We start from the raw sequence: 125,213 nt of genomic DNA on the forward strand, positions 1-125,213 counted from the left end.
CATCCTAGCTGGTTTAAGTGAGTATAAAGAGGCTTATCCTGCAGAGTCTGTCTTTCTGAATTGAAAAATTAGTTATTCTACACTAAACAAAGTAGAATTATAGTCTTTTCAAAGGCCTGTGCCAGATAACACAAAAAATTTGCTTACATAAAAAGTTTGCAAAAACACTGAAGCTTTGCTAGTTATTTGTTGAGATTTGGCCAAACCAATCCTCTTGTCACATTTTAGGGCTAACCCTTGAGAAAGGTCTATCCAGTTGTGAGGACTTTGTCTGACTAGGATCTTACAGAAAACAGGAACAGCTGTTGAGCAGGAAAGGTAATATATGAAAAGAGACCGCTCAAGACTGCAGTTACATACTATATCCTGTTGCCCTATGATGATTATTACTAAGAGCTTTTACTTTTGCAGAAGGTTAAAAAGAAAAATCTATGACAAGAGCATGAAAAAACTATTTGTGTCACATTGTTTAAATTACTGTAAAAAAGACTAACTGCATAAGCATAAATATTATTCTTTATTATTTGCTAAAAAATCATTAAAAAACTATTTAAATTGTGAAATCCCAAAACAAAATAATCTTCTGGAAATGGCTCTTGTAGAAAACGGCATTGAAATATAATTAACTACAATTGCTTCCAACATAAAAATTTAAAAAATCTCTCAAGGAAACAGAGAATATGCAAACCAATTTTTCTTATTAAAAATATTTTACAAGTAGAAACTATAAAATATTGAAATTGAAGGAATTTGCCATATCTGGCATAGAATTGTAAATTATATAATAAAGTGTCAAGAATTATAAAATTCTTGGTTTGATGACTAATGAAAAAAAATCCTGCTTTCAGCTCAAATGGCACAATGCCATCAACAATATATTGAAACATATCAGAAGCCAGAATCTAGTTTTAAAGATTTTACCACTATTGCTTAACCTTGGATCATATTACCCTCCCCTTATAATTGCATGGAAATAATTCTGGTATATCAGAAGTTAGAAATTGATGTCCTGTGTGATATGTGTTAAGATTATTTGTATATTTTACAAAGGACCATATGATTTATATTTCCTACCACATTTACACACATTAAAAATATTTGGAAAAACTTGTTATGTCTTCTTTATTTCAATAGACAGAAGACTATTTTCAGTGTTGTGGATGAAAGGATTCTTGGTGCCATGGAGCTGGAAGACAAAACACCACAAAGATTTAAATAAACAAATAATTTAGACTAATGGTACATGATAGTATAGTGGAAAGAACCTGAGTTTAAATTACAGCTAAAGAGATCAAAGTGCTTATCTGCCCTTAAGTAGCCATAGGATCATCGAATCCTGTGAAAGTTATTTAAGGCTCTCTGAGGAATGGTTTCCCCATCTGTAGAAGAACAGCATCTCTGCATCTCTCTAAGGTATCTTGTGAAATTAAATGTAATAAAGGACAAAATGTGACTGGGACACAGGGCTCACTCGAGCACTGTCCTTTAGTTCCATTTTTTGGTGTTGAATACAAGCACCACCAACAATATAGTGACAAATGGGTCCAAGAGATTTTTCACATTTTTAAGAATGCAGTTCCTGTAAGTGGGAGAGGTGATTTCTGTGGAATATTTACAATCATGATAACTCAAAGATGTGATTATAACATTGCAACTGCCTCCTTAATTTTTTTTAGAGTGACTTTTGGATATAAGTAAATGACTATTTCTTTTTATTTTAATTGGACTAATATAACCAAGGAGGTAACAAAACAGGATTGAGAGTCATAGCTGGACTTGATTCCAAAGCTATCTTTTTTAATATCACAAATAGCTGAACTATTAAGAACAAAAGAAAGCCCAAACTATGAGAACCTTTCTGAAACAATTACAATCAAGATTTTCTATTTCAGAAATTAAAGTGTCCACTTTAATTCATAGGTTTGTTCCATCTACTATGCTTGGTGTATATCATTACAGCATCAGCAATGATATCAAATTAATAAAAAAGGAAAAAGCAGAGTCATAGACTTTGTTCCTCTTTACTTTTTTCCCTTTTATTTATTTATTCTTTTTGAGACAGAGTTTCACTCTGTTGCCCAGTATGGAGTACAGTGGTGTGATCTTGGCTCACTGCAACCTCCGCCTTCCAGGTCCAAGCCATTCTGCTGCCTCAGCCTCCCAAGTAGCTGAGATTACAGGCATGTGCCACCACACCTGGCTCATTTTATATTTTTAGTAGAAACGGGGTTTCGCCATGTTGTCCAGGCTAGTCTCAAACTCCTGACCTCAAGTGATCTGCCTGCCTTGGCCTCCCAGAGTGCTGGGATTACAGGCGTGAGCTACTACGTCCGGCCTTTTTCTCCTTCTTTTATCGTTCTCCGTATGTTCTGTCTTGGGTGAAAAATTTCTAGCCCTGTGTAAAGTCATTTACTGAGGCAGGGAACAAAGGGAAAGACACAGATTATTACAATACCACCTAATACATCCCTTATGTGAGAAAAGCACACAAAAAGTACTACAGAAGTACGATAGAGATTGTCCTATGGTCCTATGGGAGAACATTAAGTTGTTCAACGTGGCTTGAATGCAGAGGTGGAAGTGGCGGAGATTAGGTTGGATATAGAGGACTGTGAAGGGCTCTGCATTCCAGGCTAAAGTATTTGAATTTTATCCGACAGGTTATAGTGAATCAGTGATGTAACTCCAATGCAGAGGTGCTGATGTGATCAGATTTCTCAATTAGAAACAGAACTATGTCAACAGGCTGCTTCTTGCTCAATTCAGATCTATAACCTATGGCCCCTCAATTTTTTCCTACGTATCAATTTGTAACAATATCCAGGGCTTAGAAACTTTTTAAAAGAAATTCTCTGGGCCTGATGCCTCACACCTCTAATCCCACACTTCGGAAGGCAGGGGCAAGAGGATCACTTGAGGCCAGGAGTCCGAGAACACCCTAGGCAACACAGTAAGACCTCATCTCTACTAATATATATATATATTTTGAGACTGAGTCTCCCTCTGTCACACAGGCTGGAGTACAGTGGCGTGATCTCGGCTTACTGCAACCTCTGCCTCCCGGGTTCAAGTGATTCTCATGCCTCAGCTTCCTGAGTAGCTGGGATTACAGGTGTGTGCTACCCAGCTAATTTTTGTATTTTCAGTAGAGAACAGGGTTTCGCCATGTTTTGCCTCAAGTGACCTGCCTACCTCCACCTCCCAAAGTGTTGGGATTACAGGTGCTCAGCCTCTACTAAAAATTAAAAATAAAAATAAAAATTAAAAATTATTAAAAATAATTAGCTGGACATGGTGATGCATGCCTGTAGTTGCAGCTACTTGGGATGCTGAAATGGGAGGACAGCTTGAGCCCAGGAGTTTGAGGTTTCAATAAGCTATGAATGTGCCGCTGGACTCCAGCCTAGGCAACAGAATGAGACCCTGCCTTAAAAAAATTATCTTGCGCCGGGCGCGGTGGCTCAAGCCTGTAATCCCAGCACTTTGGGAGGCCGAGACGGGCAGATCACGAGGTCAGGAGATTGAGACCATCCTGACTAACCCGGTGAAACCCCGTCTCTACTAAAAAATACAAAAAACTAGCCGGGCGAGGTGGCAGGTGCCTGTAGTCCCAGCTACTCGGGAGGCTGAGGCAGGAGAATGGCGTAAACCCGGGAGGCGGAGCTTGCAGTGAGCTGAGATCCGGCCACTGCACTTCAGCCTGGGCGACAGAGCGAGACTCCGTCTCAAAAAAAAAAAAAAAAAAAAAAAAAAAAAAATTATCTTGCACTTCTCTGTATAAGATATTAAAAGATGGTTATTTTTATTTAAAGTACATTTTATCTTCAATGGTAGAATACTTGGTTGTTAGGGTAACATTTTCTGCAGGATAATTGTTTTTATATTTTGCTTTAACTCTGATAAATGCACATTTCAATTTCATTAAAACACCTATATTCTAATCATGCTATTTTACAAGTAGAATTGAGCATTTTAGAAAGAAAAATTTTCATGTTACAGAGCAAACTATCAAGTTCTTCTACCAATACATTTTAATTAACTCTATTCACTTACACCAAGATACCGTATTAGATAACTGAAAGAAAGAGAACAGTTGTTTTATCTAATTGAAATTTATTTTCCCACTTTAGTTTACTCTGTTTTTCCTCTATCAAAATAATGTATGTTTCACAGTAGATAATCTAGAAAATGCAAGAAAAAATTCTCTACACACCCCAAAATTTTTTACCTGAAGATAGACAAATTAAAATGTTGGTATATTTTATTTCAGTATTTCTATCTATTTCCATATTTATGTAGGTAAGTTTACATGATATAGTTTAAAAAAAATCACATCATTAAAAACCCTTTAATGGTTGCATCATATTTCACTGTATCGATTATCTGTAAGTTACTTAACTATTCCCTACAGTTGGGTTTTATTGAAGAACACATGAAGGATATATTAGTGATATTGACAGTTTTTTTGCTGGAATTTTTGACAACTAGATTTTCACCCTCTTTGCCCAATCCATGGGCAATTCTACAAATCTGTACAGAAAAATGACTGCTCTCTCTCCTTGTAACTCATCACTTACTGTGAATTTCACTCACATAAATGGACACAGCTAAAAGTAACAACTCAATAAAGCAGGCATTAAAATGTGAAACTCACCATAAACCCAAGGAACTTCTGGAGGCACATCTCGATTAGGAAGGTAAGGGTATGTAGTTTGTGGTAATGGCTGATGAGAAGCATACTGTGAAAAAACTGGCTGCTGAAAATTATAAGCAGGTATTTGAGATTGAAAATACCCATTCACTGGCACAAAGCCATTTGCTTGTGGCTCCCCAGCAAAATAAGTAAAATATTGAGAGTACAGAAGATTAGAATGTGCGCCCTGGGCACGCTGTGCACCCTGACCACTTGCAACTGTGGTCAACAGCCCAGAAGGAGGTGACTGTAGTTCATATGATGTTATCCCTTGGTATGTCTGGGTGCTGCTGCTGTAATGATAAACACACCAAGCAGAGTATGGATATGAAGTTCCAAATAAATGCTCAGAAGAATTATATGTTGGGGTACATGCAGACTGTGGAAGTTCATTCCAATACGTGGCAGCATTCTGTGTTAGGAGTTTTGAATTTTTGTCATTCTGTTGTTCAGAAAGAGAGTACTCTGCTCCTTGATTCACATTAAGGGTTATATGTCCAGATGCTCCAAAAGTATGCACAGTATTGGGATTCAATGTATTCTTCATGTATTTGTCCTCTGACTCAGTTTCTGCAGGCTGTAGTTCGTTTATCTGCAGAGTAGGAATTTTGTTCTGGATACAAATGGGTTCTGGAGAAGTCACGCATGAGGAATTTTTAATAGATGAATTTACTGTATCATTATCTTGAAGTTTGAAGACTGTGTCATTCATTTCTAGATCAGTATGGGTATCTTTCACAAAACAGAAAATTGGCTTTGAGAGCACCGACGCATCAGGCACAAGAGAAACATCAGTTCCTGGGTTTATATCAGAAAGGCAGGATTTTTGGGTGGGATGTGGGGAATTTTTAAGGAATTTCTGCAAAAGTATCTCACGGTCTGGTAAAAATGTGCCATGTGCACTTTTTTGGTCACAAATTGCAAAAGCAGCACAATCTTTCTCATCACTTTTTGTTTCAGCAGCACTAAAGTTCACATTTCTTTTCCTCATGCTATTTAAATTTTCCTGTTGTCCAGTGAAGTGGTCTGGCGCATCAGATGAAACAGTTAAGTCTATTTTCCTTTCTGACTTGGATGTGCAAGTGTCTTTTGGGTTCTCTAAGGGTGAAAGTGAGCCAGGTAGTGATCTTTGCATTTCAACCTTTTTTGACGTTAAATGATTTCTTTTCAGATTGTTAGATGAACTTGAGACTATTTTGTTTTCGCTTTGGGGATGAGATCCTGTAGTCCTATTAGGTGCAACACACACATAAAAATGACTTTAAATATATAGTGTCACAAAATTCTAATGGAAATATATACTTGAAATTTTTATCCAGGAGAAGAGTTCTTATTTACGTTTTCCCATTCTATTGGCACTATACAAGTAACATTTTCCTAGTTCGACTGTCGTGGTTTGGATTTAGATACTTTTCCTACTGAAGATGATATGGCTCTACATTTTAAATATATTTCCAATATTGTAATAAACTATTTTGTGCTTTAGACATTTTCTAATGGAGGCTTTTAGAAGTAGAAAACTATCACTAGTCAACTGTGCAGTGTAGTTTTTTAATTCATATGCCTCCTGCCTGCTGATGATCTTCATTACTTGTAAATAGCTGTAAGCAACTGGTAAACTACCAGCTGTAACCCCTGCCTTCCCACCAAAGATTTCTTCCCTCTCTGTCAGAACAGACTAATATGTTTTTGTCTGTTCATCTTTGAGAATAGGAAAAGCAGACCTCCAAAATTTCTTGTCAACTTAATAGCCTTGAAATTATTAGCTAAATTCAGACAGTCTCAAGCAGCTGAGAGAAGCATCCATATGGGAATTGTCTAGAGCCAGACAGTTAATACAGGTCCCTTAGGTAATTACATATACACACACACACACATATGTACACACACACATACATACATATGTGTGTGTGTATATATACATACATACATATATATACATATATATATAATTTTTTTTTTGACACAGAGTCTAACTCTATCACCCAGGCTGGAGTGCAGTGGCTGCATCTCAGCTCACTGCAACCTCTGCTTCCCGAGTTCAAGTGATTCTCCTGCCTCAGCCTCCCAAGTAGCTGGGATTACAGGCGCCTGTCACTACGCCCAGCTAGATTCTGTATTTTCAGTAGAGATGGCGTTTCACCATGTTGGTCAGGCTGGTCTCAATCTCCTGACCTCAGGCGATCCACCCGCCTTGGCCTCCCAAAGTGCAGGGATTACAGGCATGAGCCACCACACCCAGCCAGTAATTATATTTTTTGATGCTTTATGAAATTCTTAAATTATATGAGGAAATATTATGTTGAGAAGGGAAAAGTAGTACTATTTCTCTGTAGTCAACAGAAATTCATCTTTGGCCTGGAATTCACATACCCCACTGAACAAACTAAAAGCCCCGTATTTCACTGAATTCAGCCCCACTGAAACATCACCAGAAATGCGATAAAATCAAAATTATACTTTCTGAGAACTCAAAGTATATTACGGGAATTGATGACTACGTAGGTTCTCATTAAAATGCCAGTTTTGAAATTTGCTGTTCTTCAAAATGCACAAGTTAAAAAAAAAGTAATCTTATCACTTGTCCTATTTTTAAAAGTCCCTTTTTGGTTTTGAAAGTCCTTTTCTGGTAAACCACTTATAAGCCCCATCAATTCTTTAAGTATTGTATCATATCTTGTAAATATACAAATTTTTCTTTCTTATTCTGTGAAACAATCACCCTTTTCTAACCCTTGGCTGACAGTTCTAACTATTCTCAGAATATTCTTAACCTTTAAATCACTGAAAAAGCACATTTCACATGACTTTAGCCTTTAATATTTGCAGAATGAAGTTCAAATTCCTTAAGCTGAATTTAAGAAACTGTATAATTTCAAACAAATTTCTTTTTCCTTAGCTTATTCTCATCCCCTAAGTTACATGTATGATCCAATGACATTATATAAATAATTGTTATTCTAATTGTTTAGTATTTGCCCAATTTTGTTCAATTTTGTTTTCCACATAGGGCTGATAGGAACTCCTACCTTGGATGCTTGAATGTTGCATTTTCTCTGCTGATTTTTGTGACATCTTTCATGTCTACCTGTGTTTAAAAGATACAAAAAAAATCTTCATTAGTGATGACAAACTGTAATAAAAGTAAGTATTTCAATATTAGATATTTGTAATTGTTTGTTCGACCATCATCTAAAGTTAAACTCATTAATTATCACTTCCCTGCAGAAACTAGTGACTCTCCTAGACTTCCCATATTTCACATATGTTTGGAGTAACTTAAAAAAAAAGAAATTTGCAACATTCTTCTTATCTTCACATTTTTTTTTTTTTTGAGACAGAGTCTCACACTGTCACCCAGGTTGAAGTGCAGTGGCATGACCTTCGCTCACTACAACCTCTGCCTACCGGGTGCAACCGATTCTCCTGCCTCAGACTCCTAAGTAGCTGGGACTAAAGGTGCCCACCACCACACCCAGATGATTTTTGTTATTTTTAGTAGAGATGGGGTTTCACCATGTTGGCCAGGCTAGTCTCGAACTCCTGACCTCAGGTGATCCACCTGCCTCAGCCTCCCAAAGTACTGGGATTACAGGCATGAGCCACCACACCTGACCCTTAAAACTAATCTTGAAGTCCATTTATGACTGTTCCCTCTTTTATGTCCTTTCTTGTATACCAGTTGTGAAGCCCCATCGATTTTTTAAGTCATGTCTGTTAATAAAAATTTTCCTTTCTAACACCTTTTGCTAAGCCATGGCTGACTTATTACTATAAGTAGTACTATATACAGTACTACTACGTACTACTATATATAGTACTACTACATACTACTATAAATACTTCTACAGAAGATGTGTATGACTTATATACTCAGAATCTATCTGTTAAATCATTGGAAAAACGAATTTCATATGACAGCACACTTCAATGTGTACAGAATGAAGGTCAAACTCCTTAGGTCTAATTTAAGATATTCCATAACCTGAAAAAATGTTCTCCATCCATAGATTATTGTTACCCACTGTTAAATTGTTCCAGACTTAATTTAAAAATATTATATATATATAGATATAAAAAATTTTTTTTGAAAGAGTCTTACTCTGTCCACTCGGGTTGGAGTGCAGTGGTATAATCCTGGCTCACTGCAACCTCTGCCCCTGTGCTCAAGCAATCCTACTTCAACCTCCCAAGTAGCTGGGACTACAAGTGTATGCCACCATGTCTGGCTAATTTTTTGTTATTTTTAGTAGAGATGAGGTCTCACCATGTTGCCCAGGCTGGTCTTGAACTCCTGGACTCAAGCAGTCCGCTCACCTTGGCCTCCCAAAGTGCTGGGATTACAGGCCTGAGCTATCGCACCCAGCTGCATATAGGTTTCTTTTCTAAACTTCTGAACTAAGACTTATTGAACAGCTGTAAGAGAAACCTCTTAGAGCAGAGCTGAGACAACTGTCAGTAAGGGCTCTGGAGGCCAGACTGCCTGGTTTAGATCTGCGTGCTCCCATTTACTAAACTCTGTGACCCTGGGATAGTCATTTCCCCTATGTCCCAGTTTCCTTACCTTTAAGTAAGATAATAGGAAATACATCATAAGGGGTTTTGTATAAAATAAATCAGTACCAAGTACATATTAAACGCTTTGGACAATTTGTTAAAATGTATTTAATATAGGACTTTTAACTCCTTGATAGTTATCTTTTGAAAAATATCTGTCCTATTTCTCCATTCGGATGATAATGGACAAGAAGACAGGCTTCGTTAGCCACTTTTGAATATTCACTACACTGAGCATAGGCTTGCTATACAGAAAAGCTACTCAATAAATATTGGTCACTTACTCAGTGTTCGCAATATTGAACTCTCCCTTAAGAAGCTTTTAAAATTCACGTCCTTCCAAAAAATGTTTTCTAAGTTAAAACATTTAATTTTATGTTTAAGAAGTAGACATTTGCAAGGTATCACCTATACATATAATTTATGTATCATTTTATAGATAATATGAATTGTTTAAATCAGTATTATAGTTAGTAAATTCATTTTGCCAGACAATTTACCATTCTCAACTTTTAGAATTCTGCAGACTACTTGTTTGCTTACGCGTAGACTTGTTTTCAAAAAGAATACTTACAATAGTTATGTTTTAAATCATTCATACCTTTAGCTTTTTACAACTGGAAACAGTAGTATTTTTCTGTTGTTCCTGAGAGTCTTCACATGTGTCTACAGTGCTAGGTCGTTTTTTAGAGGAATTTGAAATGTTTTTGTTTATGCACTCTGATATTGGGGGCACCATCATAGAAATACTAAATTTATTGTTATTTTCCCCAGGTTTTACAACATGAATATTCATTTTTTCTTTTCTCTTCAGCTGTAAAATCTTCCTTCCGTTATATAGCATTTGGCATAGAAAAAAGGAAATAGTTAGTTCAGCATTTTTAGCACATATAATCTTCATATGTTCAATCGTTTTCATGACTTTCATAATATGGGCCATTTTTCCTAAATCTTTCCTAGGGGCAGACATTACATTCTTCAGCAGTGTAGAAAATTGATTGTAGTTGTATTCTAACTCCATCAGGGTGCTTCCATAATTTATGGATGTTATATATGGCACAAAGTCAATATATGTGGAAATAAAATACTTGGAGTTCTTCAGAAGCTTTTTTATTTCTGAAAGTTCTTGAAGTTCTCTTGAGAGCAAATGAATAGCATATGAGCGATTAACAGCTTCATCATATTTGTAGATAACATCCAGATCTTTCTTAAGTTCGAAAATAGCAGTCTCTATCACTTTCCAAAGGCAAACATCTGTTGAGTTATCTTTAAGAAATGAAAAAGAAGTCATTTTTTCTTGGCACTGAACCAGCTCAGGAATAAGTGACAAATCAAACCAAAGCATACCTCGAAACCTCTGTTTGTCTAGTTTCTTTGCTATTGAGTTTTTAAGAAAGTGAATTGTTTCTGAGACCATGACGATTTCAATATACATTTCAATAGCTTCAGGCTTTAAAAGTCTAGCCTCATAGCTGTGGTTTTTCACCATGTCTAAAACATTTTCTTCTGTGATAAAAATATTATCCATGTTATCATCTTGTAGCATTTGAAAGTATTTTTTTAAAATTTCTAAGTGATCTGTACATCTCAAGGTGAGATCTTGTAATTTTTTAAGGTCTGCAACTTCAGCTTGATCCAATATCTCACCAATACAATAAATATCTGGGTGTGCAAGCAAACTACTGCCAAACTTAGAATTTTCTATGCTAATAGTTGCTTTGTTTATTGGATGATCTGATTTTCTGGAGGCAATTATAGTATCCTCCTCAAGCCCAACAGGGGAAATTGGTTCATTGTTTAAATCCTTAGACAAAGTATCATATATCTTCTGCAACTTAGAAAAAGCACATGTATTCACTCTGAGTAGCCTTTCTTTGTCCTCCTTTTGTGAGTATTTTTTGCTGAAGGATTGTGTTTCCTCTTTCCAAACAAGATTTTTTGCAGCATCAAAAAAGATATGTTCCAGACCATAAAGAGATATTTTAATATGTACCGCCTTGTTGTTCTTAATAAAATTAATCTTTGAGGAGATCATTTCTATGATAATCCACAGATGGTCCTGTTTTCCTGGATACGAATGAACTTTAGGAGAGTCCCCACATGCACTGATCAACTTTAAAGTACTTTTTCTTAAGATTTCCAGGTCTTCTAAACTATCTCCAAAGTTAACTCCACAAGTAAATGGAACAGAAAGAGAAAAGTCAAAGCAATCAGAACAATGCTCCATTATGGCTTCACATTCATTAACCTGTCGTTTGTACTTTAAGAATGCATAGTATGAATTCTTTTCCCTTTTTGTTTCTTCAAGCAATTCAACTAATTGATCACGGTAAGTCTGTAACTCACAGAACGCATTATATTTTAATCTTCCTTGGAAACCAGGATAGAAATTAGACTGCTGTTGAAATCCACGTGGTTTTCCAAGAAGCTCAGCGTACAGTGTTTCATCATACCAAAGCAAGCTTCGGAATGTTGGTTCACCTTCTAAGCGCCTTTTTTTGTTTTCAATGAATTGAATTGTTTCCATCATCATTTGAAGTTCTACCAAAGTGTCAACAGCAGATGGTTTTAATGTGTGTTTGCAATTATTCCATACGTTTTGGTCTACCAACAGTTCTCTTGAAATCAGGATTTGTTCAACTGAACATTCTTGCTTTCTTTCAAAAGCTTCCACAAATAAAGGGAGAATATTTAGACAAACCTTAGTTTCTTCCTGTAGAATCTGCAAAGATGATGCTTCATCTGCCCTCTGCAAAATTTGAGACAGATTAGCTATAAGGGCCGTATGATTAGCTGAGCAATGTTTTTCTTTAAATTCACTCATGTATGATGCAGGTTTCTTCAGAAGAGTAGTGACTTTACAGGTTTCAGAGTGGGCAGGTAAAATAGGTGTATGATTAACTCCTAGAATCCCTGGTTTGGAAATATAGGCTATTTCTGAATACAATGTCAAGTCAGACTGCGAGTCATTACTAACTTTAATTTCTGCCTTCTCTCTTTTGTTAAGCGGATTAGAAACTGTGTTCTTCAAAGAGACTGACTCAGTAGTAGTATTTTTAGTGCTTAGATGGGAATCAATCAAATTAGTTTTAATAATTTTCTCATTTAAGCAGGATTCTTCTGAGATCTGATTCTTTTGATTTTTGTACTCAGTATTAACAGTTGATCCTTCAGTCATGCTACTTTTGTAAACAGAATCTTTTGCTTTTTCCACTTGTTTAACTTTCCATGTTATTCTGTCCTCAGTGTCTTTCTTCACAATACATGTTTCTGAAGAGGAGCCTTTTATATTATCTTTTAAAAGCAGAGAACTATCACTGGAAGATAATTTCATTATATTTTCCCCATAACTTCTACTTTCTTCAGTTACTGATGCTACATCTAACTCATAATTCTCAGTGACATTTGTTTCATTCCCATCTGTATGGAGGCAATTACCTGAAGAGCACTGTTCTGTCTTTAGAAGCTCTTTTCCTCTACAGCTCTGCTCACAGCATGGTATAGTAGTGGATGCTGCAAAAGAATCTATAGTAAGAATTCTCTGTTTATCCAAGTAAGATTTTGAAGATTCTCCCTCACTATCTGTCACTGCAGAGGCTGATAACTGAGGAATACTGTACTTTTTACTTGCTATCAAAGTTAAGTTTAATGGGTCCATAAGGAAGTTTCCTGTAATAATGCTTTGCTTGGATCTCTCAATAGGAGCTGTCCACTTTACTTCCAGGTTTCTTTTATAATCAGATAAAATAAGGTTTTCTTGTTGGTAGAGATCATTTAAAAAGTGCTTCACATTTGAATCTAACACTGAAATTAGTACATCAGTTTTCACCTTTGTGCAACCTATGCAAGTTGCATCATAATCGTTGCCTGTATTATAATTTATGTTTTCTTTTATGCAACTTAAAGATATGGAATTACTTTCATTTATTACTTGATTAGCCTCACAACTGTTTTCTTTAGTTGCATCTTTAACATTATGATTTGCCGAATGTTTTTCAAGCTTTTCATATTTACTAGTGCTAGATAAAAACTTTGTATCAATTTGATTTTCTTTTTCAATTAGTTTCTCATCTGAGTGATCTGGGGAAAACAGACATCCAGTTTTTCCAGAAAAGGGCTGATGTTCTTCTGATAAACTTGGATTGCTTACACTGCTATTATAATAAACTGACTGACTTGTACTTTGGGATGTGGAGGATACAGACAACTGTGATCCAGGATGTTCCTGATTACAAAATTCTCCCACGTGAATAGTGGGGTGACTTTTTGAGACACTGCTAGCCATACTTTTCCTAGAAAGGCATTTTTTCTCTCCACTTGTTTTGTAAGACTTGTGCTTTGACACATAGGTTAACGATTTAGAAATATCAGCTTTTGGAACTCTTTTCTTTCTCCGTTTGTCATATCTTCTTTTTGACCAAAAATGCTTAGTAGAACAATATTTTCTTTGAGACACAGAACTATAACCTTGAAGGTCACAACTTTCCCAGAAATTATTGCATATTATTGCATATGATTTTGGTAATGGGCCCTTTCTTTTTTCTCCTACTTTAGTTATAAGCTGCAAAGATGTGTGAACTCTTCTATGAGCTTTTTTTAAGTGAATAACTGCTTTGTCTAATTTTTTGGAAAGACATTTGCTTTTACATAAAGATGCTTCACCACTTAGGATATTTAGGACACTCTTAATGTGCTCTTCTGACTGTGAAAATGTTTTAATTCGTCCTTGGGATAATGAAAAAAAACACTCAGATGAGTCTTGACTGGTTAGCCTCCTCTTTCTCCCATAAATTTTATGTTGTCTTAAATCTTTATGTATGTTCTGATCCCTGGAAGATGTATGTAGCTTCCTTTTGCTAATTCTTGATTCTGCCTCCTTTTTCTCTTTAGTATCGTTATAGTCAGTTTTTGAGTTTGTAAAGAAACATCTGCTTCCATTATCTATTATTGTGACATTAGAAGGTTCACTAAACAAAGATTCACTGTTTTGATTTTTAGACATATGATTCACATCTGTATTGTCACTCAAGTCAAAAGAAAGGGAGATTTCAGATTTACTCATTGGTCCTGATTCTTGCCTTATATTATCAACTTTATCTTCACATGGATAATCCGAATTTTCACCAGAAGGCTGGGAATAAATGTCAAATCCTACAATTTCTCCATCCTCCTTATTTATTTCTGGTTTTGTGGCTTCAGTTACATGTGTGCAGAAATTATCTTTCAATGCAAAGGAATCAACTGTCGGGCTGAATCCTGGCCTAAATATATTAGTAATTCTAATTTGTAGATCTGGAAGTAAAATTGGGCTGGGAAGCTCTGTTTCACCGTTTTGTGTAGAGGAATAAAAATAGCTACTTTCCTTAGAATAATGCTGATCACTATTTTCCCTTCCTGCGGTGCTTTCCAAAACTTCCATCTCCCCATTATCAAGTGCTAATATACCTTCCCAACTGATACGAGACTTCAGAGCCTTATATGAGGTCACAAATTCCTCACAAAGCATGTTTTCATGGCTATGTGTATCTTGTTGAAATATAAAAGCATCATCACAATCTTCTATTTCAATTTCACTTTCCAATTCAATGCTTTGAAGAACTAAGTTCTCATTTATTGATTGATGAAATGATTCTTGTGATTTATTTTTATCCTTATCAATTTCACAATCGGAAACCCTATGTTTTACTAACAAACCAAAATCTGGACTTTCAGAAGAACAAGTTTCTTTAGACTGGTATATTTGGTGTTCGTCATTACTTATGCTTAATACAGGCATAGTAGCACTAGCTATCTGTACTGCAGCATTTGAGGCTACACACACTGAAGAACTTGCAATTTCGGGAAATGCTGTGGAAGCCAAATGCTCTACGCTTCTTCCAGTATTTTCAGTATCTTTTTGCTTCATGGCACTAATGGTATCTTCTTCACTCTCTAATAATGCAGTTGCTGCTGAAACATATTTTTCTCTGCAAATCAAGTTAAATGTAGCAGAAAATTCTTCAGAACTCAAAATTTCTATATTGTTGTAATTTTTGTCCTCCTTTTCATCTATATAGCTGAAATTTTTATTTGTATGAGAATCCTGCTTTTTGTCTCCATATATATTCTCTATGTTGTTTTCTACAGATGAAGCATTATTCTCTTTAGCCTCATTTTGGTTTTCTTTATAATTACCTCTTTGTTCTTTGAAATTAACATTCAGGCATATATTGTTTAACTGTGAGTTACAGAACAGACTGTGATCCTGACCCTTATCTTCAACATAAGCAGTTTCTTTATAGTCTCTCTGAATGTTCTCTGACGACACTGGTTCATTTTCATTTTTCCTGTGGACACATATATGTTCTCTAGTTATGCTGCAATTTGAATTGTCATGAGCTGTTTCTATGTTATAAGAGGAAATAACTGTATCAGTGAGTATTTCTTCGGCCTGGGGTATGTCTTTTGGTTTTGGGAAAGCTTCAGTTATAATGCTAGCACAATTTGCATTTATTTTCCCCAATTTCAGTTCCATTAGCTTTTGAGAAATGGCTAAACTTGTGTGAATGTTATCCTCATACTCCACAGAGTGCTGAGGATGCTTTTGTGACAGGCTCTCTAAACTTGGAGTAATTTGCCATTCCAACGCTAGATGATCTAGTTCATCCTTATCCTTTACGGTAGATGTAGAAGATTTTGGTATTTCTAACTCTTGAGTAATTAATATTTTATCACAGCTTTTCTCGAAAGAATTATGACTCTCACTCTCTTTGTATTCTTGGTGCAAAACAATGTAATTATCCATTGGACTGATTTTTGTTTCATTAGTGAAATCATTATCAATTTCTTTCCACGAAGTTTGCTTTTCTTCATGTTTGGAATTGTCCTTCAGGTCAGTGAAGTTTTTCATCTTTCCAGTATTTTGAAGGTATTCATCAATGCTTACTTTCTTTTTGAGTGGAAAAATTGTAGACATTTGGTGACCAGTCTGATAAATGGTTTTTAAATCAGAAGACTGCAATTCCTGAGAAATACGGCTATTGTACTCTTTTTTATACACATTATCTGATTCCTGTTGGGCTCTCTGAACCTTCTCCTCACTGTGGTTTTGGTTCTCAACCTCTGACACTACATTTGACACAGAAATTGGGAAGGAAAAATTGCCTTGGTCCTTACATTGCCCTGCCATGGTAACTTTATTATGAGGTACGGAGTTATAGTCCTCAGAGCCTGTGTTGTGAGCCCAAGACTGTGAATCATTAACACAAGTTTTAAAGCAAGGAGCATCCAAACAATTTGTAAGAACAGCACAATCACCAGGGACAACTTCTGAGGAGGAGGCAGAATTAGATGGTGTTGATTTTATTTCTGAATTAACATTATCTAAACTCTTCTCAAATTGCAAAATCTCATTTAAGCCTGCAGTATTACTCTGTTCTCCCATACTTTCTTCTCTCCTCATCAGTCTTGGGTCTTTGATGAATTTTGAAGTAGTAACTGTGCTTGAGCCAGTACTGTTGTGAAGAGGAAAAGCAGCATTAAGACTACTTAAAATATTTTTAAGACTTGTCCAATTTAACAAGAGGTCACCATTAACACTTCCTTTGGCATCACTGGGCATAAGTGAAAGGTCTGAATCATGTGCAAGTACTTGAGAAGTGTCTCTAATTTCTGGTAAATTGTGCTCTGTCTGTCCATTGTATGTTTCAGGTACAGAAATGTTTCCATTTTGTACATTTCCATAGGAGTTAGAAATATGTGAGTTGGAAGGATTTATCTCTGAATTTAGTACATTGCATAAACAGTTTTCTTGAACAAATGGATCTACAGGTTTCTTGAAATGCTCAAAGATGACAGTAGCATCTTTTCCTTTTCCAATTCTTTTGGCCACTGTACAGTTATTCAGAGAGCATGTTCTTTCTGTGGAAATAATAAGACAAATTTGAAAAAAAAGTGTTTCTATAGACAACTTTTATACAGGTACATTGTGTCAAGTAATTTTAATTGAAAGTTCAGCTAATAACCTAACGATGATTAAAATGTGTTTTCAACAGAAAAAGCAGAGAAGGGGATGATTAACAAATAAAATATAAATGATGTAGCATGAAATCCTCCTAGTCTAGAAACCTTAATAAAGAATATTTGCCATGAAAATTTAATTCTGACAAATAATAGAAAAAAACTGAATAGGGGCCGGGCACAGTGGCTCACACTTGTAATCCCATTACTTTGGAAGGCCGAGGTGGACATGTAATGAGGTCAGGAGTTCGAGACCAGCCTGGCCAACATGGTAAAACCCCGTCTCCACTAAAAATACAAAAAAAAAAAAAAAAAATTAGCCAGGTGTGGTGGTGGGTGCCTGTAATCCCAGCTACTCAGGAGGCTGAGGCAGGAGAATTGCTTGAACCTAGGAGGTGGAGGTTGCAGTGAGCAGAGATCGTGCCACTGAACTCCAGCCTGGGCAACAGAACAAGACTCCATCTCGGGGGCTGGGGGCAGAGGTGGGGAAGAATAAAACTAAATAGGAATAAAAACATTTTCCCAATAGATAACAGCTCTCATATTAATTTTCTATATTCAGATGTTTAATATTAGTATCTACATATAAGAAGGCAAAATAATCTCCCTCTATCTACTACCATTACCTTGCTTCTCCCTCTACCATGGGAGAAAAAAAAAAAGGAAAGGAACAGGGAGTGAGGTGGAAAAATAGGGAAAGGAAAACCCAAAAAGTTCCATAAAATCTTTCCCAAGAGCCAAAGCAAACTACTATTCCTCTTTTGCAGTAAAATAAATGTTCCTGCAAATAATTTATGTAAATAAAAACCTGGAAAATAAAAGCAAACTTTAAAAATAATTTATAGAAATTATTTCTAAAATTTCCTAAGAAACCTCATGTAATCATGAATTTAGAAAATGCATATTTAACAAGTAAATAATAATTTCTCATAAATGTTCACCAAACGTTCACAGCTAAGTAACAGACTAAAAATACCTTTACTAAAACAGGAATTAATGATGAGAAATTGCTTGTGACATCTACAAAATATATGAAGTTATCATGTCACTGATGAGTACCACAAGGTTCTTTTTCACAGTAAGAGAGTTATGTTGAAGATTTCTAAATTCTACTACCATTTGTGATTTTATTACTTACAGTAAGCTATCATGGAAATATGACCACATATGAAGAGATGTAGTTCTTAAAAGAGTAGGGAGTATAATGGAGAAGAAAATGGAAATGTAGATTCCTACACCACCTTATCCCAAAATAAAATTTGCTATTTAAAAAACTCCATAAAACTACTAGAAAAAAAAACATGAATGGATGTTTTTATAATCTTGGCATAGGAAAGTACTTTTAAAGCATGATTGAAAATCAGAAAACATAAAAGTAAAACATGATGTCAATTACATATAAATTAATTATTTTAATAGGTCAAAATGCATGATAAATAACACTCAAAGGAAAAAATAGGTAAAATTATCAACAAACACAAAAAGATGCCCCAATCCCACTAAATAAACAATAAGATCCATTAAAAAAAACTTTTTAAACTGGCAAAAATTTGAAAGGATGATTAATACTATACAAATGTAAGCACTATTTAATATGGTTCATGGAAGTATAAATTGGTACAAATTTCCTGGAAAACAAGCTGACAGTATTCATCGATACGTTATATGTAATCATTCAAAGCAAATCCATTCTTGCTCATTTACTATTCTGATAAACTTGTATAAATACCCAAATTCTATGAACAAGGATTTTCAGTAAAATAACCCAAGACAGTTGAAAGCTAGAAACCTAACTATACATCAATATGAGACTGGCTAAATGAATGACATATCAAAAATGATAAAATTACTATGAACATACGTTATAACAAATGTCCTAGAAGACAGAATGTTATGCAGCTATTACAAAGATTAAGGTGGATTAATATGGCTGGGCAAGGTGGCTCACGCCTGTAATTCCAGCACTTTGGGAGGCCGAGGCAGGCAGATCACTTGAGGTCAGGAGTTTGAAACCAGCCTGGCCAACATGGTGAAACACTGGTCTCTACTAAAAATACAAAAAACTAGCCGGATGTGGTGGTGTGTGCCTGTAGTCACAGGTACTCAGGAGGCTGAGGCAGAAGAATTGCTTGAAACTGTGAGGCGGAAGTTGCAGTGAGCTGAGATCATGCCACTGCACTCCAGCCTGGGCGACAGAGTGAGACTCTGTCTCAAGGAAAAGGGGGAAAAAATGGGTTAATATATACCAGTGTGGGAAAAGAAACCTAATTACTTAAGTTTAGGCCGTGTGAATCTCCTGAGGTTAGGAATTCGAGACCAGCCTGGCCAACATGGTGAAACCCTGTCTCTACTAAAAATACAAAAATGAGGCATGGTGGCATGTTGCCTGTAGTCCCAGCTACTTGGAAGGATGAGGCGGGAGGATCGCTTAAACCTAGGAGGTGGAAGTTTCAGTGAGCCGAGATGGTGCCACTGCACTCCAGCCTGGGTGACAGAGCAAGACCCCATCTCAAAACAGGCAAACAAGCAAAAAAACCCTAATTGCTTAATAATTTCACTTTTACAAATGTGTGATGAATGCATATTAACATACATGTAATGTTAACAAAAACTTACAAAATACATGGATGCCAGGTCCTGTTTTAAGTCTCTGATGTACATTAATTTAATCTTCATAACATTTCATTGATGAGGAAGTGAAATTAAGAGCAATTTGCCCAGAATCACACAGTTTATAAACAGTAGAATCTTAATCTATATTATGCTGTCTCTTTAAACTTGATAATGGCATTTTTACTTTATTCCCTTTTTGTTGGCATTCTCATCAAATGACAATTAAAAATTGCAGAACAAATCCAACATCCTGGGTGCACCAAAATCTCACACATCACCACTAAAGAACTTACTCATGCAACAAAATACCACCTGTTTCCCCAAACACCTATGGAAATAAAAAAAATTTAAAAAGTAGTCAGAAAAAACCCCCAACAAATCCAACAGCTTCAATACAATATGGAAACTAACAAAACCAGATTACAATCAATAAAGTACACTACCAAATAGTTAATAGTACCATATATTCGGTGATGACAGAAACGTTATCTATGGTAGCCACTAGCCACATATGGTTACTGAGCATTGAAATGTGCCTGGTGTGACTGACAAATTGAATTTATAATTTTATTTTTTTAATTAAGTTAAATTTAAAGAGCCACATGTGACTAGTGGCTACTGTATTAGACAGTGTAGGTCTGGTGTACTCTAGAGGGAGATGAGTATGCTGATAGCCAACACATGTGGCTATGACTGTTGGCATAATATAGGTATTCTCTAAAGTTAATCACCCTGAAAGGCATCATACTTTGATTAAAATAATAAGCTATAATACATTGGGGATGGGCTGCAGTAGAAGTGGGGAAAGGTCCCTATCTGTTATCTCTAATATAAGCCTTCTGGTTGAGGGGAAATGTGGACAGAACAACTAGGTAGAAAATCATCAAGGAAACAGAAGACTTGAACAAACTATAAAACAAGTAGACCTAACAGCCTATGGAACACCCTGCCTGGCAACAGCAGAATATAGTACAGTTGGCCCTATGTATTGGTTAGTTCCAAATCCATGGATTCAACCAATCATGGGTGAAAAATTAAAATAAAAACCCAACAAAATAACAATAACAATATAACAATAAAAAATAATACAAATAAAAAACGGTATAACAACTATTTACCTAGAACAAATATGTTATTGGTATTATAAGTAATATAGAGATAATTTAAAGTATATGGGAGGATGTGTGTAGGTTATATGCAAATACTGAGCCAGTCTGTAAAGGAATTTGAGTATCCACAAATATTGGTATCCATGGAACATCCTGGAACCAATTCTCCCCCACAGATACTGGAGGACTACTATATATTCTTTTCAGTTGCACATGGATCATTCTCCAGGAAAGACTATATGCTAGGTTATACAACAAACCTCAATAAACTTAAAGGAAAAAGATAATACAAATGGTTTTCCAACTACAATGGAATGAAATAGATATCAACAACAACAAAATTTTGGAAATTTGCAAATACATAAAAAACACGGTCTGAAAAAAACCAATGAATTAAAGAATAATAGATCAAAAGGAAATTAGAAAATAAATTTGAGATAAATGAAAATTACAATGTAACATATGTCATGGGACACAGCTAAAGTAGTTGCTTCTAGAAATTTATGGCTATAAAGACCTATATTAACAAAGAAGAAATATCTGAAATCAAAACCTAACCATCCACCTTAAGACACACATACACATGAAATAGCAAACTAAATCTAAAGCAAACAGAAGAAAATAAAGAGAGGAAATTAATGAAATAGAATTATAGCAAAAAGAATAAAATCAAAATTAGTTCTTTGAAAAAAAAAGATAAACCTGTAGCCTGACCAAAAAAAAAAAAAAAAAAAAAAAAAAAAAGACTTTAGTAGATTCAGAAATGAAAGCGGGGACATTACCACTAACAGAAATAAAAAGACTATTAGACTATTAAAGGAATACTAAAAACAAATGTATGCCAGTAAATTAGATAACTGAAATGAAATGGGCAACTTCCAATAAAAACAGCAACTACTGAACGTGATGCAAGAAGAAACAGAAAATCAGAACAGACCTACAACAAGTGAAGAAACTGAATTAGTAATTGAATACTACCCACAAGGAAAAACCCATTCCCAGATGGTTTCCTTAGTGAAGTCTACCAAATGTTTAAAGAAGAAATAATACCAATTCTTCATACATTATTCCAAAAAATAAAGAGGAGAGAATAGAATACTTCCCAACTCATCCTATGGAACAATATTACCCTACAACCAAAACCAGACAAAAACATCAAAAAAAATCGATAGACCAGTATCTCTTATAAATGTGGACACAAAAATCCCCAATAAAACTGCAGCAAACTGATTCCAGGAACATATACAATGAATTATACAACATGACCAAATGAGATCCAAGGAATGCAATGTCAACATCTAAAATCAATTAATGTAATACATTAGATCAATAAAAACAACAACAAAAAAACCACACAACCATCTCAACAAATAAAAAATCGATTGAGAAAATCCAAGTCTAAAAACTCTCAATAAACCAGAAAACAGAAGCAAATTTCCTGAACATTATAAAGAGCTTCCATAAAACCCCTACAACTGACATCATACTTCCTGGTAAAAGACTGGATACTTTCCCCCTAAATTCAGGAATACAGACAAAGATGTCTGCTCTTGCCACTTCTCTTACTGGAGGTACTTAGCCAGGGCAATTACGCAAAATAAGACTGGAAACAAAAAAGTAAAATTATCTCTATTCACAGATGACATGATCTTATATATATAGAAAATCCCAAAGACCACTAAAAAAATCTATTAGACTAATGAGTTCAGCAAGGCTGCAGGATACACTATCATTACACAAAAATCAATTATATTTCTGTACATTTGGAATGAACAATACACTAATAAAATAAAGAATTCTATGATAGCACCAAAAGAATACTTAGAAATAAGCTTAACAAAAGAAGTGCAAAACTCATATTCTGAAAACTATACTTCACACCCACTAGGATGGCCATAATCAAAAAGTCAAATAAGCTATGACAAGGATATGAAGAAATTCTAACTCTCAGACACTGCTGGTGTGAATGTAAACGGTGCAGCCACTTTGGAAAATAGTTTGGGAGTTCCTCTATCAGTTACTACAGAGTCTTCATATAATCCAGCAATTCCACTCTTAGCTTTATTGTACTCAAGAGCAATGAAAACACACATCCATGTAAAAACTTGTATGCAAACATTCATAGCAGAATTTGTAATTGTCAAAAGATGGAAACAACCCAAATGTTGACCAACTGATAAATACAATATGGTGCATCTATACAATGAAATGGTTTCCATAAAAAGAGATAAAGTACTGATACATGCTACAACATGGATGAACCGGGAAAACATTGTTAAGTGAAAGAAATCAGGCACAAAAAAGTCCAAAAATTATTTTACTTAAATGAAATGCCCTGATTAGGCATATAAGTACATTAGTAGTTGTTTAGGGCTGGGGATCAGGGATATAATACCTTTTAAAGGGCACAAAGTTTCTTTTTCTTTTCTTTTCTTTTTTTTTTTTTTGAGACAGAGCTTTGTTCTTTCGCCCAGGCTGGAGTGAAGTGGTGCCATCTGGGCTCACTGCATCCTCCGACCCCCAGGTTCAAGCAATTCTCCTGCCTCAGCCTCCCGAGCAGCTGGGATTATAGGCGCCTGGCACCACGCCCAGCTAAGTTTTGTATTTTTAGTAGAGATGGGGTTTCACCATGTTGGCCAGGCTTGTCTCAAACTCCTGACCTCAGGTGATCCACCTGCCTCGGCCTTCCAAAGTGCTGGGATTACAGGCGTGAGCCATGGTGCCCTGCTCAAAGTTTCTTTAAAATGTGAGCTTAGGCTGGGTGTGGTGGCGTGCACCTGTAGTCCCGGCAACTGAAGGTGGAGATGGGAGGATTGCTTGAGCTTGGGAGGTGGAGACTGCAGTGAGCCAAGCTGTGCCACAGCACTCCAGCCTGGGTGACAGGGTGAGATCCTGTCTCAAAAACAAAACAAAAAAGAAAACAAAGTACCTTAATTTTAAAACTGTGGTGATGATTGCACCTATTTGTGAATATACTAAAAGCTACTGAATCTTACACTTTTAAATCAACTGAATTGACATATACCAACAATAGAAAATAAAACGAAATAGCTATTATTTAAAATAACATAAAATATCAAATGTTTAAAAATAAAAGGCATGTAAGATGTTACAGAGAAAATTATAAAATTGAAATACATTAGAGATAACTGACATGGGAGAAATATAATATTAATAGATTAGAAAACTCAATAAAGAAGACAATTTTCCACAAATTAATATATAGATTCAATCAATCTCAATCAAAATTCTGATAAATTTGTTGGCAGACCTTGATAAGTTGATTCTAAAATTTCTATGAACACCAAAGGACCAAAAACAAAGAATTATTTTTAAAAAGATGAAGGATCAGTTATATAGGTATTAGTATTTTTTCTCTCATACGAAGTCCGGTATTAGTATTTTTAATGAAGTTACAATAATTAAGGCAAGATGCTCATGGCAAAACGATAGGCAAAGAGATGAATAGAGAGCCCAGTTAAGAGATCTCTGCAGCACCTGCAGCCAACTGATATATTACAGAGGCGGTACTGCAGTTATCAATCAGTGGGGAAAATGGATTCTCCAATAAACTGTACTGAGACAACAATCGGGTTAGCATATGTAAACTAAAATAAATTGGGACTTTAAAAGAATCCTATCACACACCAAAGTCATTTCCAGGTAGGTAAAACAAAAATGGGAAAACATAGCCATAAAGTTAAAAAAAAAACATAGAAAAATATCTTCATGTCCTAGGAAAAGCACTCTTATGAAAGACACATGTAGTAGTACTTATAATAAAAAGACACATCTGACATCAAGAACCGCTGTTCATCAAAAAACACTTGACAAAAATGAGAATACAAAGACACAAACTCAGAGAAGACACTCACAACACATACAACTGACCCAAGAGCCAATATCCAATATGTAAAAGAATTCCTACAAATCAATAATGAAATAAAAATTAGCTCAGTTAGAAAAAGTAGATAAAAGATGTGACCAGGAATTTCAGAAAAGTGGAATACGAATGGCCAATACGCCTATCAGAAACGAACCTAACTTATTTAGCATTTAAGGAAAAGCAAAATACAAAAGCAAATAAATGCTGCACCTACTAGTGTAGCAGAAACACTGAAAAAGTCTGACGGCTCTAAGTTTGGTGAGGATACAAAAATCCTCAACTTCATTAATTAGGGAAAAACAAGTTAAAAACCACAATGAAATAACATATCACACTCATTAGACTGGCGGAAACAAAACTTAAAAAAAAAAAGCATAGTATGTGTTGGCAAGAATATAGAGTGATTATCTAATCTAATGCAAACCACTTTGGAAAACCATTTGATGCTGTCTTTCAGTTGAATATTCCTGCTGTAAATACATATTCTATGGAAAAATTCTTGGCACATATGCAATGAGACACTTTTATGAATATTTAAAATAGCAATGTTTGGAATAAGAAGACTGGAAAGTGCCCAAATATCCTCAGTAGTTTAGTGTACAGTGTGTCTACACAATGGAATACTCTCTCCATCCATTCATCCATGAAAATGAACAAACTACAGTTACACATATCAATAGGGAAAAATCACACAAATCTAATACTGAGCAAAATACCTGCAGTATGATTCTAGATCTATAAAATAGGAAAACACAACTATTTTACTTGGAGATTCTTTTTTTTTTTTTTTTTTGAGACAAGGTCTCCCTCTGTCACCTAGGCTGCAGCGCAGTGGTGTGATCCTGGCTCACTGCAACCTCCACCTCCTGGGTTCAAGCGATTCTCCTTCCTCAGCCACCCGTGTAGCTGGGATTATAGGCACACGCCACCACACCTGGCTAATTTTTGTAATTTTAATAGAGTCGGGGTTTTGCCGTGTTGGCCAGGCTGGCCTCAAGTAATCCGCCTGCTTCCGCCTCCCAAAGTGCTGGGATTACAGGTATGAACCATTGTGCACAGCCAGAAAATAATACTGAGAAATTTTAAGACCAGCACAAATGCTAATCAAGTACAATCATATGTGTATCTTACCAGCTCTCTTAGGAAATCCTGTTGAGAGGAATCTCAAAGACGTCATAAGGTATCCATTATCTACTTTTGAACCAAGAAATTTTACTGTTACTACAGCATATGGAAGACATTGCCTAGGTTTATCTACAGGCTTTGAAAGGACACTATATTCATAGAAGTACACCTGAAAGATAAAGAAGAAAACAGGTTCATGCTGATTAATTTTGGCAATCAGACTTGAATAAGCTCATATTTTAAAAAAATCAATATAATTGCACATTATTTATCTACTTCTATATAAACTTCTCCAGCTGCCTTGTTTAACCCTAATGTTTTTGAAGATGTACAGAATTCCTTTTTTTCCCCCACAATTTTTTTTTCTTGATAGGCTACCAATGTCTGCAGAAAAAGGCACAATTTGTTTTTAAATAAAAAATATTTTTTCATTAAAAGTTAAATGTTTTCCATACAGTCTCAACTATTATATTTTATTTGGTGGAAAAAATTAGGAAAATAACAATAGGTAGTATGTTTTACATGTGGGTGCATGGATATACTTTCATAGAGAAGATTTATCTTCATTTAATCATGATTATATATAATCCATATATAATTTAATATTCTGTATAAAATTAAAGGTCCACAGAATAAGTGAAATACGATAGACTACTGTTTCATCTAATGACTAATACATAAGACTTTTCTTTTTTCCTACTTTTGCAAAGAAGATCAAAATCTTGTTTTGAAATAGCCTTGTTTTTTAAAATTAATATTATTTATGATTGATAAATCTTAACTATATATTTATGGGGCACAATGTGGTGTTTTGATATATGTATACAATGAGGAGTAATTAAATCAAGGTAATTAACATGTCCATCACCTCACCCATCACTTTATGGTGAAACACTGGAAATTTACTCTCAGCAATTCTGAAATAATGCATTATTATTGAGTATGGCCACCCTGCTGTGCAGCCTTGTTTAAAAGAGAAGTTGGTATATTTTGAAAGTTGGTAAATAATCTATATAATATCTAAATAAAAGTAGCCACTGTACTTTGAACAGAGTTAAATGTAAATTTTCAAACTTCTTCACTAATATTCTCATACAACAAATATTAAAATAGCTTTCGCTGTTTGCTTAAGTTTTATATTGAATGAATTAACAGGTTTTCATTTAACATTTTGGGAATTTAAGTCTTGAAACATACAATGTGAAACATGTACTTTTCAAGAAATCAAATGAACCATTAACATACTGCTGAACTGTAGGCTTGCAGTTCAATGGTATCTTTCAAAGAAGGTGCATTTCTTGACATATGGCAATCAAAGTTAGGAGAAGGATCCAAAGAAACTTTATTTTTATCCACAGAAGGCTGAATTTTCTTCACTTTTCCAAAGAGAACCTAAAAAAAAAAAAAAAAAAAAGGCAAAAAAAGTATGTAAAAATATACCAAGACATTTCTAAACTGTCACATTTCAAACATAAAAGGCCAACATTGTTTTGTTTTTCTGAGACAGGGTCTAACTCTGTTCACTCCAGGCTGGAGTTGCAGCCTTGACTTCTCAGGCTCAAGCGATTCTCCCACCTCAGCCCCACTGAATAGCTGGGACCATAGGTGCACATCACCATACCCAGCTAATTTTTGTAGGGACCAGGTTTCACCATGTTGCCCAGGCTGGTCCTGAACTCCTGGGTCAAGTGATTCTCCTGCCTTGGCTTCCCAAAGCACTGGGATTACAGGCATGAGCCATGGTGCCAGGGTGTGATTTTTTTAAGTAGAAATATGAATGGAAAGATAATCCACTTTCTAGATGAATGGGATGACTCAACGTGGCAATTATGTCAATTCTCCCCCAAACTAAACTCTAAGATTAGAGTAATTCCAATAAAAATTTCAGAGAATCTCTTTTTTTTTTTTTAGACAGAGTCTCACTCTGTCACCCAGGCTGGAGTGCAGTGGTGTGATCTTGGTTCACTGCAGCCTCCGCCTCTTGGGTTCCAGCGATTCTCCTGCCTCAGTCTCCTGAGCAGCTGGGATTACAGGCATGCGCCACCATGCCCGGCTAATTTTTGTATTTTTAGTAGAGATGGGGTTTTGCCATGTTGGCCAGGCTGGGCTCGAACTCCTGACCTCAGGTGATCTGCCCACCTCAGCCTCCGGAAACACTGGGATTACAGGCATGAGCCACTGCTCCTGGCCGAGAATCTACTTTTAAAAATGGGGTATAGTTTTAAAATGTACTTGGAAGACAAACAAGAATAGCTCAGAAATTTTTTAAAAGTCTGGGTTAGCAATTGACAATGATGGAACAGGACAAGTGATTTGCAATTCTGGATATAAAAACATTTTTAAAAAGGATGGTACTACTACAAGAAAAAGCAGAGAAAAGACCAAAATGAATAAAAAACAGAATGAAAGAAAAAGCCTGGAGTAAGCCCACACGTGTATTAAAAATACTAAAAATACAGTATATTATATTAAAAACACCATTTGAAATAAGAAGTGATTATTCAATTAATGATGTGGGACAACACAAAAAATTAAATTCTTTTCTTATGTTAAATATTTAAATATTAAAAATACAATGAAAATACTGTAGAAAGAAACACAGGCCAATATTTATTCAATCTCAAAGTGGTAAGTATTATCTAAGAATATGTGCCAATAAAATGAAACAAAAACATATAAACTTCACAACACAGTATTCTAAAATTTCTGCCCATAAACAACAAATGATTTAAAAACTAAAACCATGAACATAAATGACAGTATTTTATTACTGTTATTTTAAATAGATTAGTCCGTTCACTCAACAATCAAAACAATACTAAGAATAAAGTGGTATCCTGAATTGGATCCTGGAACGCAAACAAACATAAGTAGAAAAATTAGCAAAAGCCAAATAAAGTCTGTAATTTAGTTAATGGTGTGACAATGTCAGTTTCTTAGTTTTGACAATCATGCTGTATTTATGTACAATTTAACATCAGAAGAAGTTGGGTGCATTATATACAAGAGCTCTCTTTACTATCTTTGTAACTTTTCCATAAATCTAACATTATTCCAAGATAAAAAGTTTACTAAAAAATTAAAAACGTGAAATGATAAAACATTATATAGAGAGAAGCCTGGCTCTTAAAATATGCTTTAGGCAATAGATAATGCTCACACACCAACGCAAAAAAGGAAAAAAAACCTCCCCAAAACTGTCAAGGTATATATATAAGCAGTTCACTAAATACAGTCAGCAAATGTATTCAACAGAAACTTTAAACTCAGGAATAATCATAATGAAGAAATAATTAAACCAGTAATGAGAAACTACCACACATTAGACTGGCAAAAGTTTTTTTAAAAGTTCAGCATAGGCCGGGTGCGGTGGCTTAAACCTGTAATCCCAGCACTTTGGGAGGCCGAGACGTGAGGATCACGAGGTCAGGAGATCGAGACCATCCTGGCTAACATGATGAAATCCTGTCTCTACTAAAAAACACAAAAAACTAGCCAGGTGAGGTGGCGGGCGCCTGTAGTCCCAGCTACTCGGGAGGCTGAGGCAGGAGAATGGCGTAAACCCGGGAGGCGGAGCTTGCAGTGAGCTGAGATCCGGCCACTGCACTCCAGCCTGGATGACACAGTGAGACTCTGTCTCAAAAAAAAAAAAAAAAGTTCAGTATAATATATAGGTTTCCTGAGGTTGTAAGATAACAGGCATTCTTTTTTGTTAAAATGTTTTATTTTCTTTTTAATTGATATGTAACAATTGTCCATATTTGTAGGGTACAATGTGATGTTTTGATACATGTATACATTGTGTAATGATCAAATCAGGGTATTTAGTATATCCATCATGTCAAACCTTTATTTCCTCATGGTGAGAACATTCAAAATCCTCTTCTAATTGTTTTGAAATATGCAATAGAATACTGATAACTATAGTCATTCTGTTGTGCAACATAGCACCATAACTTATTTTTTTACAAGAAAAAACCCCATCAAAAAGTGGGCAAAGGATATGAACAGACACTTCTCAAAAGAAGACATTTATACAGCCAACAGACACATGAAAAAATGCTCATCATCACTCGCCATCAGAGAAATGCAAATCAAAACCACAATGAGATACCATCTCACACCAGTTAGAATGGCAATCATTAAAAAGTCAGGAAACAACAGGTGCTGGAGAGGATATGGAGAAATAGGAACACTTTTACACTGTTGGTGGGACTGTGAACTAGCTCAACCATTGTGGAAAACAGTGTGGCGATTCCTCAAGGATCTAGAACTAGAAATACCATTTGACTCAGCCATCCCATTACTGGGTATATACCCAGAGGATTGTAAGTCATGCTGCTATAAAGACACATGCACACGTATGTTTACTGAGGCACTATTCACAATAGCAAAGACTTGGAATCAACCCCAATGTCCATCAGTGACAGACTGGATTAAGAAAATGTGGCACATATACACCATGGAATACTACGCAGCCATAAAAAAGGATGAGTTCGTGTCCCTTGCAGGGACATGGATGCAGCTGGAAACCATCGTTCTCAGCAAACTATCCCAAGAACAGAAAACCAAACACTGCATGTTCTCACTCATAGGTGGGAGCTGAACAATGAGATCACTTGGACACAGGAAGGGGAACATCACACATCGGGGCCTATTGTGGGGAGGGGGGAGGGGGATGGGGAGGGATAGCATTAGCAGATATACCTAATGTAAATGATGAGTTAATGGGTGCAGCACACCAACATGGCACAGGTATATATAGGTAACAAACCTGCATGTTGTGCACATGTACCCTAGAACTTAAAGTATAAAAAAAAATTAAAACAAACAAAAAACAGGCATTCTTACACACTGTGGATGGAAATGTCCATTAGTGCAACCTTTCTCAGGACAGTTGAGCATTACACAATCAAAAGATGTAAAAATGTACGTACTTTTGATTTCTAATTTGACACCTAGGAATAAACCAATTAATTCTTAGCAAAGAATCATTTGTGTGTGTAAAATGTACCAACAAGGACAATCTATGTAGTATTTAAGAGTATAAAAACAAAACAAACTAAACACCAAATAACTTATATCCTAACATTACAGAACTTGTTGGGCAAATATGGCAGGTCTACAGTGTAATACTATGCAGCTGCTCAAAAGGATACTACAAAAGAATACTTAAGGGCTTAGAAAATGTTTATTGTATAATATAATCACTGAAAAAAGCAAGTAATATACAAAGCAACGACTTACTTTAATTACAATTATACCAGCACGTCTATATACATGAATAGATGACTAATACACATACACAAAAAACCCTGTGGCTACTGCTGGGCTTTTTGGACTTTTTACAACATTTCAAATTGTCTAAAATCCTTATCTATTACTTTTTAATATAAAAGTAAATTATGCTTAATTTGATATTTGAGGTCAAAAAAATTGTAAGGAATTATGTCACATGAACCATTGATTTTCTGTAGCTATACACACAATTCCAAGCTGTTTTCATGCAAATCAGGATACCTACTGAGATTTTAATAGTCCTGGCAAAGCTTAACCAGAGTAAAATTTTTTTCTTTTCTTCCCCCCTTAGATTTCTCTTTATGCTTATTTCTCCAAGAAAAACGACCAGAGTAAATCTTAACCAATTTATCTGTGGATGCCTGAGATTCTGCTATGAGACTTATTTTTAAGACTTTGAATAGCTTTTACAATTTCAGAAAAGTTGTAAAAATAGTTCAGAGGTCAATTGGGAAGGTGGTGGAGTAGGAGGTACCAGAAATCTGTCTCCCCACGTAGACAATAACTGCACTGGTAAAATCTGTCTGGTGTAACTATTTTGGAACTCTGGAGCCTACTGAAGGCTTGCAACTTTCAGGGGAACGCTTGGATAGCATACAGGTTGAGTATCCCTTATCCAAAATGCTTAAAACCAGAAGTGTTTCAGATTTTGAATGTTCTCGAATTTCAGAATATTTGTATTATACTTACCAGTTGAGCATCCCTAATAAGGAAATCTGAAACTCTTAAATGCTCCAATTAGTATTTCCTTTGAGTGTAATGTTGGCACTGAGAAAATTTCAAATTTTGGAGCATTTCAGATTTCAAATTTTTGGATTAGGGATGCTCAACCTGTATTATGGTTAATTTCAGTCAATTTCAGTTCTCAGCACAGTGGCAGCCACTCTTGGTGCCCCATGGCAGGCAGCTGTACAGTGTTCCTGGAGCAGCTTGTACATGTGTTCCTGGCCATAATTTTTTTGGCCAGAGTGGGCAATAATAAACATAGGGAATATGTGTTCTCATCACTGAGTGCTGCTTCTATTAATAACAGAGGAGTAGCCAGAAGTGGCAGGCATTGCTGCATCTATACCATTGTTGCAAGCCCCTCCTGGACTGGCTGAAATGACACCCATGGGATTAAAGAGCCAGTGCCTTTTCCCTTCTTCATTTTTTTCTTTTCCCCTATTTTGGAACCAGACATAAAAAAATACTACACTCAAAAGCAACCACAGATACAGGAGAAATTAGAAAATCAGCACACAGAGGGAAAGGTGCAGGCTCAGAAAAGGCTGAGAAGTTTATACTTCAGACTGATCCTTGGCACAGAGATAGCCTACAACAATCAAAAAACAGAAACACAAAACCACAACCAAACCCTGGGAGGAGATGATTTCCAGAGTTACCACATTATTAGATGAAATGTCCAGTTTTCCACAAAAAAATGTCACCAGGCACGCGAAGAAACAGAAAGGTACAGCCCATTCAAAGGAAAAAAATAAACAGAAATTGTCCCTGAAAATGACCTGATGGCTGATCTATTAGACAGACTTTAAAACAACTGTCTTAAAGATGCTCAAAGAGCTAAGTATGTGCAGATAGTAAAAAACAATGTATGAACAAAATGGAAATATCAATAAAGAGAAAAAAACCAAAAATAAATCCTATAGCTGAAAAGTACAGTAACTAAAACGAAAAGCTCTCTAGAGGGGTTTAAAGGCAGATTTGAGTAGGCAAAATAAAGAATAAGTGATCTTAAAGATTGGAAAATGAAAATTATTGAGTCTGAGGAAGACAGAAAAAAGACTAAAAAAAAAAAAAAAGTGAACAGAGCCTAAGAGACCTGTGGGGCACCATCAAGCGTAAGAACATATACGCTGTGGGAGTCTGAGAAGGAGAGAGAGAAAAAGGGCAGAGAGAGTATTTGAAGAAACGAAGGCTGAAAACTCCCCAAATCTGATGAAAGACATATATATAAACATCTAAAAAATAGGTATGAGAATCGCTAGAGCCCGGGAGTCTGAAGCTATGTCCTCAGGGAAAAAAAGAAAAGAAAGTTTTTACTGTAGCCAGCAAACTATCCTTCAGAAATGAAGGAGAAATAGAAGGGATACTTTCCCAGACCGCCCCCCCCCAAAAAAAAAAGAAGAAAAAAAAGGCTGAAGGAATTTATTGTTATCAGACCAGTCCTACAAGAGATACTAAAGGGAGCTGTTCAAAACCAAAAGGATGCTAATATGATTGCTATACTGATACTGTAATCATGATGTATAAACCACTTGTATCTTTTTTAAGACAAAATGAAAAAAACTTAACCACAATTTTTAAGAGACAAGCAATATACATAATACAAATTGTGATTATCAAAAATTCAAAATGTGGGAAGAAAAGGAAATTGGTGTGTATAGATTTTTTTCTTTGCAATTACAGTTAAGCTGTATCAGTTTAAAATAACTTGCTATAACTACAAAATGTGTTTTGTAAGCCTTAGGGTAACCAAAAAGCAGACACACTAAAAATAAAAAGCAATGAATTAAAACATACTACCAGAGAAAATAAAACACAAAGGAAGACAGGAAGAAAGAGTTATGAAACAACTAGAAAACAAGCAACAAAATGGCAGTAGTAAGTTCTTACCTATCAACAACATTGTAAGCGGACAGAATTCTATTAGCATCTCAAAGAACTAGAAAGTGTAGAGCAAACCAAACCCAGAATTAGTAGGGGGAAAGACATAATAAAGATCAGAGAAGAAATAAAATTAAAACTAAAAACAAAAAGATCACTGAAACAAAAAATTATATTTTAAAAAAAGGCAAACAGAATATACAAACTATTACTTAGACTAAGAAAATAAGACAGAAGACTCAAATAAATAAAATCAGAAACTAAAAGAAAACATTATAACTGAAATGACAGAAATAAAACGGATCGTTAGAGACTAGTATGATAACTATACAGCAATAAATTGGAAAACCCCAAAGAAACAGATACATTCCTGGACATCCAACCTATTGAGACTGAACCATGAAGAAACAGAAAACTTGAACAAATAAATAATGAGTGACAAGATCAAAACAGTAATAAAGTCTTCTGACAAAAAAAAGCCCAGGTCCTGATGGCTTCACCACTAAATTCTAAACAACATTAAAGAATAATACCAATTCTAATCAACCTATTCCAAAAAATTGAAGGGCAGGAGATACTTCCAAACTCATTCCACAAGGCCAGTATTGCCTTGATGCCAAAACCAAAGACAACAAAAGCAGCTATGGGCCAATACCCCTGATGAACAGAGATGTAAAAATCCTCAACAAAATATTAGCAACTGAATTCAACAACATATTAAAAATATCATTCATCATGACCAAGTGGGATTCATACCAGGGATGCAAGGACGGTTCATCTTATGCAAATCAATAAATGTGATAAATCACATCAAGAGAATCAAGGACAAAAACCTATCATTTCATTAGATGCTGAAAAAAGCAGTAAAACTGAACATTCCTTCACAAAAAGTCCCAACAAATTGGGTATAGGGGGAATATATCTCAAAACAATAAAACTCATATATGACAAACCCACAGCTAATATACTGAATGGGAAAAAATTGAAAGCCTTTTTACAAGGATCTGGAAGAAGACAAGGATGCTCACTTTTACCATTTCTATTCAATATAGCTCTAAAAGTACTAGCCAGAGCAATCAGGCAAGTGAAAAAAATAAAGTGCATCAAAATGGGAAAGAAAGAAGTCAAATTATCCTTGTTTGTAGATGACATGATCTTATATTTAGGAAAACCTAGTGTCATTAAAAAAAACCCTCTTAGAACTGATAAATTTAGTAAAGTTGCAGGATACAAAATCAACAAACACTCATCAGTAGTATTTCTATGATAATAGTTATTGATCTAAAAAGGATATCAGGAAAGCAATCTCATTTACTACAGTTACAAATGCTGCACTCTGAGCTTGCACCACTGAACTCCAGCCTGGGTGACGGAGTAACACTCTCTCTCAAAAAAACGAAAGAAAATGGAAGGGAGAAAGGGAGAAAAAGAAGAAAAAGGGAGAAAGGGGAAAGGGGAAAGGAAAAAGGGGAAAGGGGAAAGGGAAAGGGGAAGCGGAAGGGAAGGGAAGGGAAGGAATACTTACCACTGGATGTTTGGAAAATGCTAATTTGGAAAACTAGAAAGTACAGAAAACTATACTGTCATGATCCCAAGATCATCACTCATAACAACTAAGCACATTTTATATCATCTTGATATCTCATTTTTTAAAAAATTTAAAAAGTTAAACATGATTGCATAAGCATTTTCTCACATCTTTAAAAATTCTCCATAAATCTAACTGCAACAGATACTTCTTATTTCAGAGCCATAATATATGATACATTCATAATACACTATTGCTGGACATTTACATGGTGGCTAATTTTCTTCAACAAGGCTTTGAGAGACAGACACACACACACACACACACGCGCGCACACATGCACAAAATAGTTCAAAGGTTCCATACATCCTGTGCCCAGCTTTTCTTAACATTAACGTCTTACATAACCATAGCAAAATCATCAAAATTAAGAATTTAACATTGATACAATACTATTAACTAAAATAAACTGCAGGAGTTTAAAAATAACTAGCTTAAACCAAAATTATAATAATATAATGCTTTAGAGGAGGATATGTAAAACACTATAGTACTTATTATGATAGAAACAAGAGAGTAAAAGGTGGGTCAATTAGAACAGAAAAATATATATATTGGGAAGACAAAGACGGAGGCTGCCTTTGCTTTTTTTTTTTTTGCTTTGTGTTGCACACCCAGGTAAAGAGGAAAGGAGAAAATTTTGAATAATGATGACAAAAATAATAAAAATAATAATTATTTATTTAATAGACTGGAATTTAAAAACAACACTTTATATGGAAAGGATAATATGTTCAGGTCAATTTAAAGCAAACTATCCATATACTTAATATTTGTTTTATGATACCTACCTTAAAAATTAAAATACTTTCTACAGGAATGCTACGACTATGAGAATAATTCAAGGCAATATCAACATGTCTAAACATATAAATTCCAAGAAGAGGATTTCCTAGTATCTTCAATGTAGATGCTCTGGTACTTATTCCATTCTGATATATCTGGGCTACATCACTCTGCGGAAGTGCTAAAAAGCAAAAATGCTCTTCAAGTTCTCTGCAATGTCTTCCACTTTCACGCATCTCTGACCTAATGTAAAACAAACAACGTATACAGTTAAAGATAAATATCAACAAAATTTTCAAGAAGATACGTGTTTCCACTTACCATAGTTAGAAAGTAAGAGAAGTATTGATATTCAGAGGTATTACTACACTGTGATGATAAATTAGGTTGAAAAATCATCTTAGAAACAAATTCAGGATTACTTATCCAAGATTTATGAACATTATTGTCATCCCTGGTCTAAAATAACAGGGGCTAACATTTCTTAAATGCTGCTAGTGTAACCAGTACAAAATCTTAAACTTTACATGCATCTTCTCATTTCATTCTCAACCTCCCAAGAAGTTTTTATAGTTTATTTTGTTGCTATCGACATTTTTAAAATGAGGAAAATAGGTTCAGAAAGTTAAATCTTGCCAAAGTAGGAAAATGACAAAGGAGTTGGAATTATACACGCCAATTCTTGTCTGTCAGGTTCCAGAGCTCACATTTTTGTTAATTGTGTTATGGAGGGAAGAACATGCATGTTCTAAACAAAATACCTTGTCTACATCTATGTATCTCTACACATCTATAGACAGAAACACACACACATATGCACATACATAGTCAATTATTAGGGACATTCTCCATTCTTCAGGGATTTAGGTAACAGCTGGGAGAAACAAGCTAATATTTGATTACAGGATTTTATCTTAGGTAAAGAAAATTATGAATCAACCTCAGAAAAGACTATAATCTGAAGTATAAAAAGCCCCAATTCTACTACTTCCATTACAAGACCCATTTAAACATATAAAATATATATCCCTTCCCTAAAATTGGCAGATGAGATATTCTATATGGTTTGCTCAGGAGTAGTGGCAGCAGAAATTGCCACACCAGGTGGTACAATAGAGTGGTTCAGACACTAGGGTCCAAATGATTATCTGCAATGGAGAATCTACAGAACCTAGCAAAGGAATGTATATACCACAAAAGGAAAATTGTTCTTGAGAACCACAAGGTTCCAAGATTTATTTCCTGGAATACCAGTTACAGAATTTGTTTAAAGTATACCATGCACATAAGTATTAATAAGTATATTAATACTTACTTTCAAGAATGACTCATCATTAACAGTAGGCAGGACCACAAAAGCAAGACTGACTGATTAGATAATGATCACTTCTATTTCTTGGAAATGTCAGCCTTAACTCTTGGCTCCACAAATTGGCATTTCCTGCTCTTGATTTCAACTTCACATCAGTCAATTCCGTGAACCACTAAGATTACTGTCTAAGATTCTTACACTACACATAAAAGTAACATTTGAAGGTACACCAGAATAAATTAAAGATGTATAATGTAAACCCTACAGCAGGGTCTTTCCACAGTGGCACCAGGGTATTTTGGGCCAAATTCTTTTTTTTTTTTTTTAACCTGGTCATCTCCCTGACTACCATTATATCATCATAAGGATTTCAGTGGAATGAAACAAATGTAACAATAAAAATCTGATCCAGGGCCACAAAATCCTCTGTAAATTGAAGTAGAAAATATTCTCTGGAGTTTTGTATTGGTAATTATACTACTAATACTTTTTATTTTTCAGTGTGTCTTCAGAATTATAGTTGAAAAAAAGGGCCTGAATATGTTAGTAAACAAATGACCTATAGAAAAGTTAGTTTTTGATCTATTTCTGCCTCTGAAAATGGCATAAAAGGTTGGCTTTCCAAATTTATTCAAACATGATCTAAATCACGACTTCAAATGACAGAAACTCTGAGTCTCAAGACTTCCATTTAAGAAACAATAGGTAAAATGAGCCTAAAGACTCTTTTCTGTGCACAGTAACATGTAATTGAAACTGTGTCCCCAAGAAATAAAGAAACCATTGACTAGTAGAAATTCTTAAGCTTGCAGGATGGCATATAAGAAAACTTACTGAAATACTCAAACTCCCTCCGCTTGTAACAACACTGGCTGAAATCATTTGGAACCTATATGGCCAAACGAAGTTTATACAGAATGAGCTTGCTGACATCACAGCCTGAATTTTCATCGTGTGTTTTATACTAACTCTCCCCAAATTTGCACATGGGACCCATGAGGAGGCATAAAGAGACAACTGTGCATGCCCAAAGACTTTCTACACCTCCCTTTCCTTCCACCAATCACCTAAAGATGCTAGAATCCACCCCCGCAAACCATTTCTAATAAAATTACTGCTTTAAAGCTGGCATGGGGAGACAGATTTGGGCGTGACCTCCTGTCTCCTTGTGAGTCTACCTGTAATAAAAGCTTTTCTTTTCTCACAAACCCGGTATCACAGTACTGACTTCTAGTGCATCAGGAAAGGAGCTTCACCTGCTTGATAAATAACTGGGTAAGAATCTGAAGAACTAGCAAATACAAAGCACTCTTTTACCAAAAGACATTAATAAGCATCAGAATCTGTGTTAATATTTATATTATCTTAAATTTTAAAAATATATAAAATAATTTTCTAGAAATGTTTCCCCATGTTTTTCTGCAACAATACTAATGAGGGATAGATGTCAAAGTCTGTCACCTCTGAACCCTGCATGTACTTTAAGCTCTGGGATGGAAAGCTCAAAATCAACACAACATTCAAGTCTTAGAATTTGTAGTTATACTCTTGCTTGTGGGTTTTTAATTTTGGCCATTACTTTTTAACTAATATTTTATTACATATTAAGTAAAATAAATGTAAAAGACAGATGAGAAAACTCATATGATAGAGAAGCTGTGTGGATGAAATAGAACTGGAATCTTGTATATCTTTCTGTAGACCAGGAACTCTTAATTTACACTGTGCTAACATGCTGTCTCATTTAAGCCAACTACACAAAGTATAAGTGCTTTGGATGGAATGCCTACGTCATAATTACATCATTTAGAATAGGTTCCAAGACAACCTACATATAGTAGGTAATTTTTTGTTCAGTAAATGAAACTCTGGGAAGTATTTTATCTCTAAGTTTAAGTGGAAACACAAGTTCATACAAGGTATTTAGCTATGGGGTGGGGGTTGCCTAACGTAGAGATTAAAAGTATTCAAGTAAGTTTTTTTTTTATAATAAAGAAAATAAAATTATTTCTTTGGAGATCTTTAAAGATAACTTAATAATTTTCAAATCCATCAGATTGCTAGTGATAAGAACTCAGTATCCAGCTGGCCCAAAGTGCAATATAAGAACCAAAACGCTGACAGCTAAGAGAAATTGGGATTCCACAATATTTAAGAAATGTGCGAATGCCACCCAACTCCAGATATAAGACTTCGTTTCCTTTGCTGCTATAACAAATTCTCACAAACTTAATGGATTAAAAAGCATAAATTTATTATTTTAGTTACATAGAGAAGTCAGACATGACTCTCACCGGGCTAAAATCAAGGTGTCATCTGTCTGGATTGTGTTCCTTTCTGAGGTTCTAGGGGAGGATCTCTTTGCAAGCTGGCAGAATTGAATTACCAGCAGTTGTAGGATTGAGGTCTCCATTTCCTTGCTGGCTGTTAGCTAAGGACATTTCCCAGCTTCTAGAAGTTACCCACAATCCTTGGCTCATAATCTCCTTTTTTCATCTTCAAAGCCAGAAAAGGCATATCTCTTTTTTCTTTCATTTCTGCTCTCTGATCCATTCTTCTGCCTCCCTCTTCCATTATTAAAAGCTCCTGTGATTAAACTGGGCCCACTAAGATCACCTCGGATACTCACCCATCTCCAGGTCTGTAACCTCAATCACACCTGCAAAGTCCTTTCTGCCATGTAAGGATGTAAGGGTGATATATTCACAGTTTCTGGGGATTAGGATGTGGACATCTTTGGGGGAGTATTATGCTGCTCACCACAGGCAGATTCTGAACTTGGCCCCTCAATGATATGAGGAACTTGTTTTTCCCCACAACTCTCCCTCTGCTGTGCAAAGCTTTATCTTTATCCACATCCAGCTCCCATGATGGTCGCAAGAAGGAAGCTCGTAGCAACTAGGCTTCCTTGCTCATAGCCACCAGAAGAGGATTTCCAAGCAAGTCTTATGCTATGTTTATATAAATATAATGACTAGGGCCGGGCGCAGGGGCTCACGCCTGTAATCCCAGCACTTTGGAAGGCTGAGATGGGGGGATCACGAGGTCAGGAAATCAAGACCATCTTGATCTTGATCTTCATCAAGACGGGGAAACCCCGTCTCCACTAAAAATACCAAAAGTTAGCCGGGCATGGTGGCAGGCGCCTGTAGTCCCAGCTACTTGAGAGGCTGAGTCAGAAGAATGGCCTGAACCAGGTAGGCAGAGCTTGCAGTGAGCCGAGATCGCGCCACTACACTCCAGCCTAGGCGACAGAGCAAGACTCCGTGTCAAAAAAAAAAAAAAAAAAAAATGACTAGGCTTGTACATCAATAAACTCACAAAGCAAGGGGAACTGGACAAAAAATGGTTAGGCTAATTATAAAAGATGATCTAGAATTGTTAGGAAAACTGTAGTCTACTCATTTGGCTACCCTTTTTCCTACATACCCTACTTCTAACACATATACTTTCAAAAGTGCTCATTTACACAAAGTACTTTCAATCTACCTCACAAGGAGGGAACAACCCAAAGTCTCACTGAATTACTACATCCAACTCCAGATCCATGATGATCACACAGATGAAATGCCTTCGTTTCCAACAGATCTGGATATAGACCTAAATAACCAACATTCATTTAGTGACATATGGCTAAGTTTAAATTATCTAAACCCAAAATACAATCATGGAGGAAAAAAAACAACTGAATTGTAAAAAGTAAAGAATGCTAACAATTGTCAGTATTAACTTGTCCTTGGCATATATATCCTTCTGTAAAGAAGCAGCTGGGATTCCTTGCTCTCAAAATTCCAAAGGCTAGTAACCATAGCAGGAGATCTTGTTCAGACAATGGTTGAGACTAAGAATGTCTGTCTCTTGGCAACAAGTCTCTGGGACCTCCCCATCATCCAAGGCCCTCAATCTATAATGAACTTCATGTACTGAATTTCAATTTGAAACCATCAATTTCTACCCCCAGATTGCATTTAAAATACAGCCATGTGCCATAATAGACATTTTTGTTAATGGCAAACCAAAAATACAATGGTGGTCCCATAAGATTATAATGGAGCTGAAAAATTCCTATTGCCTAGTGATATCTTAGGTCTCATAATGTCATAGTGTAATGCATTACTTTCATGTCTGTGGTGATGGTTGTGCACTGCCAGTCCTATAAAAGTATAGCATGTATGATTATGTATAATACACAATACTTGATAATAAGTGACTATGTTGTTGGTTTATGTATTTAGTATACTATACTTTTTATTATTATTTTAGAGTATATTATCTCTCCTTATTAAAACAAATTAATCGTAAGACAGCCTCAGGCTGGTCCTTCAGGAAGTATTTCTGAAGAAGGCATTGTTATCACAGAAGATGACAGCTCCATGTATGTTACTGCACCTGAAGACCTTCCAGTGGGACAGATGCAGAGGTGGAAGTCAATGATATTGATGATCCTGACCCTGTGTAGGTTTAGGCTCATGTGTGTGCTTGTGTCTTAAGTTTTTAAATAAAGAGTTCTAAAAGTTAAAAAAAAAAAAATAGAGGGCCGGGCACGGTGGCTCAAGCCTGTAATCCCAGCACTTTGGGAGGCCGAGACGGGCGGATCACGAGGTCAGGAGATCGAGACCATCCTGGCTAACACGGTGAAACCCCGTCTCTACTAAAAATACAAAAACTAGCCGGGCGAGGTGGCGGGCGCCTGTAGTCCCAGCTACACGGGAGGCTGAGGCAGGAGAATGGTGTGAACCCGGGAGGCGGAGCTTGCAGTGAGCTGAGATCTGGCCACTGCACTCCAGTCCGGGCGACAGAGCAAGACTCCGCCTCAAAAAAAAAAAAAAAAAAAAAAAAAAAAAAAAAAAAAAAAAAATAGAAAAACGTATATAGAATAAGGATAAAAATATTTTGTACAGTTGCACAATGTATTTGTGTTTTAAGCTAAATGTTATTAAAAAAGGGTCAAAAAGTTAAACTTTTAAAGTTTATAAAGTAAAAATATTACAGTAAGCTAAGGTTTATTATTGAGAAAATTAAAAAATACATTTAGTGTAGCCTAAGTGTACAGTGTTTATAATGTCTACAGTAGTAACAGGCTATACCATACAGCTGAGGTGTGTAAGTAGGCTACACCATCTAGGTTTGTGTAAGTCCACTCTATGATGTTCACACAATGACAAAATTGCCCAGTGATGCATTTCTCACAACATAATCCTGTCATTAAGCAATGTGTATCTTTACTGTATGAACTTGAGGTAGTTCCACTTACTAGGCAGAAAATACTCAAAAGGAGGTATTTTCTCCAAATAGGAGAAAGAAGGTATTTGGGAAAGATTTCAGGCAACAGATTTGTGCTTTACCACATCCTTATCCCCTGTTAAATCTCATTTCTTTTAAACCTATATTCACCCTAACTTTGGAAAGGATTAATTCTCTACTTCAAGCTAATCTTGCAAAGCTGAACTGTGAAACTAGGCCACAAACAGAGTGACTCTTTTTTATTGAATCTGAATTTTCTATGATTGAAAAAATGATCTTTTTTGGGTCTAAACGGGAAATGGTCAAGGCACTCTAATACGCTGAGTTTTCGGTAGAATTTTTCTCAAAAACTACAGACTCATGAAACACAGGTTCTGTGCCCCAAGGTACAGATTATCACCAACTTCCCATTTGAGAATTCTGCAGTGGGCCGGAGAGGGGGGTCCTCATTGCCCTCTTCCCTTGAACTAAATCCATATTTTAGAATGTCTTTCCTACAAGTACCCCTTTCCCAGTACGAAATTCAGTTCCAGTTGGGTTGTTGTTGATTTCAAGTACAGAAACCCGTTCAAATTGGCTTGTGTTGCCAGACTCAGTTTTGCACTTTGAACACAAAACAAGGTAAAACTCAAAATACACTAGGAGAATGAGACACAAATCAATATATTGTAGTAAGTACCATAAAATGAGTATAAATAACTATGGGAAACAAACGAGTTTTTGTCTAATTGGGCAAACAGCCAGGAAAACAATAAATCCTAAACATGTTGGTCATTTACAATGTTCTAACATGTCCTGTCTATCACTGGGTACTTGTTCTAACTTTTCTGTAACACTAACAGGGAGAAATAACTGGTTTGAAAGGACAAAAATTTTAATGTCCAAAATAAGCAAAACCAAAGAACAGTGTCAGGAATTCATTTTGGATCAAACTGTTTTTCAACTTGGAAGTCACTGGATATACCTAGCCCTTTTTTAACCCACAAAGCTGTGTTTTTTAGAGGAAAGGCAACATGCCACAACAATTTTTTTTTTTTGAGATGGAGTTTCACTCTTGTTGCTCAGGCTGGAGTGCAATAGCGTGATCTCGGCTCACCGCAACCTCTGCCTCCCAGGTTCAAGCGATTCTCCTGCCTCGGTCTCCCTAGTAGCTGGGATTACAGACGCCCGCCACCACGCCTGGCTAATTTTTTGTACTTTTAGTAGAGATGGGGTTTCTCCATGTTGGTCAGACTGGTCTCGAACTCCCGACCTCAGGTGATCCGCCCGCCTCAGCCTCCCAAAGTGCTGGGATTATAGGCATGAGCCACCACGCCCGGCTAACAAATTCTATCATTCCCATTAATTCCAAATCTCCAAACTGACACCAAGTGTGGCAGCATGTTTGAGTTAAGAGGAATCAATTCTAAAATATACAAGTCGAAACATTCCAAAACGAGTTCCACATGTAGGTCTATCAAACTCTAGTTAGGTTTTAAGTTAAACAGTGAGAAATGGCAAAGGAGACAAGTTAGAAGAAAATAAACGCTAAATTGTGCTCAAACAAAATCTATACCTATAAATAAAAAATGCTTACAATGAAAACTTTGCATATGATTTTATTCTTATGAAAATGACAATAATATGCCTTCCAAAGAAGCTGGAGAAGTACTTTAAAAAACTATGTGTGAGAAATGGCATCAACATAGAAAGGACAGTTCTAGTGGAAAAGCTAGAAACAGCTGGCTACAATCCTCCCAAATAAAAACATCAACCCAGTCTCTTAAGGGCTGGGTTCAAGAGTAAAAAGGAGTTACTTTTTGATTACTTTGACTGCTGTTTTACATTATCTAGGAGGTGTGAGGGATCTACAAATTGGCTGCTTAATAAAGGTGCTGATGCATGTTTCTGAAAAATTTATCAAGGTTAGAAAATTGGAAGGGGGTGTCTGAAATCTCACTACATTAATACATAAAACTAATCAAATCTCACACTTAGCTTTCAATGTTACAGAGGACTATGAGAATGTAACAAAAAATAATGTTTTCTTAGTAACAACTTACTAAATCTCAAATGGTAGAAATAAATTAGCATAAAACTCCATAGTAAGAAACACAACAAACTCTCAAACACGTTTAGATCATAGTAACTTACCTCTTAGTAGTAAAATTTTTTTCCAGCTCCTCATTGTGAACCAGTTTTGTATCCCCAAACTGCCATAACGACTGCAGATCACAGCTTACATCAAGCCTGCACTGGTTAAGAGTATCATGTATAAAACTATACTCTCTACTATTGGTGTAACAAGGTGACAAGTAAACTAAAGGTAGAAAAAGAGAAAGCAGTTGTTTGCATTTAAAATGACATTACTGGACATCTGTACAATGACAACTGTATCTCTAAGACACAAAATAACCAAGTACGAATTTTCATTAACAACGTAAGGCAACAATTAATATTTAAGGTTCTACAACAGTAATACAGACCTCCTATACTTTATATAAATGAAAATATGAACCATGATTTTCTCCACATACCTATTAAGAGTTCTTAAAAGTTGACACATACAAATATGACAGTCCCAGAATACTCAACTTAAGATGTTGCAACTCTGACTCCACAATGCACATCATTACACAAACCTGGCAGCTACTGTTAGTGCATGAATGTTTGACAAGTAATGATAAGGCAAACTACACATTAGAAAACGATTGGGTTATTTTGATTTGCAAAAGTACAAGAACATGCGTGTAAGATGTTGCCTGATACAGTGGCATGTGAAAGAGGAAACAGACTTTCTTAGGACAATGAGCGTCTCCAGCATTGTTGTAAATAGATGCATAAAAGGATGAAATCCTAATCCTATGGAAGTGAACTCAGAGGAAAGCAGGGAGCAAATACAATTGACTCTTGTCATTTGTGGTAGTTATATTCTACAAAGTTCCCACCAACACTGAGTCACAAACATTGTGTCACAAACTACTGTTCTTGGGGGAAAGGAAAGGGTTAACTTACTGCGGGCATCTGGTCAACTTCTTTTCCCCCCCCTTAGAGACAGGATCTCGCTCTGTAGCCCAGGCTGGAGTGTAGTGATATGATCATTTCTCACTGTAACCTCTAACTCCTGGGCTCCAGCGACGCTCCTGCCTTGGTTTCCTGCATAGCTGGGACTACAGCAGGCACAGGCCCAACATGCCCAGCTAGTTTTTCTTTTATTTTTTGTAGAGATGGGGTTGTCCAAGCTGGTCTCAAATTCCTGGGCTCAAGCGATCCTCTTCAACCTTGGCCTCCCAAAGTGCTGGGATTACAGGCAAGAGCCACTGCGCTGATCCTGGTCAAATTTTTGACCACCAAAATGCCATTTGCATTATGTAGATTCTGCCAACATCTTTATAAAACAAACCAATCTCATCAGTTTTGAAAACTTGTTCTTCCATTTTCCGATGTGACATTTAGCTGGTTATTTTAAAACACTCTTCCTTAACATCCTGATCTGCAGAACCCATCTGCCTGCAAGCTCAACATTTTTCATGTTGCATCTATCACCTTTTGAAATGTTTGAGTCAAACAGCACTAGCCAAGAAGAGTTTAACTTTTCCCTGACTCTGGGTAATGTGACCTAAGTTCCTCTGGCTTTTAGCTTCACAACAATGCTGCCCACTATGCTTTTTAAAATTAGCCATAATGAAATCTCATGAATCTATAAATTTAGCTGCTTTTCTATCTTTCCCAGAGTTTCATCAGGCACTATAGATGTTACCTTAGCACTTTTTGGTGAGGCCTGATGTACAGATTGGCAAGTTTCTTCCTCCTCTTCCTGGAAGTACATTAACATTGAACTCAGGCCTGAGTGAAGCTTACCTAAAATGTGTTTTCTCTGTAAGGCATATCATAACCTTCTTGACCTTAGGAATACTAGACCACACTTCAGCATTACACTTGGAGACCATTTAAAGTAGTGAGATCACCAACAAAGATTTTAACAATTGATATGGGTTGGCTGTGTCCCTACCCAGATCTCATCTTACAGTTCCCAAAACCCAGTGGGAGGTAACTGAATCATGGGGGTAGTTACCTCCATGCTGTTCTTGAGATAGTGAGTTCTCATGAGATCTGCTGGTTTTATAAGGGGCCTTGCCCTCCTTGCTCAGCTCTTCTTTCTCCTGACTCCATGTGAAGAAGGACATGTTTGCTTCCCCTTCTGCCATGATTGTACGTTTCCTAAGGCCTCCCCAGCCATGGGCAACTGTGAGTCAATTAAATCTCTCTCTTTCATTAAAAAAAAAAAAAAAAAAAAAAAAAAATAGGACTAATACAACAATGTAGCACTATCACTAGGAAAAGAACACTTATTGCAGTATGAGAGCTGAAACAAGGCAAAGCATGGCCTCATTTGACCTTAGATGAGAATGCATGCATTGGGTGACTCAAATTCTTGACCCCAACGTGCATGTCTGTGAAAGCATTGCTGAGTATCAAGTTTGGACAAAAAAGCACTGCTGACTGTTGACTGTGAATTTCAACAAGTAGGAAATTCACAAACATGGAATCCTCAAATAATGAAGACTCACTATATAGAAGGTTTAAGGCAATTTCCATATAAATGAACCTAATTAACAATTTGCCCCTTAAATTTAGCTTATCAATCAACAGAAGTTAACATAATGACAAAACCAATATAAAATACTATAACCAGCTGATTTCAGTAACAACTCATTCCTCATTCCCATTTTTAATTCTATTGACCCCCAAAATGATTTTCATTTTAATATTTATAATAATCACTACAAATTTTAATAGTTTTGTAACATATGATGTACAAATTGTGATAGTTTCATAACATATGATGATTTTGTGGATGTGTAACTTTTTATTTTGAAATGAATATAGATTCACAGGAAGTTGCAGAAACAGTACACAGAGGTCTTGTGTACCCTTAACCCAGTTTCCTCCAGTGGAAACATGTAACTATAACCCAATATCAAAACAAGGAAAATGACACTGGTACAAGCTACAGACCTTATTAAGACTTTACCAACCAGATTTTCATCCACTTGTGTGTGTAGTTCTATGCAATTTTATCACATGAAGATTTGTGTAACAATCACTCTAAGATACAGAACTGCTCTATCACCAGACATCCCTGTGTCACTCCTTTATATATTTTTTCATGCTGAAACTCTCACACTCCCATTCTCCTACCCTGTCCCTAAATCCTGAAAATGATTAATCTCTTCTCCGTATGCATACTTTTGTCATTTCTAGAATGTTTGTAAATGACATTTTGTGGTATGAGACCTGTAGAGATTGCATTTTTTTTTTTTTTTTTTTGCTTAGCATACTGCCTCTGAGATTCAGCCAAGTTGTTGTATGAATAGATTGTTTCTTTTTATTGCTAAGTAGTATACCATCATTTGAATGTGCCATCATTTGTTTAACCATTTACTCATTAGAAATTTGGGGTGGTTGTCAGTTTCTGGTTATTACAAATTAAGCTGCTGTGTACATTCATGTATAGGTTTTTCTGTGAACATCATTTTTTGTTTGCCAGGGAAAAATGCCCAAGAGAAGGATGGCTGGATCATATGGAAGTTGCATACTTATTTATTTTTGAGACGGAGTTTCACTCTTGTTGCCCAAGCTGGAGGGCAAGGGCGCAATCTCGGCTCACTGCAACCTCCGCCTCCAGGGTTCAAGCGATTCTCCTGCCTCAGCCCATGAGTAGGTAGGATTACAGGCATGCGCCACTGTGCCTGGCTAATTTTTGTATTTTTTTAGTCGAGATGGGGTTTCTCCATGTTGGTCAGAGTGGTCTTGAACTCTCGACCTCAGTTGATCCACCTGCCTTGGCCTCCCAAAGTGCTGGGAATACAGGTGTGAGCCACTGTGCATGGCCTGCATGCTTACTTATTTTTTTAAAGATTGGGTCTTGCTATGTTGCTCAGGATGGCCTTGAACTCCTGGGCTCAAGCAGTCCTCCTGCCTTGGCTTCCTGAGTAGCTGGAACTACAAGCACATGTCACTGTGCATGGTTGCATGTTGTTTTTAAAGATGATGCCAAATTGTTTTCTGGAGCAGCTGTGCTATCTTACATTCCCTAATGGCAATACATGAGTGAGTTGGTGTCTCCCATCCTCACCAGCATTTGGCACTGTTATTGTTTTCTTTTTCAGCTATTCTAACAAGTGTATAGTTACATCTCATTGTGGTTTTCATATGCATTTCTTTAATGGCTATGATTAGCCATTGAACATCTTTTGATAAGCCCATTCATGATGTCATTATGTTGAGTCTTTTAATCCATGAACACACTATATATTTCCATTTATTTAGATTTCCTTTTTTAAAAAACATCAGTGTTTTATAGTTTACAGCATAAAAACCTTACACATTTTGTTATATTTGTACCTAAGTATTTCATTTTAAAGTTATTATATTTTATTTTGAGATGGAGTCTCACTCTGTCACCCAGGCTGGAATGCAGTGGTGTGAGCTCAGCTCATTGCAACCTCCGCCTCCTGGGTTCAAAGGATTCTCATGCCTCTGCCTCCCAAGTAGCTGGGATTATAGGCACCCGCCACCACGCCCGGCTAATTTTTTCTTTTTTTTTTTTCTTGAGACGGAGTCTCACTCTGTCACCCAGGCTGGAGTGTAGTGGCCGGATCTCGGCTCACTGCAAGCTCCGCCTCCCGGGTTTACGCCATTCTCCTGCCTCAGCCTCCCGAATAGCTGGGACTACAGGCGCCTACCACCTCACCCAGCTAGTTTTTTGTATTTTTTAGTAGAGACGGGGTTTCACCGTGTTAGCCAGGATGATCTCGATCTCCTGACCTCGTGATCCGCCCGTCTCGGCCTCCCAAAGTGCTGGGATTACAGGCTTGAGCCACCGCGCCCGGCCTATTTTTTCCTATTTTTAGTAGAGACGGGGTTTCCCCATGTTGGCCAGGCTGGTCTCAAACTCCTGACCTCAAGTGATTCACCTCCCTCAGCCTCCCACAGTGCTGGAATTACAGGTGTGAGCCACCATGCCCGGCTGCCTAAAGTTATTCTAAATGGTATTTTAAAAATTGTGTATTTCCATATGTTCTTTGCTAGTATTTAAAAATATAGTTGATTCATGAACAATATGGGTTTGAACAGTGTGGGACAACTTATACTTGGATTTTCTTCCACCTCTGCTACTCCTTAAGACTGCATGACCAACCCCTCCTCTTCCTTAGCCTACTCAATGTGAAGATGATGATGAAGACCTTTATGGTGATCCACTTACATTTAAGCAATAGTAAACATATTTTCTCTTCCTTATGATTTTCTTAGTAACATTTTCTCTACCTTACTTACTATAAAAATACAGTAGTATATAATATAGATATAAAATTATGTTAATTGACTTCATGTTATCAGTAAGGCTTTCAGTCAACAGTAGGCTATTTGTATTAAAAGCTAAATTCTGGGGGAGTGACTTATATGCAGATTTTTCAGCTATGTGTTTTGGGGAGGGGTCGGGGGCCGGATCAGTGCCCCGCTGGGTTGAGTCAAATGAACAATTGTTTTTTTCTGTTTTCATTGTATCCAGTGACCTTGCTGAACTTACTAGTTCCAAGTTTTCCTTTTTTTAAGATTCTTTGGGATTTTCTATGCAGACCATCATATTCTCTTCAAATAGGGACAATTTTATTTCTTCTTTTCCACTCTGAATACTTGCTAATTCCTCTCCCTGGCTTTTGTGCTGGGTACAACTTCCAGTATTATGCTGAATAAGAGTGGCAGAAGAGAACATTCACCTCTCTGTTGTGTGCAATAATTCATTTTAAATATCGGACTTCATTTACTTATATTTTGTTTAGGATATCTGCATCAATTATCATAGACATTGGTCCGTGGGGTGTTTTCCATATTATATTAGTCTCATCTTGAAACCATCTTAATATTAATCTCATATTATTATTCTCTCAATTTCTATTTTCTAGAAGAGATTGTATAGAGTTTCTGTTCTTCAAATCTTTAGAATTCTCCAGTGAAACCATCTGGGCCTTAAAATTTCTTTTCTAACCATGAATTACATTTAATTGTTGTAAGTCTATTTAAATGATTTATTTAGAACTACATGTGTTCAACAATTTGTACTTTTGATACAACCTGTGGGCCATAACCCATTTCATTCTTGATAGTGGTAATTTATGGCTTCTTTTTCCTTTGTCAGACTTGATAAAGGTTTGTCAATTTAATTGATCTTTCCAAACAACCATCTTTTTGTTGTAGTTTCATTAATTATCCTTTCATCTTGACAGGTTTTTTTTTTTTTTTTTTTTGACAGACTCTTGCTCTGTCACCCAGGTTGGAGTGCAATGGCGTGATCTCGGCCCACTGCAACATCCACCTCCCGGGTTCAAGCAATTCTCCTGTCTCAGCCTTCCAAGTAGCTGGGATTACAGGTGCATGCCACCACGACTGGCTAATTTTTTGTATTTTAGTAGAGATGGGGGTTTCACTGTGTTGCCCAGGCTGGTCTCAAACTCCTGAACTCAGGCAATCCACCTGTCTCAGCCTCCCAAAGTGCCAGGATTACAGGCGTGAGCCACCGCACCCAGCCTTTCTTTTTCTGGTTTCTTAAAGGTTGGCAGCTTAAGATTATTTATCTGAAACACTCCCTCTTTTCTAAAGTAAACATTTAGTGCTATAAACTTTCTTGTTAGCAATGCTTTAACCATGTCCCTCAAATTTTGGTATGGTGCATTTTCATTTTAGTTATGTATTTATTTCCTCTCCATGACTATTTCAAAATGTATTCTTTTACTTTTTGCAGAGATAATGTCTCACTATGTTTCCTAGGCTGGTCTCAAATTCCTAGACTCAAGGAAGCCCTGTGCCCCGGACTTACTTTCCAAATGTGTTTGGAGATTTACTTTTCTGTTTGCATGTTGTCAGAGCACATATTCTGTATGATTTCAATTTATTTATTTATTTATGAGACAGAGTCTCGCTCTGTTGCCAAGGCTGGAGTGCAGTGGCACAATCTCAGCTCACTGAAAGCTCCGCCTCCTGAGTTCATGCCATTCTCCTGCTTCAGCCTCCCGAGTAGCTGGGATTACAGGCGCCTGCCACCACACCCAGCTAATTTTTTGTATTTTTAGTAGAGATGGGGTTTCACCGTGTTAGCCAGGATTGTCTCAATCTCCTGACCTCATAATCTGCCCGCCTCAGCCTCCCAAAGTGCTGGGATTACAGGCATGAGCCACTGTGCCCGGCCTCAATTCCTTTAAATATGTTGATATGTATCTCATGGCCCAAGATATTGTCTATTTTGATGCATGTTCTACAGGTGCTTGAAAGGTCTATTCTGCTACTGTTAGGTACAATAATCTATAAATGTCAATTAGATCCTGTTGACAGACAGTGTTAAAGATTATTCAATACTCTTTCTGATTTTCTGCTTAGTTTTATCAATTGAGAGTACAAAGTCTCCAACTATAATTCTAAATTTGTCCATTTCTCCTTTCAGTTTTATCAGTTTTGCTTCATATATTCCGAAGGTGTGACGTCTGAAATATACATATTTAAGACTGCTGTATCTACTCGGTGGACTGACCTTTTCATCATTAAGTAACATCCCTCTTTGTTCTTGACAATTTTCTTTCCTCTGAAGTCTACTTATCCACCATTAATATAGTCACTCTTATTTTATTATTTGTATGGCCTTTTTTCATATGTCTACATTCCAACAACTTATATCACTACATTTGAAATGAGTTTGCCAAGAGTAGTTGGGTTGTGTTTTTTTAATCCATTCTGTCAACGTGTCTTTTAATTGGTATATTTAGATCATGCATGTTCGATATAAGTAATGATATGTTAGGGCTTAAGCCTATGATTTAATTATTTATTTTCTGTTTTTCCTTCTGTTTGATTTTCTATTTCATTTTTCCTGCCTTCCTGTGTGTTGCCTGAACATTTTTAAAATTTCATTTTGATCTGCCTATATTGTTTAAAACAATTTAATTCTGAGATATTTAGATTCACTTGTAAAAGATAATGCAGAGATCTCACACACTATTCATTTAGTTCCTTCTAATAGTAACATCTCACGTTATAATTATCTGAAATACCTCCTCTATATACGCCGAGAACCACATCCAATAATGTTGTAATTTGTGCTACAACTGTCAAACATAACTAGGAAAACTCAAGAGAAGGATGATCTATTATATTTACCCACATGTTTAAGCTTTTTTTCTTCCTTCATTCCCAATGTTCCCAGTTTCCTTCTTTTACTAGCTTCTGTTTGGAGAACTTCTTTCAACTATTCTTTAAGGGTATGTGTGCTGATGAAAAATTCTTAGTTTTGCTTTATCTGAGAATATCTGTTTTACCTCCGTATCTGAAAGACATTTTTGCTGGGTACAGAACTCTGGGTTCAAAGTTATTTCTTGCATTTGAAAAATGCGGTGTTACTTCCCCCAGACTCCATGGTTTCTAATGAGACATATTTTGTCAAATAATTTTTCCCCTATAAATAATGTGGTTTCTTTCTAGTTGCTTTCAAGATTTTTTCTCTGTTCTTCGCTTTTAAAGTTTTATTACGATGTGCATTGGCATGAATTTTTCGGGGGTTTTATGTTTGGGGTTTTTCAGCTTCTTGAATGTATAGGTTTATGCCTTTTGCCAAGTTTGGGAAATTTCTAGCCAATATTTCCTAGAATAATTTTTCAGCCCCACACTCTTTCTCCTCTCCTTCTGGCACTAGGACAAAGATGTTAGATCTTTTGTTATTGTTCCACAAGTCTCTTGGGTTCTGTTCATTTTTCTATTTTCTCTGTGTTGTTCAGGCTGAGTAATTTCTATCCTTAGAAGAACAGAAACAGAAGAGTATCTCTATTCTTCTCTTGAATCCACTGAGTATTTTTTTTTCTTCACAGACTTTTTTTTTTTTTTGGAGACAGAGCCTTGCTCTGTCACCCAGGCTGGAGTGCAGTCAGTGGCGCAATCTTGGCTCACTGCAACCTCTACCTCCCTGGTTCAAGCAATTCCCCTGCCTCAGCCTCCTGAATAGTCACCACGCCCGGCCATTTTTTTTTTTTTTTTTTGTAATTTTAGTAGAGACGGAGTTTCACCATGTTGGCCAGACTGGTCTCGACCTCAAGCAATCCACCCACCTTGGTCTCCCAAAGTGCTGGGATTACAGGCATGAGCCCCTACACCCAGACTTCACAGACTTTTTAGAATGGTTTTAGGTTCACAGCAAAATCTGAGAGGAAGGTACAAAGATTTCTCATATACTCTCTGCCCTCTGACATGCACAGCCTCTTCCATTATCAATAAATGTCTTCCCCCGAAGTGGTACATTTCTTCTTTACAACTGATGAACCTACATTGATACATCATTATCACTCAGAGTCAATAGTTTACATTAGGGTTCACTTTTGGTGTTGTACATTCTATGGGTTTAAAAAATGTCAAAGCAAATATCCACAGTATCATACAGAATATGGTAGTATCATACAGAGTAGTTTCCTTTGTTTTGTTTTTTGAGATGGTCTCATTCTGTCGCCTAGGCTGGAGTGCAGTGGTGTAATCTCGGCTGACTGCAGCCTCGACCTCCTGGACTCAAGTGATCCTCCCATCTCAGTCTCCCAAGTAGCTAGGATTATGCCACCAGGTGTGTGCACCACCATGCCTGGCTAATTTTTGTAGAGATGGGATGCCCTAAAAGTCCTCTGTGCTCTGCCTTTTCATCCCTCTTCCCTGTCCCAAACCCTAACAACCACTGATCTTTTTACTGTCTGCCTTTTCCAGAATGGAAAACATATGGTATGTAAATTTTTTAGACAGGCTGCATTCACTCAGCCAATCTAAAAAGGCGACATGTGCTTTTAAGGTTCTTCCATTTCTTTTCATGACTTGATAGCTCATTTCTTTTTTAGTGCTAAACAATATTCTATTGTCTGGATGTACCACTTTATCTGTTCATCTACAGAAGGACATCTTGGTTGCCTCCAAGTGTTAACTATTATGAGTAAATCTGCTATAAACACCTGTGTGCAAGTTTCTATGTGAACACAGGCTTTTAACCTATCTGTGTAAATGCCAAGAAGTGTAATTGCTGGAGCATATGGTAACAGTATGTTCAATTTTGTAATAAACCACTGTACTGTCTTCCAAAGTGGCTATTTTGCATTCCCACCAGCAATGGATCAGAGTTTCTGCTGCCCCATACCCTCACCAGTATTTAACATCATCAGTGTTCTGGATTTGGGCCATTCTAATAGGTGTGTACAGGTATTTCTATTCTAATTTGAATTTTCCTGATGACATATGATGTGAAACATCTCATCATATGCTTACTTGCCAACTGTGTATCTTCTTTGGTGAAGTGTATGCTAAAGTCTTTGGCTTGTGTTTATTAATTTCTTGACTTTTTTTTTGAGACAGGGTTTTGCTCTTGTGGTGAGGCTGGAGTGCAGTGGCGTGATCTTGGCTCACTGCAACCTCCGCCTCCTGGGTTCAAGTGATTCTCTTGCCTCAGTCTCCTGAGTAGCTGGAATTACAGGTGCCCACCACATCGCCCGGCTAATTTTTGTATTTTTAGTAGAGACGGGGTTTCTCCATGTCGGCCTGGCTGGTCTCGAACTCCTGACCGCAGGTGATCCACTTGCCTCAGACTCTCAAAATGCTGGGATGAGGCATGAGCTAACGTGCCCGGCAGGCTAATTTTTTTTTTTTTTTTTTTTTTTTTTTTTTTTTGAGACAGAGTCTTGCTCTTTTGCCCAGGCTGGAATGCAGTGGTATGATTTTGGCTCACTGCAAGCTCTGCCTCCTGGATTCACACCATTCTCCTGCCTCAGCCAGCAGGCTCATTTTTAAATGGACTTGTTTGCTTTTTTAAATTGACTTGTTTGCCTTTTTATTGTCAAGAATTTTTTTTATATATTTTGGATAACAATTCCTTATCTGAAATGTGTTTTGCAAATATTTTCTCTTTATTACAATTAAAAATTTCTGTTCTGCAAAAGACACTGTCAAGAGAATAAAGTCTGGCTATTCAATCCTTTCTTTCACAAACTACATCTTTGGTATTGCAGTTAAAGTCATTGCCAAACCCAACATCATCTAGATACTCTCATATGTTATCTTCTGTAATTTTTATAGTTTTGTGTTTTACATTTAGGTCTGTGGAATATTTTGAATTAATTTTTGTGCAGGATGTTAACGTCTGTGTCTAGATTCCCTTTTCTGCATGTGGGTGTCCAGTTGCTTCAGCAATATTTGTTGAAAAGACTTTGTTCTATTTTCCTGCCTCTTCTTTGTCAAAGATCAGTTTATATTCATGTGGCTCTATTTCTGGGCTCTCTATTCTGTTCTATTGCTTGATTTGTTTTTTTTTTTTTTTTTTTTTTTTTTGCCAACACCACCTTGCCTTAATTACTGTAGCTTTATAGTATGTCTTGAAGTAAAGTAGTGTCAGTCTTCTGTTGTTTTGCAGTGTTGAGTTGTGTATTCTTAGTCTTTTGCCTCTCCATATTAACTTTATTTTAATTTTATTGTAAATTGAAAAGCTGTAATTGTATACATTCAGGAGGTACAACGTGATATTATACGCATACAACACAGAATGATTAAATCAAGCTAACACATCCATTGCCTTGAATATTTATTTTCTGTATTGCCTTGAATACTTAATTTTGAAATACACAATTATTAATCATAGTCAACCCGTTGTGCAAGAGACCTTAAAATTTGTTCCTTCCATATCAGAAACTGTGTGCCACATAAACTTTAGAATCAGTTTGCTGGTATGCACAAAATAACTTGCTGAGATTTTGATTTGGGTGACAATGAATCTGTAAATCAAGTTGGGAAAAACTGGTATATTGATAATACCAACTTTTCCTATTCATAAACGTGAAATCTCTCTATTGGATTGACTTTTTTCAACAGTTTTGTAGTTTTCCTCATATAGACTTTGTACATATTTGGTTAGATTTAAACCTAGATATTTCATTTTTTTTGGTGCTAATATAAATGGTATGTTTTAAATTTCAAATTCTACTTGTTCACTGCTGGTATATAAAAAAGCAGTATCACATATTAACCTTTATCTTACAACTTCCCCCATAATCACTTATGAGCTCCAGGAGGGTTTTGATTTTTCAATAGATATGATCATGTCATCTGTAAGAAAGTACAGTTTTCTTTTTTCTTTCCCAATATGTATACCTTTTATTTCTTTATTTCCTTTTCTTGTCTTCCTGCACTAGCTAGTACTTCCAGTACAATGTTGAGAAGCAGTGGTGACAGACATCCTTGCCTTGATCTTAGTGTGAAAGCTTTAAATTTTTCACTGTTAAGTTAGCTGAAGGCTTTTTGTAGATTTTTTAAAAATCAAGTTGAGGAAATTCCTCTTTATTCCTAGTTTACTGAGAGCTTTTTAACATGAATGGGTGTTAGATTTTGTCAAATGCTTTTTTTTTTTTTTTTTTTTTTTTTGCATCTATTGATATGATCACATGATTTTTCCTCTTTAGATGATGGATTACATTAATTGACTTTCAAATGGTGGACCAGCCTTACATACTTGGGATATATTCCAGTTGGTACTGGTGTGAAATTCTTTTTTAAAGACAGTCTTGCCCAGGCTGCAATGCAGAAGTGTGACTACGGTTTACTGCAGCCTCAACCTTCAGGGATCAAGCGATCCTCCCACCTCAGCTTCCCAAGTAGCTAGGACTACAGGTATGCACACCAGGCTGATTTAAAATTTTTTTTCGAGACACAGGGCCTTGCTGTGTTGCACAGGCTGGTCTCAAACTCCTAGCCTCAAGTGATCCTCCCAATTTAGCCTCCCAAAGTGTGGATTACAGGCATATGCCCAGCTATAAAATTCTTTTTATACATTATTGAATTTGATTTGCTGATACTTGGCTGAAAAATTCTGCATCTATCTTCATGAGTGCTATTTATCTGTGGTTTTTATTTTTTTTCCAGACACGGTCACACTCTGTTGCCCACGTTGGAGTGCAGTGGCACAGTGGCACAATTATGGCTCACTGCAGACTTGACCTCCCAGGCTCAAGTGATCTTCCCACCTCAGCCTCCTGAGTAGCTGGCACCACAGGCACATGTCACCATGCCTGGATAATTCTGGTTATTTTTTGTAGAGATGGGATTTTTCCATGCTGTCAAGCTGATGTCAAACTCCTGGGCTCAAACAATTCTCCCACCTTGGCCTTCCAAAGTGCTGGGATTACAGGTATGAACCACCGTGACTGGCAGTGTAGTTTTTTTTTTTTTTTTAACGTCAATTTTATTATTTTTTTATGTCAATTTTTTCTCTCTTTTTTTTTTTTTCTTTTAAAGAGACAGGGTCTCACTCTGTCATACAGAGTGGAGTACAGTGCTGTGATCATAGCTCACTGGAGCCTTGAACTCCTGGGCTTAAGCCATCCTCCTGCTTCACCTTCCCAAATAATGCTGAATTTAGACGGTAAGTGTAGGCAGCTCTTTAAATTTAACCAACTCTCACCCTATGGATTCAGAGACCATAGCTGAATATCCAGGAGATAACGATTCCTGGCTATTCCTTCTCAGTATTTTCTTTTTAAAAAAATTTTTTATTTTAAGTTCTGGGATATATGTGCAGAATATGCAGGTTTGTTACATAGATATATGTGTGCCATGGTGGTTTACTGCACCTACTGACCTCTGTCATCTAGGTTCCCTCCCCTTGACTCCCACCCTCCAACAGATCCCGGTGTGTGTTGTTTTCCTCCCTGTGTCCGTGTGTTCTCATTGTTCAACTTCCACGTATGAGTGAGAACATGTGGTGTTTAGTTTTCTGTTCCTGTACTTGCAGAGGATGATGGCTTCCAGCTTCACCCATGTCTCTGCAAAGGATATGATCTCATTCCTTTTTATGGCCGCACAGTATTCCATGATGTATATATACCACATTTTCTTTATCCAGTCTATATCACTGATGAGCATTTGGGTTGGTTCCATGTCTCTGTTTCTGAAAATATTGCTGCAACAAACATATGTGTGCATGTGTCTTTATGGTAGAATGATTCAGGCTTTGGGTATATACCCAGTAATGGGATTGCTGGGTCAAATGGTATTTCTGGTACTAGATTCTTGAGGAATCGCCACACTGTCTTCCACAATGGTTGAACTAATTTACATTTACATTTCTGCTTGATTCTTGGGATCAAGCGTTCCTCCCACCTCAGCTTCCCAAGTAGCTAGGACTACAGGCATGCACCACACAGGCTGATTTTTATTTTTATTTTTCTAGAGACAGGGCCTTGCTACGTTGCACAGGCTGGTCTCAAACTCCTAGCCTCAGGGCATGAGCCACAGTGCCCAACGGTGTAAAAACATTCCTATTTATACACAGGCTCACCAGCATCTATCGTTTCTTGACTTTTCAATAACTTCCATTCTGACTGGCATGAGATGGTATCTCACTGTGGTTTTGATTTGCATTTTCTAATGATCAATGATGTTGAGCTTTTCGTGGCTCTGTAGTTTTCTTCTAAGTTCTTTATCTTGTTTTGGTATTAAAATAATGCTCCTCTCACAGCAGCTCAAGGAAACCTGCCTGTCTCTGTAGACTCCACCTCTGGGGACAGGGCACAGCTAAACAACAAAAGGGGAAGCAGCAAAGGCCTGTGCAGACGCGAACGACTCTGTATGACAGCTTTGAAGAGAGCAGTGGATCTCCCAACATGGAGGTTGAGATCTGAGAACGGACAGACTGCCTGCTCAAGTGGGTCCCTGACCCCTGAGTAGCCTCACTGGGAGACATCCCCCACTAGGGGCAGTCTGACACCCCACACCTCACAGGGTGGAGTATACCCCTGAGAGGAAGCTTCCAAAGTAAGAATCAGACAGGTACACTCGCTGTTCAGCAATATTCTATCTTCTGCAAACTCTGCTGCTGATACCCAGGCAAACAGGGTCTGGAGTGGACCTCAAGCAATCTCCAACAGACCTACAGCTGAGGGTCCTGACTATTAGAAGGAAAACTATCAAACAGGAAGGACACCTATACCAAAACCCCATCAGTACATCACCATCATCAAAGACCAGAGGCAGATAAAAACCACAAAGATGGGGAAGAAGCAGGGCAGAAAAGCTGGAAATTCAAAAAATAAGAGCCCATCTCCCCCTGCAAAGGAGCGCAGCTCATCGCCAGCAACGGATCAAAGCTGGTCAGAGAATGACTTTGACGAGATGAGAGAAGGCTTCAGTCCATCAGACTTCTCAGAGCTAAAGGAGGAATTACGTACCCAGCGCAAAGAAACTAAAAATCTTGAAAAAAGAGTGGAAGAATTGATAGCTAGAATAATTAATGCAGAGAAGGTCATAAACGAAATGACAGAGATGAAAACCATGACACGAGAAATACGTGACAAATGCACAAGCTTCAGTAACCGACTCGATCAACTGGAAGAAAGAGTATCAGCGATTGAGGATCAAATGAATGAAATGAAGCAAGAAGAGAAACCAAAAGAAAGAAGAAAAAGAAATGAACAAAGCCTGCAAGAAGTATGGGATTATGTAAAAAGACCAAATCTACATCTGATTGGGGTGCCTGAAAGTGAGGGGGAAAATGGAACCAAGTTGGAAAACACTCTTCAGGATATCATCCAGGAGAACTTCCCCAACCTAGTAGGGCAGGCCAACATTCAAATTCAGGAAATACAGAGAACACCACAAAGATACTCCTCGAGAAGAGCAACTCCAAGACACATAATTGCCAGATTCACCGAAGTTGAAATGAAGGAAAAAATCTTAAGGGCAGCCAGAGAGAAAGGTCGGGTTACCCACAAAGGGAAGCCCATCAGACTAACGGCAGACCTCTCGGCAGAAACTCTACAAGCCAGAAGAGAGTGGGGGCCAATATTCAACTTTCTTAAAGAAAAGAATTTTCAACCCAGAATTTCATATCCAGCCAAACTAAGTTTCATAAGTGAAGGAGAAATAAAATCCTTTACAGATAAGCAAATGCTTAGAGATTTTGTCACCACCAGGCCTGCCTTACAAGAGACCCTGAAGGAAGCCCTAAACATGGAAAGGAACAACCGGTACCAGCCATTGCAAAAACATGCCAAAATGTAAAGACCATCGAGGCTAGGAAGAAACCGCATCAACTAATGAGCAAAATAACCAGTTAATATCATAATGGCAGGATCAAGTTCACACATAACAATATTAACCTTAAATGTTAATGGACTAAATGCTCCAATTAAAAGACAACAGACTGGCAAACTGGATAAAGAGTCAAGACCCATCAGTCTGCTGTATTCAGGAGACCCATCTCACATGCAGAGACATACATAGGCTCAAAATAAAGGGATGGAGGAAGATCTACCAAGCAAATGGAGAACAAAAAAAAGCAGGGGTTGCAATCCTAGTCTCTGATAAAATAGACTTTAAACCATCAAAGATCAAAAGAGACAAAGAAGGCCATTACATAATGGTAAAGGGATCAACAGGAAGAGCTAACTATCCTAAATATATATGCACCCAATACAGGAGCACCCAAATTCATAAAGCAAGTCCTTAGAGACTTACAAAGGGACTCAGACTCCCATACAATAATAATGGGAGACTTCAACACTCCACTGTCAACATTAGACAGATCAACGAGACACAAAGTTTACAAGGATATCCAGGAATTGAACTCATCTCTGCACCAAGCAGACCTAATAGACATCTATAGAACTCTCCACCCCAAATCAACAGAATATACATTCTTCTCCGCACCACATCACACTTATTCCAAAATTGACCACATAATTGGAAGTAAAGCACTCCTCAGCAAATGTAAAAGAACAGAAATTATAACAAACTGTCTCTCAGACCACAGTGCAATCAAACTAGAACTCAGGACTAAGAAACTCAATCAAAACCGCTCAACTACATGGAAACTGAACAACCTGCTCCTCAATGACTACTGGGTACATAACGAAATGAAGGCAGAAATAAAGATGTTCTTTGAAACCAATGAGAACAAAGATACAACATACCAGAATCTCTGGGACACATTTAAAACAGTGTGTAGAGGGAAATTTATAGCACTAAATGCCCACAAAAGAAAGCAGGAAAGATCTAAAATTGACACTCTAACATCACAATTAAAAGAACTGGAGAAGCAAGAGCAAACACATTCAAAAGCTAGCAGAAGGCAAGAAATAACTAAGATCAGAGCAGAACTGAAGGAGATAGAGCACAAAAAACCCTCCAAAAAATCAATGAATCCAGGAGTTGGTGTTTTGAAAAAAATCAACAAAATTGACAGACCGCTAGCAAGACTAATAAAGAAGAAAAGAGAGAAGAATCAAATAGACGCAATAAAAAATGATAAAGGGGATATCACCACGGACCCCACAGAAATACAAACTACCATCAGAGAATACTATAAACACCTCTACGCAAATCAACTAGAAATTCTAGAAGAAATGGATAATTTCCTGGACACTTACACTCTTCCAAGACTAAACCAGGAAGAAGTTGAATCCCTGAATAGACCAATAGCAGGCTCTGAAATTGAGGCAATAATTAATAGCCTACCAACCAAAAAAAGCCCAGGACCAGATGGATTCACAGCTGACTTCTACCAGAGGTACAAGGAGGAGCTGGTACCAATCCTTCTGAAACTATTCCAATCAATAGAAAAAGAGGGAATCCTCCCTAACTCATTTTATGAGGCCAACATCATCCTGATACCAAAGCCTGGCAGAGACACAACAAAAAAAGAAAATTTTAGACCAATATCCCTGATGAACATCGATGCAAAAATCCTCAATAAAATACTGGCAAACCGGATTCAGCAGCACATCAAAAAGCTTATCCACCATGATCAAGTGGGCTTCATCCCTGGGATGCAAGGCTGGTTCAACATTCACAAATCAATAAACGTGATCCAGCATATAAACAGAACCAAAGACAAGAACCACATGATTATCTCAATAGATGCAGAAAAGGCTTTTGACAAAATTCAACAGCCCTTCATGCTAAAAACGCTCAATAAATTCAGTATTGATGGAACGTACCTCAAAATAATAAGAGCTATTTATGACAAACCCACAGCCAATATCATACTGAATGGGGAAAAACTGGAAAAATTCCCTTTGAAAACTGGCACAAGACAGGGATGCCCTCTCTCACCACTCCTATTCAACATAGTCTTGGAAGTTCTGGCTAGGGCAATCAGGCAAGAGAAAGAAATAAAGGGTATCCAGTTAGGAAAAGAAGAAGTCAAATTGTCCCTGTTTGCAGATGACATGATTGTATATTTAGAAAACCCCATTGTCGCAGCCCAAAATCTCCTTAAGCTGATAAGCAACTTCAGCAAAGTCTCAGGATACAAAATTAATGTGCAAAAATCACAAGCATTCTTATACACCAGTAACAGACAAACAGAGAGCCAAATCAGGAATGAACTTCCATTCACAATTGCTTCAAAGAGAATAAAATACCTAGGAATCCAACTTACAAGGGATGTAAAGGACCTCTTCAAGGAGAACTACAAACCACTGCTCAGTGAAATAAAAGAGGACACTAACAAATGGAAGAGCATACATACCATGCTCATGGATAGGAAGAATCAATATCGTGAAAATGGCCATACTGCCCAAGGTTATTTATAGATTCAATGCCATCCCCATCAAGCTGCCAATGAGTTTCTTCACAGAATTGGAAAAAACTGCTTTAAAGTTCATATGGAACCAAAAAAGAGCCCGCATTGCCAAGACAATCCTAAGTCATAAGAACAAAGCTGGAGGCATCACGCTACCTGACTTCAAACTATACTACAAGGCTACAGTAACCAGAACAGCATGGTACTGGTACCAAAACAGAGATATAGACCAATGGAACAGAACAGAGTCCTCAGAAATAATACCACACATCTACAGCCATCTGATCTTTGACAAACCTGAGAGAAACAAGAAATGGGGAAAGGATTCCCTATTTAATAAATGGTGCTGGGAAAATTGGCTAGCCATAAGTAGAAAGCTGAAACTGGATCCTTTCCTTACTCCTTATATGGAAATTAATTCAAGATGGATTAGAGACTTAAATGTTAGACCTAATACCATAAAAACCCTAGAAGAAAACCTAGGTAGTACCATTCAGGACATAGGCCTGGACAAGGACTTCATGTCTAAAACACCAAAAGCAACGGCAGCAAAAGCCAAAATTGACAAATGGGATCTCATTAAACTAAAGAGCTTCTGCACAGCAAAAGAAACTACCATCAGAGTGAACAGGCAACCTACAGAATGGGAGAAAATTTTTGCAATCTACTCATCTGACAAAGGGCTAATATCCAGAATCTACAAAGAACTCAAACAAATTTACAAGAAAAAAACAAACAACCCCATCAAAAAGTGGGCAAAGGATATGAACAGACATTTCGCAAAAGAAGACATTCATACAGCCAACAGACATGAAAAAATGCTCATCATCACTGGCCATCAGAGAAATGCAAATCAAAACCACAATGAGATACCATCTCACACCAGTTAGAATGGCAATCATTAAAAAGTCAGGAAACAACAGGTGCTGGAGAGGATGTGGAGAAATAGGAACACTTTTACACTGTTGGTGGGACTGTAAACTAGTTCAACCATTATGGAAAACAGTATGGCGATTCCTCAAGGATCTAGAACTAGATGTACCATATGACCCAGCCATCCCACTACTGGGTATATACCCAAAGGATTATAAATCATGCTGCTATAAAGACACATGCACACACATGTTTATTGCGGCACTATTCACAATAGCAAAGACTTGGAATCAACCCAAATGTCCATCTGTGACAGACTGGATTAAGAAAATGTGGCACATATACACCATGGAATATTATGCAGCCATAAAAAAGGATGAGTTTGCGTCCTTTGTAGGGACATGGATGCAGCTGGAAACCATCATTCTTAGCAAACTATCACAAGAACAGAAAACCAAACACCGCATGTTCTCACTCATAGGTGGGAACTGAACAATGACATCACTTGGACTCAGGAAGGGGAACATCACACATCGGGGCCTATCATGGGGAGCGGGGAGGGGGGAGGGATTGCATTGGGAGTTATACCTGATATAAATGACGAATTGATGGGTGCTGATGAGTTGACGGGTGCAGCACACCAACATGGCACAAATATACATATGTAACAAACCTGCACGTTATGCACATGTACCCTAGAACTTAAAGTATAATAAAAAAATTAAAAAAATAAAAATAAAAAAATAAAAATAAAATAATGCTCCTCTAAAAGCATGAGTCAGAAAGTATTCCTTCTACTTGTATCTTCTGAAAGAGATTGTAGAGAATTGGTATAACTTCTTCCTTAAATATCTAGTAGCACTCACCAGTGAACCTATCTGGTCCTGGTGTTGTTTTGGAAGGTTATTAGTTATTGATTCAATTTGTTTGATAGATAGATTTAGGCCTATTCAGATCATGTATTTCTTCTTGTGTAACTTTTTGCAGATACTGTCTTTCAAGGAATTGGTACATTTCATCTAGGTTACCAAATTTATGGGCCCAGAGTTGTTCATAGTATCCCTTATTCTTTTAATGTCCATAGGATCCTGTAGTGATGTTTTGATTTCTGATATCAGTAATTTGTGCCCCCCTTTTTTTTCTTAGTTATCCTGGCTAGAGGCTTATCAACTTTACTGATCTTTTCAAAGATCCAGATTTTCACTTTGTTGATTCTTTTTCTATTAATTTCCTGTTTTTAATTTCATTCATTTCTGCTCTAATTTTTATTATTTCTTTTCTTCTGCTTATTTTGGATTTAATTTGTCCTCTTTTCTAGTTTCCTAAGGTGTAAACTTAAATTACTGATTTTAGATATTTCTTGTTTTCTAATGTATGCATTCAATGCTATAAATTTCTTCCTAAGTACTGCTTTTGCTTCATCCTACAAAGTTTGTTTTCCTTTTCATTTAGTTCAAGGTATTTTAACATTTCTCTTGAGATTTCCTCTTTGATGCATTTATTATTTAGAAGTATGCTGTTTAATCTCAAAGAATTTGGGTATTTTCCAGCTATCTTTGGGTTATTTATATCTAGTGCCCCCTACTTGATCATCTTAATTCCACTGTGGTCTGATATGGTTTGGCTCTGTGTCCCCAACCAAATCTCACCTTGTAGCTCCCATAATTCCCATGTGTTGTGGGAGGGATCCAGTGGGAGACGACTGGATTATGGGGGCAGGTCTTTCCTGTGCTATTCTCGTGATAGTGAACTGGTCTCATGAGATCTAATGGTTTTAAAAACGGGAGTTTCTCTGCACAAGCTCTCTGCCTGCTGCCATTCATGTAAGATGTGACTTGCTTCTCCTTGCCTTGTGCCATGATTATGAGGCTTCCCCAGCCACGTGGAACTATAAGTCTATTATAAACTTCTTTCTTTTGTAAATTGCCCAGTCACTAGCATATCTTTATCAGTAGTGTGAAAATGGATTAATACATGGTCTGAGAGGTGACTGCATGATTTCTACTATTTCTTTTTTTTTTTTTTTTTTTTTTGAGACGGAGTCTCGCTGGAGTGCAGTGGCGCGATCTCGGCTCACCGCAAGCTCCACCTCCTGGGTTCACGCCATTCTCCTGCCTCAGCCTCCCGAGTAGCTGGGACTGCAGGTGCCCGCCACCACGCCCGGCTAATTTTTTGTATTTTTAGTAGAGACGGGGTTTCACCGTGTTAGCCAGGATGGTCTTGATCTCCTGACCTTGTGATCCGCCCGTCTCGGCCTCCCAAAGTGCTGGGATTACAGGCGTGAGCCACCACGCCTGGCGATTTCTACTATTTCAAGTCTCTTAACATGTATATTATGGCCAAGGTATGGTCTATCTTGGTGAGTCTTGGGTGTGCCTGAGAAGAATGTCTAACATGCTACTGTTGAATGGAATAGTCTACAGATGTCCATTATATCAAGTTGATTGATGGTATTGCTGAGCTATATCCTTAGTGATTTTCTGTCTGTTGGCAATACGCCCATTTCTGATAATGGGGTATTTCCAACTATAATAGTAGATTTCTCTGTTTCTCCTTGTAGTTCTCTTAGTTTTTGCCTGAGTTTTTATTTTAATTAAATTATCAGTTCTAAGTCTTGTAATCGATTATTATATATTTCATTTCTTTGATGAGATTTTCTAGCTTTTCGTTTGTTTCAAAAGTGTCTGTAACTGTCCAAATATCTTTATGGTAGCTGCTTTAAAAGTCTCTCAGTTAATTATAGTTCCAACACCTGTGTCAATCTTGATGTTGGCATTTGTTATCTTTTCTCATTCAAGTTGAGATTTTCTTGGTGTGTGTTAAGATGAGCGATTTTTATTATATCCTGGTCAACTGGGGCATTTTTATGAGACTCTGGATTGCAGGGAAAGGGGACCACTGACTCTTTACTACTATGCAGAGGTGAAGTTCTGGCTTTCCACAGGGCTTCCATTTACACGCTGGGGAGTATCCTGTTACCACTGGAAAGGGCTGGAAGTCCATGGTCCCCACTTATCCTCCACCAACATTGTAGAAGGAGGCCTTGTTACTGCTGGATGTGGTGGAGGTTCAGGCTCTCCACTTTGTTCACTGACTCTAACCCTAGTGGAAAGGGCAACTTATCACCACAAAGCAGGGGTAGATATCAATTGACACTGCAGAGCAGGATGATGGCAGGGAAGAGAATGCGTTATTGCTGTGTGATCCTACTTGGATCACCACTGGCATCATAGGGAAGGAAAGGGGTACCTTGTTCCTGCTGGGTAGGGGGTCAGAGTCCAGGATCCCCACTCAATCTCCTTTGACATCACCCCAGTGGGAAACGGGAGGGGTATATTTAATGTCAAACAGGTTTCCAACTTTCTAGGCTGCCCCCTTCTTAGTCCACTGGCAAGAAAGAAGAGGTTTTTCTTGGGGCTTCTGGGGGAGGTCTGCACCAGGGGGCATTTCTCTTGTTGGGGGCATCCAGTCTGAGATATGGAGGAAACAAAAAGAAAATCCAGGGAACTTACTGCTATGTCATTCCCTGAGTCCCAAATTCCCTAGTTGGTGTGTGTTCTCCAGTTTTGAAAGTCTTCTCATATTTGTTTTATAAAAATGTCCAGGGATTTTAGGTGTACTTTGTGGGAAGGATGCAGAACATGCATCTATTCTATTTTGTGTGGAAACGTTAAGTACATGTATGTTTAAGGAATTAGAGACCTGAATTAACCTAATTTTATATAGAGTTAAAATAAAAGATGAACATAAATTAAGAATCAGAGAAATACAGTAATAGTTACTAAAAAAGTTCCCAACTTCCACAGAAATATTACCTTTCTCAGCTGTCCTCCTGATCTTAGGAATGGTGAATTTCTTCAAAGGATTGACTTCACGAGTATTTAACATGGGTTCGCTAGTTGAGCTCATTTGCCACAGTGTATTCTGTTTAGCAGTTTCTTTCATTTCCATTTTGTTGGTGGCCTAAAATCAACCCAAGGTTATTAAGCAAAAGGTCAATAAATACATAAAAGGCAATGGCAGTACAATCATTTAAAAGTTCAACAAAAGTAAATAGTAAAATGTTCTTAGTCAACTGTCAGAAAGTTTCCATCTCAATTTGTCAGTTACCCAAAAAAGAAAATGAGTTTACAACTTTGGTTTTTGTATATCAAAAATATCAGCTGGGCACAGTGACTCACACCTGTAATTCCAGCACTTTGAGAGGCTGAGGTGGGCAGATCACTTGACACTAGGAGTTTGAGACCAGCCTGGCCAACATGGTGAAACCCCATCTCTACTAAAAACACAAAAAAATTAGCTGGGTGTGGTGGCACATGCTTGTAATTCCAGCTACTTGGGAGGCTGAGGCACGAGAACAGCTTGAACCCAGGAGGTGGAGAATGCAGTGAGCTGAGATCACTCCACTGCACTCCAGCCTGGGTCACAGAGCAAGACTCTACCTCAATATATATATTTCATATATATATTTCACACATATGTATTTCTTATATATATATGAATTTTTGTTTCTACCGCATTGTTTCCTTGTAATTCATGTAACTGTAATTAGGTAACCAAAAGTCTCCCTGCTCCTGAAAAGCTCAAAAACTTACAGCCATAACAATTTTTATACACATTTGGTAAAATTCTTACCAAATACTCCATTTTTTCTTTCTTTCTTTTGAGACAGGGTCTCTCTGTGTTGCCCAGGCTGGTTTTGAACTCCTGGGCTCAAGTGATCCTCCTGCCTTGGAATCCCAAAGTGTTGGAATTACAGGCATGAGCCACCATGCCCAGCTCAAATATTCCATTTTCAGAAAGCATTTTTTTCCTATACATTTCTGTGACGAAAATGATACTCTCTTTAAATCAAAATCTCTGGTTTCAGAAGAAACTTCAAAAAGCTGTAAACCAACTATTGCTGACTATTCCTACAGTTGATGGCCAACAACAGCCAAGTGCTTATTGACTACTGCTGCATAGTATCATTCTATAAATGCTTAAGACATCATATATTGCTATACCAGAAATAGCAAAAATATTCCTCCCTTCCTTTTTCCCTCTCCTTTCTCTCTCTCCCCAAACTCCCCTGCAACCTCCATCCCCTGCCAAATATTGATTCTTAACCTCTTTAAGTAGAACTCAAACTGGATTTCAAAAGACAGCTATGGAGTATACACACAAGGAAATATATATAAGCAGGTATTTTTCATACCATTTCATAACATGGTTGATGGCCCTCCTGACACCTATCAACAGCTTAGTTTAAACATTAGATCACAATCCAAATTAAAAGATGCCAAAATTCTACAGAAGGATCACAAAGGATAAGGTTCTAAGAAGGTTCACAATGCCCTCCTGTTCTTTATGAAAGGTGATCTTGCAATCTCCCAATCAAACATGGATCAGGGAATGAAAAAGACCTCTAGAAAAAAAGACAAGTCAGCCAGCCCTTCTTCCATTCAGCCACAAAGACACTAGTGGATTACTGCTTTCTAACAAGAATACTCCTAAGATGCACCAGCTCTAGAGATACTTGTCAAGGCTGCCATGTTCACCTCACAGTTTAGTAAGAGGAAGAATGGAAAATAGTTTAGAATGTCTTATGCAATAAAAATCTCTTCAATTAGTCATGATCTGTAACAACAGCACATAAAGGTAAAGAACAATCAGTTGAATATACTTTACTTGAACAGCCAAGTGCTGGGACAATCCTCAAAGCACAATCCTCAAAACTGCCTTTAACTACAGTTAAATTAAGTATTTGGTTTAGGGGGCTGAGGTGGGTGGATCATGAGGTCAGGAGTTCGAGACCAGTCTGGCCAACACAGTGAAACCCCGTCTCTACTAAAAGTACAAAAAATTAGCCGGGTGTGGTGGTGTGCGCCTGTAATCCCAGCTACTCTGGAGGCTGAGGCAGGAGAATCACTTGAACCCAGGAGGCGGAGGCTGCAGCAAGCCAAGATCGCCCCATTGTACTACAGCCTGGACAACAGTGTGAGACTCCAGCTCAAAGAAAAAAAAAAATTACATACTCAAGAAAGCTCGATGATTTCAGCTATAGGGTTTCTCTAGCATAATTTACTAATAAAGGAAAGATTTATGAAGTTCACTTCTGTTCCTCAGGGCTTACTTAGGATAATACTTTACCACAAAAAGCTAAGTTTACAACCAATCAAAGATGAATAATCAGGACACAATGGTATTCAACATCCTTCATTAAATAAGTTGTGCTCAGCAATTTTTCAGTTATTACCTTTTAAGCAGGAATAACGTCTCTTTAACTTCAACCATGTTAAAGTGATAACTTCATGTATTTTTTTTTTTGGTTTGGGTTTTTTATGGGTGGGATATTAGACCTTTGATATATATTTCTTTATGCTCATGTATCACAGACCTATAACCTTTATATTTATATGTTACATATTACAAATTATATCATATGAAAGTCCTACAAATATATATATTTATGTATTATTTATTTATATACATATATATATAAGTAAAATAAGGAAGTTTGAATTCTGAGGATTCATGCTGAGGCTGTCTTCTGGAGTCCTGGGCTATTCTAGATAGAAAAAGAAATCAATTATAAAACATTCATGAATAGTTAATGTACATGGCAATATACATAAAGTATATATATAAAATATATAATATATAATATATACAAAGTATATACCATATACTTTAACAGATATTCAAAATAAAGAACAAAGGAACCAAAGACAAGTGTTTGCTAATAATTTAAACATCTATTTACATAGGTTTTAAGAGAATGTATGTTATGAACAACTTTAGGCCAATACATTTAAATATTAGAGAAAAATAATTCTTAGGAAAAAAGCTACCAAAATTGATTCAAGAAGAAACAAAAACAATGAATAATCCTGTTACTATTAGGAGGAAATTAAATCAGTAGAAATTCAAACAAAAGTTAAATAAAAATGATAATACATCATAAATCAGCTGAGTTCATCTCAGAAATGCAAAAATTTGCCATTTTCTAGCTCACTTACCACTCCCTCCTCAATCTACTTTGATTTCTACTTCCATCACTCCACCTAAACAGCGATCCTCAAAGTCATCAATGATTATCCACATCAGTCATTTGTGCCTCATGATTTATTTGGCCTTTCTCTGTTTGATACTCTTGACCACTCTGTTCTTGAAATAACACAGCTTGCCAGACTTCTATGACTTCATAATCCTGATTTTCTTGGTTTCTTAATAACTCACCTTTCTGTATCTAGCCTTTATTATTTACTAATTTTTGCTTTAAAGAAAATATTCTTTCCATTTTTATTTTTTAATATTTCATCAAACTTAACCTTTGAAAACATGGTAAATAAAAATAGAAACTTGTGGTTTTAGTTAGCATTTAATTCATTATCAGTGACATTGAGCTATTTTGTTTTTTCTGTGAATCACTCGTTCTTATCTTTTTGTCCATTTTTTTCCCACAGAGAAGATAGTATTCTAGTTAATGATTTATAAGGACTCCATATACAAATAAATTAGTTTTGTCTAGCATATGTATTTTAATATTTTTGCCTTTTAATTTTGTTTGTTTCTATGTGAGGAAGATTCCTCACATAGAAAAACTAATTTTTGTATAGTCTCATTTCTGAATCTTTTTTTTTTTCCTTTGAGACTAGGTCTCAGTAGTGTTGCCCAGGCTGTTCTCAAATTCCTGACCTCAAGTGATCAATTATGACATGGGGAATTCTGGTTTGTCCTCATTGCACTGTGTGGGGTGAGTGAGAGCGCCGTCATGGGAAGATGCCAGCTAACTGCACACAGATTTTTGATCCTCATGCCTCAGCCTCCCCAATGGCTAAGTAGCTAGGATTACAGGCAAATGCCAACCATGCTTGGCTAATCTCAATCTTTTATTACACATCATTACCAGGAATATATAGGAGTTCCAGTTTCTCCATATTCTTATCAACACTTCATGTTGGTAGTCTTTACTTTCTGCCAACCTGACAGGAGCAAATGATAACTAATTGCGGTTAGTTTGCATTTCCTCTCCCCCCACCCTTTTTTTTTTTTGACAGTGTCTTGCTCTGTCACCTGGGCTGGAGTGAAGTGGCGTGATCTCAGTGCACTACAAACTCTGCTGCTTGGGTTCAAGTGATTCTCCTGGCTCAGTCTCCCAAGTAGCTGGGACTACAGGCACGTGCTACCACGCATCGCTAATTTTTGTAGAGACAAGGTTTCACTATGTTAGCCAGGCTGGTCTCAGCTTCCTAACCTCAAGTGATCTGCCTGCCTCATTCTCCCAAAGTGCCTGTGGGCGTGAGACACTGAACCCAGCCCCCAATTTTTGAGAATGATCATGTACTGAGTATATATACTGGTCATGTGTCCACATCTGGGAAATACCCATTCAAGCTTTTTACCCACTTTTCTATCAGTTTAGTCTATGTATTTGCAAGAAATCTTTATATGAGATATTATCTTTTTTGCTAATCACATTTATTGCAAATAATTCCCCCTACTTTTAAAAGTTGTATTTTCATTTTCTAAAAGAGGTATGTTTAATTTTAGTCCCAAATATGAATATTTTAATTTATATTTTGTGCTTTCATTTTTGCTTTTGATCAACTTTAAGAAATACTTCTCCCCAGGCTGGGCACAGTGGTTCACGCCTGTAATCCCAGCACTTTGGGAGGCTGAGGTGGGTGGATCACGAGGTCAGGAGATTGAGACCATCCTGGGTAACATGGTGAAACCCCATCTCTACTAAAGCTACAAAAAATTAGCCGGGCCTGGTGGCAGGGGCCTGTAGCCCCAGCTACTCGGGAGACTGAGGCAGGAGAATAGCGCGAACCCGGGAGGCGGAGCTTGCAGTAAGCGGAGATTGCGTCACTGCACTCCAGCCTGGGCGACAGAGCAAGACTCTGTTTCCAAAAAAAAAAAAAAAAAAAAAAAAAATACCTCTTCCCAAGATCATAAAGATATCCCATATATTTTCTTCTAAAACTTTCATAGTTTTGTCTTTTAAGTCTTTACTTTGCCTCAAATTCATTTTTTGTCTATGGTAAAAAATAAAAGTTCAAGTTTTCCATGTGAATATCAAACTGCTAGCATTTTGTTTTAAACAACCTTTCCTATTCCTACTTATCTGTAATGCCATCTCTGACATAAACCCATTTTCTACATATGTATGAATTCTGGGCTCTGTGCTGTGTTTCATCGGTGTCTTTCTGTATTCATGCATCAACACCATATTGTAACAAATCTTGATACATGCTTTAGCAAAACCGAAAGAAAAAAAAAAAAAACAAATCTTGTTCTTCCACAGCCTCTTTGCACTTATATACACATTTTAAATTAGGCCTATCTAAGAATAAATTTTGTTTAGATTTTAACTGGAACTTCACTGAACCTAGTGATCAATCTTAAGATAAGTCATGTTGTTACATTAGCTTTCCTATCTGTGAACATGGTATTCAGGTCATTAATGTCTTTCAAAAGTTTTATAACTTTTTTCCCTGAGGGTTTTTACAATTCTTTTAAAGTATTTAATCTAAAGTACTTTATAATTTTTACGTTACTATATACAGTACCTTTAAAAGTTATTTTATTCACTACTATGTTTAAAATGATGTTGATACTGATAATAAAAATGGCTAACACACGTATAACACTTACCAGGTACCAGATACTTTTCTAAGTGCTTTAGATATATACTGATCCATTTAATCTTCACAATATCCCTATCAGATACCCTTATTTTAAATTAGAAAACAAAAGTGCAGGAAAGTTAAATAGTATGTCCAAGGACACAAAGCTAGGAAGGGTGGAATCTGGAATTCAAAGCTAGGCAGCGTGGCACTCAATCACTAGGCAAATGACTCTCCAAAACCAATTTCTATATATTGGCTACCCAGCAACCTTGTTAAGCTCTTATTAATTCTAATAATTTATCTTCATTTACAGCCATATCCTCTACGAATAATGGACTGTATAATGACTTATGGTTTTGTGTCTTCCCATCTGATTCTTATGCTATTTATTTCTTGTACCTAGTACAATGTTGAATATAAGTAATAATGGCAGGTATCTTGATCTTGCCCTTGATTTTAAAGGGAATGTTTTAAATCTTTTACAGTTTAATATGATAAATTCTATTTTTTAGTAGACATGCTGCCATCAGGCTTAATTTTCCTAGGTACAAATTCTAGAATGACTGCTACTTTCTCTCAGCACTCTGAAGATGTTATCACCTCCAATATAATTGTCATTCATTTATGAGCAATCTTTTCCTCTGGCAGCTTTTAGTATCTTCTTTGTCTCTTATGTCCTGCATTTTAATCATGATGTTCTAGGCTAAGTACTTGATGAACTTCTTATATCTAACTTTTGGTATCTTTCAACAATTACGTGAAATTCTCAGAAACTTTATCGTTAAATATTGCTGTGACATCATTCTATTTCCTTAGTACAGAACTTCTATTTACCTATGTTCAAATTTCTACCTTATTCTTCATGTTTCTTAACCCTCTTTCATATCTAAAAATAATATCATGTTTCTTCATATCTAACATCTGGTTCACTGACTCTCTTCAGCTAGGTCTAATCTGCTTCTGGTCCATTGAGTTTTTAATTATTACTATTTCCATTAATAAGGGTTATATTTGGTTCTTTAAAAAAGTCTGCTTCTCACATTTTAAAGCCTTTCTCATTTCTTTAAAAATATATTGTATTTAAACTGAGTGTGATGGTTTACACCTGTACTCCCTGCTACGTGGCAGGTTGTGGTGGTAGAATTGCTTGAGCCTATGAGTTCAAAGCTCTAGTGAGCTATGACTGCACTCCAGCCTGGGCAATGTAGCAATGTAGCAAGGAAAAAAAAAAAAACTCTGTCTCTAAAAAAACGCTGTATTTGATAATTCCAAAGTCTTAAGTCTCAACTCTGATTCTCCTATTTTGTGTGTGTGTGTGTGTGTGTGTGTTATCGTTTACTTATAATACCTGGCTTCCTACATGATTTATATATATTATTAATTCGTTCACTATTTCCGTAACTCATATTCCTTAAAGCTTGGAACAGGCATGAAGACAGACACCTAAGAACAATAAAATAGGAAAAAGAGTTCCAAGATAAACCTTCACATATATGTGAAATGATATTCCACAAGGGTGCCAAGACCATTCAGTGGGAGAAAGGACAGTCTGCAACAAATAGTGCTGGAAAACTGGATATCCATGTGCAAAAGAATGAAGTTGGATTCTTACTTTAAACCATGTACAAAAATTAACTGCAAATGGATCAAAGACTAAAGATAAGAGTTAAAACTATCAAACTGTTAGAAAAAAAAAAAACATAAAGAAAAAGCCTAATGTGAAGGTATTGGGAAGTGGGGCCTTTAGAAGCTGATGAGGTATTAAAGGTGGTGCCTTCATGAAGGTACCCTTACAAAACAGACTGTAAAGACCTCCCTCGCTGCTTCTACCATATGAAGATGCAGGGAAAAGACAGCTGTCTGTGGACCAGCAAGCAGTCCCTCACCAGCTACCAAATCTGGCAGCCCCTTGATCTTGGACTCCCCAGTCTCCAGAACTGTGACAAAGAAATTTCTGTTGTCTATAAGTTACCCAGTTTATGGTATTTTGTTACAGCAGCCTAAATGCACCAAGACAGAGGATTTTTAGAAGATCTCCTATAGGTTAGTTTGAACTGATCTTTAGTCAGCAAGAGCATAATCAAAAGAGCATAATTTGTATGGTAAGCTAGAAAAGGCCCATATCAAAAAAATATATGTAGTATAATGACTTAGAAGTCAACCTTGCACAAAATGGCTGCCAACAGTGAGCCAAGATCGTGCCACTGCACTCTAGCCTGGGCAACAGAGCGAGAGTCCATCGCAAAAAAAAAAAAAAAAAAATGACCATCAACAAATGTCTGTTGAATTGGTGATAGTGGTACCAAAGGGGTAAAGTTAAATAACACATTGCTTTTCATGTACTCGAAGTCTGAAACCAAGCTTTGTTGAAGGGTCAGAGGATGCCCCTAAGAGGTTACCAGTAAAATCCATCTATTAATAATCCTCTTATTGGACTTAAAGAATGTTGCTGACCTTTCTCTACCAATTAAGGCAGGAGCATCTGGTTAAGCATTAGTTATTTTGTTGTTGTTGTTTTTTTAAACGGAGCTCAGACTCAACACCTATGAAGCCATTATGTGACATTCCATTAGGTAAATGTATAGATTATTCAAGGGTTTACACGTCAACACTTTTTGAACACATACCTTTTTTTTTAAATTTCAGACAGAGTCTCACTGCGTCCCCATGCTGGAGTCAAGTGGTACGATCTCGGCTCACTGCAACCTCTGCCTCCCAGGTTCAAGCGGTTGCCCTGCCTCAGCCTCCCAAGTAGCTGGGACTACAGACATCCGCCACCACACCGGGCTAATTTTTTGTATTTTCATAGAGACGGGGTTTCACCATGTTGGTCAGGATGATCTCAATCTCCTGACCTCGTGATCCACCCACCTTGGCCTCCCAAAGTGCTGGGATTATAGGTGTGAGCCATTGTGCCCAGCCACACACACACATTTAAAGAAAGTTCAATTTCATCACAGTGACTTGTGAGTTCTATCTTTCATTTTTTCTCAAATCCTTTAATGTGAAGTTTGACTACTGGTACCTTGGAACTTGGGAGAAGAGCAGAACATCTGGAATGCCTAAATGCAAGACAATAATGACCCATAAGGTTTTTTAAAATTTCCCCTCAATCTTATACATAGGAGGTAGAAGTTATTTTAAAAGAGTGTTTCTGGGTTATCTCCATCCTCTTTATATTAAATGAATAGAAAACTAGAAGCAAAAGAGCAAAGAATGCATGGCAGTTTTATCATGCTTTTAATTTTATTTAAAATGGCTATTAGGACTTAGGCCATTTTTCATTTCTTTTCACTCATCTTGCTTACTTTGCCACTGCCAAATCTGAGTCTTTTAGAAAGACATTAACAAATTCTGTTGGAGAAGATGAACCATCTATTCAGTCTACTTCCTTAGAGGGCATTAGTGTGATACAGAGACAAAGGCTCACAGCAACTACATAATAATTCCAGTAGTTACCTGGGCTCGCTATCAGAACCACACAATTAAAAAAAAAAGTCAACATAACTCCCAAAAAGAATGCCCCCATTCTGCTGATATTTGTTTTACTTAGGTTTAAAAGATTTGGATAAGCAGAACGTGTGTGCTTCTTAGAATCAGTGCCCACATTGACCACTGTCTCAGAAAGATATGCACTATCAAAAGAAAGCCTCACAATTAGACTGCACTACACATCTCTAAATCCTTAAAAATTTATAGTAAAACTGTTGTAATTTAAACTATTTGAGGAGAATAAAAATCTTAGTATCTGGATAAAAGTAACAAATATATTATGAAGTGCTAACAAACAAGGCCTCTTCCAGATTTGTTTTGAAGACTCTAAGACTGAAAGCAATTTTACCCCCAATGCAAAAAAGTCTAGAACTGATCATAGAGACCAGTTAAAATATGGGGGGTGGTGGGAGGGTATCTAAAATGATCAGGGTCAATCAGTGACAAGCAGCTAAAGATAACCTGGCTAGGAAATTCACACCCTTTTGATTTAACAAACCAACCTTTCACTTCCCTTCCAAATTGTCTTTACAAAATCGGGTTGAAAAAAAATTGTGAAAGGATTTACGAAATAACAGAAAGTATTCTGTACAAGAAGTCAGCAGATGTAGGTTTCTTGTCCTGATTCTGCCACTCACTAGATGTCTGCTCCTAAGCTTTACTTTGGTCATTTGTGTTTCAGTAACACTTAAAGCTGTATTGTAAACTGTAAAATGTTTTGCCTCCTCCTAACACCCCTCTTCCTACCACTTTCAGGCTCTATCTACATTTTCTCTGTGGTTCCACATATAGGCGTATGCAAGAAATTGTACACTGTATGCAAGCCGATGCCTTAAAAGTTAGATAGCCTCATTACGTTGAACAGTCCCAATTCCTCCTCTAGCTTTCCAATTACTTAGAACATTTATTTGCCTAGAGTATTTCCTTCCATGACTATGGTATTTTTGCTTTTTAAATGTCAATAGTGGGTTCAATTCCTGTCCTCTGAGAGTGAATTTCATCTTCAGAATCAACCAAAAATCATTTAAAACCCATAAGATTAATATGTGGGTAACTAAATGCGACAATACCACTATTGACTAAAAGTATAAAAATTTTAATAATCTAAAAAGCAATTAATTCTCTTTTAAGAGTCAAGATCTCACTCTGAGATCTCACCCAGGCTGGAGTGCAGTGGTACAATTACAGTTCATTGTAACCTTGAATTCCTGGGCTCCAGCGATCCTTCTGCCTCAGTCTCCTAAGTAGCTAGGATTGCAAGCACATGCCACCTCACCAGGCTAATTTTTATTTTATTTTTTGAAAGATAAGGTCTCGCTATGTTGCACAGGCTGGTCTCAAACTCCTCACCTCAAGCAATCCTCCTGCCTCTGCCTCTCAAAGTGCTGGGATTACTGGCATGAGTCACTAAGCTGGGCCTCATTTTCTTGCCCTGCTTACATATTGGTTCAAAAAGTAATTCCAAACCTTGAATACCACAAATGTTCTAAGCAATATTTGCATATTGGCTTGACTTTCAAATTAGTTATTGAAAGTTGCAATACTTACCCTAAATTAAGGTCAATTATGTACGGGACAATATTCTGTACTGTACTACAATTTACCCATTTTTCTATCTCCAGCACAAAGTATACTTCCTTACAAAATAAATACCTGCTATGGTCTGAATGCTCGTGGCCCCCGACACTCACACGTTGAAGCCCAAACATCAGAGTGATGGTATTAAGAGGCGAGGCCTCTGGAGATGATTAAGTCTTGAGAACAGTAACCCTCATGAATGGGATTAGCATACTTTAATTAAAGACCCTCAAGGGAGCTAGCTAGCTCCTTCCACCATGCAAAAACACAATGAAAATGCATCACCTATGAGAAAGCACCCATCATCCCAGACACTGAATCTGCCAGCACCTTCATCTTGGACTTCTGTGCTTCCAGAACTGTGAAAAATATATTTACGTTGTTTATGAGTTACCCAGTTTATATTATGTTGTAGTGACCCGAGTAGATTAAGACAGTACCCAATAAGTATTATCATCAAGAATAAATATTTACATACTTTAAAGTATTCCAAAGTGTGATAAAAGACACTCTTCATCTATCTTCTTTATTGCCAAATTATTTATAAGTTAATTGTAAAGTAGTTAAAAGAAATCAAGTTATAAATAAAGCAGTAACAAAGCCATTATTTGAAATACTTACCACTCTTCAGTGGTATCTAGCATCATACAGTTATGATCATTACTCAGTCCATACATGAAAACTGATAAGGGAATATCTACAAAATAAAAATAAAAACAGAAACATGTAGAGAATTATGATTAGAAGCTCCCCCTGCCCAATAATTATCTCTTCATTGTCCTCTCTATTCATTTTTTTCTTCCTGGTTTCTGCCTCCCTTTCACTCCTGTTTCATTCTGGGGGAGGGAGCTGTCTGTTTTCTGCATATTTCAGTTCCTTCTCTCATGCCTTTTCCTTCCTCCCTCTTCTTTCCCTCCTCTTTTCTCAATAAGCTTTTCTCTTTTTCTTCCCTTCAGTACATTCTCATCTGCTACCCAGAGTCCCAGTGTCAGCTCACCCATCTTACGCAGTTCTAATTGGGAAAACCACCTGTAACGCAGCAGATGAGCTTGCTCTAGTGTTTTTACATACAGCACAAAACATTGATTTTTAGTAAATCACTGTAGTTATGATACATACTACGCACAGTATAGGTAGCTTATATATAATATCTCATTTTATCTTTACAGATTGATGGTATTGCTCTCATTCTCAGATGAGAACAACAGACTCAGAAAGTTTAAGAAACTTATCTGAGGTAACCAAACTGGTAAGTTGGTTTTCAAGTTCAGGCTTGATGCTTAACTATGGATCTAAATCACTGCACTATTCAAACTCCGTTCTTTGTGTGTGTGTGTGTGTGTGTGTGTGTGAGTGAGACAGTCTCTCTCGCTCTGTCACCCAGCCTGGAGTGCAGTGGCATGATCTCGGCTCACTGCAACCTCTGCCTCCTGGGTTCAAGCGATTCTCCTGCTTCAGTCTCCCGAGCAGCTGGGATTACAGGCATGTGCCACCATGCCCAGCTAATTTTTATATTTTTAGTAGAGATGGGGTTTCACCATGTCTGGAACTCCTGACCGCCAGTGATCTGCCCGCCTCAGCCTCCCAAAGTGCTGGGATTACAGGCATAAGCCATCGCACCTGGCCCCAACTCAGTTCTTAAGTTTCTTTCTAGAGGCATTTAAACCTTAACTCTGACTGTATGCACCATGGAGACAACAGAAAACTAATTAGTCCAAATCCTAATGACCTATTATAATTAGCTTTCATGTTCCTGTGAAGCTAGACAACTTTTAACTTATTTCTTGATTTCAAGATAATACTACTGATTATAAGGTATATCTCTATATGGTACTAATTAATATATTTAAAATGCTATGCTATGCATTTTCAAGAAAAGATAACTTTTATTGGTGAAACATTGAGCAAAATTTGAGATTTACTCCAAATTCTAGATCTTTTTTCTTTTCTCTAAGTTAAGCATCCAGAAAAAGGTCAAAGGGTATTTAAAGTAGACACTGTAGATTGCTCTTTGAAAATATTTTAGAACTCATCATATAAATAAAAGAACATCTTAACCTTTACTGACTTACTAGTTGGTGCATATTTTACTCAAGTGCTTTAATTAAGTGTCACTGTCTAAGAGACCCAAAGAAGTAAACATAGAGAATAAAAAGAAACAATCAAGGACAAATATAACCATGCAATATCAGGGTAATTAAAATGAGAGACTGGCATATAAAAATAAAATGCCAAATAATTTGGGAACCAGAAATTCTCAGTACTATGATAGTGATGGTCCATCTCTCTCACCAGCATTCACATAAGGATATCAGTAATAACATGAAATATTTACAACAATTACATGGGTAATATGAAAACTGATGACTAACGACATTTCTATGTCTATTGTAATTATAGTAAGTTGAAAGATAGTTATAGTAAGTAAGTAATTATAGTAAGTAATTATAGTAAGTTGAAAGATAGTAATTATAGTAAGTTGAAAGATAGTTTTTAAGTTAGTACATTAATAAGAATCTGAAGCAAACTTGTAAGTTAACACAACTGTCATGTATAAGAAAAGAAATGTGGCTTGAGGATGTTACCAATTGTCTTTTAATCTGATCATGAAAGTTCTCAAGGGAGGATATCAACACAAAGACACTCGCATGGAGCTGTTCCAGACTTTCTGGAATGGCAAAAGAGTGGCAAACAAAATCCCTGCAATAGGAAAAAGAAAAGTTGGCTACAGGACACAAATTACAGAGCCACACCAACCACAGGTTTTAACAAAGAAGGTACTAATTTGGTAAATCTTTCTATAATACATGGGTGATATTCCACAAAAAGAAAAACTAGTGCTGGGCATGGTGGCTCATACCTGTAATCTCAGCACTTTGGGAGGCCAAGGCAGGAGGCTTGCTTGAGGTCAGGAGTTCAAGACCAGCTTGGGCAACATAGTGGGACCAAAAAATTAAAAAATTAGCCAGGCGTGCCTGTAGTCACAGCTACTCAGGAGGCTGAGGTGTGAGGATAACATGAGCCTGGGAAGTCAAGGCTGCAATTACCTGTGTCTGCGCCACTGCACTCCAGCCTGGCTGACAGAACAAAAGACTGTCTCAAATCAAACAAACAAACAAAAAAGGAAAAGAAAAACCAAAATGGTCTTCAATAGTTTTTTTCTCTACCAGAAGCTATCCAGTAGAGTAACTATCAATTTAATCTGCAGGAGATTAATCTGCACAGGAATATAGTGTTTGCATAGGTACGGTTGAAAATATTTAACTAAAGTTCCTATTAAATACAAGAAATCTGTATTGATTAATATTTCAATTTTTCCTTAAAACTACTTGTTTAGCAAGAAAAAAAAGGCTTACAAAAGAGTTTGGAAAAAAGCCTAAGTTTCATCTCTTTTTAATCTGTTTCAGGAGATGCTAAAGATGTGTTTCATAATAAGAATTCAAGTGACAAGGAGTCAAGTCTGTAACAACTGTGTTTAGCTGTGAGGAAAAAAACCAGAAGAAATGCCCATTTCCCATTCTTCAGAAAATTGTACGGGAGGATAGAAAACAGATAAACAATATCAACTCAAGCAACGTATGTTTGAGTATATAATAATACTGGAAAAATTAAGCTTGAAATAAAAAGAAACAGAAGCAGAGAAATGAAGTAATCAGTGTGGCAAGAGTTGGGTAAAAATCTATTCCACTCAAACTCAATTATTTAGACAAGTAAGTTTGAGTAAGTTTTCAAAGTCTGAAAAAAGTCTTATGTTCAAAGAGAAGATCTTTAACTTCTGGAATATGGAAAGGCACAGAGCTAGAAAAAACCACTACTGACAAAGTTTGTCACCTCGGCATGTCCTATACTTCCTAATTATAGATCACTGGCTACGCAAGCTGGGGGACACCTAACAAGCACATCATGAAATTACCTGTATTTCTGGTCTAGTCAACTAGGGGAAGTGGTTCTCAAACTGTGGTCCCTAGACCAGCAGCATCAGCACAACCTGGGAACCTGTTGGCAATGCAAACCCTCTGGCTTCATCCTAAATCTACTGAATCTGGAGGCTGGGCCCAGAAATCTGTGGTTTGACAAATTCTCCAGGTGATTCTGATGTAAGATAAGTTTGAGATCCACTGGTCTAAGATAATTCTGAGGAAGGCATACTAATCAGGTGCATAAGAACTATTTTTTCTTCCTTTTTCCTCCTTTTTTTTTTCTTTTTCCTTAATGTTATCAGGAATCTCTTTTAGCCAGAGCCACTATTAGGAAAAAGACATATTTGTAACTGGGAACTTCACTTTCAGGCTTAAAGCTCCCGCAGAGGAAGAAACCAAAAGATAAACAAAAATGTGCTTTTTGCAGGGGGAGGGCAGGAAGGGGGAAGGTAGGCATTCAATTAACAAATTATCCCTTGGCTACCTTGCTTCAGGCGCTCTGCAAGAAGGAAGACAAGGAAATAGAAAAGAACTGTGAATGTCACTAACCATTTTAACTTGGGTATCATTCGATGTAGTACTAACAACACAGGTTGCCAATTCCTGGTATACACATGCAGTAATATCCACATGGGCAATAAAATATTTATAGTGAAGTAACAGACCAGCAAAGCAAAAGACTATGGTTCACCCTTGATGATCAAAGGCATTAGTGATTCTCCTATTTCAGTGTGTATCAGAATCACCTAGAGGGCTTATTAAAATACAGATTACTGGGTCCCACCTCCAGAGTTTCTAATTCTGTATGTTTAAGGCCCAAGAATTTTTATTTCTCATAAATTCCCAGGTGACGCTGATAGTGAAGACAGACCACAGTTTGAGAATCACCAATCTAGATGATGAGGCACAGCAGAATTTAAGTATTCCAGGAAGGAAATGTCTGAGGATTACCAGCACATTTCTCATGATGTTCATATTTATCGCATAGACTTTGTCTGTTGGCCCTCAGGGCAAAGGCAAGAGAACGATTATGCTTTTAAACTATGTGGTTCAACTATTTTATTTTGATAATGCATATTATATAGTCTATGTTGAATCAACCAACCTCCAATATGAAGGGTTTCCCAAACGAGAAGCCAAAACTGGCACTCAAAGATTTCCATGATTTTGTGATGACTCAAATTATAATCGTGTTTTATGACCTATGCTGTATGGATGTATTTCTCAAAAAATTTGGGGCAGGCTCACCTCTAGGCCCAAGAAGGATCCTGTATCTATCTAATTATATAGTCAAATGAGAGTAGACTTAAAAATAATTTACAAGTTTAAAAGACTGTCCCAAGAGCCCAGGCTATGGGGAGGAGTACTTCCAGTCCAGCTGCTTTTCATCATGGGGAAAAATCAAAGTTAAGGGGCCCCCAGGGGTTAGGACTCACTTGGTTTCTTTCCCTTTTGGAGTCTAGGAGCTGTGGTACAAACAGATTGAGTTCCACAAAAAGGCCAAGGTCATCCTGGCTGCAGAGAAAGGTGAGAAACAGCTCAACTTCTCATTGAAATCAATCCTTCAGTCCCAATCCTTCCTTCAGCCTTCTCATAAGTTCTGACTGGCTTGACTGAAACAGATCCACTCTACCATATAAAGTAAGCTAGCACAGGATAACCTGCAACTTATTCCACAAGGAAGATTACCTGGATTACCTACCCTTCTACAAATCAGCATTCTTTTTTCAGCCCAAGCATTAAATACAACAAATGCCATCTTCTATGTTACCGATAGCGAAAAACAACTGAGAATGGCAAAAAAGTCACCACTTTGCCTGCTTAAAGCCACTTGTCTTCCCTATGCAGATATAAACAGAGAGATAATTACCTTGCCAAGGTCCTTGAAATCAGATATGGTGTTAGAAGAGTATGAAACATGGAAGATGACTGTGCTAACAGGTTGTGAAAGATGAGGATAGATCAATCATGTACAACCCCAAACTGAGTGCATTCTCTGCTCAAACAGATGGAAATTAAATGCAAAAGAAGTTGGGAATTGTCATAAAAGCACAGGAATTAGTTGCTAATCTATTATGGTTATGAGGCTTTTTAAAAGACATTAGGGAAATACAAAGAAATAATCAGATGATTAAAGATAATGACACAATTTTCAAGGGAATTAATAACATACAAGTCTTGGGAAGGAAAGAATAATAAAAGGACCTTATTTAGGTCAGGAGCGGTGGCTCACGCCTGTAATCCCAGCACTTTGGGAGGCTCAGGTGGGTGGATCAACTGAGGTCAGGAGTTCAAGACCAGCCTGGCTAACATGGGGAAACCCCATCTCTACTAAAAATATAAAAACTAGCTGGGGGTGGTGGTGGGCGCCTGTAATCCCAGCTACTTGGGCGGCTGAGGCAGGTGAACGGCTTGAACCCAGGAGACGAAGGTTGCAGTGAGCCGACATGGTGCCACTTCACTCCAGCCTTGGTGACAGAGTGAGACTCTATCTCAAAAAAAAAAAAAAAAGAGACTTACTTAATCCTTGTAGAAAACATCAGTTTCTTTCCCCAACAACAAAGTAATTTCTGAAATTGGTCATATCTAAATATTCACACGATTCATTTTGATTAATGTAGGAAAATAGCTATATAGGTAATACATTTTTAACTAGAAATTTATAAATTTCTAACTAGGACTGACCAATACTGAATCAACTTTTCCTCCCCGTGAGTTGTTTTCCAGTTAAAAACCACAAGTATTCCTCAGCTTCTCTTTTAATGTCAATGAGGTGTGCTTGACGTCATCTTGCCATATAAAATATTCCTCCCATTTTAAAACATTAAACTATCTTTTGGTGTTAATTCAAAGAAGTCACCAGCTTTATTTTCCACATTTTAGTATGAGGAACATAGCTGCTGACCATTATTCACCTTTCATGATCTGCTGAACCTAAAATTTTAAAAAAGTGTTTGCTAGATAAGGTTAAAACAAGCTGCCTAATTAATATTGTAATGGAGTTATGCCCAGAAAAACATTAATACACAATTATAAATTTCTAATGTATCTAATTACACATCTTTCTCATGAAAGAATCTTAAACATTTTCTTTAGGTACTTATATTAAATGTGGGGGTAACAAAGGTAACAACTAGCAAGTCAGGTGCCTTCTTACTAATCTCCCTATCAAGAATGAATTTTAATGTAACGTGTCTACTTCTAACATTCATTTTAAGATTCTACCTGACTAGCAACAAACAGGCTTCTCAAAAATTCTTCAGAAACTGATCGTGTCAAAGTACTGCAACAAACCTGGTGGGGATTATACTAAATAGACCAATTGGAGACTTCAAAAATAAAAATAAAAAAAAAAAACAAACAAACAAACTGTAGGCAAAACTTGAATATTATTGAGTCCCCAGGAGAAATAAACTGGAGTACTGGTCATCAGCATTGTAGGCAGAGAATATGAACTCTTGGGATGCTGCTATTTTTTTGTCAGACTAAAAATTTTAGTCCTGCTTTTGAATTGTCATATTAAATACAAGATCACCAAAACAGAGTAATTTTCAGACTCTGCAAATTTGTAGCAAGCAAATAATTTTCCTCTAAAAATTTTAGCATAATTCAGATAGATTGTTTTTAAGAGAAAACTATTTCACTTATTCATGCCATGGATAAGAGATATTTTTGGTGGCAGTTTGGTGAAGCCAGACCACCTAGTCTGTGGCTCACGCCTATAATCCCAGTACTTTGGGAGGCTGAGGCAAGTGGATCACTTGAGCTTAGGAGTTCAAGACCAGCCTGGGTAACTTGGTGAAAACCTGTCTTTACAAAAAATACAAAAAAAAAAAAAACCTGGGCATGGTGGCACACCTGTAGTCCCAGCTGCTCAGGAGGCTGAGGTGGGAGGATTGCTTGAGCTCAGAAGGTGGAGGTTGCAATGAGCCTTGTGATCCTGCCACTGCACTCCAGCCTGGGTGAGAGTAACACCCTGTCTCAAAAAACAAAACAAACAAGAAACCCCCCAAAACCCAATTTCTATCTGCCCGTTACTGACTGTGCAACGTTAGAGCCATTACCTATTCTTTTGTGTCTTGGTTTCTTCATATGTAAAATGGGAAAAAAGTAACAGTATTTAGTAGGTTAATTCAGTTAATCAACACTCTTTTGCTATATTGATTAATACAACACACAGAACAGTGACTCATTTATGGTAAAGTGCTATATAAGTGTTGGCTATTATTTTTAATGTATGTTTAATAAAATAAAGAAGCATAATATTTTAATCCACACAGTGTAATCTTGATCATCTAACATTCCTCCATTCATCTTCAAATAGTTATGTTATTTACTGACCTGGGAAGTCTTTGTTTCTGTTTTAGCCTTAAAAGAGAACAAGCGGCTGTGCGCAGAGGCGCATGCCTGTAATCCCAGCACTTTGGGAGGGTGAGGCGGGTGGATCAGAAGGTCAGGAGATCAAGACCACCCTGGCTAACACAGTGAAACCCCATCTCTACTAAAAATACAAAAAAAAAAAAAAAAAAAAAAATTTAGCGGGTAGCGGGCACCTGTAATCCCAGCTACTGGGGAGGCTGAGGCAGGAGAATGGTGTGAACCCGGGAGGCGGAGCTTGTGGTGCGCTGAGCTTGTACCACTGCACTCCCGCCTGGGCGACTCCGTCTCAAAAGAAAAAAAAAAAAAGAGAACAAGCATATTTTAAAGTGCCTGTATTTGTACCTTGGATAAGCAAGCATGTAGTACATTAGGAAAAACTAAAACACTAGGTTTAACTGCTGGGAATGGGCTTGAAAGACCCATGAAAAAGACACTGCAGAAGACAGTCAACCGAAATAATTTATAATCAGATTTTCTCATTTTACGTATGAAAATTTGCCATTTTACACGTGAAAAAACCAAGACACAGAAAGACACTAGGTCTAATTGATTGGCATGGGCTTGAAAAACACACAAAAATTGCTTTTTCTAGAGAGAAAAACGGATTTGAGGAACTTAAAAAATTTTTTTTCTTTTGATCTTCACTTAAGCTGATTCTTATTCCTTGGCCAAATATGACTTTATACAAAACATACCACACAGATGTAAAGGTTGTATAAATCTTCATAAGAATACCATTCTAAACTCAGAGTTTATAGACTTTCCTGATCACCATTACCTTATGCAATTATACCATCGAAGAATTTGTTGTTGATTTAATAAAAGCTTTCTCCTTATTTAGAGACAAGATCTTGCTGTGTTGCCAAGGCTGGAGGGTGGAGTGCAGTGGTGCAATCATGGCTCATTGTGTGCCTGACAGCATCACAAGAGTCAAGTTCATTTCTCTGCCTAGAATGCTGTGATCAGTACTCCAGTTTATTTCTCCTGGGGACTGGATAATATTCAAATTTTGTCTACAGTTTTCTGCAGGCTTCAACTCTTGGGCTCAAGCGATCTTTCCACCTCAGCCTCTTGAGTACCTAGGACGATAGGTGCATGCCAGGATGCCTAGCTAATTTTTATATACATATATATATTTTTTTATTTTTTGAGACAGATGTCTCCATTTGTCACCCAGGCTGCTGTGAAGTGGCACAATGATGGCTCACTGCAGCCTTGACCTCCCAGGCTCAAGTGATCCTCCCACCTCAGCAACCACCCCCCCCACACTCTATCCAGGAGCTGGGACTACATGCATGTGCCACCACGTCACGCTACTACTTAAATTTTCTGCAGAGATGGGGGTCTCACTACATTGCCCAGGCTGGTCTTGAATTCCTGAGTCCAAGTGATCCTCCCACCTTGGCTTTCTAAAGTGCTGGGATTGCAGGCATGAGCCACTGTACCTGACCCCATTTTTAAAGTTTTTGTAGAGGCAGGGCATTGCTATATTGCCAAGGGTGGTCTCCAACTTCTGGACTCAAGCGATCCTCCTGCCTTGGCATCCCAAAATACTAGGATTACAGGTGTGACCCACTGTGCTGGCCTGCTTTCTCCCTTTTGACTTGCTCTATTATATTAATGGCACAAAATTTACAGGAATGTTTTCATCTATATATATCAGGAAAATATTTGCCTATATGTCTCCTTTACATATAATTCATTTTTTTTTTTTTTTTGCTCATAGTTCTTACTATGATCCTACATTAGATGCTTACATGAGCTTGAAGTCTTTCTCTAAACAAGGCTTTACTGTAAGCCACAGAGTGAACACGGCCCCATCCAGAAAAGAAGTTACAAGGTCCAATAAATGTGAACTAACGAAAGAAGCAAAGGATTGGCAGTTAAAAACATGTTTGAATCCTAGCTCTTTCACTATTTAGCTACTTCAGTTCATAAAACTGAAATGTGATCCTCTCTCGATATTACTGCTAACTTTTTGATAAGAGGAGTGTCTCAAATGCGTTAAAGAATCTGATGAAGCCATGTATCTTTTCTTCAACAAAAATTAACACAATACACACATTTTTGCATACAGTTAGGGGCTTCAAGTAATCACTGAAGTCCATGTATCCTAAGAACCCTCTAGAAAACTGGATTACCATGGTTTCTGTTGTTTTAATATAAAAATGTCATTTCCGCATTCATATTTCTCTCTCACACACACCCTTAAAGTCTTGCTGTGCAAACTGTAAATGTACCAGAGCTCACAAGCTTGCACTTTTAAACACATAAAAGAAATGAAGTTTTATTTTCATTGGCAAAGTTTCCCCCCTTGAGGCACGTTAAGAGTGATTGTGTGTAGTTTTAGATTTGTATCAGGACAAGCTACTCAAATCAGTGATTTTATTAATCATTATCCTCAAAAATCTTCAAGTTTAAATACAGTAGCCTAATTAAACCTCAGATAAACCTTAAAAATCAAAATATCTTTTGTATACCTAGGGTCTAACAGGCACGAACAAAGCTATGCAAAACTAGGTTTAGATAAGGATTTAATTGTCCACATACATTCACAGTCACACTGGTGAAAGCAGTAACCGCATCTGTGCCAAAGTCTCAGCTGCTGTAATTAAAGACAGACCCCCCCCCCAGCCCCTCCCCCGACCCCCGTCAGGAGCAGCTAGCTATCATTACTTTCAAAGGGCAGTAATTACAAAGGCTTTGCATTATGTGGATTACACATTCCAAGGATATAGGATTGCTACCAGACTTCGGGGACTACCCTAATAAGCAAAGTTGTTCATTAAAGCAATCATCAAATTTACGTATAAGTTTTAAATTTTCTGAACTTTGCTCAGTTTGTCATGCAAGTTTACCTCCCTTTGTGAAATAGAGCTATTTCTGAAAAGTTAATTTCTGATCATCTCGCCCTACTACTTGACTAACTTTACAAAGCTAGAAGTATTATTACAAAGTGAGAGTAAATCACCACAGAACATCAATTTTAAACATGCTTAATTGAACCAAAAAATTAGTTCCTCTTTGATAAAGATAGGTAACAAAATATAAACGGAAAGAAGATGAGGTTACTTTTCACTTTTGGTATCACATTTAATAGATTTAGAGGAACACTAATCCCAACTGTGCAACACATTCAGGGGCTGGAGATTTAATGAGATTCCATGAGACCTAACAGGATAACATGTAGGCACTTCAAATCCCCTGTATCATCCTTCACAAAGCCAAGCTATTTTGAAATAAATGAGAAATAGGAACATAGCAAAAGCAGACCAAAGCAGTACATTTACCAAAAATTGTAACTTCCAATTTTCCAAAATTTTTGGGTATTGTGAAAATCATGATTGTTTTCTCTAACTCAAAACAATTTTGTAATCCAGTATAGTATATCATCCTTCAGTACAATTAAAAACAAACAAACAAACAAACAAACAAACAAAAAAACCGTTAAAGTGCCCAAGTACACTAGTAGGTGTGCTGGCAGAAAAAGTGACCTTCGGATCTCCTGAAATTGAGTAAAAGCACTATAATTATACTTTATTGTGTAAAACATTTTTTAACATACTAAAGCCATATACTAAAGCGGAAATTATCACTAGCTGCTAGGATTAAAATTTCAAAAAGTGTCAAAGGAAGTTCTTATGCTTTCTTCCCACTGGCCGATAAGACTCCTACAGGTAATCTCTTAGGTGTGCCTAGTTCCATGAATTCTTTTATAGAATTCATCGGGTCTCACTCTGTCGCCCAGGAGTGCAAGTGATGGGATCATGGTTTCCTGCAGCCTTGACCACCCGCGCTCAAGCAATCTTCCCACTTCAGCCTCCCAAATAGCTGGGGACCACAGGCTTGCACCACCATGTCTGGCTGTTTTTTCTTTTTCTTTCTTTTTTTTTCTTTTTTGGAGACGGGGACTATGTTGCCCAGGCCAGGTCTTGAACTCCTGGCCTCAAGCAATCTCCCACCTTGGCCTCCCAAAGTGGTAGGATTACAAGGCATTATTTGGCACCCACCCAAAAAATTTAAGAAAGAAAACATACATGGGTTTTGATGCTTAACACTCTCCCTCAAATTCTAACATCTTTATGATTAGGTAGGGTTCAGATTTTTAAATATCTGTACAATAAGGTAAAGAAAGATTTACGTTTTGTTTTTTAATTAAAAGCTTTTTAAAAAGTGAGCAATAACAAAGCATTATACGTATCTCTAAATACTGATTTCACGCCTCCAGTTCCCTTAACTTCAAATGTTAAAACGAACTTTTCCTTTCAAGCAGCGATAATGTATTTTGGATGAACCCTAAAACCTTTTAAAAATATCCAATAAATTTAACTATTTTCTCAATGTGAACTCAATGACATTTTAATTAAAGCTTGTACCACTTTATTTTCATTTTTTTGAGACAGAGTCTCGCTCTGTCGCACAGGCTGGAGTGCAGTGGCGCAATCTCAGCTCACTGCAACCTAAAACTCCCAGACTCAAGCGATTCTGTGCCTCAGCCTCCGGTGTAGTTGAGATTACAGGCGCGTGGCAACACGCCGGCTATTTTTTGTGTGTGTGTGTGTGTGTGTGTAGAGAAGGTTTTTCCCCATGTTGCCCAGGCTGGTTTCGAACTCCTGGGCTCACGCGACCCGCCCGCCTCGGCCTCCCAAAATGCTAGGACTACAGGCGCTGAGCCACCGCGCTCGTCAAAGCTTGTATCACTTCTATTCCTTCTCCACCAACACACAGGGTCGTCAAAGAGGAAATTCAAAAATTAAAACAAGCGAATAATGGTACCACTTTTACTTCATACTTCGAAACAGTCCCATATTCACCCATCACCCCCAAAAGCAATCAGTGCACTTAGGGCGTTGGGGGTGCTTCACACTGCACTTGGAGCTCACCGTTTTTGAACTTGAAGGGAACCGTGGTATCTTCAAAGCCTCCGAGTTGCCAACGACCTCAGCTTCTCCACTTTCTCGAACATCATCCCTGGGGACTGTCTCCCGACACAGCCAGCGCGGCGGCCGTGCGCCTCAAACCCAGCATTGCAAACGCGGAAACTCCACCCCGAGCGCGGAGGATGGAAACTGCCTGAAAGGATCTGCGCAGGGCTGGGCTTGGGAAGCGGCTCACACGAAGCTGAGGCAGGAGTCTCTTCCTGCATCCGCACGACGCCGGGACCCGAGGGGTTTCAATCCCTTCACAGAGCCGAGCCAGGAAACCAAGAGCCACCAGGGCGAAGCAGCCCCGCAAAACCTCCACTCAGCCTTACAACCGCCACAGCGCCGGGACACGCGGCACCGCATCCCGGACGCGCCAGTCCTCAAGCAGTCGGGGGACGCTCCCCTCAGGCGCCCGCGTCGGAGCCCAGCGACCCCCGCGCCCCCGCGCCGCCCTCACCTACCGAGGCTCCCCCGCGTCCACCGGCTCCTGCAGCGAGACAGCCGGCGGGCATCGTCCGAGCGCGGGCTCTGCAGGGGAGGACGAGGCGTGCGGACCGCCAGTCACCGGGTCGGCGTTCCCTGCCTCAGCGCTCTGGGGTCGCGAGTCCCGCACGAGTCCCCAGTTGCGGTCCCGGGCCGGGCGGGGCATCCATGAAGCCCCGCCCCCGCCGCGCCGCCGCCCCCGCAGATATCCCCGCGCGCCACGGAGACTCCCATGCGCGCCATGGAGATCCCCACGCGCCCCGCGCAACCTGGTTGCTCAGCGCTGCCTTCTGCTGACTACAAACTGAGCCTCCAGGGAGCCAGGGGCGAGGCTGAGGCCACCACCAAGTTGTGTGGCTTTCTCCTCTCGCTGCCTCAGAGCAGCGAGTTTCTCCTCAGCTGCAAACAAGGACGCAGGGCCAGCTCCGTGGGGCTCAGGGGGGGCAGAGGGAAAGCGAAAGCGCGGGAACCCGCGTATCTGAGGAAAGCTCAACATTTCACCTGTAGAGTTGGCTGCCCTGGCACCAGAGTCCCTGAATCAATGATAATTAACATTTTTTAAATTTATTATTTTTTAAATTTAATCGGGAAGCCCCCGAGCCAGAAGAGTAGCGTCTGAGACTCCCCATAATTAACATTCTTCACTCCTTAATTTTATCTCACACTCAACGAGTTGCTCAACCTCCTCTCCTCATCCGCCACATTCCCCACAAACCTTGAGCTGTCGTCTTTGCTCAGTCAGTTCCTCGGGCTCAATCTTAGCACGGTACAGAACTTCGCCCACTGCCTTCCCTGGAAGCCTCAGGAACACAGCAGCTCTCCCGAGCGAGGTGCGCACACTGAGCCGGGAGCCCCGCAAGCAGTAGCGCTTGCGTACTGCGCCGGGGGCGGAGCCAGAGGCCCTGCACGTGGAAGCTCGAAGCCCGTAGGTGGGGCCCGCGCAGGAACTGACTCCTGAGAGCTTTTCCAGGTCCTGAAGCGAACTGTGTGTTCCGTGCATACTCCGTGTACACGTAGTAGGCCTTCAACAAAACGATCATTTCGTCAGGGCTTTCTAATTTAATTCAACAGGAGTTAGAAGATCAAGGAGGACTTTATATATTGCTCAGCTAATGGCCAAATCCCTTAGCTAAGGCTTCAGCTTGGAGCTAACAAGTACATCCAAGTTTCAGGGATTTAAAACATGAAGATTTTTACCAGACTCATTCGGTCGGGTGCGGTGGCTCACGCAGGTGATCTCCGCATTTTGGGAGGCCAAGGTACGTTCAGGAGTTTGAGACCAGCCTGGATAACATAGTGTGACCTCCTCTGCAATAAATAAGTAAATAAGTAAATAAATAAATAAATTCTTGCACTCAGAAAATTAATTCTACTTCATAGCACGGCTTATGAAAGCCTAATTCAGGGGCTATATAGATTATAGAATCAAAGTCTTCCAGTCCAGTCACTCAGATTTAGTTTTACAATTGCAGGCCTGAGAGTCACTGCATCCTTCAATGGGTGAATCCTTTAGGGGTGAAGATGTTGGAGACAGGCAGCTTAAAAGATGCAGTATTCAGCCGGGCGCAGTGGCTCACGCCTGTAATCCCAGCACTTTGAAAGGCTGAGAGAGGCGGATCACCTGAGGTCAAGGAGTTCCAGACCATCCTGACCAACATGGCGAAAACCAGTCTCTACTAAAAAATGCAAAAATTAGCCAGGCATGGTGGCATGCGCCGGTAGTACCAGCTACTCGGGAGGCTGAGGCGGGAGAATTGCTTGAATCATGGAGGCGGCAGTTGCAGTGAGCGGAGCTCATGCCACTGCACTCCAGCCCGGGCAACAGAGTGAGACTCTCTCTGTCTCTGTCTCTGTCTCTGTCTCTGTCTCTCTCTCTCTCTCTCTCTCTCTCTCTCTCTCTCTCTCTCTCTCACACACACACACACACACACACACACACACACACACACAAAGATGCATTATTCCATTTGCCAATAATCACTTACTATAAGGCAAGTTTTAAGTTTTAAGTGTATTTTACAACTGGATTGAAAGAGGAGCTTCAGGGATCTGTGAATACCCTAAATCTATATGAGAGTTAAAATGTTTCTTTCCTTTTCTTTTTGACTGAGTCTAGCTCTGTTGCCAGGCTGGAGTGCAGTGATGCGATCTCGGCTCACTGCAACCTCCGCCTCCCAGCTTCAAGCGATTCTCCTGCCTCGGCTTCCCGAGTAGCTAGGATTACAGGTATGCACCTCCACGCCCAGCTAATTTTTGTATTTTTAGTAGAGACGGGATTTCACCATGTTGGCCAGGATGGTCTCGATCTCCTAACCTCGTGATCTGCCCGCCTCGGCCTGCCAAAGTGCTGGGATTACAGGCGTGAGCCACCGCCCCCGGACTAAAATGTTTCTTTTATTATAAGTTCAATTTAGTGAAAAGACGTTCTGTAACTATCATCAAATTCTAATATCAATGACACTACCCCACCAAAACACAGTCAGAATTTCTGTTTTATGTTTATGCTCCTATAAACCAATGGTATTTTAAAAACTTACTTTAAGTTCTAATTTTGCTGTGTGTGAAACAAAATTTTATTTTTCCTCTTAATAACCTATTTTGGCCAGGCAAGGCGGGCCAAAATCCCAGCACTTTGGGAGGCCGAAGCAGGTGGATCACTTGAGATCAGGAGTTAGAGACCAGCCTAGCCAACATGGCGAAACCCCGTCTCTACTAAAAATACAAAAATCAGCTGGGTGTGGTGGCATGCGTCTGTAATCCCAGCTACCTGGGAGGCTGAGGCAGGAGAATCACTTGAATCCGGGAGGCGGAGGTTGTAGTGAAACCACTGCACTCCAGCCTGAGACTTCATCTAAAAATAAAAAAATTTAAAAATCTATTTTTGACAATACATTGAATGTTCAAAATTTATCTATTTTTCATTTTCTTCTTCATGACCATTATCTGTCTTTTTCAACTTAAGAATTAGGGTACCCAGCAGTTGTACTCCTAGGAATTTACACCCAAGGGACATGTATAAAAATTTCATAGCAATACTATTCATAATAGCAAAATACTAGAAACAACCGGATTATCCTGAATAAAAATTGTGGCATATTCATTCATTGGAATATTTAACAGCAATGAAAACCAGAGTAAACTACAGTTACATGCAACAACATGCATAGATTGCCTAAGCAATATTGTGGGAAAGAAGTCAGACAGAAGAGAATGTATATTGTGAGTTGCCAATTGTATAGTTTAAAAATAGACAAAACCAAACTGGTATGTAAGTATGCATACTTATGTGTCTAAAGGATAGAGAAAAGCAAGGAAGCGATTTTCATGGAAATCAGGATAGTGGTTATCTTTTAGAGAAAATTGTCATCAGTGTATTACAGGATTTTAGGTAATTTTTATTTTTTCTTAATGCTTTTCTGTAATTTCCAAATTATCTACAATGAACATGTGTTACTTTATAACCAGCAGGGGAAAACTAGATGTTACTCTAAAAAATAAATACAAAAGGATCAAGGTCGAATGCCACAAGAAAGTTGAAAAAAATAGGTATCTTGTGAACGACACTATAAAGCTATACCAAATCTACAACTTCAGTTTACTTCTATTTCCTTTATCCCCATCCTTTTCTTTTTAACATTCCAAAAGAAACAAAAACTATAATAATCTGCAATTTATTTTCTAAAACATTAATTTGTATCCCTTATCATTTTCTTAGATGTACTTTATTCTTATATTACTGTCTTGAATTGATTAGCTAATGTTCATCTTCTTTTGCATTCTTTACTTTTTTCTTTTTCTTTTTTTTTTTTTTGAGACGGAGTTTCGCTCTGTTGCCCAGGTTGGAGCGCAATGGTGTGATCTCAGCTCACTGCAACCTCCGCCTCCTGGTTCAAGTGATTCTCCTGCCTCAGCCTCCCGAGTACCTGGGATTACAGGCATGTGCCACCACACCTAGCTAATTTTTGTATTTTTTTAGTAGAGACGGATTTCATTGCATTCTTTTCTTGAATTCATTGGCTAGTTAATGTTTTATTTTCTTTTTCATTTCATTTCTTAGAAAACAAAACATTTTTAAGACTATAGCTCTACCTCTGAGGTCATACATTGGCTTCATCCTATGAGTTTTCATAAATAGTATTTTTTTCATGATTGTTTTTTAGAAATAATTTGTATTTGCATTTTTAATTTTTTCTTTATGTTTACAGTTATTCTGGAAAAAGTTTTTTAATTTCCATGTGATGTAGGTTTTTTTTTTTTCCTGTTCTTATTGCCCAGTTTAATTACAACATGGTCACAAAGTATGATCTGTGCAATTTTCATTTTAGGAATTTATTGGGGTTTTTAATGTGGCCTAAATTGTGTTAATATTTCTAAAGTTCCCATTGCTGCCTTCCGTAGCATATAAAGTTTAACATATGCACATTATATCTATCTTATTGATTGTATTATTCAGACCATTCAAATCTTATTTTTTGGCATACTTCGTATTTTTGTCTTTTTATCTTTCTAAGTCTTAGACAAATGTCCATTTATCCTCAAATTTGTAGTCACTTTTTTCATATATGTATAGCTATATTATTTAGTACATACAGCTTTATGAATACTATGTTTTGTGCATATTGGACCTTGTATTAAAATAAAGCGAATCCCTTTATCAGATTTTAAATGTTTTTTCCCTCTGTTGAATTCTACTTTAACTGGAATTATTGTTGTTACCCGCTTCTGTCTTTGCATTTGCTTCTTGTTTCTTTGTCCAACCTTTTGCTTTTAACTTTTCTGTGCCATTTGGTTTACATGTATTTCTAATGAACAGTGTACAATTAAATGTTATTCCGTTTTAATCTCTTTTCTTTCCTTCCTTCCTTCCTTTTTTCCTTCCTTCCGTTCTTCTTCCTTTCCTTTCCTTTCCTTTCCTTTCCTTTCCTTTTCTTTTCTTTATCTTTTTTTGAGAGAGAGTCTTCTCTGTCACCCAGGCTGGAGGGCAGTGGTGTGATCATAGCTCACTGCAGCCTAGAACTCCTTGGCTCAAGCCATCCTTCTGCCTCTCAGCCTCTGAGGAGCTGGGAATACAGTAATGGACCACCACACTCGGCTAATTTTTTTTTTATAGAGATGAGGTATCCCTGTGTTGCCCAGGCTGGTCTCGAAGTCCTAGGCTCAAGCTATCCTCACACCTCAGCCTCCCAAGGTCCTGGGATAATTGACACGAGGCACTGCGCCTGGCTTAATTTCTTTTTTAACAGGAGTGCAAAAGCTTTTATAGGTATATCTGACATTAGTCATCTTGGTTTAGCTATTTTTAATGCATCTTTGCTGTTTCTTTTCTTTTATATCTTTTGTCATGTGGGCTATATTTACTTTTGCTTTCCTCTAGTGTTTTGGCAGATATGGATACTTTTGTTAACCAAATAATACTAAAACCAATACTCTCTAATTATCAATACAAATGAAAACAGTATCTATTGACTCCTCGATTGATTAAAGAAATTAGCATAATTTTCATATCAATTGTTGATGTCATCTTGAATGTAAACCCAAACATTAAGAAATTAATATCTCATTTAATCCTCAGAACAGTTCTGAGCAATGCCATTAATCTCACATTGCAGTTGAACAATCTGAAGCACAGATAAATCATTTCTGAAGTACATACAGGTAACAAATGGTGGAATGAGAACTCAAATCCAAGGGTTTTGACTCTAAACCTCACTTTTTTCCCACTGTACTATGCTAAGTGAAAAGAATAAACAATTTCCTTATCAAACTCTAAGAGCACAGATAATTTATTTGTCAGATTTTAAGCTCCTAGCAATTTATAACCTTCACAAGCTCATGTCTTCAACATTTTTTTGAGCGAATTGCTGTAGTTCCAGGCAGTGCTGGGCACATTAAAAAGTGCTGCTCAGCAAGTACTGTTGACTTAAATCCAAGTAAAAGATATCTTCAGTTGAGAGGTTAATTGTTAATTTATTGATGAGAAAGCTACCATTTAATCCTTTCCAGCATCATCTCTGTGTAGTAAGTGATGTAGGAAGAATCACTTGAAAGTTACATAATTGAAAGGCACATATGCATCCAATTTCCTAGGGAAAGGATGTAGTGGTAACTTTCCTGTAACTTGAAAATGGCTTCATCTCCCAGTCGTCTCTTGGTGTGAAAATCTTGAGACTGGGGAGAAAATATGCACATTTACTCCAGAACCAATGAACTTCTGAGGGCAAAGAGAGGGAAACATTGACCGACTTTAGGTTCAATATAATTAAAACTTCTCTGATGAACTAAGATGATCCCCACTGGGAAAAGCTGGCAGTGTGTCTCCCCGAAGGACCCCCATGAATGAGCACACTGTGAAGTCAGGAAGAGTGTGGCAATGGTGGCCAGCATTGGTACTCAGCCCAGGGTGCATCCAGAAGCTCTTCCTAAACCAGCCACTCCAGCATGGGTAATCAATGGTGCTTAACCTTGCAAACTCAGGCTTGGAGAAAGAGACTCTTCTCCCTAGAAGAATCTCTATGGCCTCTGCAGGAAGCTGGATGATCAGTAGCTCTGTCATAAACATAAGCAAGGGTGCAGAGATAATGCAGGGACTGCTGTTTCAATGGTAAGATGAAGTGACAGGTGTGAGAATGGCAGTAACAAGTGCACCAGCTGCAGAAAATAACAGCATGGTAGTAGATTGATCACTCCTGCTCTTACTTCACATAGCCTTTGGAAAGCCAAGTTGGTCCCTTGGTACTTATTAAGCCCACCTGGGGTTCTTAAACAATTCAGGGTTGAGGAGACAAGCTTCATGTGGGACTACCAGATCCGTAAATAAGTAAATAAAACTACTACAGTTTTTAAACTTTAAGTATATTCCATGCAGTATTTGTCTGAAATTCAAATTTAACTGGATGCTTAGTTTTTTTTATCTGTCAACCTCATCTCCAAGGTAAAATTACTGAATATTTCAATCATTTTGTCAGATGAGGTCTCACATAGGGGTCACACCAGTTAATAAATCAAAGACAATAAGTCGTATTTTCTTCATAATCCAATAGTATCTGTGCCTACCACTCTTTATTAAAGCATTTAACACTCTCCATTGCAATCACTGATTTTCTTATGAGCCTTCCTCAATTCCCTGTGAGATATTTGAGGGCAGGCAATGTGTTTTCCCCACCTCTGTATCCCTGAAGCTCAACATAGTGCCTGAGATAGTCATAAATATTTGTTGAAAGCTAAATGAACGCTTTAGTAAATTAATTCCGGTTCCGATGAACTTGGGTAAATTGTCATTTCATCCAGTAGAGGGCAGCTGTGTACCCAGTACTGCAGAGAGCAAGCCCCAAATCAGTGCTCAGTGAAGCAGCCTTTTGAACTTGAAAAAATCTGTTACCTCCAGCTCGCCGCTCGACAGCAGTGTGGTCCCCAACCCCATGCCCGTGCCCAGGATTCTTATTCTTATTATTCTGTTGAAAAGCTTAATCCAATCTCAACCCATCCTTTCTTCTGTTTAGAAATGCAGAAACTCTCTTACCTGAAAATACTAGAAAAAAACAGATCCAACCAGGTGATCTTTTTTTTTTGAATAACAAATGTAGGTTGATAAATCTATGTAGAATTTTTTTTTTTTTTTTTTTTTTTTTTTGAGACGGAGTCTCCCTCTGTCACCCAGGCTGGAGTGCAGTGGCGCCATCTCGGCTCACTGCAAGCTCCGCTTCCCTGGTTCACGCCATTCTCCTGCCTCAGCCTCCCGAGTAGCTGGGACTACAGGCGCCCACTACCACGCCCGGCTAATTTTTTGTATTTTTAGTAGAGACGGGGTTTCACCGTGTTAGCCAAGATTGTCTCGATCTCCTGACGTCGTGATCCGCCCGCCTGGGCCTCCCAAAGTGCTGGGATTACAGGTGTGAGCCACCGCACCCGGCCTAAATCTATGTAGAATTCTAAATATTCTAGGCATTGCCGTTACCCTTTAATATATTCCACTAATATAATCTTTTTAAAAATTTTCCATATAATTTTTTGGTTCATATCAGATATTAAGCTGCCTACCAGAGACAAATAAAACTAAAAAAAGAAGTAATCATGTTAATATACACTGTATGAAGGGAAAAAAGCATGATTACTTCTTTATGGGTGTTATACTTTTTGTAGTTTACTTTTTTTGTTTTGTTTTGGGTTTTTTGAGACAGAGTCCCATTCCATCGTGCAGGCTGGAGTGCAATGGTGTTATCATGGCTCACTGCAGCCTCAACTTCCTGGGCTCAGTTGATTCTTCCACCTCAGCCTCCCAAGTAGCTGGGACTACAGGCACACACCACCATACCTGGCTAATTTTTGTAATTAGTGCCCTTATAAGAAGAGTGCCCTTATAAGAAAGAGATCCTGAAGTGCTCTCTTTCTCTGCCGTTTGAGGACACAGTGAGAAGACAGCTGTCTGTAAGCCAGGAGGAGGGCCCTCACCAGAACCTGACTGTGCTGACAACCTGATCTTGTGCTTCCAAACTCCAGAACTCTGAGAAAATAAATGTCTGTTGTTTAAACCACCCGGTTTAAGATGTATTGTGATAGCAGCCTGAGCTGGCTAAGACATAACATATACCTAATTTTGTATTCATGATTTTCTATTCTTTTCCTTAAATATGGGTCCTCAAATTGTATGAGATTCAGTGCCCAAAATCCTGGCTCCAATTCTGGAAATAGGAATTATTATTGTCATCATATTAGGGAAGTAAAATGGAGGTTCAGGCTGTTACCTCAAGTCACAGAGCTTGCAGAGTTCAAACTCAGATCTGTAATTCCAAAGTCAGTTTAAAGATCAGTTTGACTGTCTCCTTGTTTGGTTTCCTTATTTCTAAATCCTGTCTTTATGAGGAATGTAGTTTGTACCTGCAGAGCATTTGCATGATCACAGTTTGAAATTTCAACTTAAATTTATATACAACAAGTGTAAATTCCTTAATAAAAAAAATTAAGTAACAAGTGTTGGTGAGAAAGGAATATAAATTATTCTGTCATAAAGACACATGCATGCATATGTTAATTGCACCACTGTTCACAATAGCAAAGACATGGAATCAACCTAAATGCCCATCAATGGCAGGTTGGATAAAGAAAATGTACATATACACCATGGAATACTATGCAGCCATGAAAAAGAAGCTCATGTCCTTTGCAGGAACATGGATGGAGCTGGAGGCCATTATCCCTAGCAAACTAATGCAGGAACAGAAAATCAAATACAGCATGTTCTCACTTATAAGTGGGAGCTAAGTAACAAGAACACATGAATACAAAGAAGGGAACAACAGACACTGGTGTCTACTTGAGGGTGCAGGCTGGGAGGAGGGAGAGAATCAGAAAAAATAAGTATTGGGTGCTAGGCTTAGTACCTGGGTGATGAAATAATCTGTACAGAAAACCCCTGTGGATGAATTTACCTGTATACAAAACTGCACATGTAACCCTGAACCTAAAAGAAAAGTTTAAAAACAAAACAAAAAAACCTCCAGATATTGGTGAGGGTGTGGAGAAATTTGAACTCTCATATACTGCTGGTTAGAAATATATGGTGCAGGTGCCAAAGCCCTCATTGACTATGAGAACTCAAACAAAGCTCTGGATAAGGCCCAGTTAAAGAGCAAAGACGTCAAGTTGGCTGAGGCACACCAGCAGGAGTGCTGCCGGAAATTTGAACAACTTTCTGAATCTGCAAAAGAACTGATAAATTTCAAACTGAAGAGAGTGGCAGCATTTAGAAAGAATTTAATTGAAATGTCTGAACTGGAAATAAAACATGCCAGGAACAATGTCTCTCTTTCGCAGAGCTGTATTGACTTGTTCAAGAATAACTGATATGGCTTCACTCAGAAGAAAATAAATGAATGTGAAAGAAAGCCAAGTATTACTTGCACTTAAATCATTACCACGGAAGATTTATTAGTTTCAACTTTAGTTTAAAATTATGTGAATAAATATTTTGATTTCTACAAAAAATAAAAAATAAAAAAGAAAGAAATATATGGTGCAGGTGTTTTGGAAACAGTCTGGCAGTTCCTCAAAAAGCTAAACATAAAATTACCATTTGACCCCACAATATATACCCACTGCACATCTGAGAAATTGGAATCATACATCCACACAAAACTTGTACATGAATTTTCATAGCAGCATTATTTATAATAGCCAAAAAGTGGAAACAACCCAAATGTCCATCAACCGATTAAAAAAAAAAAATGTGGCATATCTACATAATGGGATATTATTCAGGCATAAAAAGGGATGAAGTTCTGATGCATTGCTACAATATGAATGAACCTGGGAAACATTACACAAAGTGATAGAAGCCAGACACAAAAGATCATATATTGTATGATTCCATTTGTACGAAATGTCCAGAATAGGCAAATCCAGGGAGACAGAAAGTAGATTACTGGTTGTGGCAAGGAGAGGATGGTGAATGACTGCTAATGGATATGTTTCTCTTTGAGATGATAAAAATGTGCTGGAATTAGTGTTGTTAGTTGCACAACATAGTGAATATACTGAAAGCCACTGAAATACACAGTTTCAGAGGCTGAATTTTATGGTGTGTAAATTTTATCTAAAAAATAGGTTTAAAGGATTACATTTTAGTCTTATAGGCATGTTATTCTTTTACCTACAAAATCATGATAAAATAATACAAAAGACTTACACACTGAAAACAACAATGTAAAAGAAAAAAATTTCTGAAATACTTTTAAAAAAAGACTTACTTTTAGCACAAGATTTCTTCTTCCATAGGGTTCATAGGGTTTTTTTGCACCTGTTTGGAAAGAGATGTACTTATATTAATGCTGCTAGCTGAATACATTTTTTGTTATACAGAGTTCTAAGCATATATATGACACTGAATAAATATTTTGATTTAGGGATTGATTCTCCAATCCTAGTCCAACCCATAAATTACTGACCTTATGCCTAAGAAGCAAGAGATTTGAGAAATAAATGTAAATCTAAGAAGAAGGCAATGGACATATTTGATGTATCCTCTGGTTCTTCAGCAAATATTATCTAGCTCTACTATGCTACAAATTCTTCAAGTGAAAAGTAAAACTCTGGGAGGTAGATTTCACACTGAAACCCTTCAGAAAACAAGTTTCTCAAAAATGCCATAGGATACAAAAATTAGCCCGGCGTGGTGGCATGTGCCTGTAGTCCCAGTTACTCAGGAGGCTGAGGTGGGAGGATCACTTGAGCTCCGGAGGTCGAGGCTGCAATGAACTGTGACGGTGTCCCTGCACTCTAGCCTGGGTGACAGAGCAGGACTTCGTCTCGAAAAATAAAATAAAATAAAAACAAATGCCTTAGGTATGCTTCCTTGGGAGTTATTTCGTTCCTTTCCCGAAAAGCAATTCTGTTTGCCCCAGCTACAGTTTCTCTCACTCAGAGTTCAGACCCTTTCCTTTAAATCTGGAATAACTTGTTCTGATTTCATTTATTTATTTATTTATTTATTTATTTATTTATTTATTTATTTTTATTATTATTTTTTGAGACAGAGTCTCGCTCTGTTGCCCAGGCTGGAATGCAGTGGCGCAATCTCGGCTCACTGCAAGCTCCGCCCCCCGGGTTCATGCCATTCTCCTGTCTCAGCCTCCCAAGTAGCTAGGACTACAGGCGCCCGGCTAATTCTTTTGTATTTTTGGTAGAGACGGGGTTTCACTGCGTTAGCCAGGATGGTCTCCATCTCCTGACCTCGTGATCCACCCGCCTCGGCCTCCCAAAGTGTTGGGATTACAGGCGTGAGCCACCGCGCCTGGCCATGTGTTCTGATTTTATTTACACCCAGTTCTTATTAAATGGGTACATGTGTATGACCCATCTTTTTATCCTTTATTTATTTATTTATTTTTAATAGCAGGTTGTGTGTTTTGCAGGTTCTTTGAGTTTTCAAATTTCCCTGAGGACAGTAATTAGAAGTTTTTAGGTCTCTTCTCTTCCTGAAATACTTCTTTCTTCTAGAGGGGGTTCCTCTGCTTGTTTATCATAAATGTTTTATTTACGCTCTTGTTTTGTTTCGAATGTCTGGGGACTCTAGGTTGTTCGTGTATACATTTCAATGACAGATGAGATTGTGCAGTACACAAGCTGGCCTGGAGCGCCTCCAATTCTGGAGGTCTGTTCCATGATAGCTTTTCTCATGATGAGGAGGGGAGACAGGGTTCTAGAGGAGAGTGGGCAGGAATGTGCGGACAGACAGGATTCCTTTCAGAATGGGTGCAGATTGCACAGGTATATAAGACCAGCTAAGCTCAGGCCCTCCGTTTGCTGTAGTAAGACATTAACTTGGAGACAGAGTGTACAGTATATTTCACCCAGCACATTGCCTCGCTTCCTTTTTCCCTTTGTGTCTGTTGTGGAGTTGCAAAGTCTCACTGTCTCCGTTGGTCTTCCAATTCATTTTGAAATTTATTCTCATCATACCTAACTTAGAAGCAAATGCCTCAACCAGGCATTCTGTACGCAAACAGTATAGTTAATTATCTTATTTCATGACTCACTCCAACTCCAACTCACTGTGAACTTGGAGTTTCTCCTAGAAACCCTTGTGGGGAGTGGTGCTCAGCTGTGCATCAGGCCTCTATTTTGGGCTGCAGGTTTCTAGTTACAGTTTCTACATTGGGCAAGGAACTCCTTTTATGTGTTTTCTATCACTTGAATGAGATTTTGACAGGTATGAGATAAACACATTTGCTTAGACCACTATCTTGAATGAGTTAATATGCAAGTTTTAAATTTTAAGGCATATTGTCAAAATCAACCTTCTAAAATAAAATTTGCACCAGTTTACACTTCTATCAACAGCAGAGGAGAGTGCCAGTTTTCTCATTCTCATGCCAGTTCTGGGTGGAATCCCTCTGAATTTTTCTTAGCCTCATACGTTTAAAAAATGTTATTTATATTTGTATTTCTTTGATTGCTAGTGAAGTTAAGTATCTTTTCATCTGCGTGATTGCTTCTTAGCATCTGTTCTTGGAAATTTTCTGTTTAATGCCCATTTATTTTCTATTGACGTGTTTGTTCATTTTTACTGATTTAAAATATATTTGTACATATTCAGTGTATTGTTGTATTTTTGGCATATGTTGCAAGTTTTTATCCCAGTTTGTCATTTGTATTTTGTTTTTATGTATGGCATATTTTGCTTTAGAGTTTAAAAATAAGTTTTGTAGTCAAACCTGTCAATATTTTCCTTTATGGTTTCTGATTTTAGTGTAATACTTAGAACTTTCATTGGCTCTACTTTTGTTAGAATTTTTTTTTGTTTCTTGAGATAATTGATCAATTTTCACATTTTCCTGTTTTATACAGGTTTGAATTTTTCTCTGAATATGGCTTTAGCTGTATCCCAAAAGTTTTGATAAGGAGAGTTATAATTGTTGCTTTTCTAAATCTGTAAATTCAGTTTTAATTTATCTTTTATCCAGGAGCTAGAGATGTCATTTAATATCTCCAGGCAATTACTTTTTTCAAAAGCTATCTTTTTGTTGATAGCTTCTATTTCAGATTTTATTTTGGTCAAGGACCTCTACTTTGTAGAATTTATTATTTACTAACAACATGATGCAAGTGCAATTATTCTGGAAAACTCATCATTAACCTTCCTCATGAGATCACTCATGACTGTCATTATCTCTGTTTACAGATGAAGTCTTTCCCAGCCTCACCTGAACTGCTGTAATTTGATATTTACTGACTTCTCTTTCTGCAGAACAACTTTTCCTTTACACTGTCTTTACATTTCCAGAAACATGAATGAAATGTTTTGATAAATATAGAGAATGGTCTTTTGAGCCTTTTAGAGTCTTTTTGTGGATCCAGATCCCAGCTAGATGAGAAGCTGTACAGACCTAGAACTAGATCTGAAAGGTGGCATAGGCCCTGCTGGAACAGGAATCAAAAGAAATTAAAGAAATTAATTAAAAGAAATTAAAGAATGTGTAAGCAAAAACTCAGCTGTATGTAAAAAAACCCAATCTGAGAACAAGAAAAAGCTGGAGTTCTTTAAAAATTAACTGCCTCTTTTTCTGTGGCCAGTAAACCTTATCTCTCCTCCTTTCCTAGGCATTGTGAAGACCCTATTTCTCTAGCTGTGCAGTTGCAAGGTCACTAGACAGATAAACTCAAGTCATAAAATATATTTCTCCTTGAAAAGTAAGAAATGATGTAATGCATGTCTCAATTAATTGAATAGCTGTCTTTGTTTCTTGCGTCTGTAATATGCTTCCCCCTGCACAGATCTCCCCCTAGAAGTTCAAGATCAGGCTGGGAACATGGCAAAACTCCATCTCTACCAAAAATACAAAAATTAGGTAGGCATGGTTGCATGCCCGTGTAGTACCAGCTACTGGGGAGGCTGAGATGGGAAGATAGTTGGAGCCTGGGAGGTGGAGGTTGCATTGAGCCAATATTTTACCACCCCACGAAATGCTTGAAAGGTAACTTAACTCTTTGTTCAGGGTTCAGTCCTTTGGATGTTAATCTGACTGGGCTAGTGCACCTAAATAATAAATATCCTCCTCAACCCTGTCGGTCTCTCTAATTACTTATCAATCGTGCTACACTGCAATAACAGATGCAACAGCATGGCTGGGAGGATGGGAAGAAGGCCAGACCCGTAGGCAGAACAACGTTTTAAAGACAGCTGGAAAATCCAACAGGATTCATCTCAGGATAGTCCAAATGCAGAGTAACCTGTGCTTTAAGAGGCTTGTGGAGTAAATACGGGTGAATTCTGGAGGCAATGGAAAACAGATTCGAGTAGGTACGTCAACCACTGGAACCAACAATGGAGAACAATTCAGGTCTCCAGTCCTAAAAAAGACTGCCAGCCTGGAAAGGTGACCAAGATAAGAATCAGGAATGTGGAACAAGAGAGAAGAACGCTAGTCATTACAATTTAGGTAAAATATTAGAGGTACAAAATAGTAGATGTGATTATATCAAATTCATTATTTTTGGCTTAGAATCCCTTGAATATCTTCTTCTTAAATTAGAATTAACCCTACTGATGCAGTGTCTCCTGATTTAGGGTAGAAGGTTGGTAGCAGGAAGGAGGGATACCAGGCATAATCTGACATAACATATGTAAAACCCAATTATCCTATTGTAAGCCTCCCTTTGTAAATGGTGCTATACAGTGGAACATTATTTCTATTAAAAATAACTAAATGTTCAATTCATACATTGAAATACATTGATAATAGAACTAATAAATTTATCTATTATACCAAAATATAAATAGTAATATAGTTCCTACTTTGCTGAGTAAAGACTAGAATATTTTTATGTATATATAGAAAAATATGATGAAAATCTGAGCCTAACAGACTGTAAGCCCTCCATAAATATTTTTGAATTAATGAAGGAATATATGAATAAGAATCATGGTATAATTTATAAAAACAAAGAAAAGGAGGGGGGGAGAAAAAGTTAACACTCACTAGAAGGAGAATAAAAATTCTAACACAGGCTGGGTGCAGTGGCTCACACCTGTAATCTCAGCACTTTGGGATGCTGAGGCAGGAGGATCATGAGATCAGGAGTTCGAGACCAACCTGGCCAACATAGTGAAACCCCGTCTCTACTAAAAATACAAAAAAAAAGAAAAAGAAAATTAGCCAGGTCTGGTGGCGGACGCCTGTAATCCCAGCTACACAGGAGGCTGAGGCAGGAGAATCTTTTGAACCTGGGAGGTGGAGTTTGCAGTGAGCCGAGATCATACCATTGCACTCCAGCCCGGGCAACAGTGCAAGACTCTGTCTCAAAATAAATAAATAACACATTCACACTATGTAACGCTATATAATCATAAAAAAAAATTGATAGATATTTTTGTATTCACGCATACTGAAGGATGTTTATAATATTTTTAAATCCATAAAGAGAATAATGGGCCTCCATGTATCCATTGTCCAGCTTCAACAATTATCAACATTCTAAACTGTCTCTCTCTGTCTCTGTGTGTATGTGTGTTGTGTGTGCCCTTAGTAGGAAATCTAGAAGAAAATACAATAATTAACAATAATTTTCCGTAGTACATGAGAGTGAAGTAGTTAAGGGTAGGGAATGTAGGTAAGATCTAATTTTTTTTTAACAAAGCTGCACATGCAGCCCTGAACTTAAAAGTTTATAAAAAAGATTTAATTTTTTACTTTATATTCCTGGGTTGTTGGATTTTTTAAATTATAGGCTTTTGTTTTGTAGTTACCCTGAAAATTACATACAACACTTTATAACTAGTATGTTAAGCTGATAGCAATTTAACTTGGATCACATACACAAACTCTACACTTTTATCTCCCTTTGCCCCACATTTTGTGTTTTTGTTTGTTTGTGTTTGGAGATGGAGTCTTGTTTAGTCAGTCAGCCTGGAATGCAGTAGCATGATTGTAGCTCACTGCAGTATTGAACTCCTGGGCTCAAGCAAGCCTCTTGCCTCAGCCTCCTGAGAAGCTGGGACTACAGGTGCACACCACCACACCCAGCTAATATTTAAGATTTTGTAGAGACAAGGTCTTGCTATGTTGACCAGGCTGATCTAGAACTCCTGGCCTCAAGTGACTTTCCCGCTTCAGTTTCGCAAAGTGTGGGGATTACAGACATGAACCACTGTTCCTGACTCTCTTTCTCTCTCTTTCTCTCTTTGAGTCAGGGTCTTGCTCTGTTGCCCAGGTTGGAGTGCAGTGGTGCAGTCATGGCTTGCTGTAGCCTCAACCTCCTGGGCTCAAGCAATCCTCCCACCTCAGCCTCCCAAGTATCTGGGACTACAGGCATACACCACCATACTTGGCTAAGTTTTTGATTTTCTTTGTAGAGACAAAGTCTCACTGTGTTGCCCAGGATGGTCTTGAATTCCTGGGCTCAAACTGATCCTCCTGTCTTGGCCTCCCAAATTGCTGACATTACAGGCATGAGCCACTGTGCCTAGCCTGGCCCACATTTTGTGTTTTTGATGTTACAATTTGCAGTTGTAATCGTTTATATCCTTAACAAAGTTTCGCAGCTTTAGTTGTTTTTTTTTTTTTTTTAACAGTTTTGCCTTTTAACCTTTATATTAGAGATATAATTGATTTACCCAGTGCCATTACAGTGTTAGAGTGTTATGAATTTGACAATGTACTTACTTTTACTTTAAAATGTTTTCATGTTGCTAGTTAGCATCCTCTTTCTTTTGCTTGAAAACTCCTTTAGTATTTCTTGTAAGTCAGCGCTAGTGTGATAAACTCTCAGTTTTTGGTTGTCTGAGAAAGTCTTTATCACCTCTTCAGTTTTGAAATACAGGGTTGCCAGGTATAATATTATTGGTTGACTTTTTTTTTTTTCTTTCAGGATATTCAGTATATCACCCCACACCCCCTCTGGCCCATAAGGCTTCTGCTGAAAAATCCACTGATAATCTTATGTTGGTTCCCTTGTATGTAACAATTTGCTATTCCCTTGCTGCTTTCAAAATTCTCTTTGTGTTTAACTTGATAATTTGATTATGACGTGTCTCAGTGTGGGTCTTTTTGGAATTGTCTTATTTTCTGTCCTTTGTTCTTCCTGAATCTGGATTTCTATTTCCTCCCCAAGTGTGGGGAGTTTTCTATCACTGTTTCTTTGGATATATTTTCTGTCTCATTCTGTCTCTCTTTTCTTTCTGGTACATTGATAATGCATATGTTGTTATGATTGATGCTGCTCCATAAGTCTCTTAAACTATCCTCGCTTAAAAAATTTTTTTTCTTTTTGGTCCTCTGATTGTACAATTTCCAGTGACCTGTCTTCAAGTTTAAGAATTCTTCCTTTGCTTGCTCTTGTCTGCTGTTGAATGCCTCTATTGAATGTTTTAGTTCGTTTATAGTATTCTTTGACTCTATGATTTCTGTTTGGTACTTTTTAATATTTTCTATTTCTTTGTTAAAATTCTCAGTTTGGGCTGGGCACGGTGTCTCACATCTGCAATCCTAGCACTTTGGGAGGCCAAGGCGGGAGGATTGCTTGAGCCCAGAAGTTCAAGACCAGGCTGGGCAACATGGCAAAACCCCATCTCTACCAAAACTATAAAAATTAGCTAGGTATGGTGGTGTGCTCCTGTAGTACCAGCTACTGGGGAGGCTGAGATGGAAGATAGTTGGAGGCTGGGAGGTGGAGGTTGCATTGAGCCAATATTGTACCATTTCACTCCAGCCATTTCACTAGAGCCAGTCCCTATCTCAAATAAAAAACAAAACAAAAAACAAAGGAAATTCTCACAAGTTTGTTCTTGTGTGGCTTTCCTGACATTGGTGAGCATCTTTACAACCATTATTTTTAATTCCTTGTCAGATAAATAACATATCTCCACTTCACTCTGGTCAGTTTCTGGAGATTTAGCTTCTTCATTTATTTGAAATATATTGCCCTATTTCTTCATTTTCCTTTACTCTCTGTGTTGGTTACTACATATTACATAAGACAATCACGTCTCCCAGTCTTGTCAGATTGACCTCATGCAGGATATTTTAAGGTGCCAGATATTTTATTGATTGATTGATTGGTTGATTGATTGAGACAGGGTCTCACTCTATTGCCCAGGATGGAGTATAATGGCACAATCCTAGCTCATGGCAGCAGCCTTGACCTCCTGGGCTCAGGGGATCCTCCCACCTCAGCCTTTGAAATAACTGGGACTGCAAGCATGTACCACCACCCCTGGCTAATTTTTTATTCTTTTGTAGAGATTGGGTCTCAGTGCCTGTCAAATCTTTGTGTTTGTCCAGATTGCTATCTCTGTTTCTGGTGGCCCCCCTGGAACTTAGGATGTGTTACTTTCTGTCAGTACCTCAAGACTGGTGAGGTAAGAAGGTAAGAGCTAGACTCTCTAGAGGTAGCTGGGAAAACTGGGGTGTTGAATATGTGTTCCAGTTCCTTTTGTCTTCGTCGTGAAACTGAGTGTAGGCATTTTTCTCTTACTCTTTCTGCACTAAGATGGGGAGAGAATTTGTGTCAAATGCCTGTATTCATGTTCAGGTTGCACCCTCTGATCCTGGGAACATAGCTGCTGGAAGTGGGTCCATTGTATATCCACATCTAGGTAGTGTGTGGTCTAGGGTCACTCAGAAATGCAAAACCCATTGACTCCCAGATCCAGGTCATCAAAGAGAAGCTATAGGTCGAGCACAGTGGCTCATGCCTATAATCCTAGCACTTTGGGAGGCCAAGGCAGGTAGATCACCTGAGGTCAGGAGTTCGGCAACATAGTGAAACCCTGTCGCTACTAAAAATACAAGAATTAGCCAGGTATGGTGGTGTGCACCTGTAGTCCCAGTTACTTGGGAGGCTGAGGCAGGAGAATTACTTGAACCCAGGAGATGGAGGTTGGAGTGAACTGAGATTGCAGCACTGCACTCCAGCCTGGGCAACACAGTGAGACTCCATCTCAAAAAATAAAATAAAATAAATTAATTAATTAAAATAAGGAGACGTTATAGAAGTTGTGGCACTTGGTGTGTGGCCAAACTCCTTCCAGGAAGAATTGATAAGCCTGGATTTATCACTAGGGTGGGCCAGAAGGAAGGCTTAGGAAATGCCAAGATCTGGCTCTGGCTGCTAAGGGCTACTGTTTGTCCTATTAGTTTCCTGATGCAAATTCAGTAGAAGCCTGGCCATCAAGTAGCCACTGGAGGTGTATACTGTAAGCCCCTTCCAAAGAGAAAATGGGAGCTGCACATTTCCACCTCTCTTCTGCACTACTCCAGCAGAATGCAGCCCTTGGAAGTGTTTGCATGCCTGTTTAAAATCCCGTCTTTGTTCCATGATCTAGGGAGACTCATATATACCTAATCCCTTCTGCTCCGAGAGCTAAGAGGCTCAGGATAGCGTCCTCTGGGAGGTAGCTGTAACAGTTTGGATACTTGATGCATGGCATAAACCCCTTCCTGGGAGAAACAAGGAGCTGCTTTTTTGTTTGTTTGTTTTTGTTTTTTGAGATGGAGTCCTGCTCTGTCACCCAGGCTGGAGTGCAATGGCGCCGTCTCGGCTCACTGCAATCTCCGACTCCCAGGTTGAAACAATTCTCTTGCCTCAGCCTCCCGAGTAGCTGGGATTACAGATGACTGCCACCATACCCGGCTAATTTTTTTTTTTTTTTTAAACCATGTTGGCCAGGCTTGTCTCGAACTCCTGACCTCAGGTGATATACCCGCCTCAGCCTCCCAAAGTGCTGGGATTATAGGTGTGAGCCACCGCACCCGGCCAGGAGCTGCATTTTAAAGCCCCTTTTCTGCCCTGCTCCTGGGGGGATAAAGACCCTGAAAGTTCTTATATGCCTGTATAAAACTGTCACTTTTTTCTGTAATCTAAAGAGACATGTGTATGCCAGTCCCCTCTGCCCCCAGAACTGGAAAGTTTAGGATGCCGTTTTTTTGGGTGGGAGCTATAAAAGTTGGGATGCTCGATGTGTGTACCAATTCCTTCCAAGAGGGATTAATAGACATGTAGTTATTCCTGGGTAAGCTGGGCGAGAAAGCTCAGAAGTATTAACCTGCTTCTCAGGCAGGCAGGGATGCTTTAATACTAGTGTATCCCTTTAACTCCCTGATGCAAGTTAGTTAGAAGCCAGGCTGCCAAGTAGCCACTGAGACAGTGTGTTATGTACCCCTTCCAGGGAGAAGCAAAGGTATTGTTAAAGCTCCTTCTCTGCACTGCTCCCAGGGTAAGAAGCCTTTGGAAGTCCTTGAGAATCCATGTAAAACTGCTGCTTCTTCCCTGCAGTCTTGCATCTAATCCCCTTTGCTCCCAGAATCGATGAATTAAGAACCAAACCATGGGGAACCTCAGAGTTAGGGTGCTGTATGTGAGGTGCAAACCCTCCTCTCCACAGGGAAGAGCTGGGTATTCCTTTCCCAATTTGATGGCACAGTGCCTATGGTGGGGCCCATTCCCAAGTGTGCCTCAGCTCTTCCTACCCGTACGATGCAGATATTTTCTCAGTTGCCCGGTGGGTAGGAGTCTCTCAACTGGTCTCCAATTTTCTCCCAGAAGGAGTTAACCCATCAATAGATGTTTATTTGGTGTGTCTGTGGGTAGAGGGAGAATCAGGAGCTTCCTATTCTGCCACGTTGCTGATGTCACCCAGAATGTTTTTTTCAACATCATGTATTATCTTTTCAACTGCAGGGAGGTAAAACTTTACTTCTGCTCTCTTAGAGTCTCAGGTTAGGCCTGAAAATTCAGTTGTCATAAGACAGATTAACAAAAGAAAAGCATACAGATTTTATTTTACATGTACATGGAAGTTCCCACAAGAAAATGAGGACCCAAAGAAGAGGCAGATCCCAAATGCTTATATCGTAGGTTGGACAAAGAGTGGTGATTGTAAGTAACTAAAATGTATGGTAAGGCAAAATAAGACAAGAGTTATTTATTTATTTATTTATTTATTTATTTATTTTTGAGTCAGTCTCGCTCTGTCGCCCAGACTGGAGTGCAATGGCGCCATCTCGGCTCACTGCAAGCTCCACCTCCTGGGTTCACGCCATTCTCCTGCCTCAACCTCCCAAGTAGCTGGGACTACAGGTGCCCGCCACCACGCCTGGCTAATTTTTTTGTATTTTTAGTAGAGACAGGGTTTCACCGTGTTAGCCAGGATGGTCTCGATCTCCTGACCTCGTGATCCACCCGCCTCGGCCTCCCAAAGTGCTGGGATTACAGGCATGAGCCACTGCGCCCGGCCAGACTAGAGTTATTTAAACAAGATCTGTTTATACAGATTTTTGTCGGCCTTGACTCTCTGCCTCTGGTGATAAGAATTTTTTTTTTTCTCCTGTACAGAAAAAAAAGAGTGACCTCAGAGTGCCCCTTTTATATCTGCTACTCTTCATGTGCCTTCAGCTCAAAATAATTCTTATGCCAAAGTGGCCTTTTTTTTTTTTTTTTTTAAAGACAGAGCCTCGCTTTGTTGCCCAGGCTGGAGTACAGTGGCGCGATCTTGGCTCACTGTAACCTCTGCCTCCCGGGTTCAAGCGAATCTCCTGCCTCAGCCTCCCGAGTACCTGGGACTACAGGCTCGTGTCACCATGACTGGCTAATTTTTGTATTTTTAGTAGAGACGGGGTTTCACCCTGTTGGCCAGGCTGGCCTTGAACTCCTAACCTCAGGTGATCCACCTGCCTCCCTCCCAAAGTGCTGGGATTACTGGTGTGAGCCACTGCACCTGGCCCAAAGTGGCATATTTTGGAGTGGCATATTCTGCCACCCTTCACCACTAAACTTTTTAATAAAAAAGAAGAAGAATATTCTATATAAATAGCTTGATAAAATTAACTAACATAATTATTGCTATAAACTTTAGTGTCCAAAGGAGAAATTTAATCCGGCATTTACAAGTGGCCTTCATAATATTATCATTTTTCTTTTGTATCAGATATCAACAATCTGTTGGTCTGGTTTTAATATATATGCTGTCAATGTAACCCTATGTAGGAAAACTGCAGTATTGCCAAAAAAGAAAATAAAACCAATTTATCCGGTGACAGCAAAGCCTGATCAAAATTATGAGCAAGGTTGGGAGTTTGTTAATAATTGATTTGGTCAAATGCAGAGCGAGTTGTCACAAGAAGATGAAGAGTGGCCAAGACCTCTACATTGCATTTTAAACAGAATAGGAGGTGACTCAGGCACTGCGTGCTCCCTGGAGGCTGCTAAGCCCAGTACTTGTACAATGTATGCTGTATCATAGTGGCACAGTTCTTGCCCTGGCAAACACTAATTTTTTTTTGCCTCTCTCCTATGAGTGCAGAAGACAACTTTCAAGAAAAGAAGTGAGGCTAGTGCATAATGTTGACAAAAGCAGAAATAGCACCTGCTGTGGACTGAATCTTCCCTACTAATTCATATGTTGAAGCCCTAACCCCAAATGCCACTGTATTTGGAGATAGGGCCTTCAAGGAGATAAAGAAGGTTAAATAAGATCATAAGAGTGGGGCCCTAATTCGATAGCACTGGTGTCCTTGTAAGAAGAGGAAAATACCAGGCATAGTGGCTCACACCTGTAATCCCAGCACTTTGAGAGGCTGAGGCTGGAGGATTGCTTGAGTCCAGGAGTTCAAGACCAGCATAAGTAACAGTGATACCTTATCTCTACAAAAAACAAAAAATTAGCCAGATGTGGTGGCATGCTCCCGTAGTCTCAGCCACTCAGGAGGCTGAGGCAGCAGGATTGCTTGAGCCCAGGAATTTGAGGCTGCAGTGAACCAGGATCATGCCACTGCACTCTACACACTAGAGCTCTCTCCTTGCGAGCACAGAGGAAAGGCCATGTGAGGACACAGGAAGAAGGTGGTCATCTGGGAGCCAGAAAGAGGCTTCAGTGGAAACCAACCCTGCAGGCACCTTGATCCTGGGCTTCCAGATCCCAGAATTGTGAGAAAATAAATTTCTGTTGTTGAAGCTGCCCAGTCTGTGATATTTTGTTACGGCAGCCCTTGCAGGCTAATCGGTGCTCTTGCATTTTCCTTAAGATCCTCTTTGCATTCAACCGAGATCTCCTGCTATCTTCTTTCAAGGAATTCTGCTCAACTTTCCAGCCTCACCTCTATCTTTCAGTCTCAGTCCTGCTCTCTCTCAGTCATTTCTGGTCATTCTGTATCTCCAGCTTTAATTAAAATAGAATCTTATGCTCTTTAGATAAGAACATGAGGAAAATGTAGTACAATGTGATTTTGTTCTTTGAAAAAGACTGATGAAGAAAAATACAGTTCAGTCCTGGTGCAGTGTCTCACACCTGTAATCCCAACACTTTGGGAGGCCAAGGCGGGTGGTGGATCACCTGAGGTCAGGAGTTTGAGACCAGCTTGGCTACCATGGTAAAACCCCGTCTCTACTAGAAATACCAAAAATTGGCCAAGTATGGTGGTGTGTGGCTGTAATCCCAGCTACTCGGGAGGCTGAGGCAGGAGAAATCGCTTGAATCCGGGAGGCAGGGGTTGCAGTGAGCCGAGATTATGCCACTGCACTCCAGCCTAGGTGACAGAACAAGGCTCCATCTAAAACAAACAAACAAACATAAAAACCAGCTTATAACACTGGTTTAAAACCAAATTGCCAAAATACCCTAGTGTCTGGATATATTTGCATTGTTTTCCTTGTATAAGTTGATAGAAAAAGATCCAAATGAATGTTACTAGTAATGATACCCAAAATGCTACTGTGTGTCTTGTAATTAGTTTTTAATCAAAACTTGCCGTAAGACTTTTGGCAGGGCACTTAGCCTCTGGGTTTGTTTCCTTGTCTATGAAAAGAAGACATTGCTACTGAGCAAAAGTGCTTGCTGCCAGATGTGCTAGAAGCCAGTACTATGATGCCAGGGTTTTGAGAAAATAAAAGCTTTTTATTGCAGGGTGACCAGCAAAGAAACAGGAGTCTAGCTTGGATCTATCTCCCTGTGATAACTTTAAGATAGTAATATTATTAGAAAAGGTTTAGGCTGGGCGCCGTGGCTCAAGCCTGTAATCCCAGCACTTTGGGAGGCTGAGGTGGGTGGATCATGAGGTCAGGAGATTGAGACCATCCTGGCCAACATGGTGAAACCCCATCTCTACTAGAAATACAAAAATTAGCTGGGTGTGGTGGTGCATGAATGTAATCCCAGTTACTCAGGAGGCTGAGGCAGGAGAATCACTTGAACCCAGGAGGAGGAGTTTGCAGTGAGCCAAGATCGTGCCACTGCACTCCATCCTGGCAACAGAGCGAGACTCTGTCTCAAAAAAACAAAACAACACAACACAAAACAAAACAAAACAAAAACAAAAACAAAAAAAGAAAAGAAAAGGTTTAGGGGTGCATTTGGGGATTCATAGGTGATTGGTGGAAGGAAAGGGTAGAGGTCAGGAAAGTCCTCAGGCATGCAGTTATCTCTTCATGCTACCTCATAGATCACATATGCAAATTTGGGAGGAGTTAGCATGAAATATGTGATGGAAATTTGGGCTGTGACATCAGCAAGCTCATTCTGTGCAGACTCTAGTTGGCCATGTTGGTTCCAACCAATTTCAGCCAGTTTTTTAAATCTCACAAGCAGAGTGGGTTTTGGCGTTTTAGTAAATGGTTTTGTTTTTGCCATCCTCTACACTCAAGAATTTCTGCTGTCCTGTAAACTCAGGAATTTCTGTTGTCAATAGTTTCTTTAACTCACTGGTTTCAGTATGCCCCACTATTGTTTATATTTTTCCTTGAGGTATGTGATTCAGTGAATAAGTTGAAAACCACTGGATAAGATGATCTTTAAGACTCCTTCAAGTTCTAACTTCCTCTCACTCCTGGGTCATAACTCACAGTCAGAGCTGCATGGCACGCTGGAACATTTCAACTAGTGGGATCCATGACCCAGGGGCTGAGAGCGCGGTGCTGTGGAGGACCCAGCAGGTGCATTAACGCCCCCTGGGGAAAAGGTGTGCAGACACAGCAGCAAGTCCACAGGGATGTGGTACCTTCAGGTGAATCTACATTCGCAGTACACCCTAAGGGGGGAATTTGATTCTGAGAGCAATGGGCACAGCGTCATGGCAGGATGTCTGGGCAGCAGTGACTCTCAGCTCAGGTAGGTTTCCAGGATTGTCAGTCAAGGACTGTCAAATAGAGCCATTGCAAGGAATACAAACAGTCCTAAAGGGAAGAGGGTGGAATAGACTTGGTGAAGGGAATTTGGATTGTAGTCTACCAAGCTGGAAATAGGACCAAGCTTCATTTCCAGTGGGGAAGCTGCATGGAGACAGAGAACCTCGGTAGACCAATCAGATAGACTGGCTATCCAGGGAGCAGTCAGTGTGTGAGTGTGTCTGCTGTCTGTTTGCTGGGGGCAAGGGACATGGACAGGCTGCTGCTCAGTTGTCACATAGACATCCAGGGCTCTCTTCACCTTGGGTTTATCATTTCCAAAGTCCACTCATGAGTGGGGAGAGCATCCCATTTCTTGCCAGACTGCGTTTTCATGGGTTTCAGAAATGGGCAAGGCTGAGTCAGCAGAGGGTGGGACCTGAGTAAGCAATGACTGCCACTTGGCAAGTGGAAGAGGGAATGGACTTCTCCGCAACCATTTCAAAGACTGGAATGAGGACTAAATGGCAGTCGTAGGAGGCCAACTTGGCTCACTATGGAGAATAGGGTTCTGCTAATCAGAGGTGTCCCAAAATGAATATTTCATTACTTCAATATTGAATTAGTTGTTTGAAGATCTATGAGGGATGCTATTGAAGGAACTCCAATGTTGAGTGGGAAACTGGACTAGAAAAAGAAGTCAGAAAAAGTCAGGTCAACTGTGTTTTTCTTTTTATCCTATTCTGGCTCCTTTTAATGAATCAAACTAACCCACATAGGATGTGCCAGGAGTGGGTAAAAACAAACTTCAGAAAATTGGCTTCTACTACAAATGTAATTTACTCAGACTACTTCCTGTTTGTTATTGTTATTGCTGAGACAGAGTGCAGTGACGAGAACACAGGTCACTGTAGCCTCAAGCTCCCAGCCTTAAGTGATCCTCCCACCTCAGCCTCCTGAGTAGCTGAGACTATAGGCACATGCCGCTAAGCCCAGTTAATTTTTGTGTTTTTTTGTAGAGGCAGGGTTTTGCCATGTTTCCCAGGCTGGTCTTGAACTCAAGTGATCCTCCAGCCTCGGCCTCCCAAAATGCTGGGATTACAGGCGTGAGTCATCATGCCTGACTCAGATTACTTCCTTTTGCTTGGCCAATTTTGATGGGGTGTTCCTTAAGCTCCTTTTCATTGGTGTCTGCCTTCTCCTTTGCTCAGTTACTTGAATTCTGATTTTTGCCACAAGTATCACTGATGTGATGTCCCATTTCAGACGTAAAACGCAGCCCAAACTAAAAATTTCCCTGGACACAATTCTGATGTCTACCTCCTATACCTCATATTGTTATCAAATGGAACTCTGCCTTTGCCCCTTGGGACAGACTAGATTGGTTTGTTTTCTTTTTCTTTTCTTTTTTTTTTTTTTAGAGATGGGGGTCTCACTATGTTGCCCAGACTGGTCTGCAACTCCTAGTCTTAAGCAATCCTCCCACTTCAGCCTCCCAAGCAGCTGGGACTACAGGTACACACCACTGTGCCTGGTTTAGATGGGCCTGTTTTCAATTCAGCCTTAGAATTCTTTGCCAAGAGAGGGAACTTGGACAGAGTTCTCCACTGTCATGTCCTTCTTTTGTACAGATTCTAAATGAGGCAGCAAGTGACCTTAGCTAACTGTACTTCCAAAGCTACACTTTTCAAGAAGAGAGCATTTGAGGACAAAAACTAGATTAAAGGAATGGAGAGAGGAAAATGAGATGAGGCTATTTTTGAGCAGTGGCTGAAGATGTACTTGAGAGGGGAGGTGACTGTTATAGGTTTGAGCTCCTAGCAGCACATCCTGTGTCAGGGATTCATGTGTAAGTGATTTATTAAAGAAATGCTTCCAGGAGAAACTGGTGAGGGAGTGGTGGATACAGGACAGGGAAAGGAAAGCTGAGAAAAGGCAAGAATTCAGGTACTATGTTAATTTCTTATTGCTGTGCACTACAAACTTAGTGGTTGACATAATGGTGTATTAAGTCACAGTTTCTGAAGGTCAGAAGTCCAGGCACAGTGTAACTGAGTTCTCCACATGGGGTCTCACAAGGCTGTAATCAAGGTGTTATCTGGGGCTGTGGTCCCATATGAGGCTAGAGGTCCTCTTCTAAGCTCACATGACTGTTGGCAGAATTCATTTCCTTGCAGCTGTAGAACTCACAGTGGCTTGTTTCTTCAAGGCAGGCAAGAGATTATCTCTTTAATCTCAGGAAAGGCCTGAGCCCTCTTTGAAAGACTCATTTGAGTAGGTCAGGCCTGCTCCAGATGGTTTCCTTTTTTATGAACTGAAAGTCAACTGATTAGGGACCTTAATTACATCTGCAAAATCTTTTACCTCTTTCCATATACTGCAGCATAATCACAGGAGTGGTATTTCATCCTGTTCACAGGTCCTGCATACACTCAAGGGAAGGGGATCATACAAGGGTGTGGGTCGTTCATTGGCTGCCATCTTAGAATTCTGCCTACCACAAATATGTTGCTAGCCTCAGCATGATCCCATAGGGAGCTCTAAGAATTTGTGGAAACTTGAGGCAAGGTTGACTTTCACTTTCTTTCACCAGTCTGTCACTGGTTAAGGGCTTCTCCTGGGCACATTGGGCTTTCCAATGGGCAGTGGCTCCAGTAGCTGTCAGGCAGTTGTATTAAGAAAGTTTCAGGCACAAGCCATTAAGAACAAAAGAATACAGAAAATGAGAGAGGAGCACACAGAATTAAGGAATCGTAGGGTGCCAGGCGAGGTGGCTCATGCCTGTAATCCCAGCACTTTGGGAGGCTGAGGCAGGCAGATTGCTTCAGCCCAGGAGTTCAAGACCAGTCAGGCAGCAAGGCAAAACCCCATCTCTATGAAAAAATACAAAAGTTAGCCAGGTGTAAATGTGTGAACCTGTAGTCCCAGCTACTTGAGAGGCTGAGGCAGGAGGGTTTTTTGAGCCCAGGAGGTTGAGGCTGCAGTGAGCCCTGATCATACCACTGCACTCCAGCTTGTGTGACAGAGCAAGATCCTGTCTCAAAAAAAAAAAAAAAAAGGAATCGTAAGGGATTTGGGTAAATCACCACCAGCAATAATCACTACCAGTCACTCATTCTAATGGACCTACTTGAGTTTCACTTAAGTTCATTCCATCCTGTTAGAAGTCCTTCATAGTGGTGGTTGCTCATCACATTTCTGCAAGGGGTGGGAAACTTACCAGAGGGATGTTGGTGAGATCAGCTGAAGCTCCCAATGCTGAAGCTGGTTTTAGGTCATAACTGTTATTTATCACCACTCTTCTTCCACTCATTCTAGATTCTTTCATACTATGAGTATTTCTGCTGGTCTTGGTGGCTTATCTGATGAGGTGAACCACAGGGTCTGAGCACATGATTACCAGAACTTTACCAGGCCATTTTTGCTGCAACTGCCCACTTACAGTTAAGATTTGGCATAGAAGCACCAGGAAATGCCCCAATGGGTCCTTTGAGTCCCAGAGATAGTCCTCTTGCCTCACTCTAGCAGCAGCTCGATCTCCTTATGACGAATAGCGTCGATTGCTAGATTATTCACTGCTAGGTTAGTAATTAAAAGAGGAACTCAGTCTCACTATGTTTTGCATTGCTATAACAGAATACCTGAGACTATATAATAAACAGAAATTTATTTTCTCATAGTTCTGGATTCTGGGAAGCTACGGATAGACAAGACATTTAGCAGCAACACTAGCTAAATCAGCATTGAAGAGGGGAGTCTATCTTTGTTCAGGCACAGGTGGTCAGGAATACAGGCTGTCTGGGGAAGCCCTGAGTTGTTTAATGCCTCTTCTGCAACTGATCCACGCTGGTGGGCGTTCATCAGGCATGCAAAGATCCTCACACTTTGAGCCTACTCTGATAGGCCTCCAAGGTACCAGCATCTGACAAAAGCTTTCTTGTTGTTTCATCACATGGCAGAAGGTCGAAGGGCTAAGAGGCAAAAAGGGGACTGAACTTGTCCTTTTATAACAGCATTAATCCAACCATAAGCATGGAACTCTCATGACCCAATCATTTCCCAAAGGTTCCACCTCCAACACCATCACAAGGGCAACCAAATTCAGCATGACTTTTAGAGAGAACAAACACTCAAAATATAGCAAACCCTATATGACTATGTGGCAGCCACAGCTTTAAGTTTATTAGGACTCTTATGGTGTCCTCTGGTGGAAACATTCCCACTCTTGGCAACTAGGATATCTAGACTCACAGAATCTAAACTTGTAGAGACAAGAAAGATAAATTCCTCAGGGGGTTCACTGAAAACTGATAGCAGTACTACTTCTATTTTCACTCTTTGGTTTCTGGGCCTCTCTGCTCTACCTATGGGGCATAGTATCATATACTGGCCACTAGTTTAAGGTATATACCATTTTCTGAAAAACAGAACCCTGATCTTGCCAGTCATCTCCTAGCTAGTGCCATAGTTGCATCTTTTGTTTTTGCTTGTTTGTTTGTTTGTTTTTGAGAGAGGGTCTTGCTCTGTACCAGCTGGAGTGAGGTGGTATAATGACAGCTGACTGCAGCCTCAATCTCCCGGGCTCAAGTGATCCTCTCACCTCAGTCTCCCTGGTAGCTGGGACTACAGGCCCGCGCATCACCATGCCTGGCTATTTTTTTTCATTCTTTTGTAGAGATGGGGTCTCGCTATCTTGCCCAGGCTGGTCTTAAAGTCCTGGGCTCAAGCGATCCTCCTGCCTTGGCCTCCCAAAATGCTGGAATTAAGCGTGTGAGCCACCACACCCAGTCCCATAGTTGCATCTTTAAAAGCATTCTAGTGCTCTAAGTCAGCCATACTTGGATGATGTAGTCTGTGGTATGATCAATGGATCTTGTGGTCATGGGCCCATGCTGTGACTCCTTCACTGTTAGGTGAGTTCCTTGGTCTGTAGCTCTGTTAGGTGGGATCCTGTGGTATTATGGGCAAGGAAGTCAGATCCAGGGAACTGTCAATCTTAGTCAAGATCAATCACTGCCCTTTTCAGGGTAGAAGGAATCTGGGGTGATCTACTTGCCACAATGGGGCTGGCTAGTCTCCTTAAGGGAAAGTACCATATTATATTAAGAGATGTGTCAGTCTCTGCCACGGATAGACAAGACATTTAGCAGCAACACTAGCTAAATCAGCATTGAAGAGGGGAGTCTATCTTTGTTCAGGCACAGGTGGTCAGGAATACAGGTTGTCTGGGGAAGCCCTGAGTTGTTTAATGCCTCTTCTGCAACTGATCCACGCTGGTGGGCGTTCATCAGGCATGCAAAGATCCTCACACTTTGAGCCTGCTCTGATAGGCCTCCAAACTTTCATGTTCTCAGTCTTGCTTCTTCCAGCCCTCTCACCAACCAAGTTAATTATTCACCAGAGCACCAAGTTAATTATTCACCAGAGCTTATGAGCAAGCCGCGAGCCAGGGGGATGGTGATGGAAGTGGTCCATTCTTGTGCAGGCAAGAAAAGTGTGTATTGTCTGCAGAGAATTTACAAATAATAAAAATGCCTACAAGTCAGCTAGCGTGTTATTATTACTGAGCAGTGGCAATTCTAAACAATGTCAATATGAAACTATTCCTCCATACTGGAGTAGACTCTTCCTACTGCCCTTTTCTGCAACATGGTATCTCTCTGCCCAAGAGACCTTGATATCCTTTTTCCAGAACACTTAATCTTCCTCCACACGAAGTGCATAATAGGATGAACTGCATGAAACTCAGCCCACTGGGAGGATTTTCCTTCATCACTGTCGTTCAGAACCACTCCTGCATGAAACTATAGTGCAGCCCAGTCCATTTGTGGTTCATGCCAATGAACTGGCCCATCCATGAATGATTCCAATCTTGTCCACCAATATGATAACTAAGTTCACCTTGTCTCTGGTGGTTAAGAGCTACCAGTTGGCATCTATTATTCCACAGTCTTATCATCCCCATTAGGGAGAAGAGTTTCATAACTATCAGCTCTAGGCAATGGAGGAACCCACACCTGAGTGTCTCAAGAGTGCGGTGCCCCTCTCATTAGCACATTCCTTATGGTGTAAGTGACAGGAGAGTGCTCTGGGCCCTTGCAAGGAACAAAGACAGCTGGTGGGTCCATGCATCTTAAATAAATTCATTCTGATAGGTTCTCTTCTCTGGGCCTTTTTATTTATTTATTTATTTATTTATTTATTTATTTATTTATTTATGTAATTTTTAGAGACAGGGTCTTGCTCGGACATCCAGGCTGGAGTGCAGTGGTACACTCACCATTCACTGCAGCCTCAACTTCCTGGGCTCAAGCGATCCTCCCATCTCGGCCTCCTGAGCAGCTGGGACTACAGGCATGTGCCACCACACCAGACTAATTACAAAACATTTTTTTTTTTTTTTGTAGAGATGAGTTCTCACTTTGTTTCCTAGGCTGGTCTTGAACTGCTGGTCTCAAGTGATCCTCCTACCTTGACCTCCCAAAACACTGGGATTATAGGCACGAGCCACTGTGCCTAGTCTCCAAGCTTTTGAAATTCCACTCTTATCACTTTGCTGAGAGATTGGACATGAATCCCAAGTCACAGGATAATGTCCTAATATTAAAAATCTCCTTTATCCAGCTTAGCAGACTGCCCCCAACTTGTTCTAGCACCCTCAAGACCCACTCCTGGACATATCTGCCAAGCCTTGAGGCTCCTTTGGGTACCACTGCCTTTCTTTTCCTGGCAGGGCCAGCACTTCCCCAAACAGGCCAGAGTGAGAATCATGCCGCATTATTGGTCTAGTGGCCAGGAGGGTAGGGGGCTGCTGAACTTGAGGAGGGTAAGTATTGTCTTAAGGAGCACAAGTCATCTGCCTCATTTGAGGCTTCTAGATAGTCTCCAGGCAAGCAATGGGAAGGGTGGGGGTGGGGGGCAG

The 125,213-nt window shown here is 38.4% G+C and overlaps 1 protein-coding gene across 1 annotated transcript; it reads right to left on the reverse strand.

The window, feature by feature from the left end:
• Positions 1-1,122: 1,122 nt before the first annotated feature.
• Positions 1,123-68,260, reverse strand: TEX15 (testis expressed 15, meiosis and synapsis associated). The gene is made up of 9 exons (XM_010370927.2): positions 68,125-68,260; positions 44,950-45,115; positions 36,266-36,503; positions 27,227-27,373; positions 25,988-26,150; positions 9,852-17,149; positions 7,723-7,781; positions 4,655-5,922; positions 1,123-1,186 (listed from the first exon to the last, which is right to left on the reverse strand). The coding sequence occupies exons 1-9, from the start codon at positions 68,258-68,260 to the stop codon at positions 1,149-1,151; spliced, it is 9,513 nt and encodes a 3,170-aa protein (XP_010369229.2). The 3' UTR covers positions 1,123-1,148.
• Positions 68,261-125,213: the final 56,953 nt, after the last annotated feature.

The sequence above is a fragment of the Rhinopithecus roxellana genome, chromosome 9 (assembly GCF_007565055.1).
Source record: "Rhinopithecus roxellana isolate Shanxi Qingling chromosome 9, ASM756505v1, whole genome shotgun sequence".
In the NCBI taxonomy this organism is placed as follows: Eukaryota; Metazoa; Chordata; class Mammalia; order Primates; family Cercopithecidae; genus Rhinopithecus; species Rhinopithecus roxellana.

Excerpts from the sequence above, each read along its gene's own strand:
- TEX15 (XM_010370927.2), bottom strand. The coding sequence starts at position 68,260 with ATGGAAATGAAAGAAACTGCTAAACAGAATACACTGTGGCAAATGAGC. Across the intron at positions 36,504-44,949 it reads AAAAATTTTACTACTAAGAG|GTCAGAGATGCGTGAAAGTG; the intron begins GTAAGTTACTAT and ends GTTTTACATTAG. Across the intron at positions 7,782-9,851 it reads CCAGTTGTAAAAAGCTAAAG|GTAGACATGAAAGATGTCAC; the intron begins GTATGAATGATT and ends TTTTAAACACAG.